Source organism: Lepidochelys kempii, chromosome 1 (assembly GCF_965140285.1).
Source record: "Lepidochelys kempii isolate rLepKem1 chromosome 1, rLepKem1.hap1, whole genome shotgun sequence".
NCBI lineage: Eukaryota > Metazoa > Chordata > Testudines > Cheloniidae > Lepidochelys > Lepidochelys kempii.
The window spans coordinates 240,421,849-240,560,215 of NC_136380.1; the positions used below are offsets into that span (position 1 = coordinate 240,421,849).

Genomic DNA, 138,367 nt, shown 5'->3' on the forward strand with positions numbered 1-138,367 from the left:
TTCTGGACATCACACTTCAGGAAGGATGTGGACAAATTGGAGAAAATCCTGAGGAACGCAACAACAATGATTAAATGAAAGCCCTGGGGGAGTGGCAAAAGGAGGATGGGGAGGGGAAATGTTACCAAGTATGCTTCTGCAGCTGCCCCTGCCAGCTACCTGGAGTTTGTCTTTATTCCCACTTATAGAGGAAAAGAGTAAGCAGCCAGGCTGTACCAATGGATGCCTGTAGATGGGGAGTATCTCAGGAGTGGAGCAGCTCACAGGTGCTTTTGCAGCAGACCCTGCCAGGTAGCTGGGGTTCATTGCCACTCCCAGTTCAGGGGGAAGAGTAAGGGTACGTCTACACTGACTTTTAAAACCCACAGCAGTGAATCTGAGTCTGGGTCCAGAGACTCAGGTTTGTGCTACAATGCTAAAAACAGTAGTGTAGACATTCAGGCTCAGCCCCTGAGGCCTGAGCTCCAGCCCAAGCCACAATGTCTATCTTGCTGTTTATAGCGCCCAGCTCTTGTCTGTAGACCCAGGCTCTGAGAGCCCTGCAGGTTTTGCTGACTTATCCTGAGTGGCCTGGCTGTGCCACTGAATGCTATGGTCATGGGCTGTATTTAAAAAAATTTAGTAGAAAGCATTGCATGTCTGCTCTTTGAGAGACCTGCAGCATGTATTCCATTGTTCTAGCCATACAGTTGCACTTGGATATTTTATTAAAACTATTTTCTTTAGATTTGTGGTCCACCCCAAGTATTCATTTAAAGATGTATATTAAAAAGGATCCTTTCACTATTGCTGATTTTTTTCTTCCACATAATAAAGAATCAGACCCACATTTCTTCTCCTTTTTGCATTACTGGGGTTATTCCAAGAAGAACACACTGCTCTGGGAGCCCAGAGCACACTGGTGAAGTCAAGAGAGCTATACTGTACATTTTAAATAGAAATTCAGAACAACTTCTTTTATCATGGTTCTAGATTATTGGGAAGGAATGAAGGTCTCTTTGTAATGCAGTTATCGAGTCTTGTTACTGGTTTTGTTAAAAACCTTCTCATCTTTATTTCCCTGAGCCAATAGATCAAGGCCACTCAAGTTTGTAATTTATAGGAGCAATTAAACAGTAGGCAATTTTCTTGTACAATTTTCACAGATAATTTAATTTTTATTTGCTTCTTCTGAGTGTAAAAATTTAGTAACATGTGATAAGTGTTCTAAAATGCTTTGTTAAAGGTTATAACAGTTTTCCTAATTATATTTTGCTGGAATGCTTTGCCTCCATTGTAGAGTGACTGTGAATTTGAAGGGAGATCTTTTGTACGCTTTTCTTCTGTGTCACATGGAAGCAATATTAAGTCAATAGAGTTTGAGGAAAGAGACCGATCTTTGAACCTGTTGATAGTGAGTTTTCTGAGAGCTTTGTCATTTTGCATTTATACTTTTTTTCCCTTTATGCCTGCTGCACCAAACTTGGCTACTCTTTTTGGTACACATCATAGAAAAATACAACTAAAATAGAAATTCCTACTGTTTTCTTTCTGAAGCTCTTGCTGGCTCATACAGCAGTGCTGCAAAATTTCAGCATTCAGAATAGAATCGAGGAAATACTGTAAAGAGATGGAATTTGACAAGGACCACTGTATTAGGATGAATGATGGGAACAAAATTCCTGCAGTGGGATTTGGTACCTATTCCCCTGATGCAGTAAGTAAATCTTTCATGGATTTCTTTGTCCTGAACCTGTTGATTAACATTGCTGGGCATGGCTATAACCATTACCTGTAGCACTCCAAAAAGGGCTGCAAGATGAGATCCCTGTATATCTAATTTATAAAACTATTGACAATGTCTGAAAAGTGCTTTGGAGGTTTGAATGAAAGATGATGCCTGTATATAAGTGTAAGAATATCATTCTGTAAGAAATTATTTTTGTTTTTTATTATTTGAGTGAATCTCATGCTGATTCATGACTCCTTGACCTAGCTTTGCCAAAACACCTGATCAATAGCAACCCCAACCACTCACACCTTGAACCCCGACATGCATCTATCAATCCACCAATGTCCTGACCTCCAGCACCCAGTTATGCTAGTCCAGAGTCACTATGTAACTACCTGCGCACCTTTGCCCTGACCTACAGCACTCCCTTTTCCAGTTTTCAGCCCATATGACTCTGCCAATGCATTTTGGTCCCAACTTGAGCTAAATGGAAACCAATTTCCTTTAAAGAGAAGTTAGTTATTTTTAGGTCTTGTAGTACTGCTCACTGAATTACACTGAGGGAAGGAAAATGAGTACATTTCCTTTTTCTCCCTTTTCAGCAGTCCTGCTACTTGCTGATCCCAGTGTGGAGGGGACTGGTCTAGTGGTCAGAGCAGGGGACTTGGAGTCAGAAGATCTGATTTTGCCTCTGAGTCACTTATGTAACCTTCGGGCATCTTACTTGACTCTTTGTGTTTTAGTTTCCCCATTCTCTAAAATGATGATAAATACTTGAATGAACCTTTCTGGGTTAGTTCATAAGGATAAAATTTTCAAAAGCACCTAAGTGACTTAGAAGCCTACATCTCATTGAAAGGCACTTGGAAATGGCACTGCTTTTGAAGATTTTATCCTAAGAGTTTGTAAAATTGCATTGGGCCTCTCGGATGGAAAGTGCTAAAAAGTTATTAAATTCTGTAGTCTTTACGCATTTTTTACTCCTTATTCTTATCCATGACTCCGGGAGAATTAAGCCTGACTAAATACTGTGTTTAAAAAAAAAAAATGTAAGGGTCCCTCTGAAGAGGACAGCTGCGTGTGGCTCTTTTTCCTTCTACCTGGTACGTATAAGCCTTGTGGCACCATGACATGTATATTGTCCTAGGAATAAAGGTGAAGCATAGACATTTTCTGTAGAGCTCAGTGACTCAGCTCTTTCCAGTGAGTCCTACTAATCAGCAGAACTGATACAATCTTTCTTCTCCTCCTCCTCCTCCCAGAAAAGACCACCTCCTAAAATATGACTTTCCTACACACTACAATCTGCGTCAACTGCAGCTGTTCACTCAGGCCTGTTTCTAAGTTATACTAAGGCACTTTAGGACCTCCACTCTAAAGTGGGTGTAATTTAAGGCCCATCACACTGCCAGCAGAGGTGATGCATGGGATTTGAAAACCGCATCCTGCCAGGAGCTGGTGGATTGGAAGCTGGTGGGAGCCGCCTGACCAGCTCGAGCCCTTGAGACTCTGCACTGTGGAAGCCGGCAGCCCTCCCTGCCCGTCTCCCTGAGCCAGGCCACCTATGTACAGCCAGGGGCTCCCCAGGCAGGGAGGGCAGCACAGATCCGAGCTGCATCCCTGATGCGCTCTTGCCTCTCTCCCAAAGGAGCCCGATGATGCAGCACGGAGCCCAGCTGCCATGAGGTACTCCCCAGGATGCTCGCTCACTGCTGCCCTGGTGCTCCTGGCTCTGCTGCTGCTCCTCAGCCCAGAGGCGACACATGGGTCAGTCAGATGCAACCCATCCCCCCCAAAAAAACTTTATATGTTGTGCCCACCCACCATCAAGAGTTACGCATCATCTCTGACCGCCAGAGTGATGTAAAGGGCGTGACATTGCACTCCATGTGTTTTATGGAAATATTCTTATGAGTGTGAATATGATGTAACTGGAATATGCTTTATGCAAAAAAGCTCTTGTAAGGTATCATAACAAAGTTTGTAACACACTGAATATATTCCTCCTATTTGTATGCATGTATCATTCTTGTATCTGAAGCTAGAAATATGAAGTATAACTAAGGTCCTATTGTAATTATGCAAAGTGTGGGGCATTAATAGTGGTTTAGAATCTTGATGGCTCACATTGATCAGAAACTATCAGTTGTAAGTGGCCTTAGTTACTTGAAAACCTTCCTGTGGTACAAGTGGGCCAGCCCATGGGGAATGGAGACAAGGGGTCTTACAGTGGCATGTGACCATGTTACCTGATGATGAAATCCATCTTAAATGTGGTACTTTTCCATTTAGAAGGAGGGGTGGGGACCCAGAGAGACAAAAGATTCCCACCTTGTGCCAAAGCTATAAAAGGGGGTGGAGCAGGACAAAGGGGGACCAGTCATTAGAGAACCCTTGCTTACCACCTGAGATGTCTTCTGAAACTAACAAGGACTCTACCAGGGGAAAGGATTGGGCCCAGACTAGGAAGCAGTCTAGTCTGTAAAAGAAGCTTATTGGAACATCTCTGAGGGTGAGATATTACCTCTAATCTGTTTCTTAACGGATTAGTCTTAGACTTGTGTGTTTTTGCTTTGTTTTGCTTGGTGACTTACTTTGTTCTGTCTGTTATTAGTTGAAACCACTTAAATCCTACTCTTTATACTTAATAAAATGACTTGTTTATTAATAAACCTGGAGTATGTGATTAATAGCTGGGGGAGCAAACAGCTGTGCATATCTCTCTATTGGTGTTATAGACTAACAATTTACACATTTGAGCTGCATAAGCTTTATACAGTGTAAAATGGATTTATTTGGGGTTTGGATCCCACTGAGAGCTGGGTGTCTGGGTGGTGGAGACAAGTAACCTGCTGAGCTGTTTTTAATTAAAGTCTATAGCTTTGGGGGCATGGTCCAGACCCGGGGTCTGTGTTGCAGCAGGGTAGCATGTCTGGCTCAACAAGGCAGGGTTCTGGAGTCCCAGGCTGGCAGGGAAAATGGGCTTAGAGGTAATTTCAGCACATCAGGTGACAGTCCCAAGGGGATCACAAAAGTGCCTTAATGTAATAAGAATGTGGCCCACTTGTATTTATAAGGCCTGATTCTCCTTTCACACTAGGTTTTACACCATTGTAACTTCATTGACTTCAATGAGAGCAGATTTCGGCCCACAGGCTAGATTCTCTTTGATAATGGGAGAGAAATTGTTCAACAAATCCCTAGCTGAAGCTTGAAAAATAAAATTTAAAAAAGGCAAATGGGAAATCAGAAAACTTCTGCCTCTACCAAATTTGGGAACTGGCTTTCTTTGCCTTCTCTAGTACTGCCCAAGAAGTTCATTAGCCCCTCATTTAGGTCTTGCTTATCATATTTTTTCTTTATCACACCTGATTTCTCCACTAGGAAGCATGGCTGTCGTCAGATTTTTTTTAATCATTAATCTCAACAGAGTCAATATGGACATAGCTGTAAGAAAGCTGAGTCATTATCAAGAACCAGCAGGGGTTCATAAAATCATAGTTCTCACCAAGCAGTTCTAATAGCTGCCTTTGTTACAACTACTCATGAAAGGAATGTGGTCCTGTCAAAAAAGAGTTCAAAACCATAATCAGTTTTGGCAAAATCATGAGTTTGACTTACAAATCATGAGATTTTTTTTAAATAGGCAATAGCTCAGCCAGACTGGGGGTTCTAATCCATAGTGAATGTTGATATTAGATTCTTACAGTTCCTGGTCTCGAGGTCCTGTACTAATTGTCCTTTGAATCTTGTAAAAAGGAAAGCTGAAATTATGGGCCTGATTCTCTGTTGCCCTGCATTTTAAGGAGTCATTTACTTCTGTGCACAGTGAGAGCAAAAAAACCTGCTATATCTGAATAGTAGCTTTTTACACCTACATTCCCTTTACTTTGTTGTGGTGTAAATGATAACACAAGCTGCAGGGCAACAGAGGACCTGGCCCAGAGTCCTTGAATTTCCTTTAAGGTAAATTCAAACTTCTAAATGTGCCACTCTACTTTGAAGTGTTTCTGGTGGGCATCAAAGCTCTAAATCACTGGCATAAAATATCCCTAATCCAGAGATATTGACACCATACCTTCTTAACCGGTAGGTTCAAAAAAGTAAATGTGAGGAGGCTACAAAGGTGGCTATTGAAGTTGGCTTCCGCCATATTGATGGAGCCTTTGTATATGGGACTGAGGAGGAGGTTGGGCGAGCCATTCATGAGAAGATTGCAGATGGGACAGTCAAAAGAGAGGACATATTTTACACAGGAAAGGTAGGTGGGTTTTGTTTTAACACAGATATTTTTATTCTACTGCTTCCAGTGCTAATTTTTTTTCTAATTTATGAAGAATGGTGTAACCTACTCAAGGCCAGTATTGAAAAGATTCCCCGGCGGGGGGGGGGGGGGTATTATTCACAGACTTGGGAAATTGCTTTCTATAAAAAGTTACCGGCTCATCTCTACATGTGTGAATGTGAAGCTAAAACGGCTTCTTCATGCCCCTCAAAGTACAGATCACCAGACAGAACATTTTATTTTATTTAGCCACAATGAGCCTTTTTAAGCTTCCTGTGCACAATGGTGACTCTGCTTGATAGACCATTTCTGTTTCTTTTAAAGTGTAGATTTATTTTGAAAAGTGATTGTGTAAAAATGGCACCTTCTTATTCAACCAACCTGCTCCCTGTGTGCATTCACAGTTCTATCTGTGTCTTCAGTGGAAGAAAAATTAAGCTGTCACTCCTTTCAGCTCTACAGAGACAACATGACTAAGGGAGAGTAAGGTGGATTTTATTCCTCCTCAGGTCTCATCAACAAAATTGTTTACTAATTGCCAATCAGTTACACTTCCACAAGACAATTAAAAGGAAGAGATTATCACTGAGCAAGATTTTTAGACATTGGGGTTGCAAAGATGTCACAGAGAGCATAATTAGTTCTCTAGTGTTTTTATTGCTGGAGATGATGAACAAGAAGCGAAGAACCCAGCTTGATCCAGCTTGAGTTTGTGGAACTGTCAGTTGGAAAAGCATCCTTTTACTTGTAAATGGGGCACATTTGTATTGACTGAGAGTCAATATTTAACACCAAACTCTCATTTTTACAGAGTCACTTTTCAGAGCAGAACCACACAGTACGTGAAGAATCCACAGCAAAAAAGGAGAAAGGGCTTCTTGGGGTGGGATTCTTTCCACATTAGAACTGACGTCTTGTTAGAAATGGCATTTGTATGAACTCCCATCTCCTGGTTCCCAGAGACAGACCAGAGTTGTGTACAGGACTCAGTCACGTACCAAGGGACATCTTCCATTCCATTCTTCCAAGGGTCAGCTAGTTAAGTCAGACAACAGAGTGACTCCTAATAGCCAAGGAGAACAAATTTAGCCAAAAAGATTTTAACCTTGAGAGTGGCTTCACACAGGGTTCCTGTACTGATCAAATGCACTTCTGACATCCTGGCTGCATTTCAGCCCCTCACCCTGCTTCTTCAGGAGACATTCACTTCTCACCTTCATGTGCATCTTTGCATGCAACCACCTCACAACACAACCCTTCTGCTAAAAAGGCAAAGCCAATGGCATGTCATGAATAAAACAATTTAGAAAAGTGTTTTTTACAGAAAGAAGAGATGAGAAAACTTCTTCAGAAAAAACAGTTGTTTTTGAATCATTACAGCTTGGGAGTACCTTTCACCGTCCTGAACTTGTCCGAAGCTGCCTGGAACAATCAATGAAGAAACTTAAGTTTGACTATCTTGATCTCTTCATTATCCATACCCCTATGTCTCTAAAGGTAAACAATTCTTTAAAAAATATACACAGGAAAACAAATGTTTGGTAGCATATCCAGAGCAGAGCTGTTTTTTAAAAAAGACCCATAGTCCATCTAGTCGTATGTCCAGCCTACAAAAGTGGCCTATGATGGGTGCTCAAGGGGAAGGCAAAAGACAAAAGAAAAACTAATGCATGAGGCACACTCTATAATGCAAAAAATGTTTTGGGGGGGGAACTCATATTGTGTCTCATTCGCAGTTGATATATAGTAATCATGTAGGTTAACAGTTTTATACTTTTCATTCTTGCTATTAAAACATCATATGCTACCTGGGTTCACACTAGGCCACTGAATATATATATATCTTAGTGCATTGGCAAATTTACAAACTGTCTGGGAAACTCTAAATTCTAATATACACTTAATGATCAAAAGCTAACTAATTACTCTGGAAACTCACCAGTAATCTATAAAACTAATCTGAGGTTACTGTGATTTCTTGTGGGGTTTTTTAATCAGCTATAACCTCTTCAGTTCATTAAGTCAAGCTTCTTTCTCTTTGTCAATGAAGATGTCATTTCATGTGATACCATATCATGATTTATCTGTACTATGTACTATCTGTACTATCTCTAGGCCCTAATTGCTTTCCATTTGCATGCTTTGTTTTCACGGCATATAAACATGATTTCTTATGAAAATAGTGTTTCACCGAGCTAATTAATTTTCCAGTATTAACATTTATTGTCTTACTTACTCAAAATTATTTCTAGGCATCTAGGGTGAAATTTGCTCACGGAATACAAGGTATGCTCTATATTTCAGTTATGTATAGGCCTTTTACTCAAAAGTGGTGTGTAGATCAATTCTGTAGCTCAGTTTGATAATTTACATTGTCTGCTCTTCCTCCAAAGAAGTAGAAAATTCAGTTCAGTTCAAAGTAGTTTTAATTCAGATGATACCGGTTTTGTTCTGGTGCTGCTGGAGTCTTCCATTAGGGACTTAAAAGAAAAGGAATTAATAAGATAAGATAACTCTTAGGTGTTACTGGTCAGGAAATTCTTGGTGACTGGGCAATGATCCAGCTCTCAGTCTCTCATCTAAATGTTTTTGGCTTGTGGGAATCCAAATGGTTTAGATAAAACCATTCTATTATTTTTACCAGCTTTAGAGTTCGACACTTTGCCTCCCCCCCACTCCTCCTGGTTACAACTCCTTCCTTGGCCACAAAATAATTAAAATCCACTTGTGTAAAAAACATCATGACCAAGGGGGATTTTCCTTTTGTTTTTAAGCCTGGGCCAGATTTATCACCAATGGATGAAAACGGAAAACTCATTGTCGATATTGTAGATCTGCGTCAAACTTGGGAGGTGAGTGACATGAATAACACAGTGTTAATTAAGAGCCCATCCAGTTTCCTTAGGCAGCCACTCTGACTGTTACCCAGAGAGTGTTCAGAGTTCTATCTGCTTTTTTGTCGTATGACCTTTTTAGAGGGCTAGGGAGAATGTAATTGTTATGTATGTGGGAGGCTGGGATTGTTAGTACGATATGTTGTTGAACTGCTATTGATAAAATGCAGATTCACATCAGCAAGTAACTGTATACAAACTATGTACAAACGGCACCATCACACTTAACAGGTCTGCCCCTTGTGTGTATTGAGCATCATTGCTTTAGTGACAAAAATAAGCTTGGCTGCTTTTTGCTCCAGTTAGCCCAGCAGCACCAACCAGCGATGCTCCTTCTTGTGAATCATCAACAGGTTTTCTTACTAAAATCAAATCAGTGACACCTGCGTTAAGAAGATGATGTTGCTCAAGTGTCACTGAGGGTATAATCTGAAGATGTTGGGGCTGCAGAGGTGCAATTGAACCGTTCTTATTAGTATTGATGCCCAAGTTGGAAAGAGTCCAGCTTAACTGTCAGGCTTCAGTCAGGTCTGCATACAGTTTTCGTCCGATTTTAACTATTTCGTTTAGGGGTGTGATTTTTTTTTTAAACAAAACAGTTGAATTGGTGCAACCCCTAGAGGGTTTTACCAGTACAGTGGTACCTTGCACTGGGGTATTTTCTTTCCCTAAATTTATGGGAATAAACTATACCACTATAGGCTCCTTTATAGCAGCATGACTGTACCCACTGGGATAGATTATACCTTTCTGGCACACACACACACACCCCGGGGCAAGAAGAGGCATCTCTCTTGTCTCAGACATCCTTTTCTGGACAATTACATTACTATAGTTCTAGTTCCAAGTGCGGAGTATGGCCCCTGCGTACACCTGATAGACAGCCTGTCCCCTTCTAGGGGTATGAAATAGTCCAAATGAAGAAAAGGGCACAGTAATTCTGCAGCCCTCAAAAAAGGCCTTGTCCCTGCAGTCTCACACAGAGTGAAGGTTTACAGTCCCTTGGCAGGAGATCTGGACTACTTGTCCCCTATGTGCCCAAGCAACCAAGGCAAAGTCCCAGGGCTCCAAAAAGAGAAGTATAGAAAAGTCAGTCCTCTACTTCCTCAGAGGCCCCAGGAGGCCAATGTGCTCAAGCAATTTCCCCAGGAGACAACCCCTGCCCTCTGGGGAGCTCTAGCTGGGATCACGCCAGAGTCCTACTCAGACTGAGCCATTATCCTCCCTTTTAAGCACTTGCCGTTCGCCAGGCTTGACAAGCCTCATAGTTGCGGTGGATTGTGTGCAGAGAAGCTCTTTAACCCTTTCTGACTGCTGTGGGAGCTTCCCCATCATACTAGAAGAGGTCTACTACATCAGCATCAGACTGATATACAGTAGTTAAAGCAGCACAATAACTGTGCATAGACCAGACCTTCAATGAGTGTTCAGGGCTGCTAGTTAAGTGAAATATATTTTCAATTGTAAACTGAGCAGATTTGAGGGGGAAATCACTGAGACACAACAAACATGAAACCTCACATGTCATTTTTACAGAATCACTTTACAGATCAGAGCTGCACCTGTTCTGAGGGCAGGGATATTGTCAAAGGCATTGTCAGGGACAGAATTGTAGTCTGGGCTTTCCAGGTGATGTTTTCCAAGGAGGAGGAATGAAATATTCTGCCCTAGAGTCAGCCAAGATGAGGACTCCATGAGATCCCTAATTCTTTAGCTAATGCTCTTCGAGTAGCTCAGCATTGCAGCTTATTAGTGGGCCAGCCAGTCAACACTGAAGAGCTAGGTTCAAAGTCTGCCACGCTTACCCACATTACAAAGTCCACCACTCAGTTAAATATCATTGATGCGTCTATATCAGGAGAGGCCAGAAATGAAATACAAAGGGATATCAGGTCAGAATCGAGGTGCATTGGCAGAGCTTCGGGGGAGGTTAGCATAGCGTATGCTCACATTATCCCTGGTTCTAATTGGTGCTATTGGTTCCTCATTTTCATAAGTACTAACTTAACTCCCTCATTTAAAAAGAGAAAGCTAAAACTTCCCCTGTGATATGTGCCTTCCCTTCAGTGGACTCTAGCAAGCTTTTTCTATTAAATGTAAAAAGTAAACTGAATTTACACTATCTGTTTTCGTACCACGGCTTGTGATCTGAGACTCCAGTCATTTCCTGGTGTATCTCAGACACCACAGTATGGGTACTATCAGTAAATACAGACATTCTAATGGTGACCACTGCACTTGTCCATCTCCTTCAGTATTTCTTGTGTTTCCCCCTTAATTTTCATTCTCCATTTTTTTGTGCTATAAAGCTCTTAAACTGGTGTTCGTAGTCCCATATTTATGTGGTACCCTTATTTCTGTATTGTTCACTAGTAGTGATTGGGTATTGTTATGTCTTTGAGTTCTTTGTGTATGAAGGACAAACTAGAGAGGAAGCTACGGGGAGAGGTGGTGGCCAGATAGTCTACTTTCTACTGGGGGAAAAGATGATTTTATTTCACAGTGGATTGGACAGAGATCTGATGCCTAAGTGAACGGTTGGAAAATAACTGTCTGTCTCTAAATCAGAGTTTCTTTCTAGAACAAATCAAACTTCCCCTACTGTGTAATGTAGTAATATTTTGGTGGAATAATTTTATATTGAGTGGGCCCAGTTGAGGTTAATTTTTCCAGTCTCTCAGAAATTATACTACCAGTAGTGATAATAGAACTGGCCGTTGTTGTTTTCCCCAGGCCATGGAGGCATGTAAAGATGCAGGCTTGGTGAAGTCCATTGGAGTGTCCAACTTCAACCGCAGACAGCTAGAAATGATCCTGAACAAACCAGGGCTCAAGTACAAACCTGTTCTCAACCAGGTAAAATGCTGACCTTTGGGTGGAGACATAAAAGTACTGAGTTAGACACAGGCGGCAAGTTATATGGGCCCGTGGTGTCCATGCTCCAACAATATTCATGAAGGTGGGCCGGCTCCACCAATGTTTGCGCCTCAGGCCCCGCGCTTTGGGGGGCTCCATGGCTTGGCAATGTGGGGCGCTCTCACCTCGGGGGGCAGCTCCCCCGCCTCCCCACAAGAAGCTCCCCCCGTCCCCTGCATCCCTGCATGCTGCAGAGTCTCGGTAGAGGCAGGGTAGCTCCACTTGCTGCTTCCGTCCTCCCTCTCCCTGCAGCACTGACCGGGCTCCCAGAGCTGCCTGGCTGTGCCTCCACAGCAGAGACAGGGAGGGAGCCACAGGCAGCGGCGCTCAGCCCCGGGCAGAAAGAGAGCAGCAGGAATCTGTCACTGTCAGACAGATTTCAGAGTAGCAGCTGTGTTAGTCTGTATCTGTACAAAGAACAGGAGGACTTGTGGCACCTTAGAGACTAACAAATTTATTAGAGCATAAGCTTTCGTGAGCTACAGCCCACTTCATTGTCAGACAGAAACACACAGACACGGTTGTGGGGACAGACAGATGGAACCGGGGGCGGGGGAAAGGAGCAGTGATGGGCACCTGGGGCTGGCATAAAATACAGAGTACAGAGGGGGCTTCCTGGGTGGGGGGGGCTATAGCAACATCCCCCACCCCCCAGAGCAGATCCGGGCCGCAGCTGGCGTTATCGCTCCCCTCCACTCCACAGACACCCACACAACCCTCTGCCCCCCCGAAAACCCCCCACTGGCCCCTGTGCCCCGGTCACCCCTCTCCAGAGAGCCCACCTTTTGTGCCTCCACAGACAGCTCCCCTGCCCACTGCCTCCCCTGCTCCTGAGCTCCCTACCATCTCCCCCTTTGCCTCCCCTCCCCACCCCAGCCCATTGGCTGGGAGGCTCCCAGCCTGTTGGCAACTGCAGCCAATGGGAGCTGCAGCTGAGGCAGGGGGCCTGCTTGCAGATGCAGACCTGCCTGGCTGTGCCTCCACAGCACCAGGAGGGGGAGCCACAGGTGAGCAAGCCCCGGTCGCCGTCATCGCAGGCCCAGCCATTCTCTGGGTATTTAACTTCACTGAGGCAAGTAATTCAATCTACTCTTCCTTTCCAGGCAGTGTGTGGCTTTTCCTGTAAGAAAACTTACAATTTCTTTGCAAAGAAGTCCAGTTATAGTTTTTTCACTTGAGAAGTATATTTTCTGGTGGTTCATAAGCTCATTTATTTTGTTAACTCAGTTTCATAGGCAATTTTAAAAGTCACTTGAATTGTACCTGTTTTTTCACATCAGTCCAAAAATACATGGAAGAAGTGCAGATTTTTATTGCTGTGGGCCAAACCACACTGTGCAGAAATGTAAATGTCAGAGCTAGAAAAGCTCTGCAAGGGTAACAGTCCCTTCAGGAAATTGTCCTCAAATCGCTCATTCTTCTGGGCAGTCCATTCTATTGTTCCCTCCAGTAGCGATAGTGACCAGTATCTCCACCCACAGGGGAGTTGCAGAAGACTGTGTCAACCCTGCAGCGACTCCAGGGCTGGAGCACCCACAGGGAAAAATTAGTTGGTGCTCTGCACCCACCAGCAGCCAAGCTCCCCCTTCCTTACCTCCTTCTCCCCCCACGCCCCAGCACTCTGTGTCCCTGCTCCTTCCCTCTCCCTCCCCCTCCCAGTGCTTCCCCCCCACCCCTGCCACCTAACAGCTGTTTGGCAGCGCTTAAGACTTTCCAGGAGGGAGGGGGAGGAGCGGGGATGCCGCGTGCTCACGGGAGGAGGCAGAGAGGAGGTGGGGCAGGAACTTGGGGGAAGGGGGTGGAATGCAGTGGGGACTTTGGGGAATGGTTGGAATGGGGACGGGGCGAGGGGGGTGCAGGGGCAGGGCTGGCGTGGGGTCGAGAACCCACTGGGAATAGAGGAAGTTGGTGCCTATGACCCCTTTGGCCTTCCTAGGATTCCCCCTACCATTACTCCCTCTGGATCTTTCCTCGCTCATGAAGTGAAGTCTGTCATTACAGGTTCTTATCTCTGTCATGTATTTAATTGTGATGTATTTATTAAGTGTAAATTAATGCACTATGGGAGTCCCCCTTCAGCCCTCTATATAAATTGATCCCCTTCTTTCAATATGTTTTGCCCATAGGGTTTTCTGCAGCCCTAGGGCAGCCAGCAATAACCGCTGTGCCTTTGCAATGGGGTGAGGGAAGGGGACCATGGGTTCCCTATTTATGTGATTTGCAAGAAGTGTTATAATTACTTGGTACTAAATGTGTTTAAATGATAAAAGTGCCTTGTAAAATTCCAAAGCAAGTTCATTTTCATTTCTCATATAATAATCTCATATACAGTATACACACATTTTTCATTAATTATAGGAGTTGAATTTATTTTTGTTGTTGTTGTTGTTTGTTAGCCAGGTTACTGGTTTTTTTCCCAGTGTGGAAAATTATGTGCTATTTCACGGATTGAATGACATAATTACCACCCCCCACCCCACCCCCCAATGTCAGTCACTAAATCGGATAATATTGTCAAGTGTCTGTCTTGCAACATGGTGGTGTCTACCCCTGCCCCGCACTTCAGGGGGACATGAGTTCCAGGGCAGCCTGGGAGGTCAGCAGGGGGTCTGGCACCAGCAGCTGCAAGTGACCCAGCCCCAGCCCGCTCCGCTCCACCCCGCTGGCTCCCAGTGTTGCTCAGAGATGGAGGTTTGGGGGAAGGGGTGGAATAGGGGTGGGGTAGGAAGAAGCAGGGTGGAGCGGAGCGGGCTGGGGCTGGGTTGCTTGCTGCTGCTGGCGCCAGGCCCCCTACTAGCCCCCCAGTCTGCCCTGGACCATTCTCCCCCTGAAGCGCAGGACCCCGGGCGGTTGCCCCAGTCCATCCTATGAATGGGACAGCTCCCCTTGGGCTCCCCTTGGGCAAAAATTATACAAACCTGGCACCCATGGAGTTAGAAGAAATTCAGAACTTGTAGTCAGTGAAGAGTTTCATTTATGGGGGGAACTAATGCCCAGCCTCTCTTTTAAATCAAAGGGGAAACTTCCTTATTGCTCCACTTCAAGTAGACACAAGCCACAATGGTTAGACCCTGATATTGAACTCCTCAGAATTTGTGGGTGTTGCGACCAGCTGACGTTAAAGACGGGGCCTTAGCAACTATAGATTCAGGTTCGGGTTCTGAAAAAAAAATAGTTCCATGTTGTTTGGAACAAGGGCTTTGTTTGTGACCATCACTGAAATGATGAAAAACTTATGCATATCAAGAAAGAATGAAGTAGAAAATACTGTAAAGGAAACAGTCTCTGAGAGAGGCAGGAGAAAGATAACCACAGCCACCTCCCTGTACATCCAGAGATCCTCATTCCCCTGCTATGGGAATAGACTTTCATAGCAGCAGCCTTTCTCTGCTTGGAATCTGAGAATGTTTTGTTATCAGGTTGTCCAAACTCATACTGTCGTCATCATGAATAGGTCGGAATATGAACAAGAGGCTGCTAGGCAGCTCTCCAACACCACTACCCTCTGATCCCACTGAGGGTTACCAAAAGAAACTACACCATCTCCTCAAGAAACTCCCTGAAAAAGCACAAGAACAAATCCGCACAGACACACCCCTGGAGCCCCAACCTGGGGCATTCTATCTGCTACCCAAGATCCATAAACCTGGAAATCCTGGATGCCCCAGCATCTCAGGCATTGGCACCCTGACAGCAGGATTGTCTGGCGATGTAGACTTCCTCCGCAGGCCCTACACTACCAGCACTCCCAGCTATCTTTGAGACACCACTGACTTCCTGAGGAAACTACAATCCATCGGTGATCTATCTGAAAACACCGTCCTGGCCACTATGGATGTAGAAGCCCTCTACACCAACATTCCACACAAAGATGGACTACAAGCCATCAGGAATAGTATCCCCGATAATGTCACGGCAAACCTGGTGGCTGAACTTTGTGACTTTGTCCTTACCCATAACCCATACATGGGGCAATGTATACCTTCAAATCAGCGGCACTGCTACAGGTACCCGCATGGCCCCACAGTATGCCAACATTTTTATGGCTGACTTAGAACAACACTTCCTCAGCTCTCGTCCCCTAACACCGCTACTCGACTTGCGCTACATTGATGACATCTTCATTATCTGGACCCATGGAAAAGAAGCCCTTGAGGAATTCCACCATGATTTCAACTGTTTCCATCCCACCATCAACCTCAGCCGGGACCAGTTCACACAAGAGATCCACTTCCTGGACACTACGGTGCTAATAAGCGATGGTCACATAAACATCACCCTATACCGGAAACCTACTGACGGCTGTTCCTACCTACATGCCTCCAGCTTTCATCCAGACCACACCACACGATCCATTGTCTACAGCCAAGCTCTACGATACAACCGCATTTGCTCCAACCCCTCAGACAGAGAGACACACCTACAAGATCTCTATCAAGCATTCTTACAACTACAATACCCACCTGCTGAAGTGAAGAAACAGATTGACAGAGCCAGAAGAGTACCCAGAAGTCACCTACTACAGGACAGGCCCAACAAAGAAAATAACAGAACGCCACTAGCCATTACTTTCAGCCCCCAACTAAAACCTCTCCAACGCATCATCAAGGATCTACAACCTATCCTGAAGGACGACCCATCACTCTCACAGATCTTGGGAGACAGGCCAGTCCTTGCTTACAGACAGCCCCCCAACCTGAAGCGAATACTCACCAGCAACCACACACCACACAACAGAACCACTAACCCAGGAACCTATCCTTGCAACAAAGCCCGTTGACAACTGTGTCCACATATCTATTCAGGGGACACCATCATAGGGCCTAATCACATCAGCCACACTATCAGAGGCTCGTTCACCAGCACATCTACCAATGTGATATATCCCATCATGTGCCAGCAATGCCCCTCTGCCATGAACATTGGTCAGACTGGACAGTCTCTACGTAAAAGAATAAATGGATACAAATCAGACGTCAAGAATTATAACATTCAAAAACCAGTCGGAGAACACTTCAGTCTCTCTCGTCACGCGATTACAGACATGAAAGTTGCGATATTACAACAGAAAAACTTCAGAAACAGACTCCAACGAGAGACTGCTGAATTGGAATTAATTTGCAAACTGGATACAATTAACTTAGGCTTGAATAGAGACTGGGAGTGGATGGGTCATTACACAAAGTAAAACTATTTCCCCATGTTTATCCCCTCCCACCCCCACTGTTCCTCAGACGTTCTTGTCAACTGCTGGAAATGGCCCACCTTGATTATGACTACAAAAGGTCCCCCCCACCCACTCTCCGGCTGGTAATAGCTCACCTTAACTGATCACTCTCGTTACAGCGTGTATGGTAACACCCATTGTTTCATGTTCTCTGTGTATATAAATCTTCCCAGTGTATTTTCCACTGAATGCATCCAATGAAGTGAGCTGTAGCTCACGAAAGCTTATGCTCAAATAAATTTGTTACTCTCTAAGGTGCCACAAGTACGCCTTTTCTTTATACTGAGAAATGTGGCTTTCAGGCAGTAGGCTCAGAGGGTGATGATTCAGATGGACTATGTTGTTTTCTTATTCATTTGCCTACCCTTCACATAGATATCCAGGTGTATTCAGTACATGCTGGATAAAGAGAAAGAACTGAATTATATATGATAAGCAAAATAACACAGGATATGCACAGCATACCATAGTCAGCTTTTGAAAGTAATTTTGCCTCTCAACTAATCTTTTTTCAAACTTGGCAAAGAACAAGTTCTGTATGGAGGATACTATATTGGTAGGAGGTAATTTTAAAGTTTTAAATCTAAACTGTTTTAAATTTCATTATTAAAATATACAAGGGAAAAAATGTCTAATCTGGTGAAAAACACAGTTGGACAACTCAAAAATGATTGAACTGTTGTTGTTTGAATTCCTTCCTCCAACCCAAAAATCATTTGTGAGTTGAGACCAAGCATGAGAAATTTGGACCAAGAGACCACTTTCAGGGAAGTTATCAGCCACTGAAAATAAGGGCTTAGAATGAGAGTGCCATCTTGTCCATAACTGGTCCCAGTACAAACCCCTAGAACATCCACTAGTAACACATTCAATCTCTCTCTCCAACTAATGGTCATTGCTTTAATGGCAGTGTTAGTCCAGGTGATGATTTTGATCCATATCCTAGCTATGTAACAATACACAATGGGCCAAAACTAGTATCAAAACAATTTACTGAGGTTTCAGTGGGACTAGACACATAAGTAAGGCAAGCAGGACTTGGTCCTGACTATAAATCCTTATTAAGCCTACCCTCTCACAACATGTCTTGGCTTCTGTCCTTTAGTACATAAACGGATACTTGGGATTTATCAGCTAACCTGCACCCGAGGGTCACTTGCACTGCCAGGCTGTATTGTAATTGAAGATATTTAATATTTTAGTATACTGTGTCGCGTTAACGTAATGTCTGATGTTTCTTTTGTCTGACTGCTGCTGCTCATATGATCTGAAATCTCAATTCTGGGTTGCGGGTTGATTCTGCAGGTTGAATGTCACCCTTACCTCAACCAAAGCAAACTGCTGGCCTTCTGCAAATCCAAGGATATCCTCCTCGAAGCCTATTGTGCTCTGGGCTCACAGAGAGACAAGATGTGGTAAGGAAAGAAACTGGACTGTGCTCCCATGTTTAGAACCTCAATAATGGGTTAGAGGGTACTTTCCCCTCCTTCCATCTTCAAAGTATGTGACATTTATAAAGTTATACAATAAAAATGAGAGCTGGAAATGACCTAGTAGTTTATTTTCAGATTGCACAGGCATTGTCCTCACTAGGTTGAGATGACTGCATTCCTGATCCCCAGAATGCTCCCTGTTTCTCTGTTTCCCTTGTAGGATAGACCAGAGCACCCCAGTTCTGCTGGAGGACCCAGTATTGGGTGCAATTGCCAAAAAATACAAACGAAGCCCCGCTCTAGTAGCCCTGCGCTACCAGCTGCAGCATGGTATCGTGGTCCTCTTCAAGAGCTTTACCAGAAAACGTATTGAAGAAAACTTCCAGGTAAAACAGGAGTGCAGAGAGAAGAGGATGAGGGGGACACCTCCCTATGTGCAGATTTATATGGGATACTATGGAGGATTGAGAACTTTTGTGCCCTTGTACAGTATGGCACTGCAGGATCCTGCCTGAGAACTATCAGACATTGTGTAGCGCAGTTCTCAGGCAGGTTCTCTATTCTTAGAGAAGGCTTTTGCCACTTTAATATTTGAACTGTGTAACTTGGCACCCACTAGAGAACAAATAATAATATGGGGAGAAAAAACCCTGGAGTCCTCCTTGTCTGTCCCAAAGGAAACATTCTGAGGGAGCAATTGATTTGTGGAGCCCTTTTCCAAAATGCTACTCTTGACATCAGGGGAATATAGGCCCCTCTGAGCTTTGGAAAGACAAATGATCTTCCAATAGGAATGTGCTCCTTTCCTGCCTTCAGCCTCTTGCCTAGACCATGGGTCCTCTCCAAACTCTGCTCTGTCCTCCCCTGCCCATTTTAGTCCAGAATCTTAAACATCCCAGGTAAATCAGGGTATAGCATCCCTCGTTCTACTTTCCATATCCAAGGAACAAACCATACAATATGAGACTGACAGATTTATTCTAGATTAAAGGAAAAACAAACCAAGAAAGAACATCTGTGTGAGAGAGCACCGTGTGTATCTCCTCTGTAACATGCCATTTATATCTTAAAATGGCAGCTGCCGCTACAGACAGCAGATTGCTAAAAGTTCAAAGGTGAAATACACAGAAATTAAAATCACAACAGTTACATATCTAGATACCCTTCACCTCTGAAATATATAAAATACAGTGGAAAGAGCAGACCCAGATTAATATACCTATTTCATTTCCTTTTCACTTAACATGGGGCTTGTGCTTCTGTAAATGCACATACATCCCACTATTAGAAGGGCTGTGCCGAGCAGGAATAACCCAATGTTTTATCCTGTCTTCCGTGTCAGGTTTTCGACTTCCAGCTCTCTGAGGAGGACATGAAAACCATTGATGGGCTGAACAAAAACCTTCGCTACTTGAACTTAATACAGTGAGTCACAATACTTTGTATTTTAGAACTCTGTGGAGAGGCAGGAGAAAGGCAGCAGTGGTCACCCCACAAAGAAATAAAGTTTTGTGTTATACTGACCCTCGTGATCACAAAGGATGTACTTAGGATCATAGCTATTAGGACTGGAATGGAGTCATAGACTTTAAGCCCAGAAGGGATGACCAGATTCATAGAATATCAGAGTTGGAAGGGACCACAGGAGGTCATCTAGTCCAACCCCCTGCTCAAAGCAGGGCCAATCCCCAATTTTGCCCCAGAACCCTGAATGGCCCCCTCAAGGATTGAACTCACAACCCTGGGTTTAGCAGGCCAATGCTCAAACCACTGAGCTATCCCTCTCCCCATTTAGTTTGACCTGTATATCGCAGGCTATCAACACCACCCAGTACCCACTTGCTGAACCCAACAACCAAAACCAGACCGAAGCATTACAGCCCACAGGAGACCAGGACACAAGGTGGGTGAGGTAATATCTTTTACTGGACCAACTTCTGTTGATAGAGAAACAAGCTTACACAGAGAGCTCTTCTTCATGTCTGGGAAACTTGTCACAACTAAATATAAGATGGAACAGATTGTTTGGTATAAGTAGTTAACACACATTTCAAGGGGCCATTCAAGGTTACGCCCCTTTAACACCCCTCCATTCAGAGGGGGGAAAGAAAGGAGGGAAAGGCAGCTGGGGGGGTTGTTAGTAGATTATAGATTGTTGTAATAATCTATAAATCCAGAGTCTCTTTTCAGTCCATGATTTTTAGTGACTAGTAAAGTTATGAAGTTAAGCTCCCAGGTTCATATTTTGAAAATGTTGTGCAGGTTTCCTTTGAGGATGAGGACTGATAGGGTGTTTTGTATTATCATTTTCCTGTGTGAGTTCATTTGGGAATTTAGTGATTGTCTGGTTTCACCCATAGAGTTCTTGTTAAGGCATTTAGTGCACTGGATGAGGTTTACCACATGTTGTGATAGGCATGTGTAGGATCCATGGATCTTGAAAGGTGTATAGTGGGGGGAAAGGAGGTTCAGCTCACCAGAAGCAAGCTCCCTACAGACTGGAGCCTATCCCTCTCACCCACAGAAGTTGGTTCAATAGAAAATATTACCTCACCCACCTTTTCTCTCTAATATCCTGTGACCAACAAAACTACAACAAGATTGCACACAGGAGACTAGAAAATTATGTGCCACAGGCAGTGAATAGGAGAGACCGACGTGCACCAGTGCCTGAGGCCCCCACAATGACAGGATTTGGCCCATTATCCCAACACATTCCTAGTAGGTTATCTCGTTTACCCTTGCTCCAGTTTCAAGGCAAAATAACAACTTCCCTTGAATGCCAATGTCATTGTGTCATCATCCTAATGGTTATAAACGTTTCCAATGTTCTGGAAACTCTAGGATCAGTTCAGGGCCCCTCTGGGGCATTTGTTGTGTTCTAGTGGTATCAACATAGGGATCTCCCTGGTGGTGAAGAACCCACAGAGCAAGGTCCTGTGCCATACCGTCCAAGATGTTGGCATAGGGGATTCGCTGAAGGCACTTCTGGGGAGAGAGTGTGGCCAGAGTGCTGCTGTGCTCCAGCAATCCCCAGCTAGGAGAGAGCATTTTAGGAATTAGCCCAAGGATCAGAGAGTTGCAAACTTTTCATTTGTGAATACACCCCTCTCCCCCCCACCTCAGCTCTGCACAGTGCCACAGGGTGCAAGGAGTTCAGTTCTCAGTTGCATCCAAACAACCCTGATCTTTGCAGAAGTGTAGGTCTAGGTTAAACATTCTTTGATCTGGGTGGCCTTTACATCTGCAATGGGCTAAACCAAAACACACCCAAATTTTGGATCCAGATCGGGATCTTAACTATACAGTTTGGGCCTGTCTGTATTTTAAAGACAATTTTTCCCTGCTTCATAAAAGCCCACTATTATTTGTTCTAGCCTCACTGTTTACTGAGAATAATCATCTCTTGTAACAGCATTCTGCCATAGGCAGTCACAGACAGTTATGAGACCATTCTGTCATGTTTTCTCCAAGCTTTATTAAATTCCAGGTGAACACAGGTATTAGTTATAATAGACTGTGCTGTAATGTAAAGTCCTCTAAATAGAGACTATACATTAGAGCACTCACGTGCTGAGGTAGTACAGTGACGGACCTAAAGAAAACCCTAAAATGGATAGATAGCATTCTATGTCTGCTCTTTGAGATTCCTGTGTTTTGCACTCAGATGTCCTAGTAATGCAATTACGTGGGGCTATTTAATAAATATTTTCTTTTTAGACTTGTGGACCACCCTCAGTTTCCATTTAAAGATGAATAATGGAAAGAATACTTTCAATATTCCTGATTTTATTTCACATGTGAGGAATCAGACACACATTTCATCTCCTTGCTCCATTCCAGTGATTAGTCCCAGAGAAGCGCCCTGTTCTGGAAGCCCAGCTTGTGCTGGTGATATCAAGAGATCTATATTGTACATTTAAACAGAAATTCAAAACAACTCGGTCTCTGAATGGAACGGTTCTGGATTGCTAAAGGGGAAACAATAAAGGTGTCTATGTAATGCATTTATTGAGTCTAGTCTCTGTTCTTTGATAATTGTTTCTTTTCTTCATTCTCAGAGCCAACAGACCCAGGCCCCTTAAAAATGCTCTGTGTGAGGTGCTGTAGGTCTGCAAAGTGTGGTTGGCAGAGCTAGCTTGACAAATGATAGGGTCAGTCCACTTTGGTGGGCACTGATGTCACTCAGCAGCTTGCAGCAGCTTGACTACTCCCTCAGTCTCCATACTTCAGTAAATAAAAGTAATACTTAGGGTCTGTATTTGCTCACTGGCTCAAGCAGGAGCAAAGCAATGTTACAAGCTTCAAGAAAGAACTGGCAAAAACCATTCAGTGGAGGACAATGGAGCTCTGCAAAGATACATCTGTGGGGATGAATGATGGGCACAGAATGATCAACGCACTTTTCACAGATTATTCCAGAGTAGGAAGTTTGTGTTTGTTGTATGAAGTTTGGTGCTGTGCATGAAAATGAGCAACTGACAGCACTAAGATCTAGAGAGTGAGGGTAGACACTGTACAGTTTCCTCCACAGAGCTCTCCATCCCAGCATGCAGCACTTTCTGCGGTTCCAACAATGGGCCCCATGCAGTTCTGCAGTGCACTTCATCTCTGACTTGCCATCAGGTTAGCTGTTCCATTCATGGGCTGACAGCCTCTCTGCAACACTCATCAGTCCTGACCTGCTGCTTGCTTTGCTATTCCAGTTCTTTCCTCATTTAACTGTCAATTGTTCTATATCAGGTAGTTTTCATACACTTGCTAAGGATTTCTATACTGCGATATTTGGAAAGAAAAGGAGGCAACAGAGCTTAGTTTTGTTCATTCAGCTATTTGTTCACAGCTTGTTCTCTATTGCATTATATCTTCTAAGTTCCTGTCTGACTATAAGAATATGTTTACAACTGCAGCTTCTATTGCTGTTTTTGGGAGTCCATTCCACACCTGAATTCCACATGCTGTGCTTAAAGGCATGTCTACACGACTTTCAGATCCTTTCGGAGCTTTAGTTCACGTCCCATTGTTTTTCACCCTATTTATCTTGAGCAATTTTGTGGCATCTGCTTTCTCTGGGCCGTTCAAAATGTTATACACCTCAGTCAGGAGATGTGCCCTCAGCACTACCCTGTATTTCTGGAAAAAAAACCCCAACGATAACAGTAAGCTGATGATAGGTGAGTGTCACTTTTTATAAGCAGGCAGAAGAACTAGGTGATCTCATTTGTAACTTAATAACTACTTACAGTCTGCCAGCAGCAGCCTTTTTTCGCTAGCTCACTCACTCTCTGATTGTGTAGTACATGTTCTGTGCCAGATAAACAATAAATGTGCTGACACCATTCAAAACTGTATTTGCTGCATGGGGTGAGCAAACAAAGACTGACCTTGAAAAGAATAGGGGACTTAGGTAATGGGATACAAAGCCTTTTATCTCTTTGTCACTCCCGGGTTCAGAGTCCACCTAAATTAGTAGTGACTAAGAATCACTGTGTTGTATTTATGGCTCTCACCCATAGATCCCAAGCACTTTGCAATGGAAGGTAAGTATCACTATCCTAATGTTATACATGGGGAAACTGCAGTAAAGAACTTGCCCATGGTCACCCATCAAGACCCAAATCTTGAAATCAGATTAGCATGGGCAGGCTCTTGAGCCCATGCAAAATCCCTTTGATGTCACACTCACTCATGTACATTTGGCTGCAGAATTAGCGACTGCTCCCTTTACTTTTTGAAGCAGTCCTTACTCGCTCAACTAGCCTCATGGACTTCAGTAATATTTCTTGTGTGAATAAGGTTTGCAAGAACAGGCCCTTCATTTTCAAATGCATTGCAGTCAATCAATATGGTCAAACCTTGAGCTCCTTACTCGATTGCTTGAAGGACTGAATTACAGAACTCTCATTGACTCAAATAAATAAGGACCTGAGGCCTTGACTCATTATGCAGATTATCAGTGCTCCAATGGTTCAACTTGTGATACTCTCTGCTGTACATCAAGGGCTGCTGAAATCAAGGGAGGTTGCACTGGTGTAAATGAGGACAGAACTTGCCTCCCCCCTCACACACACACACACCACTTTTGGATAATTGCTGATTTAGTAACTTTTACAGAGTCCCTATGTGGTTCTATATTTGTCTTTCAAGAGATTTCAAGAATAAATGTGTTCAGTTTACAACTGAAAAGATGTATTTACTGACTGCTAGCCCTGCAAAATTGACCTTCAACCTAAGAGGCAAGCTGTGTTCTTTTCTTCTTGGGTATCATCGTCAGTAAAAGGGTTGTGAAAGCCAAGTTCTGCTCTCAGTAACACCTGTGCCATCCCATTATCTTTAATGGGCTGACAGAGATTGGCCTATAGAATTTGATAGGGATTAAAGTAATAAAATTCTATAGAAATTCAACAGAGTTCTCTATACAGTCTCTAAAAGCTTTTTGAATGATCACTTTTCTGAAGCATTTTTAAACCAACTTGAGACCTTATTAGAGAATTACATCTGTTCTATAGACTCCTTTTAGATTGGTTTAAAAATTCTGTAGAACTATGGTCATTGTCTATTAAATTTTTTGGACTTTTCCATAATGGAAAATTTACTTTTTTCACTCAAGTAAGCAGAGGTGAGTGTGAATACACACAGAGAAAGCATCTGAGTAAGAAGGTGACATTTTTACACAGTTACTTTTCATACTGGAACCACACTTTAAAATATCATCCCTGAACCAGACATATTGAGGCTTTTTGTCTTTCTGTTTTTAATTCATGGGTTCTAAAAAGTAAGTGTGAGGAGGCTGTAAAGGTGGCTATTGAAGTTGGCTACTGCCATATAGATGGAGCCTATTTCTATGAGAATGAGGAGGAGGTTGGGCGAGCCATTCGAGAGAAGATTGCAGATGGAATGGTCAAGAGCGAAGAAATGTTTTACACAGGAAAGGTAAGTTGGTTTTGTTCTAAATACCATCACTTGTTCATAGAATATCAGGGTTAGAAGGGACCTCAGGAGGTCATCTAGTCCAACCCTCTGCTCAAAGCAGGACCGATCCCCAATTAAATCATCCCAGCCAGGGCTTTGTCAAGCCTGACCTTAAAAACTTCTAAGGAAGGAGATTCCACCACCTCCCTAGGTAATGCATTCCAGTGTTTCACCACCCTCCTAGTGAAAAACTTTTTCCTAATATCCAATCTAAACCTCTCCCACCACAACTTGAGACCATTACTCTTTGTTCTGTCATCTGCTACCACTGAGAACAGTCTAGATCCATCGTCTTTGGAACCCCCTTTCAGGTAGTTGAAAGCAGCTATCAGATCCCCCCTCATTCTTCTCTTCCGCAGACTAAACAATCCCAGTTCCCTCAGCCTCTCCTCATAAGTCATGTGTTCCAATCCCCTAATCATTTTTGTTGCCCTCCGCTGGACGTTTTCCAATTTTTCCACATCCTTCTTGTAGTGTGGGGCCCAAAACTGGACACAGTACTCCAGATGAGGCCTCACCAATGTCGAATAGAGGGGAACGATCACGTCCCTCGATCTGCTGCTGTTCTCTGCTTCTTTCTGTGCTGCTTTTCAGCAGCAAGAAAACAGTGACTTTAGTGAAGGGGTTAGTACAAGTTGTAGCAGGCTGACAGGATTTGCCTGAAACACCCCTCTTGTTACCAGGTGCTAATCCTGTGGGGAAAGTGTTATATGCATTTAGTGCCAGCTGGAGCTTTAGCAAGCATGGTGCCTAGATACAGTTACCAGATAAAAACTACATTGAACTGAAGCTAAGGGAGAGTAGGTGTTAGTAACCTAAGGGTAAAAGCATTACAGGGATGCTCAGATAATCCCAAAATTAAGCATTACAGACCAGGAGTTAGAGATTTAAGGTTACACCTCAAAGAAATCCAGATACGTTAGGCTATGTAAATGCACAGGTTAGGCACCTAAACAATCTTAATTCCTCCACCCGAATTATGTACGCAATAGCCATAGAATTAGGTTTAGTTCATTGTTTGTGGTCCCAGACTGCACTAATTTGATTTTGAAAGACACATTAGATGTTTCCATTTTCTACCCTTGTCAAGGTTCCTTCCCCACTTTGAACTCTAGGGTACAGATGTGAGGACCTGCATAAAAACCTCCTAAGCTTACTTTTACCAGCTTAGGTTAAAACTTCCCCAAGGTACAAACTATTTTACCTTTTGCCCTTGGACTTTTGCTGCCACCACCAAATGTCTAACCGGTATATTACTAGGAAAGAGTCGGTTTGGAAATGTCTTTCCCCCCAAAATCCTCCCAACCCTTACACTCCCTTTCCTGGGGAAGTCTTGATAAAAATCCTCACCAATTTGCATAGGTGACCACAGACCCAAACCCTTGGATCTTAAGAACAATGAAAAAGCATTCAGATTCTTAAAAGAAGAATTTTAGTAGAAGTAAAAAGAATCATCTCTGTAAAATCAGGATGGTAAATACCTTACAGGGTAATCAGATTCAAAACATAGAGAATCCCTCTAGGCAAAACCTTAAGTTACAAAAAGACACAAAAACAGGAATCTACATTCCATTCAGCACAGCTTCTTTTCTCAGCCATTTAAAGGAATCAGAATCTAACGCATATCTAGCTAGATTACTTACTAAATTCTAAGACTCTTTTCCTGTTCTGTCCCCGGCAAAAGCATCACACAGAGAGAGGGAGAGGCTTTGTTTCTCCTTCCCCCCAGCTTTTGAAAGTATCTTGTCTCCTCATTGGTCATTTTGGTCAGGTGCCAGCAAGGTTATCTTAGCTTCTTAATCCTTTACAGGTGAAAGGGTTTTTCCTCTGGCCAGGAGGGATTTTAAAGGTGTTTACCCTTCCCTTTATATTTATGACAACCCTCATGGTATGAATGTTCACTTTTCAATGCTGCGGGGTATGATGATGCAACATTAATTGTCAGGGCATCTACAGACTTTGTATATAGGTGTCATTTTTATTATTTAAATAAAATAATGCATACTATGCTGTATATCTAGTGACATTTCATGCCTGAGGTATCGTAGAATAAAGTTATTTATGGAATCAGCCTTCTCAACATACAAATCTGATGGCAATTGTTCTCGCTTCACTCTTCACAGCTTTGGAGCACATTTAACGCTCCTGAGATGATCCCCTCAGCCCTGGAAAAGTCACTGAAGAGCCTGCAGTTTGACTACATTGACCTCTGTATTATTCATACACCTCTATCTTTAAAGGTAAAAAAGAGTTCTGTCTTAACACTGCAAAATCTCGTCCCCACAGTTCCCTTTTTGCTTTAAGACAAGACCGTATGTTAACTGCTTGATTCAGAGACACTGCTGTAAGGAACAAGGGGCTCTACAATACTAAACAATTTTCCTACGTATGTTTCTTCCAGATCAGATGTAAAATGAGCTTTCGCTTATATTAGGGATGTGGAGATAATCAAGAGAACTAATAGACTGAACATCCATCAAGTTTCAGAAAGAACTTTGCACTTAATAATAAAGGTTAAATGTGCTGTGAATATTGAGTTACTGACATGTCACAATAGCTTAATATTTCTAGAATTTCTCCAGAAAGCAACTCATGTAAAACATCAAACTGAAGGGAAGTTTATCTGACAATTTTTTTTTGTTTTTAAGTCGAGATGATTTACTCCCAGGGGATGGAAATGGAAAATAGATTTTTTTACAATGTAGACCTGTGTGCCACTGGAAAGGTGGGTATCATGTACGAGTATAACATTAAAACACATTTGCAAAACTGTCATGAAAACTTACCAGGCGAGGCACAAAATCTACTTACCCATGAGTGTATGAGAAAACAATAATGAGATCTATATTTCAGGGCATAAACTAAACTCTAATAGGGGTTTAGGAAGAAACTTTTCCTGGAGGTAGGTTATTTCATAGCTGTCCACTGTGGGTTTCCTGTATCTTCCTCTAAAGCAGATGGTAGAGGTCACTCTTGGAAAGAGGACTAATTGGGCCACTAGTTTTCTCCAGTTTGGCAGTTCCTATGATCCCACTAACCCACAGAAAAATGTTACTCACCTGGGAGAATGGGAGCATGGAATATTGTACGGCTATATTAAGATACAAGGCAGTGCTTTATTCGTCCAGTAATGATGGCTAAGGTGTGTTGCAAGAGTCCTTCCTGATGCTGTTTTTCTTAAAGAAACAAAGAACTTCTCTAAACACAAATGTTGTACTGCTTATTTCCCTTCTGGGGGAAATAACCTATATCTGATTCGCAGATGCAGTCAGGTATTTCAATTTCTCAATACATGCAGTTATAGGCACCAATAAATGTGCCTGCCTTTAACTACAGGCATGGACCTGGAGGCCATTTTGGACATGTAATGTAGAGATAATGATGTTGCAGGTCTTGAATCCAGACCCAGAACTCCCCACTCAGCTGCCATATTCGGGCCTCCACCCAATGGTTACTGAACCTAGGTGGGCTGAGAAACTACTAGGACTATAGCACCAGCCAATGCACCACCCACAAGCTCTGATTGGAGGATTGCCCAGCTTCACCGATTGCCAGCAGGAGCAACAGGTAGTTTGTCTGAGCAACAAGATGGTTTCCTATTGTGGCTGCATTGGACCCTGCTTGAGCCTGCCTCCTGCACTCAACCCTGTTAATGATTCCTGCTCAGCTCCTGCTTTATCCTAGCCTTCACGCCTACTCCTGCCATGCACCTGCTCCAAGATTGATCCTTTCCTGCCCTTATGCCTCATCTCCAATCCCCAGTGACCAGTCTTGACTCTGACCCTGGCCTCATTATTTCTGACCCTGACTCCATCTTGACCCTTGTCTCTGGCATTTGGCATCTGACCTCGGCTCTGACCCGCAGCTTCAATTCCTGGTTCTGACTTGTCTCCTGGCTCTGGTAACTGTCTCCTGTCTCCTGGCTCTGGTTCTGACTTGTCTCCTGGCAGTTGACTGGGAACTCCAAAGCCTGGGTTCAAGACCCGGGACATCACAGTAGTAAGGAAATCATAGTTATTTGAATTTTTACCCTTCTGGCTCTGATATATGTGATTGGCCTTCAGATAAGGAGTCCTGTATGTCCTTGTAACATTAATATTTAAAGTTTGCCAGGTTACCTAAAGGATTGTATTTTATTTCAAAGGAAGTTCTGATATTTTAATATAATTTATCTTCTTAAAGTAGAAATGCATTTAGGTGCTCTGCTGAAAGGCATATTATAAATACCTAAATAAATGCAGCAGATAATAGATATTTGTGGGGGAGTTGTGTGACTGTCACTGTTTGTACAAACTGAAATCTCCATTTTTCTAATGCTTTAGGTTGAATGTCATCCTTACCTCAACCAAAGGAAGTTGCTGGAGTTCTGCAAATCCAAAAATATTGTCCTGATGGCTTATAGTGCCTTGGGATTACACAGAGATGAGAGATGGTAAGGAAAGAAGCTGACTGCATCACACAGGGAAAAAGAGTCTCATCAATAAAAGAATGCATCTGATTCTCCACTGCCTTGATCTTGTGTGGCCATTTATGCGGGTGGAAAGCGGGCATAGCATGCTACCAAATTGGCATGGATGTGTTTTGCACCCATTTTGCACAGATATAAATGACCACACAAGGAGACAGGCAGTGGAGAATTTGGCCTAATATGTTTGCTAAATATCTAATGATAAATGAGTATCGCCTCCAAGAGGCTAAGCTCTCACTGATCCCAAGATCAGATACGCTCACTCTGCGTCTGTATTCCCTTGCAGGGTGGAAAGCTCTCCAATTCTGCTGGAGGATCCAGTACTGAACGCTCTGGCCAAAAAATACAACCGAAGCCCAGCTCTAGTAGCCCTGCACTACCTAATAAACATCTTAGATGTCTGTATTCTAATGCAAGAAGTATGGGGAATAAACAGGAAGAACTAGAAAATATTAGTGAATAATCACAAATACGATATTATTGTCATCATGGAAATTTAGTGAGATAATTCACATGACTGGAATATTGGTATAGAAGGGTACAGCTTGTTCAGAAAGGACAGGCCTGAACAAAGGGAGGAGGCGTTGCCTTCTATATCAAAGATGCATACACTTCCACTGAGGTTGAGACAGAAGTGGAAGTCAGACCAGTTTCTAGTCTCTGAGTAAGAATAAAAGGGATAAAAAACCAGGGTGATTTAATGGTAGGGGTCTGTTACAGGTTACCTAACCAGGAAGAAGGGATGGATGAGACTTTTTTAAAACAACTAACAAAATCATCCAAAATGCAGGAATTGGTAGTGATGGGGGACCTCAACTAACCAGACATCAGCTGGGAAAATAATACAGCAGGGCACTGATTATTCAGCAAGTTCTTGGAATGCACTGGAGACAACTCATTATTACAGACAGTGGAGAAAGTGAGTAGGGGAGAGGCTATTCTGGATTTGATTCTGATAAAGAGGGAGGAAGTAGTTGAGAATCCGAAGGTGGAAGGCAGTTTGGATGAAAGGGAGCATGGAATGGTAGAGTTTATCATTCTAAGGAATAGTAGGAGGGAAAACAGCAGAATAAAGACAAAGGACTTCAAGAAAGCAGACCTACCTACCAATTCTCTGTGTTTGCTAAGATCCCATGGGAAGCAAGTCTCAAGGAAAAAGAGTTCAGGGGGGTATCAGTTTTTTAAAGAGACATTATTAAGGGCATGGGAGCAAATTATACCAGTGCAGAGGAAAGATAGAAAGTATGGTAAGAGGCCACCCTGGCTTAACCCAGAGATCTTCAGTTGCCTGAGTCATACAAGAAGTGGGAACTCGGTCAAATTACATAGGATGAATATAAAGAAAACCACAAGCATGTAGGGACAAAATCAGAAAGGTCAAGGCCCAAAACGAGATTAAAGTAGCTAGGGATATAAAGGGTATCAAGCAAGCATTTTACAAATACATGGGAAGCAAGAGAAAGGCCAGGGACAGGGGAGGCCCATTTCTAAATGACAAGGGAAACACAAGAACAGAAAACACTGCAATGTCCGAAGTGTTAAATACCCTTTTTGTTTCAATTTTCACCAAAAAGATAGCAATGGTCAGACAATCATCCTAGAGAACAACAATGTAAATGGGGTAGGCTCTGAGGCTAAAGTAGGAAAATATCAAGTTAAGAATGACTTAGACAAGTTAGATGTCTTCAGTTCAGCTGGGCCTGATGAAATACATCCCAGAATTCTTAAGGAACTGGCTGAAGAGATCTCTGAGCCATTAGCAATTTAGCTTTGAGAACTGGTGGAGGGAAGGACTGGAAAAGGGCAAATATAGTGTCACACCCGCACTGTCCCCCCCATCAGGGGGTTCCCTGGGAAGGCAGATCAGCACTGCATGTTGCTAACGCTGTTGCAAGCATCGCAGAGCATTTTGGGGAGGGTCAAAGGTGTGAGTGTGGAGTGGAAGATTCCTTTGCAGGCTGTGAGATGCCGAAGGGGGAAGGAGGAAGAGAGCAGAGAACTCAATACTTCAGCTAGCTCAGTCAGAAGATAAGACGCTGGCCCCCAGTCCAAGGTCACGGAGCCCGACGAGAAGTCTACAGCTATATTCATATTTTAGCCAACCCCAGCCAGCCATAAGAAAAGGAGAACTAAGCTGAGCAGACTGCAGAGATTGCAAAAATGAATGAGACAGTGAAGGCCAACAGAAGGGGTGGGGAACGAAGTTTCACGTTCCTGGAGCCGATGTGTTTTGGAAAAGCTGAGGAGGCCACAGAGACCCAGTTTGGACTGCTACAAAGAGCACGGGGAACAGAGGTCACTGAACAAAACGTCCCCAAAAGAACCCAGGACTTAAAAACCTTTCTGAGAACTGAGGCAAATCAGAGATCAATAGCGAACGCTGGACGACCTGTGCGCACAGGACAGAACTCCTGTCCACCCCTCCCACTCTTCTTCTTACGTTACACCCAGGCCTGGCCAGCTTCAGGTAATGCATGTGTGAGTATGAAAGTAGTTTAGGACTTGGGGCACTAATGCTTTCTTCCTTCCTCTGAGTGACGTGGGAAACCCTGCCCCCAGCACTCTCTGCTGTTATTTTATTATTTTATCAATAAAGCTTTAAAACTCAGTTACGTGGTATGCTCTGTCATCATCCCCCTAAAGGTTCTGCGGATTCAGCCTGATCACCTGACACCCAGACAGATTGGTAACATAAATCTGTCACAATAGTACCTATCTATAAAGATGAATAAGGACAATCCATGGAATTATAGACCATTCATCTTAACTTTGGTATCCAGAAAGATAATGGAGCAAATGATCAAGCAAGCAATCTGTAAGTACCTAGAAGATGATAAGGTAATAAGTAACAGTCAACAAGAAACCATGTCAAACCCACCTAATAATTAACAAGCCTTGTGGATGGGGAAAGCTGTAGATATCATATATCTCGACTTTAGAAAGTCTTTTGGTAGTGTCTCACATGACCTCTTAAGCAAACAAGAGGTCAGTAGCCTAGATGAACTTACTATAAGGTGGGAGCACAAATGGTTGGAAAACCATACTCGTAGTAGATATCAATGGTGTTCTGGGCCAAGGCGTTTGAAGCACCGCAGGCCGGCAGAGGTACTCTGAGAAAACGAGACCCACACGCAGCTAAGCAGCGAGTTATTGGCTTTATTGAAGGTTAGTGACACACCCGCAACGGGGACTCCAAGCGTTGCTGTCACGGAGGCAAAGAACCCAGCACACCGGAGCTTTGCCTGGGATGGAGTCCAACGAAGGGGTAAACAGCGAGCCCTAATAAGCAGTACACAGAAACAGCTCATGAATATATAATTAGGCACTTTTTTAAAGGGGCTTTCCGCTACCTGGTGACAGGCCATGCAAGGCAGACAAAACCGGCCTAAAACCGGTTACAGTTGGTTCTTCATGTTTTACAGTGACCAGGCGACTTCGAGAAAGCGGAAGTTCCCTAGCTAGGCCATAACAAAGTCTTCTGCAGTCCCTTACAAATGGCTTACAATCAAGCTGGAAGGGCTTATCGAATGGGGTCCTGCAGAGTTTTATTTAGCCACAATGACCCTTTCTAAGCTTCCTGTGCACAATGGTGACTCTGCTTAAAAGTGTAGATTTATTTTGAAAAGTGATTGTGTAAAAATGGCACCTTCTTATTCAACCAACCTGTTCCCTGTGTGCATTCACAGTCCTATCACTCCTTTCAGCCCTACAGAGAGAACACAGCTAAGGGAGAGTGAAGTGGATTTTATTCCTCCTGGGGTCTCATCGACAAAATTGTTTACTAATTTCCAATCAATTACACTTGTACTACAAACCCATTAAAAGCAAGGGATTATCACTGAGAGCAAGATTTTAAGAGAGTGGGATAGAAAGGTGTCAAAGAGCATAATTTGTTCTCCAACATCTTTATTGCTGTAGGTGATGGATAAGAAACAAAGAACCCAGCTTGATCCAGATTGAGTTTGTGGAGCTATCAGTTAGAAAAGCATCCTTTTATTTGTCAATGGTGCACATTTGTATTGAATCTCTGACAGTCAATATCGAACACCAAGTTCTCATTTTACAGAGTCACTTTTCAGAGCAGAACCACATTTTAAATGGAGAACTGATGGCAAAAGAAGGGTGTTCTTGGGCGGGATTCTTTCCACATTAGAACTGATGTCCTGTTAGAAATGGCATTTGTATGAACTCCCATCTCCTGGATCCCAGAGACAGACCAGAATTGTGTACAGAACTCAGTCACATACCAAGGACATCTTCCATTCCATTCTTCCAATGGCCAACTAGTTAAGTCAGACAACAGAATGACTCCTAATAACCAAGGAGAACAAATTTAGCCAGAAAGATTTTAACGTTGAAAGTGGTCTCACATAGGGTTCCTGTACTGAGCAAGTGCATTTCTCACATCCTGGCTGCATTTCGGCCCCTCACCCTGCTTCTTCAGGAAACATTCACTTCTTGCTCTCATGTGCATCTTTGCACACAGCCACCGCATAACACAACCCTTCTGCCAAAAAAGTAAAGCCAGTGGTATGCCATGAATGAGGCATTTTAGAAAAGTGTTTTTTACAGAGTCAGCCTTTGAGAAAGAAGAGAAAGAGAGAACTTCTTTAGAAAGAACAGTTGGTTTTGAATCATTACAGCTTTAGAGTACCTTTCACCATCCTGAACTTGTCTGAAGCTGCCTGGACCAATCACTGAAGAAACTTAAAAGTTTGACTATCTTGATCTTTTCATTATCCATACCTCTGTGTCTCTAAAGGTAAACATTTCTTTTAAAAATATACACAGGAAAACAAATGTTTAGTAGTATATCCACGGGCCAGAGCAGAGCCGTTCTGAAAAAAAGACCCATAGTCCATCTTGTCGTACGTCAGTCTGCAGAAGTAGCCTTAGATGGGTGTTCAAGGGGAAGGCAAAAGAAAAACTAATGCATGAAGCACACTCTTTAATTCAGTGTTTTTTGGGGGGAAACCCACATGGTCTCTCATTGGCAATCAATATATATTAAGCATATAGGTTATGCTTTTAATCCTTCCTATTAAAATATCATATGCTACCTGGGTTCACTCTATGCCACTTCAATATCTATATAATCTGTGAGGACTGGCAAATTTACAAACTATCTCGGAAACTCTCTAAATTCAAATATACACTTAATGATCAAAAGCAAACTCTAGTTACTCTGGAAATTCACCAATAATCTGTGAAATTAACCTTGGATTACTGGGATCTCTTTTGTTTTTTAATCAACTATAACTTCTTTCGCTTATTAATCATGTGTTCATTTATTCAAGCTTCTTTCTCTTTGTCAGAGAAGATGCCACATATGTTTTATCTGTAATATTTCTAGGCACTAATTTGCTTTTGACATGCATGCTTTGTTTCACTGCGTATAAACAGAATTTCTTATGAAAGTACTGCTTAACTGAGCTAATTAATTTTCCAGTATTAATACATATTCTCTTATTGACACAATTATTGCTAGGCAGCTAGGGTGAAATTTGCTCAGGAAACAGAAGCTACACTGTATATTTTAGTCATGTATAGGATTTTAACTCAAAAGTGATATGTAGATTTACAACGGCTGCTCTGTCCCTAGAGAAGTAGAAACTAGTTCCATTCAAGGTAGAATTATAGGACTGGAAGGGACCTCGAGAAGTCACCTAGTCCAGTCTCCTGAACTTATAGAAGGACCAAGCATTATCCAGCCATCTCTGGCAGATGTTTATATAACCTGTCCTTAAAAATCTCCATTGATGGAGTTTCCACAACCTCCCTAGGAAATTTATTCCAGTGCTTAACTATCATGATAGTCAGGAAGTTCCCCAGGTTGTCCTTATTTTCCTTTTTATAGATTGGCAGTATATTTGCCCTTTTCCAATCCTCTGGAATTTCTCCCATCTTCCATGAGTTTTCGAAGAAAATCGCTAATAGCTCAGACATCTCCTCAGTCAGCCCCTTGAGTATTCTAGGATGTATTTCATCAGGCCCTGGTGACTTGAAGACATCTAACTTGTCTAAGTAATGTTTAACTTGTTCTTGCCCTGTTTTAGCCCCATATCCCACCTCATTTTCACTGGTATTCATTATGTTAGAGGTCCAATCACTACTAACCTGTTCAGTGAAAACTGAAACAAAAAACTCATTTAGCACTTCTGGAATTTCCACGTTTTCCATTATTGTTTTAATTCAGGTGATTTAAGTCTCGTTCTGGTGCCCCTGGAATCTTCCCTTAGGGATTTAAAAGAGAGAGAGTTAATAAGATGTTCATATCAGATAACTGGTAGGTGTGTTACTGGTAGGGAAATTCTTGGTGACTAGGCAATGATCCAGCTTTCAGTCTCTCATCCATTATTTTTAGCTTGTGGGAAGCCAAGTGGTTTAGATAAAACCATTCTATTACTTTTATCCAGCTTTAGAGTTCAACACCTTCCCTCCACCACTCCTCCTGCTTACAACTCCTTCCTTGGCCACAAAATAGTTAAAATCCACTTGTGTAAAAAACATCATGACCAAGGGGGATTTTCCTTTTGTTTTTAAGCCTGGAACAGATACATTCCCAAAGGATGAAAATGGAAAAATCATTTTCAATATTGTAGATCTGCATCAAACTTGGGAGGTGAGTGACACGAATAACACAGTGTTAATTAGGAGCCCATCCAGTTTCCTTAAGCAGCCACTCTCTGACTGTTACCCAGAGAGTGTTCAGAGTTCTATCTGCTTTTTTCATCGTATGACCTTTTTAGAGGGCTAGGGAGAATGTAATTGTTATGTATGTGGGAGGCTGGGATTGTTAGTACGATATGTTGTTGAACTGCTATTGATAAAGTGCAAGTAACCATATCTAAACGGCACCATCACACTTAACAGGTCTGCCCCTTGTGTGTATTGAGCATCATTGCTGCCACCTTTAGTGACAAAAATAAGCTTGGCTGCTTTTTACTCCAGTTAGCCCAGCAGCACCAACCAGCGATGCTCCTTCTTGTGAATCATCAACAGATTTCCTTACTAAAATCAAATCAGTGACACCCGCGTTAAGAAGATGATGTTGCTCAAGTGTCACTGAGGGTATAATCTGAAGACGTTGGGGCTGCAGAGGTGCAATTGAACTGTTCTTATTAGTGATGATGCACAAATTGGAAAGAGTCCAGCCAGGGCTGGATTACCCAATAGGCAGACTAAGCACGTGCTTAGGGCACAAGCAAAGCAGGGGGCACCAAAAAAATAAGATTTTTTTTAAAAAATTTGATATTTCAAAAAAGGCATCGAAGTAGTCATCATGGGAAAAATCAGAACTTTGTTAGACTTCCTTACACTCCACTACACACTCTTCCCCCGTTTTTCTGTTCTTTTTATTACTTATCCCCACCTAAACCAGGGGGGCATCCTACTAACATAGATAGAAATAATGAGAGGAAATCAGATCCTGTCATGTATTGCAATAAATGTTTTATTATTGATATATTCTTCTTTTATATATATATTATATATATACATAAAAATAGTGTACATTGTGTAATTTGTTGTTTTTTTTAAAATTCAGATAACTGAGATAAGGGGCAGGATGAAACGTAACCAACTGAGTGGAGCACAGAAATGTAAACTTGCAGAAAAAAAGAAACAAAAAACTGGTGAAATTTTCCAAAATCTTCCAAAGCTGACATTTTTCAAAGCGAATCCATCAGAAGCAACATCTTCTCTCAGTAGCACAGACGTTGTTCCAAAACCTGTAGGTGTTTCAGAGACTGACCCTTCTTCTATTGGTGAAACAAACACCATTCCAGAACATGTCTATGTGTCAGAGACTGTAACTGATCATCCTACTCCTGGTGGTAAAACAGACATTGTTCTAGAAGGTGTGGATGTGTCAGAGACTGAACCTGCTCATGCTGTAAAGAATAGGAAAAAAGATCCTGGTATGTGGGTTGATTTCAGTACTGATGATGTAGCTTACTGGATAGATCGTGGACCAAATGACTGTCAACACCACACTGGGCCATTTGAGAAATCACGTTGGACTTTTACCAATGGCAAACAAACAAGATATTGTCCACAAAAAATATTTTTTGGCATGAAAGCGAATGGTGAGAAATACACTTAAGAATGGCTACTGTATTCCCCATCAACAGGGTCTATGTACAGTTTTGTTTGCAAACATTTTGCATATAAACCTTCAACATCCCAGTTTGCTGCAGATGGATTTAGTGACTGGCGGAATACTGTTTTAATTGAACAACATGAAAATAGCACTGCTCACAGAGATTCAATGTTGACATATTTAAATTGAAGACAGGGCTTTGCATTGACACAAAAATTGGAAGAACAAATTAAAGGGGAGCATGAATACTGGCAATATGTCTTGCAGCATGTTATATCTGTTATTCAAACATTAGTTGAATGTGGTCTGCCTTTCCAGGGATCAAATGACACATTTGGATCATTGCAGAATGGAAATTTCTTGAGATTGTTGGAGCTTGTGGCTCAGTTTGACCCATTTTTAGCAGGCCATATCTCAAAATATGGGAATGCTGGTAAAGGTAACCCATCATACTTATCCAAGACAATATGTGAACTCATTGGTCTAATGAGTGACAAAGTTCGTTCAGCTATTGTGGATGAAATAAGTACTGCTGGGTACTTCAGTTTATCCGTCGACTCTACACCTGATCTTTCACATATTGATCAATTGAGTATTGTACTAAGATATGTGTCCCCAACAGATGGAAAACCAGTTGAACAATTTATAACATTCCTCAACATTCCTCACTTCCTTCACTGGTGAAGAAATGGCAAATCAAGTACTGCATTATCTGTGCCAAGTTTGCAAACTAGATTTCTCAAAGTGCAGAGGTCAGTCTTATGACAACGCTGCCAACGTGTCAGGGCGTTATCAAGGACTGCAGAAGTAGCTTTTAGAACAGAACAAATATGCCATATTCATACCACGTGCTGCACACTCTCTCAATCTGGTTGGCCGCAGAGCTGTTGATTGTTGTCCGGTGGCAGTAAGATTTTTCGCAACCGTCCATGTTACTTTATACATTTTTCTCTGCCTCAACACACCGATGGGCAGTTCTTAAAACATATTTGGGCAATGATCGTGTGTTCAAATCTCTTTCTAATACTCGCCGGGAGGCACGTGCAGTGGCAACAAGTGCAATTCTGGAGTCCAACTCAAAGATTGTTGATGCATTAGAATGTGATTAGATTGTGAATGCATATAGCTGAAGACCAATCACAAAAGGGAGAAACTATACGAGAGGCGGAAAACATTGCAAACAAGATGCAAGAACTAGAGCATGTATTAATGTCGACCATGTGGAATGAAATTTTACAACACTTTTACCATACAAGTCAAGCTCTCCAAGAAAAAGAATTGGATTTGAAAACACGTGCAGACCTCTGTCAATCATTAGCAGACCACTTATACACTTTGAGGAATGATTTTGAAAGATTTGAAGACATATCAAAAGATATCTTGCCTGATACTAACTACAAAGAAGCCCAGTCCAGCAAGCGAATCAGGAAAAAACAAGCAAATGATAGCAGTTCAACAGAAACAACATAGAATCCTAGAGACAAATTTCGCATATCTACTTACTATGCTATAATCGATACACTTGAAGCTCATATGAAGAGGAGAGGTGAAGTGTACAGAGAAGTATCAAGTAGATTTTCTTTTCTAAATTATATGGACTTATCTGATGAACAGTATTCACGAGGTTCCCAAAAGCTAGTTGACTCATACCCTGTTGACTTCTGTGGAGAAGTACAGCAGTTCCACTGTTATATGTGCTGTGACAAAGCTCTGTCCTTGTCTCCATGGGTCCTGCGTTTCCTGGCGGATTTTTCCTAGCCTCAGAGGCTCACTGTGACCCTCCACATAACCCTTCTCTCTCTGGAGACAAGGGTCACAGTCTACTGAGCCATTTTCATCATAAGCCAGCGAGGGAGGTGAGGAGAAGCTATCCTCCCTTGCACAGTCTCTGTTGTCTCCCAGTCTCAGTGATTAATCGGGGGTGGGGGAGGAGGAGGAAAAAAGAGTGGAGCCTGGGCCCGCCCTCTACTCTGGGCTCCAGCCCAGGGACCCTAATAGTATCAGCTATGGTAGCTGACCTTTTAGAAACATGACATGTACAATTCCCTGGGCTACTTCCCCACAGCAGCCCCCACTTCCTCAAGCTCCACTTCACCCTTACCTCAGGGCCTCCTTCCTTGTGCCTGATATGGTGTGTACTGCTCAGTCTCTCCAACAGCACAACTTCTTCCCACAGCTCCTGACATCTGCCCCCACCTGACTGACTGGGAGGCTTTTAACTAGTTACAGCCAGTCCCCGATTGGCTTCAGGTGTCTCAATCAACCTAGCATTCTCCCTGCCTTCTGGAAAGTTCTTAATTGGCCCCAGGTGTCTTAATTGACCTGAAGCAGCTGCCATTTAACTTATCCTGGTACCAGGGATTTGTTTAGCCTGGAGCTAATATATCTATCTCCCACTACTTTTCTATAGCCATCTGGCCTTGCCCCATCACAGCACGCAAAGTTTAATGAAACAGGAAAAATGAAATTCAGTCACATTGATCTTCATGACACAATATTGAAAGATGGAACACAATGTGTATTTCCAAATGTAGAAATCGCACTACATATTTTTCTAACATTGATGATTTACTAACTGCTCCTCAGAACGCTCTTTTTTTCTCAACTGAAAAGAATAAAAAACCCTCAGAGAACAACAATGTGTCAGGACAGACTTGTTTCACTTTCTCTATTGTGTATGGAAGCGGACATGCTTCGTCGAGTCCGCTTCGATGAATTTATCCATAATTTTGCAATCAGAAAATCTAGAAAGAAGCTATTTTAATTTCAGCATACATGTAAGTTTTGTGTCATTTTGAAAAATAAAATTTTATTTTACGGTATAGTATTGTTTTTATTTTGAATTACATATGGGGGGGCACCATAATCTTTTCAGTGCTTAGGTCTAAAGGTCTTAATCCGGCCCTGAGTCCAGCCCAACTGTCAGACTTCAGCCAGGTCTGCATACAGTTTTGGTCCCACTTTAACTATGTCAGTTAAGGGTGTGATTTCTTTAACAAAATAGTTGAATTAGTGCAACCCGTAGAGTGAAGGCAGTTATACCAGTACAGTGGTGCCTTATACTGGTGTGTTTTATTCCCCTAATTTTTGGGAATAAATTACACTGCTATAAGAACTTTTATACCAGCACAACTGTATCCACTGGGATAAGTGATACCTCTCTGGCACCACCCTGGAGCAAGAAAGGGCATCTCTCTCATCTCAGACATCCAAGTGAAGAAAAACACAAAATACTTCTGCAGCCCACAAAAAAGACTAGGTCCCTGAAGTCTCACACAGAGTGAAGATCGATACTTGGGTGCAGATCTGGGCTCCTTATCCCCTATGAGCCCAAGCAGCCAAGGCAAAGTCCCAGGGCTCCAAAAACTAAAGTACAGAAAAGCCAGTCCTCTAATTCCTCAGGGGGCCCAGGAGGCCAGTGCACTCAAACAGTTTCCTGAGGGGGCAATCCCTACATCCTGGGAGCTTCAGAGTCCCACCCAGACTGAGCCAGCGTTCTTCTTTCTAATCACTTGCTCTTTGCCGGGCTTGACAAGCCTCATAGGTGCGGTGGGTTGTGCTCAGAGAAGCTCTTTAACCCTTTCTTGACTGCTGTGGGAGCAGACCCATCATACTAGGAGAGGTCTACTACACCAGTGTCAGACTGATTGATAGAATTAAACTAGAACAAGAACAATACATGATCCAGACCCTCAGTGAGAGTTCAGGACAGCTAGTTAAGTAAAATATATTTTTTTATGTGTGAACTGAGCAGATTTGAGGAGGAAATCACTGAGAGACAACAAACATGAAACCTCACATGCCCCCTTTTTTTTTTTACAGAATCACTTTGTAGAGCAGAACCACACTTTGAGATGCTTTGGACCTCCCTGTTCTTAGGACAGGGGTATTGCCAAAGCCATTGTCAGGGACAGTCTCGGCTTTACAGGTGATATTTTCCACAGAGGAGGAATGAAATATTCTGCCCTAGAGTCAGCCAAGATGAGGACTCCCCTGTGACATGTGCCTTCCCTTCAGTGGACTCTAGCAAGCTTTTTTTATTAAATGTAAAAAGTAAACAGGATTTGGCTACAGTATCATTGTTATCATAGCACTCTTCTGATCTGAGATTCTGCAGTCCTTTCCTATTATCAGAGCAGGGAAACACTGGCGTATCTCGGACACCACAGAATGGCTACTGTCAGTAAGTACAGACATTCTAACGGTGACCACTGTACCTGTCCATCTCCTTCAGTATTTCTTGTGTTTTCCCTTTAATTTTCATAGTCAATTATTTTTTCACTATAAAACTCTTAAACTGGTGCTCATAGTCCCATACTTATGTGGTATCCTTATTTCTGTATTGTTCACTAGCAATGATTGGGTATCGCTATGTCTTTGAGGTTCTGTATGTGTAAGGGACAAATTAGAGAGAAAGCGACTGGGAGAGGCAGTGGCCAGATTGTCTGCTTTCTACTGGGGGGGAAAGATGACTATATTTCACTGGATTGGATGGAGATCTGATGCCTTAATGAATGGTTGGAAAATGACTGTCTCTAAATCAGAGTTTTCTTCTAGAACAAATCAAACTTCCCCTACTGTATGTGTAATGATATTTTGGTGGAATAATTTTATATGGAGTGAGCCCAGTTGAGCATAATTTTTCTAGTCTCATGGAAATTATACTCCCAGCAGTGATAATGGAACTGGCCATTGTTGTTTTTCCCAGGCCATGGATGCATGTAAAGACACAGGCTTGGTGAGGTCCATTGGAGTTCAACATCAGACAGCTGGAAATGATCCTGAAAAAAAAACAGGGCTCAAGTACAAACCTGTTCTAAACCAGGTAAAACTCTGGCCTTTGAATGCAGACCTAAAAGTACTGAGTTAGAAGAAATTCAGAACTTGTAGTTAGTGAAGAGTTTCATTTATGGGGGAAGAACCTCAATCCTTAAAGGAAGCAGAAACTCCAGAATGTCTTTCTCAGCAGGAGCTAATGTCCAGCGTTTCTTTTAAATCAAAAGGGAAACTTCCTTATTGCTCCACTTCAAGTAGACACAAGCCACAACAGTTAGACCCTGATATTAAACTCCTCAGAATTTGTGGGTGTTGAGACCAGCTGACGTTAAAGACAGGGGCCATTAGCATATACAGATTCAGGTTCAAGTTCTGAAAAAAACCCATAATGCTATGGAGCTTGGAACAAGGGCTTTGTTTGTGCCCATCACTAAATTCATGGAAAACCTTATGCAAATCAAGAAAGAATAAAGTAGAAAATACCCTTAAAGGAAACAGTGTTTGAGAGGGGCAGGAGAAAGAGAGACCCAGCTGCTTCCCTGAACATCCAGAGATCCTCTCCTACTACCTCATTCCCCTGCTATGGGAATGGACTTTCAGAGTACCAGCCTCTCTCTACTTTGAATGTGAGGATGATTTATTACCAGGTTATCCAAACTCACACTCAGAAATGTGACTTTCTAATTGATTTGCCTACCTTTTACATAGTTTCCTAGATGTATTCTATACCTGCTGGATAAAGGGAAAGAATTGAGTTACATATAATAAGCAAAATGACACAGGATATGCACAGCATCCCATAGTCAGTAGTTGAAAGGAATTTTACCTCTCAAGTAATATTTTTTTAAACTTAGTATAGCACAATTTCTACACGGAGGATTATATATAGGTAGAAGGTAATTTTGAAGTTGTAAATCTAAATGCTTAAATTTCAGTATTAAAATATGTAAGAGTAAAATGTCTTATCTTGAGGAAAAATCTATTGTTTCACAGTTGGACAACTCAAAAATGACTGAACTGATTTTGATTCAATTTCTTCCCTCCCTGCCAAAAAATTCATTTGTGAGTTGAGACCAAGCATGAGACATTTTAGACCAAGAGACCACTTTAGAGGAAGTTATCAGCCCCTGAAAATAAGGGAATGAGAGTGCCATCTCGTCCATATGGACAGTTACAACTGGTCCCAGTAAAGATCCATAGAACATCTATTAGTAATTATCTCACTACAACTTATAGGCATGGCTTTAATGGCAGTGTTGGTCCAGGACATGATTTTGATCCCTATCTTAACTGTGTAACAATACACAATGGGTCAAAACCTGCTTGTAGAAGACTTAATGAGGTGTCAGTGGGACTACACGCACGTGTAAGACAAGCAGGATTTGGCCCTCAGTTTATAAGTCTTTATTAAGCCCATCCCCATACAGCGTGTATTGGCTTCACTGTCCTCTACTAGATAAACTGTTTCTTGGGAATTGTTATCATCTAAACTGCACCCCATGGTCACTTGCACTGCCAGGCTGTATTTTAATTGAAGGATATTTTATTGAAATTTATTTCGATATTTTAACATTCTGTATCCCCTTGACATAACATCTGCTGTTTCTTTTGTCTGACTGCTGCTGCTTATATGACCTGAAATTTCAATTCTGGGTTGGGGGCTGATTCTGCAGGTTGAGTGTCACCCTTACCTCACCAAAGCAAACTGCTGGCTTTCTGCAAATCCAAAGATATCCTCCTCGAAGCTTATTGTGCTCTGGGCTCAAAGAGAGACAAAAACTGGTACGGAAAGAAACTGAACTGTGCTCCCAGGTTTAGAACATCAAAAATGGGTTGGAGGGAGGGGAAGGTACCCTCTGTCTTCAAAATATCTGGTATTTATAGAGTTATAGAATAAAAATGAGAGCTGGAAAAGACCTACTAGGTTATCTTCAGATTGCACAGGATAGCTCAGTGGTTTGAGCATTGGCCTGCTAAACCCAGGGTTGTGAGTTCAATCCTTGAGGGGGCCATTTAGGGATCTGGGGAAAAAAAATGGGGATTGGTCCTGCTTCAAGCAGGGGGTTGGACTAGATGACCTCCTGAGGTCCCTTCCAACCCTGATATTCTATGATTCTATGATTGTTCTCAATAAGCTGAGATGACTGCATTCCTGATCCCCAAAATGCTCCCTGTTTCTGTGTTTCCCTTGTAGAATAGACCAAAGCACCCCAGTTCTACTGGAGGACCCAGTATTGGGTGCAATTGCCAAAAAATACAAACTAAGCCCTGCTCTAGTAGCCTTGTGCTACCAGCTGCAGTGTGGTATCGTGGTCCTCTACAAGAGCTTCACTAGAAAGCATACTGAAGAAAACTTCCAGGTAAAACAGGAGGGGAGAGAGAAGACGATGAGAGACACGCCTCCCTCTGTGCAGATTTTGATGGGACACTGTAGAAGGCTGAGAACTTTTGTGCCCTTGTACAGTATGGCACTGCAGGATTCTGCCAGAGAACTATCAGACTTTGTGTAGTGCAGTTCTCAGGCAGGTTCTCTATTCTTAGAGAAGGCTTTTGCCACTTTAATATTTGAACTGTGTAACTTGGCATCCACTAGAGCCCTTTCCCAAAATGACTAATGCTACTCTTGACATCAGATGGGAATATAGGCCCCTCTGAGCTTTGGAAAGACAAATGATCTTCCAATAGGCGTGTGCCCCTTTCCTGCCCTCAGCCTCTTGCCTAGACCATGGGTCCTCTTCAAACTCTTCTCTGTCCTCCTCTGTCCACTTTAGTCGAGGATCTTAAACATCTTTCCCAGGTAAATCAGCGTAAGGCATCCCTCGTTCTATTTTCCATACCCAAGGAGCAAACCATACAGTATCAGACTGACTGATTTATTCTACATTAAGGGAAAGAACAAGGAAGAACATCTACATGAGAGAGCACAGTGTGTGTATCCTCTGTAATATGCCCTTTATTTCCCAAAATGGCAGCTGCCTCTGCAGACAGCAGATTCCTAGAAGTTTAAAGGTGAAATGCACAGAAAAGAAAATCACAACAGTTACATAGCTACATATCCTTTACCCAAGGTTGGATTACCGTATGGGCCAATGGGGCCCATAAACAGGGGCCCTGGCCAATTTGGGGGGCCCGCAGGAGCGGCCGGAACTCTAGCAGAGCCCTCTGCTCCTCCTCTCTCTCCCCTTCTCTGCTCCTCCTCTTCCCCCTGAGATCCCGCCTCCACCCCAGCCAAAAGCCCGTGGAGGTGGTGTCTGGTGAACAATGCATAGTCCCCCAAATCCTCAGGCAGAGCTGGCTGAGCACTGCTCACCCAAGCCCCACGCACAGCTAGCCCAAGCTCACTGAAGGCCTTCCCCCAGCCCCACCCGGCAGAGTGCTCGACCAAGCCCCTCTCCCTTTTCACCTTCCCCATGAGGCACTGAGCTCCCACAAGCACCTCTTCGCCTGTGCAGAGCTGGCTCTCTCCCCTCCCCCATGTGGGTTGGCCCAAGTCCTGCCACTCAACGCCCCTCCCCCGCTCCTTTTTGGCAAAACTGGGCATTTGTCCCATTTTCTTTGGCAAGAGCAAAAATGCCCAGTTTTGCTCAAAAAGTTGGGATGTCTCAAGCCAAAATGGGACATATGGTCACCCTAGGCCAGGGATCCCCAAACTTTTTCTGTCACGCCCCTCCTTACCTAGTCCGTGCCCCCTCCCCAGGAGCCAGGGCCAGGAGCGGGACTGGGTTTGCTCTCAGGGGCTGTGAGTGGGGGTGCAGTCAGGAGGAGAGCCACAGCTGGGGCTGGGTGCAGCCAGAGCATAGCTGGGGGGTAGGGCTGGGCCCTGCCGTGCCCCCCAACATTTCTCCATACCCCCTAGGGTGACATGTCCTACAGTTTGGAGACTACTGCCCTAGGCTGTGGTAAGAGCTGCCCACAGAGCCCAGGCAGCTGTGGGGACCCCAGAACCTTTCACCTGCCTTGGGCAGGGGGCCCAAGACCAGCCCTTGTCCCTGCCCCCCAGGGTGCGCTTCCCAGGGGACGTGGAGGGTCCAGGGCTCTCCACAGTTGCCCAGGCTCCCTGGGGAGCTCTTAACATGGCCCAGCTTCTGGCCAGGCCAGGGGGAGGGGCCTTGGGGGAAGGGGAGGAGCAGGGGGTGGGGACCTATCGCAGGAGCCGGGGGAGGGGCAAATGTTCTTTGTGCCTGGGTCCCCAATATATCTTAATCTGCCTCTGTCTTCACCTCTGAAATATCTAAAATACAGCGGAAAGAGCAGGTCAGGATTATTATACCTTTTTTCATTTCTGTTGGCTCAGCATGAGGTTTATGGTTCTGTAAATGCATATGCATCCCGCAGGAATAACCCAATGTTTGATCCTGTCTTCAGGGTCAGGTTTTTGACTTCCAGCTCTCTGAAGAGGACATGAAAACCATTGATGGGATGAACAAAAACCGTCCCTATGTGCATTTAAAACAGTAAATCATAATACTTTGCAGTATTTTAGAACTCTGTGGAGAGGCAGAAGAAAGGCAGCAGTAGTCACCCCACGAAGAAATAAGGTTTTGTGATATACTGAGCTTAGTGATGACAAAGGATGTACTTAGCATCATAGCTATTAGGACTGGAATGGAGTCATGCAGTTTAAGGCCAGAAGGGACAACCAGATCATTTAGTCAGATCTCCTGTATATCACAGGCTACCATCACCACCCAGCATCTGCACACTGAACCCAACAACCAAAACCAGACCAAAGCATTAAAACCTACAGGAGACTAGACACTTATGTGCCACACACAGAGAATAGGAAGGACTCAGTACACCCGTGCCTCCGGCCCTCACAATGACAGCAAAATGGACCTGGAGGGTCATTTATTCAAACCCCCACAGTTAGGCAGGAGTGATTTCATTGGCTCAAATTCTGCTCTTCATTACTCCGGTAAAAATCCACAGGAAATGACTGGGCCTGAGTTCCTCTGGATATACTGAACCCTGGATTTGGACTGTTATCCCAACACATTCCTAGTGGGATAACAACTCATTTAGCCTTGAGTTTTTCCAGTTTGAAGGGAAAACCACAACTTCCCTTAGATGCCCATGGCATTGTCTTATCATCCTGATGGTTATAAAGATTTCCAAGGTTTCAAACTAGAGATGGACCTAAACTCAAATTCTGGGATCAGTCCAGAGTCCCTCTCTGTAGCCTTTGTTCTGTTCCAGTGGTATCCGCATAGGAATATCCCCAGCAGAGGAGAGCCCGATGGAGCCAGGTCCTTTGCCATACCCTCCAGGACCTTGGCATAAGGGATACACTGAAGGCATTTCTGGGGAGAGGGTTTGGCCAGAGTGCTGCTGTGCTCCAGAAATCCCCAGCTAGCAGAGAGCACGTTGGGGATTAGCCCAAGGCTCAGAGAGTTGCAAACTTCACCTTTGTGGATACCCCCCCTCCAGATCTGCACAGTACCACTGGGTGCAGCTGAGAACTGAACTCCCTGTACCTTAATAATCCTGATCTTTGCAGAAGTTTGGATCTAGATGAAACATTGTTTGATCTTTACGTCTGCAATGCGCTAAACCAAAACACACCCACATTTTGGATCCAGATCAGGATCTCAACTTTACATTTTGGGCCTGTCTGCATCTTAAAGACAATTTTTCCATCTTCATCAAAGCCCACTATTACTTGTTCTAGTCTCACAGTTTACTGAGAATAATTATCTCTTGTAACAGCATTCTGCCATAGGCAGTCACAGACAGTTATGACCCAATGTTTTCTCCGACCTCCATTAACTTCCAAGTAAACACGGGTATTAGATATAAACTATGCTGTAATGTAATGTCATCTCAATAGCTACTGTACATTAGAGTACTCACCTGCTGAAACAGTGGAGTGATGGGCCTATAGAAAACCCTACAATAGGTAGAAGATATAGCATCTCTACTCTTTGAGATTCCTGCATTTTGCACTCAGATGTCCTAGTAATGTAGTTACAGGTGGCTAGTTCATAAATGTTACCTTTTCTTTTTAGATTTGTGGGCCAGCCTCAGTTTCCATTTATAGATGAATAATGGAAAGGATCTTTTCACTGTTCCTGATTTTATTTCATGCATAAGGAAAACCAGACATACATTTCATCTCCTTGCCCCATTCCTGTGATTAGTCCTAGAGAAGCACCTTGTTCTGGAAGCCCAGCTTCTGTTGGTGATGTCAAGAGAACTACACTGTACATTTAAACAGAAATTCTAAACAACTCAGTCTCTGAATGGAATGGTACTTGATTGCTAGTGGGAAAAAATAAAAGTATCTGCGTAATGCACTAATGGAGTCTAGTCTCTATTCTTTGATAATTAGGTGGGATTTTTTCATTCTCAGAGCCAGCAGACCCAGGCCCCTTAGAAGTGCTCTGTGTGAGGTGTTATAGTCCCCAAAGTGTGGTTGGCTGAGCTGGCTTGAAAAATAAGGGGGGGTCTGTCCACTTTGACAGGTGTTGACTTCATTCAGCAGCTTTCAGGATTTGACCCTGAATATAACAGAAACTATAGACTAAATATCCCACAAAGTGGATTCCTTAGCTCACACAGATCTTAAAAACAGGCAACGCTTCATAAAAATTAGACATAACGCAGTCTCTGTTCACCAAGCAACGTGCTATTTAAATATTACTCAGGGCCAAATCCACCCCGAGCACTATGTAGGCCAGTGTGCAGTTGTGGAGGCCAAGACCAAAAGAGTAAAATCCAACAAGATTCTTTTTATGAAGACATCAATCCCACAGCTGCAGAAACACTTGCAGCAGCAGCCCTTGACCCAGTCTTGACACAAACCCACTCACACTTCCCGTTTCCTCTTAGATTTTCTAAACTCAAGGACTACAATTCCCAGCATGCACTACTGGATCTCGCAACACCACAGCCAGCTGTCCCCAGCATTCTATCACCAATTGGGAATGGCAGCAAAGCCACTGAAGGCTGTTAACAACCTCTTCAGTCTGCAGTAGTGTCTGCTACTGCTGCTCTCTGACCCCTTGGGGTGAAAGAGGAAACAGCTGGTGGATCTGTGAAGGGGCTGATCCAACAGAACCACCCTTTCTCTGATCTTGGCCAAGCCACCAGACGACATGTAGATGGCGCAAAGCAACCTACACAGAAAAGCTAGGAATCCTCCAGTTTTCTCTTCCACTGCAAAGGAGAGTCAAGACTTTAGCTTTAAATGCAGAATTCCAGCTCCGCAGCAAGTAAATCAGCACAGCTCCACTGAGGTCAAGGGATGTGATGCTCCTTTTACTTCCACCTTCTTAGTAAACCACTGAGTCACACCTGTGCAGCTGAGAAAGGAATTTGACTCACTGGCATTACACTAATTTAAACCAGCTCATGAACTGGCCCAGAATATTTGGAGGTAGTACAGACAATGTGGCCAATAGAGATTCATAGAATACAGCAATGAGCCATGATAGGGTATGTTACATTGCTCCACTATTGCCTCAAGCATGTTGAGAGTCACTTCTCTGCTAAAATGGAGCTGTACCGATGTACCCCAGCTATAGATCTGGCCTATAACTGCCAAGAAACCCAGCTACCTGTGATGCACTACACCTGGGCTGCGGGAGAGAAGTGTTACTATATAGGCCTGTTTGTTAGCCTGAGATAACATTTTGGGTTTGATTTTTGATACCCTTATATCCTTACTAATATGTGTGAACAATGAACAAAGACACTGTGTGTTGCTTCTGCCCAGCTGGATGGGTTTGTTAGCACAATGAGAAAGATAAGGAACAGCTCTAAAATGTTACTGGGTATGGTGGGAATGTAATATATGGGCGTACACTGGAAGGCTGCCTGGCTCCTCTCTCAAGCCAAGGTCAAGCAACCAGTTAGGAGGGACAAGGGGGACAGTGGGGGAGGCACAAGACACACTAAAAGCCAAAGAAAGGCCTGGCTTTGGACAGGACACAACCTCACTCCTTACCCCTCCCAGGGGATACAAAAGAGGTGGTACCAAGCCCCCAGACTCAAGACCCTCCAAAATGGAACATGACCATAAATTGTAAGGGGTGAGACCAGGGGCGTACACTGCAGGTATATTTGGGCCTGTTAGGAGGAGGTGGGAATGGGGACATGGGTAAAGGCTCTGCGGCATCAGAGCTATGGGCATGCTTGCTTTAAACGAACCCCAATAAACATTGCATTGCCTGCACTTCGGACTTCTGGTCTTCTGCTTTCTGTCTGCATGACAAGAACCAGGGGAAAGGGTGAAGGGAAAGCCCCTAACATGACAGAGTGGAACTTTCTCTTATAATGCAGCTCCCCATTTTTCTTAGTTTATCTCTGCATTAAGAAGATAAATTGGAAGTTATCTGAATTCTCCCAGACGGACACTTTGTACGGAATAATCCTGCATTTGCTGGGAAATGGGCTGGATTATTATTGTTGAACTACTACTAATGTCCTCAGCCCTCTACCAAGCATCATGATGGGGATAATGTAGCAGATCTTTTCTGTCTGTGATTCATAGAAGACGGTAGCTGAGCAAGACAAAGATGGGCATGAGACAAAGTTAAAGGGCTTATTTTTCTTCTTCCTCGGTTCCTTTTCTGAGATAGCAGAAACCCACAGTGCGTAATTTTGTGCTTCTTACTTTTATATTAATGTGAAACAAAGCGCACTAAGGAAAATGCTGTAAACGGGGAGGAAAAGGCCATGACTCTTACGCTTGGGAATAACCCGGGATGTTTTCTCAGATAATTCCTGCACTGATCTACTGAAAGCACACAGCATTTTGTTCTCTGGAGGCAATGATTTAAATGTGCAAACATTTCAGCAAACAACAAAAATTTCTGGCTGGGGCAATTATCCTTGGAAGACACTAATAGTCATTCTCTTTTCACAGCCTATTGGCTCATGCTCCTACTCAGCAGAGGCAATGTGAAGGTTGATGTTCATACAGACAACATTTGAAAGCCAGATGTATGAAGTTTGGGGGAGAAAATTAACTTTTAACTCTACTGAAATACTGAGTGTGTCACTGATGGTCTATGTATATTTAATCCTGCCTCAGAGAGCACGGACAAACTAAGGGTATGTCTACACTACGGAATAAGGTCAAATTTATAGAAGTTGTTTTTTTAGAAACCGGTTTTATATATTTGAGTGTGTGTGTCCCCACAGAAAATGCTCTAAGTGCATTAAGTGCATTAACTCGGTGGAGTGCTTCCACAGTACCGAGGCTAGAGTCGACTTCCGGAGCGTTGCACTGTGGATAGCTATCCCACAGTTCCTGCAGTCTCCGCTGCCCATTGGAATTCTGGGTTGAGATCCCAATGCCTGATGGGGCTAAAACATTGTCGCGGGTGGTTCTGGGTACATATCGTCAGGCCCCTCTTCCCTCCCTCCCTTCGTGAAAGCAAGGGCAGACAATCGTTTCGCGCCTTTTTTCCGGAGTTACCTGTGCAGACGCCATACCACGGCAAGCCTGGAGCCCGCTCAGGTAACCGTCACCGTATGTCTCCTGGGTGCTGGCAGACACGGTACGGCATTGCTACACTGTAGCAGCAACCCATTGCCTTCTGGCAGCAGACGGTGCAGTACGACTGGTAGCCATCCTCGTCGTGTCCGAGGTGCTCCTGGCCACGTCGTCTGGGAGCGCCTGGGCAGACATGGGCGCAGGGACTAAATTTGGAGTGACTTGACCAGGTCATTCTCTTTAGTCCTGCAGTCAGTCCTATTGAACCGTCTTATGGTGAGCAGGCAGGCGATACGGATTGCTAGCAGTCATACTGTACCATCTTCTGCCGGGCAGGCAAGAGATGAGGATGGCTACCAGTCGTATTGTACCATCTTCTGCCGGGCAGGCAAGAGATGAGGATGGCTAGCAGTCGTACTGTACCATCTTCTGCCGAGCAGCCATGAGATGTGGATGGCATTCAGTCCTTCTGCACCGTCTGCTGCCAGCCAAAGATGTAAAAGATAGATGGAGTGGATCAAAACAAGAAATAGACCAGATTTGTTTTGTACTCATTTGCCTCCTGCCCCGTCTAGGGGACTCATTCCTCTAGGTCACACTGCAGTCACCCACAGCGAAGGTGCAGCGAGGTAAATCTAGCCATGTATCAATCAGAGGCCAGGCTAACCTCCTTGTTCCAATAAGAACAATAACTTAGGTGCACCATTTCTTATTGGAACCCTCCGTGAAGTCCTGCCTGAAATACTCCTGGATGTAAAGCCACCCCCTTTGTTGATTTTAGCTCCCTGAAGCCAACCCTGTAAGCCATGTCGTCAGTCGCCCCTCCCTCCGTCAGAGCAACGGCAGACAATCGTTCCGCGCCTTTTTTCTGTGCGGACACCATACCAAGGCAAGCATGGAGGCCGCTCAGCTCACTTTGGCAATTAGGAGCACATTAAACACCACACGCATTATCCAGCAGTATATGCAGCACCAGAACCTGGCAAAGCGATAACGGGCAAGGAGGCAACATCAGCACGGTCAGCACACAATTCGATGGTATTGGCCTCCGGGAGCTATCCCAGAGTGCTCCATTGTGACCGCTCTGGACAGCACTCTGGGTCTTTAATCCAGCACAAAGGGGTTGGAGTGGGGGTGAGGGTCTCATTCTTCTCTTCCATGCATGGAATACTATCCTGGAATTCCTTCCTTTATCAATTAAAACTATAAGGAGAATAGTTAGAAGAATGTGTGTGTTAATGTCCCAGCTTGGGGTCATATTTTCCCAGTAATGTGATAAACAACTTCAGTGCCAAAGAGAGAATGAATTTCAAAGAGTTCTTTGTCCCCTTTCCAGCTTTAGGAAAGAGGAGACCTTAATTCCTCTTTGCAGCTGTTTTTCCAGCAGTGATCAGATTAAATTTTAGCTCCTTCCCTCCCACCCACCCCCACCCACCCCGCTCCCCACGAGCGTGTGCATTACAAAAACTGACTAATCTTTGAGCCTTGTATTAAGCAATGCAGAATATCTCCCAGCTTGGTTTGTGTTGCATTTTTGACCCCTTTGGAGACTGCAGTTATAGGCTTGGTTACTCTATCAGTCTCCATGCCTCAGTAAATAAAAGTAATATTCAGTCAGGGGCTGTATTTGCTCACTGGCTTATGCAGAAGTATAGCAACATTTCAAGCTTCACAAAAGAACCAGCATAAACCATTCAGTGGAGGACAATGGAGCTCTGCAAAGATGCATCTGTGAAAATGAATGATGGGCACAGAATTCCTGTGGTCGGATTTGGTACCTATGCCCCCGATACAGTGAGTAAACCTTTTATAGATTATTCCAGAGTAGGAAATTTGTGTTTGTTGTATGAAGTTTGGTGCTGTGCATGAAAATGAGTGACTGACAGCACTAAGATCTAGATAGTGAGGATAGGCACTGTACAGTTTCCTCCACAGAGCTCTCCAACCCGGCATGCAGCACTTTCTGCGGTTCCAACAATGGGCCCCATGCAGTTCTGCAGTGCACTTCATCTCTGACTTGCCATCAGGTTAGCTGTTCCATTCATGGACCCACAGCCTCTCTGCAACACACATCAGTCCTGACCTGCTGCTTGCTTTGCTATTCCAGTTCTTTCCTCATTTAACTGTCAATTGTTCTATACCGGGTAGTTTTTATACACTTGTTAAGGATTTCTACACTGCGATATTTGGAATCCAGCTATTTGTTCTCTATTGTGTTGTATCTTCTAAGTGCCTGTAAGTTCACAACTGCAGCTCCTATTGCTGTTTTGGGGAGTCCATTCCACACCTGAATTCCACATGCTGTGCTTAAAGGCATGTCTACATGACTTTCAGAGCTTTAATTTATGCTCCATTTTTTTTCACCCTCTTACTCTCTTGAGTAATTTTGTGTCATCCTCTCTGGGCCATTCAAAATGTTATGCACTTCAATCAGGACATGTGCCCTCAGCACTACCCTGTATTTCAGGAACATCCCTCCAACGATAATACTAAGCTGATGACAGATGAGTGTCCCTTTTGAGTGAGGAGGGAGAAGAAGTTGGTGATCTTATTTGTAACTTACTTACTGCTCAGAGTCTGCCAGCAGCAGCTGTTATTTTTCTTCTCTCTCACTCTCTGATTGTGTAGCTACATGTAAATACATGTTCTGTGCCAGATAAACAATAAATGTGCTGACACCATTCAAAACTGTATTTGCTTCATGGGGTGAGCAAACAAAGACTGACCTTGAAAAGAATAGGGGACTTAGGTAATGGGATACAAAGCCTTTTATCTCTTTGTCACTCCCGGGTTCAGAGTCCACCCAAATTAGTAGTGACTAAAAATCACGATATTGTACTTACAGCTCTCTCGCCCATAGATCCCAAGCACTTTGCAATGGAAGGTAAGTATCACTATCCTAATTCTATACATGGAGAAACTGAAGAAAAGAACTTGCCCAAGACCCAAATCTTAAAATCAAATGAGCGTGGGCAGGCTCTTGAGCCCATGCAAAATCCCTTTGATGTCACACTCACTCATGTACAGGTTACCATCTTTCAGTTTCCCAAAAAGAGGACACTGCCTTGGGAGTGGGGGGAGCTGCAGGGGGATACAGCTGGGGGGTGCTGGAGGGATATGTGTGTACTGTGGTGGGGTATTTGGGGGGGGGTGCTGGAGGGATGTGTGTACTGGGAGCATAGGTGCTGAAACTAGGGTACTGGCTTGAAGTGGTTTCCATCATATACAGGGTTACAGTTTGGTTCAATGGCTCTCAGCACCCCCTCTATACAAATTGTTCCAGTACCCCTGTCTGGGAGGAGGTACTTGGGGTGTGTGAGAGGAGGGTTTTTGTGGGTGGCAGAGGGATCTGTGTATTGGGAGTGGTATTTGAGGGGTGCTGGAGGCGGTGTGTGTACTGGAGGGGGTATTTGGGGGGTGCTGGAGGGGCGTGTGTACTGGAGGGGGTATTTGGGTGGGGCTCAAGGGGGCACCTGCGGCCTCACCTTGAGGTGGGGAGCATTGTTGCTCCCTGTCACGGTGGCAGGGCAGCTGGCACAGGTCCAAGACGTGGTGCCAGCCATCAGTCAGCGCCCCCCTGCTTCTCCTCCTTCCCAGGTCTGGGAGTGGGGGCCTACATGGACAGAATCTGGCAGATGCAGCTGCAGAGGAGGGACCAATCAGGGAACAGAGACAGCTCTTTCTGAGCTTGCAACACCTGCTCCACAAAAATCCTGGACATTTTATCTTATTTGAAAAGTTCACCTATCAGGGGACTGCGTGGGTCAAACCTTTTGCTCCTTACTCGATTGTTATTCAGTCCTTCAGGACGAACTTTCATTGACTCAGATAAATAAGGACCTGAGACATTGATTCGTTGTGCAGATTATCAGCATTCCAATGGTTTAACTTGTGATACTCTCTGATGAATCAAAGGTTACTGAAATCAATGGAGGTTGCACTGGTGTAAATGAGGTCAGAACTTGCCCCCTCACTTTTAGGTGATTAGTGACTAAAAGTGTGGTTCTAGTTTGAAAAGGGATTCTGTAAAAATTACAGCGTGGTTCCATATTATTGTCTTTCAAGTGATTTCAGGATTAAATGTGGTCAATTTACAACTAAAAAATGTATTTTCTGACTCCTAGGGCTGTGAAATTGACATTCAACAAGAGAGGCAAGCTGTGTTGTTTTCTTCTTATGTATCATCATCAGTAAAAGGATCGTGAAGGCCAAATTCTGGTTTCAGTGACACCTGTGCCATCCCGTTATCTTTAATAGATTGGCCTATAGAATTTAATAGGGATGAAAGTAATAAGATTTTTTAGCAATTAAATAGAGTTCTTTAAATGGTGTCTAAAAGCTTATTGAATGTAATAGAAATGTATCACTTTTCTGAAACATTTTTAAACCAATGTGAGACTTTATTAGAGAATTACATCTGTTCTATAGAATGTGTAGATTGGTTTAAAAATTCTGTAGAACTATGGTCATTGTCTATTAAATTCTATAGGACTTTTCCATAATGGCAAATTTACTTTTTTCACTAACGTAAGCAGAGGTGAGTGTGAATACACACAGAGAAAGCGTCTGAGTAAGAAGGTGACATTTTTACACAGTCACTTTTGATACTGGAACCACACTTTAAAATATCATCCGTAAGCCAGACATGTTTGAGGCTTTCTGTTTTTAATTCATAGGTTCCAAAAAGTAAGTGTGAGGAGGCTGTAAAGGTGGCCATTGAAGTTGGCTACCGCCATATAGATGGAGCCTATTTCTATGAGAATGAGGAAGAGGTTGGGCGAGCCATTCAAGAGAAGATTGCAGATGGAACGGTCAAAAGAGAGGACATATTTTACACAGGAAAGGTAATTTTGTTCTAAATCCCATCACTCGTTCTCTGCTTCTTTCTATGCTGCCTTTCGGCAGCAAGAAAACAGTGACTTTAGTGAAGGGGTTAGTACAAGTTGTAGCAGGCTGACAGGAATTGCCTGAAACACCCCTCTTGTTACCAGGTGCTAATCCCATGGGAAAAGTGTTAAATGCATTTAGTGCCAGCTGGAGCTTTAGCAGGCATGGTGCCTATATACAGTTACCAGATGAAAACTATATTTTACTGAAGTTAAGGGAGAGTACGTGTTAGTAACCTAAGGGTAAAAGCATTAGAAGGGATGCTGTAATTATCCCCAAGCCAATCATACAGACCAGGTGACAGAGATTTAAAGTTACACTTGAAAGAAATCCAAATATGGTAAGCTATGGAAATACACAGGTTAGGCACCTAAACGATCTTAACTCTGGTAACTGTAACTATGCGTGCAATAGCCATATAATTAGGATTGGTGCGTTATTTGTGGTCCGAGACTGGATTAAATTGATTTTGAAAGACACATTAGTTGTTTCCAATTTCTACCCTCATGGTGCCCGTAGAGGACAGAGTTCCTGTATGAATGTTCACTTTTTCGTGCTGCAGGGTATGATGATGCAACATTAATTAAATGTTGGGCACACATAGACTTTGTATATTATTAAAATTAAAATTTGGATAAAATAATGCATAATATACTGTAGATACCATAAAGAAAAGGAGTACTTGTGGCACCTTAGAGACTAACCAATTTATTTGAGCATGAGCTTTCGTGAGCTACAGCTCACTTCATCGGATGCATACCGTGGATACTGCAGCAGACTTTATATACACACAGAGATCTGTGTGTATATAAAGTCTGCTGCAGTATCCACGGTATGCATCCGATGAAGTGAGCTGTAGCTCACGAAAGCTCATGCTCAAATAAATTGGTTAGTCTCTAAGGTGCCACAAGTACTCCTTTTCTTTTTGCGAATACAGACTAACATGGCTGTTACTCTGAAACCTGTAGATACCATGACATTTCATGCCTGAGATATAGTAGAATAAAGTTATTTGGGGAATCAGCCTTGTGAACCTATGATTCTGATGGCACTTATTCTCTTTTCACTCTTTACAGCTTTGGAGCACCTTTAACGCTCCTGAGATGGTCCAATCAGCCCTGAAAAAGTCACTGAAGAGCCTGCAGTTTGACTACATTGATCTCTATATTATTCATACACCCCTATCTTTAAAGGTAAAAAAAAAAGTTCTGGCTGAACACAGGAGAATCTCGTCCCCACTGTTCCCCTTTTGCTTTAAGACAGACCAAATGTTAACTGCTTGATTCAGAGACATTGCTGTAAGGAGCAAAGGGCTTTACAATACCAAACAATTTCCCTATGTATATTTCTTCCAGATCAGATGTAAAATGGGCTTTCATTTATATTAGGGATGCAGAGGTAATCAAGGAAACTGATGGACTGAACATCCATCAGGTTTCAGAAAGAACTTTGCACTTAATAATAAAGGTTAAATGTGCTGTGAATATTGAGTTACTGACATGCCACAATAGCTTCATATATTTCCAGAATTTCTCCAGAAAGCAATTCACATCAAGTGTCATACCGAAGGGGAGGTTTATCTGATTATATTGTTTCTTTTGTTTTTAAGCCTGGAGATGATTTATGCCCGGTGGATGAAAATGGAAAATTGATTTTTGATAACGTAGACCTTTGTGCCACATGGGAGGTGGGTATCATGTACAAGTATAACATGAAAACACCTATGCAAAACTGTAATGAAAACTTACCAGGCCAGGCACAAAATCTACTTACCCATGAGTGTATGAGAAAACAAAAAATCAGATCTCTATTTCAGGGCATAAGCTAAATTCTAAGAGGGGTTTAGGAAGAAACTTTTCCTGGAGGTGGGTTATTTCATAGCTGTCCATTGTGGATTTCTTTTATCTTCCTCTAAAGCAGCTGGTAGAGGTCACTCTTGGAACAGGACAAAGTGGGCCACTGGTTTGCTCCAGTATGGTAGTTCCTATGATCCTACTCACCTGCAGAAAAATATTACTCACCTGGGAGAATGGAAGCATGGAATATTGTAAAGCAGAAACAGTCAGTAAGCGGGCCGTGGGCCAAAACTGGGCAGCTAGATGCTTTTGAACAGACCCTGGAATCGTTTTATTTACTTACTATCATTGTTAACATTACAGAGTGAAAAATGTTTCGCTGGAGTCTGGACCTTGACTGTACCTTGACCAAGAAATTTTAACCTTGACAAAAAAATAATTGACCACCCTTTTTGTAAGGCTATGTTAAGATACAAGGCAGTTCTGTTATTAGTCCAGTAATGATGACTAAGGTGTGTTGACAGGGTCCCTCCTGATGCTGTTTTTATAAAAGAAACAAAGAGCTTCACTAAACACAAATGTTACTGCTTATCTCCCTTCTGGGGGAAAGAAGCTATGCCAATATTAAGCACCCTTATATCAGTATAACAGCATCCACACCAGGGGGTTTACTTGTACAAATGTTTTGGTTAAAAAAAAACCCAAACCCCTAACTGAGATAGTTATACCTGGTACAAAACCATGTGTAGACCAGGCCTAAAAATTACATGGTCTCAGGCTGCCATGGAAACCTCCTGGAGGAAAGAGGGGGAGGGGCAAGAAAGAAAATGGAGGAAGAATTAACCTTGATTTTCTTAGCTTTTTTCTTTACTATTGTATCTGTTTTGTTGCTGTAAAGGGGGATGTACACCACCTATACTTAGGGTGTTCAATCCTCAGGCCCTTTTCCAGCTACTTTGCACTGCTCCGGCAAACCAGCAGGCAAACCATAGTTCATCAAAACTCACGTTGTCGTCACGTGAGAGGCCTGGGACTAGAGCTAGGTAAATGACAGATCTTTCCATTTGGAAAATTCCAAAAAAAGGGGGAAAAATGGCTCAGGTTGAACTGAAGCTTTCCAGAGTTTTCTGTGAATTGAAAAAGTCCATTTTGATCTGTTCCAAAGCAGGGATTCTCCCTTGGCCTCCCACAACCCAGGTGAGTTCCCTAACCACTAGGCTAAACGTTCTAAAGGGGGTGGCTGCTAGAGTTAACACCTGGCTGGTATTTGGCCAACCTGGCCAGGTTTTTTTATGGATTTGCCAGTTGCCAGAAAAATCATTTAATCCGCCGGGTTTTTTTATGTGGGTCTAAAGATTTGCATTATCATCACAATACACTGGGATATCTGATGTTAAAAGTTTCTGTGTCCAGCTAAAATGCTTCAGTGTTCCCACTTGCACAGTTTAAGCGACAACAGATCAAAACTGTTGAAAGTACAACAGCTGCCTGCCCAGTGCCCTCCAACACACAAGTGCACCGCGCATATGAGCGAGAGAGGGTTTCAGTCAAGCGAGCGTGAGGAGACGTACAATGTTATCAGTCTTGTCTATATGTGTTATCTCTCTAGATACGATGAGTGGCTGTCAGGGGGAGTTGCGGAGCTGCCTTGTGGGGTGTGTGTGCTGGGGTTTTTTCATTTCTAAGAAGGTAACCCTAATGGCCGCATCACCATCATCACAATTCCCTCTCCTCCTCTCCATTTTGTGAATTGCCAAAACTATTCATGTCCAGTTCTCGAATAGTTTTGGGTTGATTGAAATTACCTTTTTTGTCAAGTAAACTATTTGTCTGAAAAATGCCTCCCAGCTGTATCCAGGACTGATGACACAGGAGGGTTCTAGGTCAGAACTGAAATGCCCAGGTTTCCCAACTCTCACAGGTTTATTGTGAGTCTCATGATATTTGCTATTTTTCTTAAAACACAACTCCTGGGATGCTGCTGTTGTGTGCAAATCTCAGCTTTCATTTAAACAAAACAAGTAACTTTCTAAACCACGATGAGTTTGGAGAGAAGCTTCTAAACATGACTCAGGTAAACCCTAAAGGTTCAAAAACCAAAAGGTAAATAAAAAGAGCCCCTCCTTTTTTAAGTCTCATGGTTTTTTAACCAGTCTCATGATATTTTAGGGCCTGATTCGTGCTTTTTGAACACTTGGGGTTGGCAATACTGAGTGTACTAACAGATCTCTGTAGGGAAGTAATGCAATGACAGCAAAAAAACAAAACAGTCTCTAGTCTGTGCTAGTAGGCGCCAGTCCCTCAAGCTGCATTGTGCAGACACTCATGCTATAGGCAGCAGTGACAATGGACCTGACCATATTTTCTTTCCCAGGCCATGGAGGCATGTAAAGATGCAGGCTTGGTGAAGTCCATTGGAGTGTCCAACTTCAACCGCAGACAGCTGGAGATGATCCTGAACAAACCTGGACTCAAGTACAAACCTGTCTGCAACCAGGTAACACTCTGAGCTTCAGCTAAAATGAAGGCCCAGAAAGGTTCGCTGTGACTCCATAAAGAGAACTGGAAAACAAGAGTCATGCAGCAGAGCCTGGGAGAGAGAGAAGGGCTAGAGGACAACCCAAGCCAAGTGGGGCAAAGCCAGGTCACTCTGCACTTTGCTGTGCTTCTCCTTTCTCCTGGAAACACTGATTCAGATAGTAATGAAATTCCATAGAAATCAGACTGTATTTTAAGGGAAAGTATAAGAAAATCTACTCCTGTCTTGGGGGCTTTCTTCTCTGGAAAAAACTCTTGTTTTTAGCCAAGCTTCAATGAGGCTTCCAATATTAAGTGTGCAATTATATTTCAGCTGCTTAACTGCAGGCACATTTCTTTTCGCCTACAACGGTACCCTTTTAAATATCGAGCTGATTTGCAGGTGCAGTCAGGTATTTAGATTTCTCAGGACATGCAGTTACAGGCACCAATAAATATGCCTGCCTTGAACTACGGTCACCGCACTGAAGGCCATTTTGGACATGTAGGATAGAGATAATGGGGCGGGTTGTGTGACCGTCACTGTTTGTACAATCGGAAATCTCCATTTTTCTAATGCTTCAGGTTGAATGTCATCCTTACCTCAACCAAAGAAAATTGCTGGAGTTCTGCAAATCCAAAAATATTGTGCTGGTGGCTTTTAGTGCCTTGGGATCTCACAGAGAGGAGAGATGGTAAGGAAAGAAGCTGACAGTTGAGTCTCATTACTAAAAGAATGCATCTGATTTTCCACTACCTTGATCTTGTGTGGTCATGTACATGGTTGGAAAGCGGGCATAGCATGCTAACAAATTGGCATGGCTGTGTTTTGCACCCATTTGGCACAGATATAAATGACCACACAAGGAGACAGGCAGTGGAGAATTTGGCCTAATATGTTTGCTAAATATCTGATGATAAATAAGTATTGCTTCCAACAGGCTCAGCTCTCACTGATCCCGAGATCAGAAACACTCACTCTGTGTCTGTATTCCCTTGCAGGGTGGATCAAAGCACTCCACTTCTGCTAGAGGATCCAGTACTGAACGCTCTGGCCAAAAAATACAGCCGAAGCCCAGCTCTAGTAGCCCTGCGCTACCAGCTGCAGCGTGGTGTCGTGGTCCTTGCCAAGAGCTTCACCAGAAAGCGTATTGAAGACAACTTCAAGGTAAAGCGGTGGAAAGGAGAAATACCATTAGAAACACTCGCAAGTTTGAAAATAGTGGATATAAAATACCACTTTTAGTTCCTGCCCTACGTGGACATGGCCTCTCAAGTTGAGGACTGACGGCACCTCCATGCATATAGCCAAACTCCTTAGGACAGGGACTGTCATTTGCCCTGTGTTTGTACAGTCCCTCGCACAATTCAAGCCCAGGTTGGTTAAGGCCACTGGGTGCTACTGCAATATAAAGGTTGCATAGTTATAAAGGGACATTTCAGAGAGAGATTTGTTGGACAAAGGCCAAAGTGTTATCCTGTACATGTTTCTCATCACCAAGTGAACCTATAAGCAACTCAGGCAACACAAATTAATTCATGCAAAGAGGTTTTGTCTGGAATTTCTCTGCTAATCTAGAGCCAAATTCTGAGGTCTTTACTTAGTTTCTGTTCAGTTGTTCAGTTCAATTGTTACTCAATCCTGACTTGGGCAAAACTCACATCGTCCTCAGTAAGTAACGATTGGGTGAGAACTTCAGTATCTGGCCTTTGATGCACATGCAGACACTCTTCTAGCAGCAGTGTGCTGGGCCCATAACCCAGAGGGTAGTGCAGGGGTCGGCAACCTATGGCACGCGTGCCAAAGACAGCACGCGAGCCAATTTTTAAGGACACGCTGCTGTCTGCCTACCCTGGCAGACAGCAGCGTGCCATTAAAAATCCTGCCCTGCCTGGCCCGCTCTTCTCCACCCTCCGCCCACCGCTCTCTCCTTGCAGGCAGGCAAGCTTCCCCCTCCCCCCCCCCGCCTCTTCCCCCAGCGTGCTGGGTTCCTGCCCCTCCTCCTCTCGATCAGCTGACAGCCCTTGCTATGGAGGGGAGAGGTAAAAGCGGACCCACAGCGTGCTCTCTGCTCCGGGGACCTTGGGGAAGGGGGTGGAATTGGCATATCCCCTCCAGCCCCCTGCCGTGAGCCGCTCAGGGCAGGGGGCTGGGAGCACCCCAGCCCTCTGTCCTGACCCCTGCACCCCCTCACACCCCAGCCCTCTGCCCTGACCCCCCCACACCCCAGCCCTGACTCTGGCACCCCCCACACATACCCAGCCACCCCACACCCCATGCCCTGACTCTTGCACCCCCCACATCCCCATCCCCACTCTGAGCACCAAACGGGAGCTCCTGCACACACCCACACCCCACACCCATTCCCACCTGCACCCCTCACACCAAATGGAAGCTGCCCAGGTAAGCTCTCCACACCCAAACCTCCTGCCCCAACCCTGAGCCCCCTCCCTCATTCTAGCTCCTGGCCAGACCCTGCACCCCAACCCCCAGCCTGCTCCTTCACCCCCAGCCTGTGCTTAGCGCACTCCCACCCTCAGCTCAGTGCAGAGAGAGGAAGAGAATGGGTAGAACCAGGGAGAAGGTAGGTACCTACTCTATGTGGACAGGGCCGGGACCCCGGACCAGCAGCGGGCTGACAGGGGCTGGCAGCCGGGACCTGGCTGGCAGGAGCCTGCGGACAGAACCCCAGACTGGCAGTGGGCTGAGCGGCAGCAGGCTGAGCTGCTCAGCCCATTGCTGGTCTGGGGTCCTGGCAGCCGGCCCCACTCCGCCCACTGCCGGTCTGGGGTTCTAGCTGCCAGCCCCTTGCCAGCCAGGGTCCCGGCCACCGGCCCCGCTCAGCCCGCTGCTGCCTAGGTGAACAGAACCCAAAGCCAGCAGTGGGCTGAGCAGGCCAGGGGAGTAAGATCAGTATTTTAATTTAATATGAAGCTTCTTAATCATTTTGAAAACCTTGTTTACATACGACAACAGTTTAGTTATATAATGTATAGACTTATAGAGAGAGACCTTCTAAAAAACATTCAGATGTATTACTGGCATACAAAACCTTAAATGAAAGTGAATAAATGAAGACTCGGCCCACCACTTCTAAAAGGTTGCCGACCCCTGGGTTAGTGGATTGAAATCATCCTCTACTAGGTTGCATTTGGGAGAGGGAGTTGGTCCAGTAGCTGGGGCACTGGACTAGGCTGTGGAAGTTGCAGGTTCCATTCCCTACTCTGCCATGGACTTCCTTCGGCAAGTCAGTTACTCTCTCTCTCTCTCTGCCTGAGTGTTGTTTTCCATTATAAATGTGGATGATGATTGAGATGCTTCCCTACCTCCTAGTGGTGTTGTGAGTATAAACACAATAAAGATTGGAAAGTGCTTTGAAATCTACTGATGAAAAATGCTATATAAGAAATAGGTATTAATTATTATTATTATTATTATTTCAGTGACTGACACTCTCAATGACAAGCATGTTAGAACGAATGAAATCCCTTCCTGCTTTATGAAGGGCCAATTTGGTCCATCCCATAGGCAAATCTGATGATTAGCATTTTTTTCTCTGATAGGTGTTTGACTTCCAGTTGACAGAGGAGGACATGAAAGCCATTGATAGCCTGAACCAAAACCTTCGCTATGACCTGTGTCAACAGTGAGTTGCAGTACTTGGGTTTTAAGAATTTTTAAGTGTGCGGAAATCAACTATAGGCCATACAGCCGGACAAAAGACAGATTGTGCTAGTCTCACAGCACTGTCAGGTTTGATACCTTCCTGCAGGTCCTGCAATGCAGCAGGCAGTGGAAATTTGGAATCTAAGACTCACCATCAGTTTTTTGCTCCCTAGACAGCACAGACTAGAAAGTTCTTGGAGTGGCTTTCAGTAATTGCTGTGGTCGGACGCTGAAAAGATCTCACTGGCAGGAAGCTCTTCCTGACAGTCAGACCTGTCTTCATCATCCTATTAATTCCGGTTATATCCTTTTATACAGATATTAAATAATCCTTGATGATTATCATAAGTGTTGCATAGTTTGCATAATGCAAATATGGATGTCACATCTTAACTGCTTGCAGTTTGCATGGGGATATTTCATGGAAATTAAACAGCTGTTATCTGCATTTTGTTTTTTAGATTTTTGGACCATCCTGAGTATCCATTTGCTGATGACTATTAAAGAGGATCCATTTGCAATTCCTGTGTTGTTAGCAACTAGTAATAATGCTCTATACTTAGGGCCAATTCTAGAGGGAAAATACCATTTATAACACTGTTGCCATCACCTTCTCTACTGTGTAATTTAACCTACACGGTAAGGAGATAAATCTCATCCTTACAATGACTTGCCTTCTTGCTTTTGATAAAGCTGAGCGGGAAAAGGGGTATTTTGAATATAGTTATCAGTTCCTGCCCCGATCTTTCATAAATATTTTGTCTTCATTCTGAGCTGCTAGAACTTAATCCCTTGGAATGAACCGTGCCTCCTGAAAATCTCAGCCAAGCTAGTATGTAAAAACTTAGTGACTAACCAAATATTAGGTGGTGGTATAGCCTTGTTAATTCCAGGATTTTAAGTAGACAAGGTGAGTGAGGTATTATCTATTATTGGATCAGTTTCTGTAAGTCAATGAGACAAGCTTTTGAGTTACACATAGCCTATGCAACCTGAAGGAGAGCTCTGTGTAAGCTCAAAAGCTTGTCTCTTTCACCAACAGAAGTTGGCCCTATAAAAGATATTACCTCACCCCCCTTGTCTCTCAAACATCAGGTACTCATTTGTGGCTCAGTCCTGGAGCACTCCCATGGGAGTGGAGGATGCTCAGGTTTGGTGTCAGCTAGCATCTCACTGAACTCATCAGGCACAAATTTTCACTTAACACAATCCTCTGCCCTCACAACAAAGATGTCCCAGTATCTGTCAAACTAAATGAAGAGGAAATAGAAGCTCTGAGCTCCATTTAGAGACATGTTTAGCATATTTCATTTGACTCCATCATAGTAATAAAAGCTCTCACTACACCCATTTCTTTTGCTTTTCCTCCATTTCTTTTATATGCTGACAAGAAGGGGCTTGGTCACACTGGGTTTAAAGCAATCTGCAATTCTCAGGGAAGCAGCTGGCTGGCTCTGCTGCCCTCTGGTGGCTACCAGGAAATTCTGACATAGGAAACAGGTTTCAGAGTGGTAGCCGTGTTAGTCTGTATCAGCAAAAACAACTAGGAGTCCTTGTGGCACCTTAGAGACTAACAAAACTATTTGGGCATAAGCTTTCGTGGGCTAAAACCCACTTCATCAGATGCATGGAGTGGAAAATACAGTAGCAGGTATATATACACAGTACATGAAAAGATGGGAGTTGCCTTTCCAAGTGGGGGGTCAGTGATAACGAGACAATTCAATTAAAGTGGAAGTAGCCTATTCTCAATAGTAGAATACCAAGGGAGAAAAAATCACTTTTGTAGTGGTAATGAGGGTGGCCCATTTCAAACAGTAGAAAAGAAGGTGTGAGTAACAGTAGGAGGAAATTAGTATGGGGACATTGGTTTTTGTAATGACCCATCCACTCCCGGTCTTTATTCAGGCCTAATTTGATGGTGTCCAGTTTGCAAATTAATTCCAGTTCTGCAGTTTCTGGCTGAGGTCTGTTTTTTGAAGTTTTGTTTGTTTGTTTGTTTGTTGAAGAATTGCCACTTTTAAGTCTGTTATTGAGTGACCAGGGAAATTGAAGTGTTCTCCTACTGGTTTTTGAACGTTATAATTCCTGATGTCAGATTTGTGTCCATTTTTTCTTTTGCGTAGAGACTGTCCGGTTTGGCCAATGTACATGACAGAGGGGCATTGCTGGCACATGATGGCATATATCACATTGGTGGATGTATGTACTGTGTATATATACCTGCTACTGTATTTTCCACTCCATGCATCTGATGAAGTGGGTTTTAGTCCATAAAAGCTTATGCCCAAATAAATTTGTTAGTCTCTAAGGTGCCACAAGGACTCCTCCTTGTTTTTGCTGACATAGGAAAGTGGACTTAAAAGATAAGAAGTAAAGTAAGGGACAGGCACCTGTCCTCTACACACAGACTTCTGCCCTGTTAAGATGGAAATTAGTTTTGCTGTGAAGAGATGAAATCCCTGAGGTCTTACATGCTTCATGTCTTTAATGAGAGGAGTTTCTTTGATTCTGTTCCTAATTCTGTAGAACTATGTTTTGTGAGACTGATGTATTCATGTGTTAATGCAGCATTCAGGATGGGATTTTAATCACAAGTCAAATGTTTTATAGTCAGAGATGCCACCACAATTCCAGGCTTCTTAGCCTATGCATCATAATATGGCCTTTCAATATATAATAACACAATATATTTGCAGTCCAGTAACACAAAATACTAAATCTGTGCATCCACAGTGATGGACAGCGGCACTGGCTTTGCGTTGCATTATGTACCCCATAGTACCTCCAAGTGCTCAGCATGAGAATGTAAAGAAAACCTTACTGCTGTGGGGAAAATACTGAATTTCTAAACTTCTGCCCAGTTTCAATTGCACCATTAACATGGCTTTGTGGGTAATTGCCCTCCACACACAAAAAATACTGGGCCTCATTCTCCATTTACTCACAGCAGTGTAAGAAAGGGGTAACTCCATTGAAGCCAAATGAGTTGTGCTGGTGTGAAAATCATGTAAGTGAAAGGAATTGGGCCCAGTATCTTAACATTCTAATTCCACAGTGAATTGACCACAGCTGTGTGTGTTCCATACACATATGAAACTGGTGGTGGTAAATTGGGGGGGAGTTAACAGCAGAGTTTTGTTAAGTGATCTAGATATATCCCCAAATACCAGGCCATGGAAGGAAATAAGGGCAGCTCAGTTGCTCTGGGAGTGGAGAAGAGACTCCTTGATTGAGGTGGAAGTGTGTCTCGGGGCAGGTGGCCAGAAGCGAAGAAATGGTTGTCAGTGAGAGGCGGGGGTGGGGTGTAAAGGAAGCTGGGGAGAAGGGCAAACTTTTAGTTAAACCAGGCCCAAGTTACGCTTGACCTGCCTCTGATTCATAGTCCATCACAGCAGAGAATACCCTTTAACAGAATCCAAGCAGTAAGTTGTCAACTGTTATTAACATTAGTATATTACTATAATATTAATATAATACAAGTTTCAAATAAAATGCAGTAGAACCGAATAGATTACACCATTGTATGGGCAAGTACCTGCTAATTAACTATAATCAGTCTCTCAGTTACACTCTCACTCTTTCACCTGCCCTTTCCCCGTCCTGAAAGCCCATTTAAAATATACATAAGAAAAAAAAATCTATGACTTATGGGCATGATCTTGGGAATTTCATCATGATAACAATCAAGACAGAACACACACAGCTTGTGTCGCTATTCAGTCAGCACTACACTTATTCTTATCAGATATGACGTGAACGCCAGTGCAGATATTCCAGGATGATCTAGTCTAGGTACAGAAAGCAGTCTCTGCAGCACTGCCCAATGTCACTGTCTCGTTCCCAGAACTAGCTGCACATGAGCACTGTAAAATGTGGTCCTAATCAAAAATGATATCTTTCTCTACCGATAAAATGTGAAAGCTCGTGTACCTGATGATGAGACTTTATAAATATGTGTACTTCTGATTTTTACTTGTCACTGATGTCCAATCCGCTTCCTTCCTAATTCCCAAGTCCTCCCTCCAACTGCATGACGCTGACATTGGAGCCAATGTGCAAGCTGAACCAAGGGCACAAGAAGGTCACGAATATGTGGCATAGTATAAAGATTTTTTCTGCTGATTAAGATGATTTTCATCTTCTTCATAGACCCACTCCCTCTTGTGCAGCCTAGAAAGCAGGAGGAAGCGTGGTTGAGAGCAGTCTGCAGAGCACAGTCATGGGCAGCAGCAGGCATGAGTGAGAATGACAATTTCTGTGCAGCAGCCACCAGAAAAAGACAATGGCAATTGGTGGGGGCCGGCAGAGGCAACGCTTTGGGGGGGGCAGCACACAGCCCCCCCATATTTCTTGGACCCTCTCTCACTGGGACACCCAGCAGCAAGAGGCAGTCGCTCCCCCTGGCTGTGTGTCTGTGCAGTGTGGAAAGGGAGGATGCATCAGGGCATCTGGCTGAGCTCTCCCCTTCCCACCCACACACACCTGCCCCGCTACATGGGGCTGCTTCTCCTTCCCTGCTGCTGGAGACCCAGTGCTTCCCGCTGCCTGCTTTGCAGACCACCCACTGAGGTGAGTCAGGGGGGCATATTCAAGATCAGGAAGAGGAGCTGCGACATGGTGGTGATGTGGTGCTCAGCGCCAGGCAGCTAAGATGGAGCTCCCTCCAGCCCGAGAACCTCAGAGGAGAGTGGGAAAGAGGGAGCAGACCCTGCTGCTGCTTCAATGCATCAGCAACAGCAGCTTGCTGCTGCTGGGGGTGCACTGAAGCAGCAGCAGCCTCCAAGGTGCATATCAACGGGAAGACGATTTGGGGGTGTCATTATTTCCCCCACCCCCAACAAAAAGTGACCGATAATTCTCCAACTTCTTGTTAAGTGAGGTGATCCAGCCCTAACCACCATCCCACCCTAGCGCCACCCACCCTGATGGCGCATGGGGGACTGTGCATCCCAACTCCGTTGCTCCTTTTGTTGGTCTTGATTTGAACACTTACTAAATTGATTGAGGATTGTTCAGGCAGGGAGGGGTGCCTGCAAGTTCTGTGGGCAGCACAGGGCAGAGAGCAGGAGGAGGAAGGTGGTTGCTCTTCTCTGTTGTCTACATACATATCAAGTTCCAGGAGGTGGAGGCAGAGGCAACACGGGGGCGGTCTCGTGCCCCCACAGAACCTTCCCACTCCCCCATACACACACTATACACAGTGATGTGTCGCCGCTGAGCTGAGTTCAGGTCTCCCACTCTGCCGTACTGATGGATTTGTAGATATTCTTCTTGGAGCATGGCTGTCAGATTCCATAAATAGGATGGGGCCTGCGTAGAGCCCCCAAGTCCCTGAAGCAGGCCTGGATGAGGCTACTGGGGATTCTTTCTCATGTACACCAGGAGATATGCAGTTTCACCCCTAGCAGAAGAAAAGAGCAAAACAAATGTGTGCATGAGGCAGGCTGTAGTTAGACACACTCCCCAAAGTTAGCTTTTTTTCAGTTGTCCTACCACAGGGTCAGGTGACCTCATCCTTCCTTTTGGACTCCAGATAGCACTGTAATTGTGACAGAGTAAAGGTGCTATATTGGCAGCATGGATTCTTTCTACCTTTCACTCTCTGATGATTTATCAGTGCAGAGGGAGGAGCGAGAGAGACCCTGACTATAACACCCTTAAGTGTTTAGCACCTCGCTCTCTTTAGAGACTGGGAGGCAATGGGGGGTGAACAATGAAAGATCACTTTTGCTCACACACTTGTGACTGTACAGTATTGCTACAGCCAGGTAATAGTGTATTACCACGGCCATGTGAGAAGTTGTCTCCTTCCCCCAAGTTTATTCCAGACAAACACAATTGAAATTATTTTCGTACCACCACTAACCCCATTCCTTACCCCAGAGCACCATCAGATAAATGAAAATACACCCCCTTACCAGTGGAAATGTGAGTTTCCATAGGTACATTTGACATCATCCCACGATACCTGCAGTGAATCAAACATGAGAGTGCTGGTAAGAACTCTTTTGAGTGGTGGTTAGACACAGTATAGACTCTCAGACTTTAAGGTCAGACAGGACCATTGTGATCATCTAGACTGACCTCCTGCAGAGTTAGGGTTAGAGGTCACAGAATCTCACCCTCCCACTCCTATAATAGACCCATAACCAGTGATGAGCTGCCAAAATCTTAACAACCGGTTCCCTATAAAAAGTTCTCATTTACGGGATGTGCCCCAGTATGTATTTTTTGTACCAACAGGGTTACCGTACGTCTGTATCTTCCCGGGAGGAATTTTTAAATTTTAAAAATTCCTCCCGGACGCTGATTTAAGAACCAAAAAGCCTGACCTGCCCGGGAAAATACAGATGTATGCCTAAAGTTCTTTTTTAAAAAGATAGGCCTGAATGAGAAATGAGCTCCCTTTCACGTGTGGGTCCCCGCCACTCCCTGGGGGTGTGCTAGGGTGACCAGATGTCCCGATTTTATAGGGACAGTACTGATTTTGGGGTCTTTTTCTTATATAGGCTCCTATTACCCCCCACCCCCGGCCTGATTTTCCACACTTGCTGTCTGGTCACCCTAGGGTGTGCACATGTGTGGGTCCCAGCTGCTCCCTGCCCCCCTCATTGAAGCAGGTGTGCAGGGTTACTGCCCTGGGAACTGCAGGGCACCAGTGGACGTGGGGGCCAGCTGCAGACAGGGGCGTGAGGCAGGGCTAGCTGGAGGCAAGGGGGTGCAGGGCTGGCTGAGGGCAGGGCAGGGGGTGCGGAGCTGGCTGGAGACAGGAGGGGGTGGGGTTGGCTGGAGGCAAGGGGGTGTGGGGCTGGCTGGAGACAGGGCAGGATCTGAGTGGAGGTATGGGGCTGGCTGCAGGCAGGGCAGAGGGGTGCAGGGCTGGCTGGAGACAGGGGCTGGCTGCGGGCAGGGCAGAGGGTGCAGCAGAGGCTGGCTGCGGGCTGGGGTGGCTGGAGACAGGGGCTGGCTGAGGCTGGGCAGGGGGTGTGGCAGGGGCTGGCTGCGGGCAGGGTAGAGGGTGCAGGATTGGCTGGATACGGGGGCTGGCTGCAGGCAGGGCAGGGGGGTGCGTGCGGCAGGGGCTGGCTGCGGGCAGGGCATGGGGTGCGGCAGGGGCTGGTGCGGGCAGGGCAGGGGGTGCAGCAGGGGCTGGCTGCAGGCAAAGGGTGCGGGGGTGGCTGGAGACAGGGGCTAGCTGCGGGCAGGGCAGGGGGTGCAGCAGGGGCTGGCTGCAGGCAAAGGGTGCGGGGGTGGCTGGAGACAGGGGCCAGCTGCGGGAAGGGCAGGGGGTGCAGCAGGGGCTGGCTGCAGGCAGGAGGTGCGGGGGTGGCTGGAGACAAGGGCCGGCTGCGGGCAGGGCAGGGGGTGCGGCAGGGGCTGGCTGCAGGCAGGGGGTGCGGGGGTGGCTGGAGACAGGGGCTGGCTGCGGGCAGGGCAGGGGGTGCGGCAGGGGCTGGCTGCAGGCAGGGGGTGCAGGGGTGGCTGGAGATGGGGGCTGGCTGCAGGCAGGGGGTGCAGGGGTGACTGGAGGCAGGGCAGAGGGTGCAGGGGTGGCTGGAGACGGGCTGGCTGCGGGCAGGGCATGGGGTGCGGCAGGGGCTGGCAGCAGGCAGGGGGTGCGGGGGTGGCTGGAGACAGGGGCTGGCTGCGGGCAGGGCAGGGGGTGCGGCAGGGGCTGGCTGCAGGCAAGGGGTGCGGGGGTGGCTGGAGACAGGGGCCGGCTGCGGGAAGGGCAGGGGGTGCGGCAGGGGCTGGCTGCAGGCAGGGGGTGCAGGGGTGGCTGGAGGCAGGGCAGAGGGTGCAGGGGTGGCTGGAGACGGGCTGGCTGCGGGCAGGGCATGGGGTGCGGCAGGGGCTGGCAGCAGGCAGGGGGTGCGGGGGTGGCTGGAGACAGGGGCTGGCTGCGGGCAGGGCAGGGGGTGCGGCAGGGGCTGGCTGCAGGCAAGGGGTGCGGGGGTGGCTGGAGACAGGGGCCGGCTGCGGGAAGGGCAGGGGGTGCGGCAGGGGCTGGCTGCAGGCAGGGGGTGCAGGGGTGGCTGGAGATGGGGGCTGGCTGCAGGCAGGGGGTGCAGGGGTGGCTGGAGACGGGCTGGCTGTGGGCAGGGCAGGGGGTGCGGCAGGGGCTGGCTGCGGGCAGGATGGTGGGTACGCACGGGGAGAGCAACTGGACGCAGCCCAGGCCCAGCAGAGCAGCCGGGGACCCACCAGGCGGCATTGGGAGCCCCAGGGCCAGGGGAGCAGCAGCAGCGCCAGGGCTCATGCCCAGGGCCAGGAGGCAGCCCACATGGCTGCCACAGCGCAGCGCCCCCGGTGGCCGGAGGAGGAATTACATCACTTCCTGGCCGGAGCCCATCAAAGCCTAGCGCCCCCTGCAGGGAAGCGGGTTAACAACCAGTTCTAAAACTGCTTAAAAATTTAACAACCGGTTTGCACGAACCGGTGCGAACCGGCTCCAGCTCACTACTGCCCATAACCGCTGGCTGAGTTACTGACATCCTCAAATCATGATTTAAAGGTTTCAAGTTACAGAGAATCCATCATTTACTCTAATTCAAACCAGCCAGTGACCTGTGCCCCATGCTGCAGATGAAGGAGAAAAAAACCCCAGGGGCTCTGCCAATCTGATCTGGGGGGAAATTCCTTCCCAACCCCAAATATGGAGATCAGTCAGACCCTGAGCATGTGGGCAAGATCCAACAACCGGACACCTGGGAAAGAATACTCTGTAATAACTCGGAGCCCTCCCCATCTAGTGTCCCATCTCCAGCCATTGATTATATCTGTTACTGGCAGTGACGGATGGGCCACATGCTATTGTAGGCAGTCTCATCATACCATCTCCTCCATAAACTTATCAAACTCAGACTTGAAGCCAGTTAGGTTTTTTTGCCCCCACTGCTCCCCTTGGGAGGCTGCCCCAGAACTTCGTTTCTCTGATGGTTAGAAACCTTCACCTAATTTCAAGCCTAAACTTGTTGATGAACAATTTATATCCATTTATTCTTGTGTCAACCTTAGCTATTAACTTAAATAACTCCTCTCCCACCCTGGTGTTTATCCCTCTGATGTATTTATAAAGCCTTTGTTTGATTAGGTTAAACAAGCCAAGCTCCTTAAGTCTCTCTCATAAGGTAGGTCTTCCACTCCTCTAATCATCTTAGTAGCCGTTCATCTGTAGTACTGTGTGCAGTTCTGGTCTCCCATGTTTAAGAAAGATGAATTCAGACTGGAACAGATGCAAAGAAGTCTCACCAGTGCCTTGTATAATGGTAATAACACTTCCCTATCTCTACTGGAAATACCTCACCTAATGCTTCCTAGGACTGCATTAGCCTTTTTCACCATCACATCACATTGGTGGCTGGTGGTCATACAAAAAATGACCAGTACACCCAGGTCTTTCTCCTCCTCTGTCACTTCCAACTGACATGTCCCCAGCTTATAGCAAAAAATCTTATTGTTAGTCCCTAAGTACATTGCGCTTTGCACTACTAAGTTTCATCCCATTTCTACTACTCCAGTTTCAAGGCCATCCAAATCTTCTTGAATGATACTCCAGTCCTTCTCTGTATTGGCAATACCCCCCAACTTGGTGTCAGCTGCAAATTTAATTATTGATAATGATAACTGCACAGCAATTCTCCAGAAAGGTTCTACTCCTCCCCTTCCAATAATTGCAAGTCCACTAGTAAGCAGGGTGTACCCGATAATCTTCTGTGAAAGGCAGCTCCATTCTCTCGATCTACCCCTTTCCTAAAGGGTATATTGAATAACTGTATGAATGCTGGACGACTGTGTCTGTGAACTACACCTGAACATCTAAGGACTACACTGTCTGCAGAAATTGGCAGCCATTCTGTGTTCAGTTCAGTGCATGTTGTTAAAAGAAGAGAGTGTGGTGTGCTCTCTCAGGGAGTGCTCTCTCAGGGAGACCATTTTAGTTATTTCCTCTTTTTGTTCTCCTAATCTAAAATTAATGTCACTCAGACTGAAAGTATCTGTTTGCTCTTTGTGTAAGGAAAGCATGACACCTCTGGTGGCTTGGTTGGCATTAGATCACCCACAGACATATGTAACATAAGGGAATGGGATGGAGAAATGAGCTCAGCACCAGTCTAGCCACACACATCAATTTGAGTTAGAGGTGCTTTCTTTTGTGGACATAGCTAAAGATCAAAAGAATGCACAGCAGAGAAGACAGAAGAGTTGTGGGTCTGGTTTTCTCACCTGACAGACACTGGAATCATTGAAGCAGTACCATCTGCCTTCCGTGAGACTCCGAATGTAGGCACAGTAGTGACCAAAGCTGGCTAATCCCGAATGAGCAACAACACCAAAGAGATCATACTGCCAATCTGCCTAAAAAGAGCCACAAAGAGATACTGTCAATGCAGCGGAGACCAAATTCTGGCTGATGAGCAGAGACAAACACCCCTAACAGAAGTCCATTTCCTACAGGAGAAGGTGAAACATCCTCCCCAGTCGAGTGAAGCGACAGGACAATGATGGCCCTGTCTGGAAGATGAAGACCATTTTCTTCAGTTTAACGAGAATTCTTCCTAACTATTCAGTTCTCCTAAACAGGTGCCTGGATACCAAGGCGCTAAATGCTTCATAAATATCACCAATTGGATTAGATTTTCCTGTTGTTCTTATCGCTAAATCCTGGTTCCTCCACACAATGCGAAGAAACCGGTTGTGAGCAGGGAAGTTTCATGGAGACTAGGTGGTGGGGAGAAAGGAAAAGGTCCTTTCCAAACCAAAGTATGGAACAGCAACAAAACCAATCTGCATCCAGCACTGCAACCTCAAGGCCTTACTACTCCCTCATGACTTGAGGGGTGCAGGAAGTTTGACCAGCAGCTTCACATAGGCACATATCCACCAGCTATGTCCCTGTCCTGTTGAGATGAAACCCTCCTGCAGTGGCATAGATGGGATCCCTGCTAAACACATTTCCATGGCATGCACAATTGTGTCGATTGCTGTGAGTGGATGCCCCAAACCCTGGCCTCCCACACAGTGAAACACCAGCTCTGCTGCTCATTGAGGCTTCAATACCGAGAAAGTTGGGGGGTGGGATGCAGGCCAAGGCAGAATTTCTCTGTCAGACAAAATTGTGATTCAATAAGACATAAGGGGAGTGTGCCTTGATCTTTTCTGTAGCAAGCTGGAAACAAGGCAGTGCTGGGACAGTCATGCTACCTGGTCTCAGAAGAAGGAAGGTATAAGTTTTTGAGTCAGGTTAGCGTGGTAGATGGCCCTGGTAGCAACAGTCTTGGTTTGCTGGTTTAGCAGAGTCTAAGCACAAAAGTTGCATAGTGCCTGAAAGGGTTAAAATCACAGGATGTAGAACACCATTAGGTACAGCTAAAGCCCAGGGCATGACTCTATTAGAAAGATGGAGAACATTGAGGGTAATGTCTGTCTGACCTGCGAGTCTCTTCTTGTGAGAGCTGAGTGAATAGGAGAGAAGGAAATCTGCTTCCTCCAAGTACAACGGATGAGAATGTCTCACCTTCTCTTTGGCATCTGGGTGAAATTGCTCTTGTGTCAGGATCTGGTTGAAATCAAGGCTTTGTGGAAAAGGCAGAGAGTAGCTGATCTTCTGAGTCCAGGAAGATTTCCTGTAGCAGAAGCGCTTTAGGTGAAGAGTGAGGGTCTGTGGCAGACATGTTAGCCTCATGCCCTGCAAAGCAATAAACACTTGAACTGAAAACTAAAGAATCAAGAATGGATGAAGATGCTGAGATCAGTGTGAGTGTAATTAGGGTGAAAAGTGGTTAGTGAATCAATTCCCCCAACCTGTCACTTTAGAAGACCACAGTTCAGTTTCAGGCATATGTAAAAGGCACTTGTTCACATTTTATTCCTAGAACTGGAATAGCATGAAGAGCTGTAGGTCAGAAATACAAGCACAGTTGTTTGGGGGATCCTGGAATGCAGGTGCTAAACACACACACACACACACACACACAGGATAACGCATACATGTAATGGAGCCATGATCACCAAGTTTCCCATCTTTGGTGTGATTCAGAGGCTCAGCCTTAAGGTGTCCATTTTGTGCATTACTTCACACTCTGTCTACTATCCTTACCCTGAAGCATGTACTATACTGCTCCCTCTGCCTATTACACAAGGACACAGGAGGGGATGGAGGAGAGCACCTGTTAGAGGGATCACAGCAGGCACAAGCAGGCATGGGAGTTGCACGGTGGGATGCCGGCAAGAATAGTGGGGCTTTCCTACAAAATGCAGGATGGGTGAGAGATATGCTAATAGGGAATGTCCATGTTGGGCAATGGCCTGAAATGGAGACTTTGAGCAGTACTATCCTACCTTGGGTGGGTTGTACTCAGCTTGATAGGTCTTTCTCTTTCGTTTTGGCAACATTAATATAGCTGGTCTTGCCAATTGAGACTCACTGCACTGCTATATGTCTGCAGTGGCAGCACCTCGACCCTGATGGCAATTCCATGTGTAGGCAGAATTAGGGGAACAGTCACTTACCTGCAGACTTGGTGTTTTCCTTTCACACTGTTCACAGAGACACATGTTGTTGTCAGTCAGCTGCTCGGGCTGGAAAAAGCAGTGCAAGGAATCCTCCTAGAAACACAGTGAGGGATTCTAGCAGCCAAATAGAACTCCTCTGAGAAGTTACATTTCTATTTCTGCTTCATTTCAAAGGCTGCAATTTCAAGGCAAACCTTCAGAAGGTATTGTATTTCAAAGTGTCTAGCAAAGGAAAATAAATTGGTTTTGTTGCGGCTTTATTGTGAATAAAAGAGATCCAAAAAGACATGTTGGGCTGGTTTTAAAGTCTTTTTTCACCTTTGCTTCTTTTTCACATTAAAAGTTTAATTTTTGCCTCTCCAGTTTCCCTCTATTTGTCATATTGTTGTACTGTAGTTTAGGCTCCCTCTTAGGTTACAAGCTAACACAATTTTAAAGAGTTAAACTGTGTGTACACTATGTGTTAGGTGGTGTTTCAAGTCATGTTAGCCACATCAAGTAACCTTACTCCATTTTTAGAAAACATGTCTCCTAGTCTATACAGGCCCAGACAGAGCTCCAGTTATGTTTTCCGCTTAGTTCAAACCCCAACAACCTGATTTCATTTCCTTTTCCAGCACAGGAAAGCAGTAACTTAAGCAAAACATTGTTTGTTCTTACTGACGCCAACACATTAAGGAGTGTTCTGTTAGAAAGACTATGGATCAAGCACAATGGAATGTGCAACCCTACACCGAGAGCATGAAACTGCATTTGGGGACATTTTGGCCTACATTTTCAAAAATGATTAGTGCTTTTGGATGCCTTCATTGTTGTGGGCCCAGTTGGAGAAGGCTCAAAGGGGACTGATTTTTGGGAAGTGCTGAGCACTCATCCTCTGAAAATCAGGTGCCTTTAAGGTCTCTCAAGTTGGGTTCCCAGAAACTGAGGGGCATAAAATCACTAGTCACTTTTGAAAATCTTGGCCTTCTAAACCTTCCCCTTCGCCCCAGGGCTTGATCATGTTCCCATTTGAAGTCAGTGGCAAAATGCTCATAATCCCCACTTTACCTATTATACAGTGTTGGAGTCTTTAAAAAAGAAGTACGGGAACGCCCTTCTGGCATGCAGGAATTGCATTCTGGAGCATTCCGGCACAACTCAAGCCCTGCTACTAGCCCTCCTAGCCCACAAGTGGCTGTGCACACACACATGCATATTCTGATTCTGCTGGATCAGAACTCCTACCATAATTCCTGTTTTAAGAAACAAATCTTTGGATTGATCTCAACTTGTGTCCCCTCTTTCTTTGGTCCCTGAGCCAACTGCACTAGTTGGAGATAAGGAGAACTGTTGATTCAGGGAAAAGGTGTTGAAGTGCAACTGTAATTTACAACCTCTTTAAGATCCCTTAAATGTCCATTGCTACAGAAGTACAATGGGGCCTTAGTGTAAATGTGAATCAGGCCCTTTGAATCCAAATATCATTGAACACCATAGCATCTATCTAGCTAAACATGTATATGACCCCCGCGTCCCTGTAGTATCGGAGCATCACTAAACACAGTACTGCAGCATAAATAGTACCAGGCCTCTGTAGGTAAATGCAGTATTTCTGTGTTCAGCAATAGCTCATGTTATCTAGCTACCTTAGATATTTCTAAGGCATATATTATTGTGATATCTAAGCTCTGATAAGCACACAGAGCTTTTAAAGGAGGTGTTTTACCAAGAGAGGGGAAACCTAGCCAGGACACCAGAATTTTCCCCTAAGCTTTTCAGAAAGGAGCCTCAAGAGCTTAATCTTCCGCCTGTAAATCCACCTGGGATAAACAGAGTTTTACATCCATCTGAAAGACCAGTATCACTTGCACAGACACTGGCTACAGCCCCTCTGAGGAGAGGCACCTGAAGTGGATGCCTGGTGCCTTAGCGGAGTGGACTGTTCCTCCCCATTAAGTGCGGAGTTTTGAAGGGCTGAACGTACCAGTGTCTTCAGTCGCTGAGAATGGGCATTAAACATTGGGAGTGGGAGGGTTACCATGTTGCTGTCCCTCCTGGTTTCAAAGGAGCACTTCTGACAAACCAGATACTCCTGCACCCAGATAGTGTACAGCGTGGTCAACCTGTCAGCCTAAAGAGTAGAAAAGAACAAGAAATGGATATGAACAACACAGCTGATGCTCTTCCCTCTGCAGGTGTGACAGTGACTGTATTAGACACTTAATGCAGCGTCACTTCTTTAGGACTTGAAACCAGATCTTTCATCTGCCTAGACAGAGAGTACCTCACAGCATCTAAATGAGGACAATATAAATAAGTGGATCTCAACCAGGGGTACATGTACCCCTGGGGGTACTTAGGGGTCTTCCAAGGGGTATATGAAATCATCTAGATATTTGCTTAGTTTTACAACAGGCTACATAAAAAGCACTAGTGAAGTCAGTACAAACTAACATTTCATACAGACAATGACTTGGTTATACTGCTCTATATACTATACACTGAAATGTAAGTACAATATTTATATTCCAATTGATTTATTTTATAATTATATGGTAAAAAGGAGACAGTAAGCAATTTTTCAGTAATAGTATGCTGTGACACTTTTGTATTTTGTCTGATTTTGTAAGCAAGTAGTCTTGTCTTGTCTTACTGTACCCCTTTCTGGAGTCTGATTTGTCTTGCATACCCCCAAGTTTCACCTCACTTAAAAACTTGGGGGTACGCAAGACAAATCAGACTCCAGAAAGGGGTACAGTAGTCTGGAAAGGTTGAGAACCATTGATATAAACACCATGGGAGACTACATAATCAGGCTACAGTAGCAATAGGGGCATAACTGTGAGACACTTATATGTATAGTTTTGTATTGAACTTGCATGAACAAACTCTGCTACTGGTGTGGAGGAAAGTCAGCATTACTGTTTACTGTTCGCCTAGGAGCCTCTGATGGGAGGAACTACCATCCAGATAACATGTAAACCATGACTGAATATTAGAGGCAGCTGACAGACATTAATGCAAGCGGGGAAGTTTAAAGATAATACTGAACAATATTTATGTACATTTGAGGTAGGAAGAAACATGAGTTAACCAAACCCAATTTTGCAGAAGGAACATGTTTTTTCTTATTAACAAGCAGTCTCCCCCACAAAGGGAATTACCACCTTGGTGTGGTCTGAAAGATGTACGGATACATTTTAATTGAGACTTAAATTGCCAGTTCCTTGTGGCTGGGAAGTGAGAGGCCGGATTGCTTGGTAGCAGGATGCCAGATGAGGTGGAGGTGACTCATGGAGGCTCACAGAGAACCACGGTTAGTGAATAGGGAAAGCTGTGGAATCTCTAGGGTGCAGGTGTCACATTCCTTTTTTCCATCAGAGCACTTACCAGCTGCCGGTCTGTGATCTGATTCTTAACGAGGTTCCAGAGGCTCAGGAAGAGGTGAGCAGCGTCATACTGGACAAACACTGGACAAACAGAGACATTACAACCAATGCTAGCATTGCAAACAGCACATTTCATTCCTTGGAGCCCCTCTCAGAGACCTAAGGTTTCCATCCACTTTCTCATCCACAGTCCTCCCCAGTCTTAACCCCCCCCATACCATACCAAACATCTGCCTGACCTATGAGGAAAGGGTGGAGTTTCCCCTGGAGTCCAGTCAATGTCACTCTGGAACAATCTCTTTGTCTTATTACAGAACAATATGAGGCACCTCCTTCCAACCCAGGGGCTGAACACAATGCTACCGCAGCACTCCCTGCCAGCTCAAGGAGTCAAGTACTGTGCGGGAATCTTACACTTGGATTTCTCACTGGGCCCAAATGGCACATTTACAAACCTAGATGCATGGAAGATAGTTTTCTGTAGGGCTTGTTTAAAGAGCCCTGTTGAGAAGATGCCTGAGAACCACACTTAAGGACAAATCCTGTGCCCTCCTCCACGGAGCAGAACCAGTCTACACTGCTCAAGCTGGAGTGGGGGCAGGATTTAGGAATCAGGCAGAGAGTGCACACATACTGTGCAGCACAGAGCCCTGTTCCATGGAAGCTACCTGTGCACTAGGGGCAGCTGAAACTACCTTTGTGGAATGGCTCCACAGCCTGGGGCACAGTGTTTTTGCCTTCAATCTCCCTGCAAGTCTGCCCAATGCCCAGTGCAGATACTTAAGCTGTGTTCTTGCATAGGGATCTGCTCCTTAATTTGCATACCACTGAGCAGATTACAGCCATCCATGCCTTTAATATGGAGGTACAGCCCCCAGAGTTTACAGGTCCCAGGATTTAGTAGTCCATCCCAATCCAGACAGAGCATTGTAGGCTAGGATATATTGTGCCTATGCGCCATTCCTCCATACTAAAGACAGGAGAGAATGTGGGCCACATTGTAGAACTCTGTGAGATTTATTTGGCCATCTCACTTTCATTGGAACAGAGAAGGCTAAATGTAGGCAACTCAATCTCAAAGGGACAGATTTAGCTCTGATGTAAGTAGGCACACTCAAGTGCTTACCCTCCTGCCTATACCATGTCTGAATTTGCTGGTATATCTCTACTATAGCTCTCTTAACAGTGTCTTGTTCTGCATTTTACACGATAAAGATTAGTCCAATATATATGCAACATTTTGCACATGTATGTGTGCGCACACACACACACACACACATCACTAATCACTACTGATCGCATATGTACAATAATAGATCTGCTTTTGGCAAGTGCTCAGCTGGACGGTTGATCTGATCGGGTCTTCTCTCAGCATTTATGACAGAACTAAAAAGATGGATATGTCTTATAAGCTCAGGGATGAGTCCAATCATCCATTTATCTTCCTGCTCTTTCTTCCAGCTGACACTTAGGCCATGTCTACACTTACAAGCTTACAGCAGCACAGCTGCACCAATACAGCTGTGCTGCTGTAAGAGCACTTATGTAACCACGTTATGCCGATGGGAGAGAGCTCTCCCGGCGACATATTAAAACCAGCTCAACGCGTGGCTGTAGCTATGTTGGCGGGAGAGCGTCTCCCATCAGCATAGCGCTCTGCACACAAGCACTGATGCTGACAAAAATTCTGTAACTCCGGGGGTGGGTTTTTTCATACCCCTGAGAGAGAAAAGTTTTGCCAACACACATGCTAGTGTAGACATGGTCTTACTTTCTAATAAGAGAGAGAGAGAGAGAGAGTGCAGCTTCCCCGATGTGATCATGTCAATATAACACGATACGTCAAGCAGTAATCTGACTCCCTCTACTCCCAAAGGATTTCACACCTCTGTCTAGAACCAAAGTGCCTCTCTTCACCTACAGTAAAACATTCTGCTCCTATAGAATATGTGCAGCCATCGCATCCCCTGGCCAAAAGTGAGGTCACTCTCCAGGGCTGTCGGTCTCTCCCCTGATCTGGAAATAAGGCCCAGCTGCCCTTCCCCCGTGGACAGGCTGCTGCAACCAGCATGACTCTGCACCACCACTTCTCCCATTCCTAGAGCACATGAGGAGGGGAGTCAGAGGGCACACTGAGCCTATTAGTGCTTGGTGACTTCCCCGGTTCAGCATCCGGGGGCTGGTTGGTTACCGCTTACATTTCAAATTGTGCACAGTGAGACAGAGGACAAGTTCTTGGGGATACACGGCTCTCTGTTTGCTACGCTGCATCTGTTCCAACAGCAAGAGCATTTGGTATGGGACACTCTCCTTTTGTTCTGCATGTCCTACCGGGACTCTGATCCTGTGAATAGAAAATGCAACAGGAGCAGTGAACAAGCATCACAGGTACAGAGTACCAGCCATCGTAACCAAAGGGGCAGAGTAAACAGCACAGACAGCAGTTGAAGAGGCAACCATTACATATATGTCTATGATAAAAGAGTAAAGAAAGAAGACTTGCCAGCAGGAGGCAGCTGCACTACCTCAACCAATGGGGCAGGTAGCATGTTTTAAAGAGTTAGGCCTTGATTCTAAGTTCCTTCATCCCTGAGTTTGGGGCAGAATAGCTGGGCCAGAGGCGCCTTTAAGTCACCCTGGGAAACAAAGAATAGCTGTAACACAGTGGGCTCCAGACATACGTACCTCTTCCTGCCCTTCACCCACTCCCTTCTGCCCCCACACACCCAAAATCCTGCCCATGCTACAAACAGGGCTGGTATAAAGCCCTTATTTCAACTCTCCCCCAGCTGGAAAGGTGGCCTGCCCAGGAAGTTATTTTGCCAAAGCTTTGGAAAGGGGCCTTAACATGACTGAAAATCAGCCTCATATTGGGTGGCAGAAATAGCAAATTTCAACACGTTCAGTTCCTGCTCTTGGTTAGAAATAGGGTGCCGGGGGGGGCGGGGGGGGAATGGGGTGAAGGAAATGGCAACAAAGGACAAACTACTATTAAGGTGACACCAGGAAGGGCGGGGGCTGGCCGGAGCACATTTCAGAACCTAAGCAGTGCAATGGAGTTTTGTAGTTGTATTTCAATCCTGGAGACCCAGATGCACATCCAGTGATATGTTTGGGCTCAATCCTGTGATGCGCTGAGCACCCTTACTTTCTCTTACTTCAAGAGGAGTTGAGGGCACTCAGCATCTTGCAGACTGGGCCCGACACACAATGGTCCCTCTGGTATTAAGACCTTCCATTGTGGGCTTTTCTTTATTGCAGCGTTAGCTCAAGTTATCTACTCTCAAATTACTTACGCTGTGCAAGATGGCGCAAGGGTTTGAGGGGACTCCTGGAGGGTGTGTACCCTGTGTGGCACTCAGTTCTGTGGCAGCAGGAGGGCTGGATTTACACCTTATGTGCCCCTAGCCACAGCATCTTCAGTGCTTTCCCTGCCTACAGTTGACCTTTATGTTTTCCATAAAAAATGAAACCAAAAGAAATATAAACACAGCCACCCCAGGAAGGCACGAGACCCTCCACCACGCATGGGGCTCCCAGATCAAGCCAGGCGCAGCCCACCCACCCCAGGTGAGGTGCAAGGGGGACACTGTAACTCTTCCCCCGGCAAGCGGTCTCCAGGTACCTTCTGTACCTCCAGCAGCCCAGTGCAGCAGCCGCGCTCTGGCTCTGCCAGTGCCACCAACCCATGCCAGGAGCCCGCAGGGGAGCTGTATATATTAACTTTTAACCCACTTTTAACTTTTAGGTGCTCCTAGAACACCAGCGCCCCTAGGCCCGTGTCTACTGTGCCTAACTGGAAATCCGGCCCTGGGCAGCAGGTGGGGAATGAGCAGGGGTTAAAAGTGAGCACACATCCCTTTTCTCTTCTGAAAGCAGAGGGGAGCTCCCCTTCTTCTCCTTGGGCTGGTAAGCAGCTCCCTCCACACCCACCCAGCCCCCCTTCAGCTCCCCCTAGCTGAGTAACTCCTCCCTGCTTGATGCAGTAAGAGCTCCCCCTTCTGGCTCATTCTACTTTAACACCAGGGCAGGGATGGGACCAGCTGAAACATGGGTCTGACCCTCCCCCACCATCTCTTTGCCTGGGGTCTTCCACAGTGGCTCTGGAGTTGCCCTGTGGCTATGGGGGGAGGATTCCTTCTCTACCCTCCACTGCTCATTTTCCCACTCCTCGTACCAAGCAGATATCAGTGACATCTCTATGCCAGTTCTAGTCTCTCTCTACATCTCTGCAGCACTGCAACCCTGTCTCTTTCCCCCGGGATGTGTAAGATGGGGAATACAAACCCCCCACATTGGAGAGCAAGGGGTTAAAGAACAGCTCTGGTGGCCCAACCCAGCCACACCTGCAATGCCTGCACAAGCTGGAGGCAGGGCTTTAAAAGGAACAGTGGTGGAGCCTCAGAAGTAGGCTGTGGAAGGGAGAAAATGGTTGTTTGGAGGAGAAAGTACTGTCCTGGTGCTCACTGCCTGGGACCTGACTCCACAGCCCTGTGCAAACCTGCAGAGAGAAGAGGCTGGTGACTGAGAATGCAGGTCAGAGACTGGATTGGAGTGACTTACTCCTTCCTGCAAGCTAAAAGAGAGTTGGGTAGGAAGTGGTCTGGGGGTGGCTGCTTAGCACCTTGGGATGCTGAGTGTAGCTGCCTACCATGGGGCCCTGGACTGGAGGCTGGTGGAGAGGGCAGGCCTGAGTCCTGCTACCCATTCTGAGAGGATTTTGCCATAAGGGGAACATTTACCGAGGGTAAGAAGCCAACTGGAAAAGATCTTGCCTGTTCAAGGGCCCAGTCCCCAAAATCCCTGTGTGAAAGGGGAGGACTGGAAACCCCTGGTGTGGGGGTGTTGAAGGACAGGATTGTGTTGTCAATGGGGAGATAACCTGCCACAGGTTAGCACTGTTGGTGGCTGTGCACCTTCTACAGCATGTCAATGAGTGTACCCTTCTTCTGGGAAATATGGAGGTAGTGGGGAATATACAGAGACTATCCACTTAAATGCACTGCAGTGAGCTAAACAAACTGAAATAGCTGTCAGTATGGGCAGCAGAAAGGTACAGGGTCAAAATCTGCTCTGTCTCCCCTGTTCTATGCAACCCCCTGAAGTCAATGTGGCACAATAAAGGGGCAAAGCAATGGGACACTACATGCTGTCCATCCACCCAAACAAATATCTAACCCAGGCAGGAATAAGGCTGTACAATTTGGGCCTATAACTGTGTAATATTTATAGTTGTAAAGTGAATGGTTTATATTGTTGCACAGGGATTCTTCATGGATATAACTAGAATAAAACTGTGCTGTTATGGATAGGGTGACCAGATGCCCTGATTTTATAGGGACAGTCCTGATTTTGGGGGCTTTTTCTTATATAGGCACCTATTACCCCTCACCCCCAGTCCTGATTTTTTTACACCTGCTATCTGGTCACCCTAGTTATGGAAAAATATAATCCTTAGATCAGTATTCATATTATCTCAAATATCCCAGTCTGGGATTAAATTATATTAATGTGCAAATATGGCCTATTTTCAGTCTCTAACGAACCCCTGTGAATCAAAATGGCTGTGTTTGGCAGAGCCCTAGTCTTCTGCCTTTGGTATATTCAGGGCTCACTCTTGTTTGGGAAGCACATGGTACCTCCTCATAATCCATTCCTTTGGATGGACATTCCACTTGAAAACAGACTTATCGCTGGCAGTCTGAGCTCAGTGAATGGGTACTGCTCCTGTGCATCTCTTACCTTCGTAGTATCATGGTGAAGTGTGTGTTCATGAAGAACACCTGAAGCAGAGAATTCAGGCAGCAGCTCCGTCCCATATTGTATAGCCCAATGGCTCCTGTAGGAACAAGAGGAAGTGGGGCTTAGAACTCACATGGAGGCAGGGAGAGTAAGGGGTGGTGAGAAGATGATGGCAAATTTCCCTTTGGCACTTTCAGCCTATATAACTTTCAGCCCATCTTCACTAGGATGGAGGAAGGGTCAAATCTACTCTTACTAGGGTTGCCAACTTTGGTTGGACATACTCATGAGATTTCATCACATGACAATCTTTAAAAATTAATCTCTAATTCCTGGAGACTCCCGGCCAATCCTGGAGGGTTGGCAACCCTATCTTATACCCCTTTAAAATCTTAGCATTGGTTTGCCTCTGACAGCTGGGGAGAGTTGGGAGGGTGTCTCCAAAAATGAGCTCAAGCTACAAAATCTGGATCTAGGTCAGTCTGACTTTGAAACCCATTCCCCCAAAAATGTGAGGGTTGTCTGGATGAGGGAGTTTCTTCAGACTTCTAGGGAGCGAGGCCCTAATCACAAAATTCAGCTCTGGCTTAGGGTCCATATTTTAATGCCCTGTCACACCTAGGGTGACCAGATGTCCCAAATGTATAGAGACAGTCCCCATATTTGGGGCTTTTTCTTATATAGGCGTCTATTACCCCCCACCCCGTCCCGATTTTTCACACTTGCTCTCTGGTCACACCAGATCAAGGAAATAGATTCAGGGTTCCTGGTCAGGTCTGACAATCTATTGCCAGTATTTCAACCAATTTGCACAGTTTCAAGGAAAGAGACAAAGCTAAAGGGAAGGAGGTAAAGAGAAGGAATTTTTATTCAGAGGTGTACGAGAAACAAAAGCTTCTGTTTGCATAGGAAGTGGGGTAAAATGGATAGAGGTGAGATGTGTTGTCCCTAGCAAGGTAATCTCCTCACCCCAGAGGCAAACACACTCAGAATTTGTTTTCACTGCAGTGTTACCTTGAGCTCTTGCCTGTAACTGGACTCCCATCCGCATATACAAATCTCTAACTCGAGTGGAGTGGTGCTCAAAATTTGACCTAGCAGGCCCATCAAAGGGCATGGGTTAAAACTCAAGTGCTGCTGCTGGAGCTATTACTGCAGCTGGGACTCAGCTACCGTGTTGCTAATCCAAACGCTGTGCAGCCAGAATGTTTTCCACTGTGACTACGCTCACTCAAGCTAAGCTAACTTGAGAGGAGGTAACTGGAGTATTGGTAACTTGAGTTCACACTGCAATGAAGAAAAGCCCACAATGGAAAGGTGAATATAGTGGGTGAGAGAGGGTAAATGCATGGGATAAAACAGTATCTGCATTTAAAACAGTGAAGAAAGCTTTTGGGAGGCTAATCCAGTGATATAACTTGGCAATTAGGGTCCATGACCTAGAAGTGACCCTTCAGCAAACTCAGGAGCAACTTTGATGTAGTGTGGAGGGAGATGCAACCAACATCCAACCATCCTCAACTAGAAAGAAAATCTGCCCAGTTTAGGGTTTTGAAGGGAAGAAAACACTTGGGATCCTCAAGTAGCGCTTTTCCTAAAGCACAAAACTTTCACTTGGAAGAGTCAAATGAGTTAGTTCTAATATCTGATTTGTACAAATCCTCCATATGTGAATTTTAGCAAAGGGAAAAAGAATAAGGCGGGGGGGGAGAGCACACAACATGGAGTGAATGACACAAAAAGGGGATGAGGGGGGAAGGAGAGTAAAAAACAATTACCATTGTTTAAGTCTGCCACACCACGGAGAGCTCTTAGCTGCTGGTCACCTCTCTCCACAGCTTCCTCTCTGCACTCTTCTCCATCTTCCTCCTTCCTCATGCTCTGGTTTAATGCCAGCTCTGACTTTCTGCTTTTCTCTGGACAGCCAATTCCCTGGCCCATCAACAGCACAGGGCAACACAAGGACTTCAGTAATACAAAAGGACCTAGAGAGACTGGAAAGATGGGCAGAATACAGCAAAGTGAGATTCATCTTTGTATTTATTATACAAACACAGAACAGATTTCACAATGAAGAATGTTAGTAAAATAAACATGATTAATGTCATTACATGTTGGAACCCCAGAAATATATCTGCAGGGCAGTATGAGTGGAGAGCACACTGCCATTGCACATCCTGTACCTGGTTTGTGGCTAAATTAAAGACCCTGGTCTGCAGGGCTGTCTGCTAGGCATCTTTCATCAGCACCAAATCTCTTTAGACCCAAAGGAAAACCGAGACATGTTCAGGATCCATTTAGTCTGGTTGGCTGGCCTTGTCTGGTATGTCTGGCAGGCTGGGCCAGTTTGTTTACCTGCTGCGTCTGCAGGTTCGGTCAATTGCGGCTCCCACTGGCTGCGGTTTGCTGTACCTGGCCAATGGGGGCTGCGGGAAGTGGCAGCCAATATGTCCCTCTGCCTGTGCCACTTCCCACAGCCCCCATTGGCCGGGTACAGTGAACTGCGGTCAGTGGGAGCCGCAATTGGCCGAACCTGCGGATGCAGCAGGTAAACAAACTGTCCCGTCGGGGGCTTTCCCTGAACAAGCAGCGTCCAAGTTTGGGGAAATACTGACCTTGACGAATGGGACCCTTAGCATACACTGAGCTTTCAAAAAATCACTACAATAAAGCTGCAAAGCAATGTGATGCCCTATACTGTTCATCCAGCAGCATATCTGTATAGCCAAACTCAAACATCAATCTCTGAACAGTCACAATGTAAAACAAATGCTAAACTTCATAAGAATGAGCAATTTAAAAAGCACCAATAGCAGAAATTGACTGCAGTAGCCTGAGGAGGCAAGAACAGGTACTAATATAACCAGAGTGTCCAGAGTAACTGGCATCTAGAACTACATAACAATAGCCAGGATACCATAGCCACAGGAGCAGGCTAGTACCAAACACTGGAGCAAAATGATTCATTGCATAGCTGGAGTCTGAGTGCTAGGCTGGGAGAATACCATCAATAGTGCGCCTAAGATGCTAAAGGCCAGATTTTTCAAAGATATTTATATACCCAAGCCCATTTGAAACCTAGCCCTAAGTGAAGCTAGAGCCCCATGAAGGACCTTAAACTCCCTCTTTCTTGTGAATGAGTAGGATTTAATCTTAAGGCTCATCTATAGTAGGGAAACTTGCATCTGAATAGCTATACCATACTGCTGCAAATTCCTTACTATAGATGAGCTCTAACATTAAATCCTACCCACTCACAAGAAAGAGGGAGTTTAAGGTCCTTCATGGGACTCTAGCTTCACTGTTTAAATATGTTTAGGTGTCTAAATACCTTTTTGAATATATCTAATTCAAAGCTCTAGGAGAAAGAGAGCTGGGGTAGGCATAAGGACTGGACACATAGCTGAGGCTGGTATAAAGACTTACATCTCTGGCTAAGAGGGGAGAACTTTAGGCCAATCACAATTCAGGGGGAAGAGCAGGTGAAGATTTTTAAATCTGTTACAACTCTGAAGTGGCCATAGCTGAAAGGGAGAAAAAAGAGGAATCGTGGTTGTGTAAGGGGAAGACAGAAGAAAGATGGGGAAACGGCAACGCTTGAAAGAATGAGGAAGAGGGAGACAGCAAGAAAGTTAACAGAGGAAGGACTTAAGACACAGAGCTAGAAAAGTGGGATAAACAAAGGGAGGGGAAAGAAAAATGGTAAGGATTAAAATTGTTTAATGTGAGGTGAAAACCAGAGAGAGACTAGTGAAGAGGGGCAGGGGAAGAGAAGCCAGAGACGGGAGGGAGGGATAGAGAAGAGAGGGGAGAATGAGATGAACATTAGAAGCTGAAGAGGGAGAATCAGAAAAGAAAATAAATGCCTCTTAGACAGAGGAGAGAATGTAGTAGAGAAAAAAGAATGCTCAGACAATGTATTAAGGGTTAAACACCATGGAAAAATTAGTGAGGCCATTACAGACACTTGAAGAATTCATAAACAGCCAGCGTAGAGAACGAAAAAAGAAAATTAAAAGCAGAAGGAAAAGGGATGTGGAAGAACAGAAGATAAGAGAAAATTAGAAATATAACCTATGTAATGACGCATTGTGCTAGCAATACAATAGCAATCATCTTCCATTCTTAATCTTTATCTTCGGGACTTGAGTTGTGTTTGACAGAGCACAGCCAAAAATGCATGAAGCTGACTGAGTTAATAAGGCAGTTTGACATGGAGTTGGACGATAGGTTCCTAACTCAAAGTGTTGTATCCAACATGGAGCAATTCTATGTTAGATCTTGTCTTGATAAAGATGAGCTGATCACAGAACTAAAAATTAATATTAACTTGAGAACAAGTGATCAAGACTTGATCACATTTATAATGTCCAAACCAGTGATGTATGTATAATTGGTGCTTTAAAAGGGCCAGTTTCACAGAGCTGAAGGCAATTAAGCCACATCAGCTAGAAGGAAGAATTTTAATCAGAAATATTAATAATAATTGGGAAGTGCTTTAAGAACTCTTTACTAGATGCCCAAAAAGCCACAATCCATGTACTGGTTAAAAAAAAAAACCTGATTTAGAGGAAGTGAAGGCCGCTATAAAATATACATGCATAACAAATGCAAGAAAGGGGAAGTTGATAATAGTGAATATAAATCAGAAGCTAGGAATTGTACAAAATTGATAAGGAAAACAAAGAGCCTCCAAGAGAAATCTATAGCCAACAGAGTTAAGGACAATAAAAAGGAGATTTTTTTTTAAAAAGTATATTAGGAGCAAAAACAATCCTGACAATGGTGTTGGTCCATTATTAGATGGAAATGATAGAATTACCAATAATACATAAAAGGCAGAAGTGTTCAATAAATATTTCTGTTCTGTATTGGGGAAAAAACAAATAACATTATAGATGTTTCCATACCACTTGTATCTCAGGAGGGTGACAAACAGAAGCTACTAAAGTTACATTTTTAAATCAAAAGATTCAGATGACTTGCATCCAAGACTTTAAAGAACTGGCCTATGAGTTCCTTGGACTGTTAATTTTGATTTTTTTAATAAGTATTTGTAAGGACAGCCAGCCATGGCTGGAGAAAAAGCAGGTACAGGCTAGAGCTGGAATAGTATGACTGAACTACCTAGCATCTGGGAGTATCCCCAACAAGGTAGTGATGCTGAGCTGACTGAAATGGCTCCTTTCATTCAGAGCCTATATATTTGTCTTGAGTGTCATCTGGTTAGATCTTTGCTGGTGGAGGACTCATCAGGCTCAGAACATTCAGGCTCAGGGATAACTCATCAGGCTCAAAACACTCCTCACAATCTTGGAACACAAGGGAAATTCCAGAAGACTGGAAGAAAGGTAATATTGTGTCAATATTTAAAAAGGGTAAACAAGATGACTCATGTAATTATAGGCCTGTCACACTGATATCAATCCAGGAAAAGATAATGGAGCTGCTGATACAGAACTTCTTTAGTAAAAAATTAAAGGTAAGTAATATAATGAATGCCAATCAACATGCATTCACAAGCAATAGATCCTGTCAAACTAACTTGGTATATTTTTTGATGAGATTACAAGTTTGGTTGATAAAGGCAATAGTGTTGATATAACATACTTTGCCTTCTGCAAGGCATTTTACTTGGTACTGAATGATATTTGATCTAAAAACTAGAAAGATATCAAATTAATATTTACACATTACATGGATAAAAAACTGGCTAACTGATGAGCCTCAGTGTAACTGTAAACAGGGAATCCTCATTGAGTGGGTGTATTTCTAGTGGCATCCCCAGGGATTGGTTCTTGGCCTTATGTGATTTAACTTTTTTTTATTAATGACCTGAAATAAAATCACTGATAAAGTTTGCAGATGACCCACAAATTGGGGAAACTGGTAAATAATGAAGAGGACATGTCACTGGAGCAATCTGGATTGCTTGGTAAACTTAGCACAAGCAAACAATATGCATTTTAATATGGCTAATCAGGGTGGATTTGATTTAAATCAATTTGATTTAAATCACTAGTTGGGAAGACTCTACTTAATCATGGATTTCTACATAAAAGTGCATTCTTGTTGGTTGTTATAACCTTAATACATATCTTCACAACTCAGAGATAGATGTAGGTTTCATTTTTAGAAGGTACACACTATACATTTTTTAAGTGATTTATTCTGAAAACTTTTCAGATTAGTTTTACAGCTATATCAGAAAATGAATGCATGTTTGGTTATTTCATTTACCAAAGGTAATTGAAGCAAATATTTATGAAGTCATTGGGAGGTGAACTATCTCCAATTCAGCAGGCTAATCATTACTATTTGGAGGATTTTCGTGCCATGCTGTATTAGGAGGAGAACATCACCAGACAAACATTTTAAATTGTTTTATTTAACTAAAATAACATTGTTATGTATTCTGGATTTTTTTCTTCAACAGCAAACATATAATATTTTAACAAAACAAGCATATGAATTTTTGAACTTAGTTAAACATTCAAGTTTTTTAAAATCAGGTTTGTTTTTAACTAAAATAGTTAAATGAAAATTAAAAAAAAAAAAATTAAATCTCCTATGTCAGCCAAGTCAACATGAGAAACTTAAAATACTGGCTTACGCAGCTAACTGTCATCTTCACCTTCATTTTTCTAACCATAAGAGGAGTGAAGCTCTGGAACAGCCTTCCAAGGGAAGCAGTGGGGGCAAAAGACATATCTGGCTTCAAGACTAAGCTTGATAAGTTTATGAAGCAGATGATAAGATGGGATAGCCTAATTTTGGCAATTAATTGATCTTCAACTATTGGCAGTAGATATGCCCAGTGGCCTGTGATGGGATGTTAGATGGGGTGGGATCTGAGCTACTACAGAGAATTCTTTCCTGGGTGTCTGGCTAGTGAGTCTTGCCCACATGCTCAGGGTTTAGCTGATCGCCATATTTGGGGTCGGGAAGGAATTTTCAATCTCCAGGGCAGATTGGCAGAGGCCTTGGGGGTTTTTCGCCTTTGTCATAAACATACAGCTTAATATCCCTCCTTACCTGTAAGGGGTTAATCAGTTCAATTAACCTTGTTGGCACCTGACCAAAAGGAAAGAAGATACTTTCAAATGGGGGGGGGGGGGGCTTTGTTCTGCGTTCTGTTATTTGAGTACTATATCCAGTTCTGGTGACCACAGTTCAAGAAGGAAGTTTATAAATTAGAGTCGGAGAGGGTTCAGAGAAGAGCCACAAGAATGATTAAAGGATTAGAAAACATATTTTATAGTGAATAGATTCAGCTCCTTGAATCTATTAGCTTAACAAAGAGACAGTTAAGGGATGACTTGATTATAGCCTACATGGGGAACAAATAATGGGCTCTTCAATCTATCGGAGATTAGCAGAACACGATCCAATGGCTAGAAACTGAAGCCAGACAAATTCATGCTGGAAATAAAGCATATACTTTTAATAGTGAGAGTAATTAACCACTGAAACAATTTACCAAGGGTTGTAATGGATTCTTCATCAGTAACCATTTTTAAATCAAGATTAGATGTTTTTCTAGGCGATATCATCTAGGAATTATTTGGGGCAAGTTCTATGGCCTATGTTGTACAGGGCATCAGACTAGATGATCACAATGGTCCCTTTAGGCCTTGGAATCTATGAATCAGTGTAGAGTTTCATTTCCAAATCGCAATAAGTTTTACTGGCTTCAATAGCTTTTCAAACTGAGGTTCAAAGGGATCATTTTGACCAGGCTTTTAGCAATTGATAATGTTCATATAGTATGCATATTCATGTAAACAATGTGTTAGCAATATCCATCTGAATAAATCTGCCTACATTTTTAAGGGGAAATTTAATAGTCACATATGCCTCGTTAATATTTCACAAACATTGCACTAAATGTGAGTTAAATTTACATTTGCCCTGAGCAGGGTGACCAGAAAACAACTGAGAAAACGGGACAGGGGGTGGGACTATCCCTTTAAAAAAAAAAAGGGACTGTCCCTTTAAAAACTGGACAACTGGTCACCCTAGCCCTGAGAATCATATTCATCTAAATACCAGTGATCTGATATTCACATTTTGTCTTCAATGTTCATACAAGGAAACCTCAGAATTTCTATAGTACCTTTTACCTTCCTAAATACAGGAAATCCTGGTTCTGCTTTATAAGAGGTGGAGAAATGGTTTAACACAAATGTTGCTAAATGTCTCCTTTCAAAATGTGCTGTTTTTCAGGCTAACTGTGCCTAACTGAGTCAAATTAGAAACTTTTTAAAGATGTGATAGTCACAACACTGAAACGTGAGCTACTTATTTTCTTTCTAAATCATAAATGGATAAAGGGCACAAGATTTCTCAGATCCATCTTAATTTTTACATAGACCTTAAAAACTATTAAGTGAAAATGACAATTCTGTCAACACCAAAATATAACCATGCATTTGAGGGGAAAAAATATATTTGCCATTGTCCAGTGAGAGAAGCAGCAAGATTTAAGAACTGAACTCGGGTCTAGGAGTTAGGAATACAAAAGTTCTAACCACAGTTGTCACTTATTGGCTGTGATCTTGGACAAGTCATTTCACTTTTCTGTGTTTCATCTGTAAAAGAGAGAACATTATCAACTTCAGTGAATCATTGTGTTAGGTTTGTTTAATGTTTATGCTGCACTATATGGAATGTTTTATTGTTCTTCTGTATGATTTACAGATTTCTCTTTCTCTAGTTCAAAAGAAAGTGAAGCCATAATGTTGCATATAGTTTTGTGGGGGGTTGCATTTAATAGGCTAGTCTCTTAATTTCATAAGAGACATCTCCTAATCTGATTTGGTGAAGAACGACAAGTGCGCTGAAACAATTTGTATAGTGGGGGTGCTGGGAGCCATTGAACCAACCTGCAGCATCCCTAATTCCAGCATCTATGTGACAGACTTTTTCAATATCTTTCCTAGTATCCTTGACCCATCTCAGTTCCCCACAAAAAGATTCTTTTCTGGGTTCAGTGGGAACCCCGGTTTGCTAGGGCAAAAATGTTTGTGGCTCAAGTGAAACTTCATTAAGAGCCTGCTGAAAATTCTACTTTTATAATGGTCACAGAACGATATGGGAATTTGAAAGAGAACTTTTCTGCTCAGTACAAAGTAATTCATCCCAGTGCTGTAGTAAAAACAAAAATATAGCTCATAGATCTTAATAATTCTGTGTCCCCTGAAAAGCTTTAACATATCAGTTTGGTAGTTTGTATTTGAAGATTTTTTTTTTTTAAATAAAGTTACTTTAGGGGAGATGGAACCTGCAGGATTGCTGCTCCTAACATCCACGTAGCCACCTGCAGTACAAACTTTGCTGGCTCCCCTGCCAGGGTGCCTAAGCCCTGACTCGGAGAGAACACTTACAGCGATGAGACGGTAACTAGGTTTCCATACCCTTAAGTGCTTGGTCTTTATTCTGAGACTGCCACCAAGTTATGCCCATTTCTATTGACCTGGACTAGACGTGAGCTGACCACCTAGAGATGAAGGCTTCACCCCGTGTGAGTAGGGTGACCAGACAGCCAGTGTAAAAAATCGGGACGGGGGTGGGAGGTAATAGGTGCCTATATAAGAAAAAGCCTATAAAATCGGGACATCTGGTCACCCTCCGTGTGAGCCATGCTTTTTCTCCAGAAATTGCCGCTAGAAACAAAAGTCCTGCCATGCAGCAACATCGATCATATGAAGGATGAGTGAAAAGGGAGGTACTTACCGCAGCTGTGGGGAGAAAGAAGAGCCCCCCCTGGACTGCTTTCGGCGTCTCTTCAGCCCCCCGAGCTCGCCAGAGCTCCGACCTCAACGCGGCTCCCCCCGACTCTGCCTGGGAGCTGTTCTCCGCGGCGGCCTCAGGGGGCGGCGTTGCGCACCGCCCTCTGTTCAGTTTTGATTTCCCACTGATCCGCGGTGAGGAGCATGGAAAGTGAAACTCAAGAGCTGCCGCGGTCTTATATGGGCGGGAGGAGGCTGCTCCTCCCTTTGCAGCCAGGGCCCATAAGCTAGCAGGGTGCAGCGAGTCGGCTCCGAGGCGAGCTGCTAACGCTGTTCCACGCGGCACTGCCTTGCGTCGGGGGGGGAGTCCCAGCACAGGTACGGGGGTGACGGAAAGGAGGCGGGAGCCCAAAAGGGGGGGATACAGAAAAGGGAAACCTCTAAACTACGCTGAGGCACTCGCATAGAGTCAGGGGGGACTGAAAATCCCTCCGCTTTCAAATGCGGTTAGATTAAAAAACAAGAGTGCAAGGCAATTGGAGAGACCAGGTGGGTGAGACAGAACCTCACCCGTCCTGTCTCGCCAGCACTCTGGGACCTCTAGGGCTGTCTCACGCCGCAGACTCTCGCCCAGTGGTATGGGAAGGGGACAGGGTGCCTGCCATCTGTGGGGGAAAGAGGAATCCTTCTGTCTGGCAAGCTTTCTTTTTTTTTTTTTTTTTTTTTTTTTTTTAAAAGGTGGCTGCTCCAAGAAGGTTAGGGGTTGAAAAGTGGCCTGCTCCAGGAAGATGGATTACTGGGAGGAGGGTGTTGTCAAAGGGGTCTGTGATAAATTTCCCTGACGTTTTAGATTGGAAAAGGTGCTTCCTAGAGAAGGCGTGATTCCTGTGCGGCAATTCTGCTCCTCTGAGGATATCCTTTCACAACCTTCTCCTCCATCCACAGTTTGAGGGTAGGGTAGGGGTAGGGACGTCTCCATCCAGTGATATTTGTCTGCATTCTTTAAACTGTCTTCTGCTTTTGAGACTTGCTTTCTCAATCAGCATTGTTTGGTGGTTGGTTTAATTTTTTTATCTGAGAGAAGTGACAGATAAGTGAAAAAATTGATCTTTCACTTACCTCATCTGCCCTCTGCCTGCTAATCCATCCCCTCACTGGATTTGCTCTAACAAGACTGCAAGTCTTCCAACAACAAATTCTGTCAAAGAAGCGGTTGCTGTAGACATTTCAATCAATAAGAACGGCCATACAGGGTCTGACCAATGGTCCATCTAGCCCACTATCCTGTCTTATGACCATGGCCAGATGCTTCAGAGGGACTGAACAGAACAGGACAGTTTTGAAGATCCATCCCATTGTCCATTCCCAGCTTCTGCAGCTGGAATTTAGGGACACCCGGAGCATGGGGTTGCGTCCCTGACCATCTTGGCTAATAGCCATTGGTGGACCTTGTGACCGGATCACCAGGGTGCAGCCTGGGACTGTGGGACCACTGGACTCCCTTATCTCTCTCCAGCATGGGCTGTCTTATAGTGCTTTGCTAGTGACCAGCAGCAAGCCCCTCCAGGCACTGTTATCACTCAGCGCAGCTGCGTGTGGAGCCCCACACCCAGCTTTCTTGCATGAATGCTCCCAGAGCCACTCATGAATCACACAGAGAGGCACCAGAGCCAAATCCCCCCCCCCCCCAGTTCCCAGCACTGTACCTCAGGAATATACCATCTTGCACTGCTCAAGACAAGCAATGCAGATTTATTAATTGGTTCACCACTTCATCAATGGAAAGTGGATATACACCAGCCTTTGCAAAATCTGAGCAGATTTGCCACACACTTCATACAAACTCACTTATAAAGATAAACAGTAAAACAAATTTACTGACTACAAAAAGAGATTTTTAAGTGATATTAAATGATAGGCAAAAAGTCAGTTTTTTTTTACCGAAAAAAAAAAATGAAATATAAGCACACAGACTAAACTCTCAACCCTATTAGAGTGGGCAACATCTAGATTAAGCAGTTTTTCTCACCCCACTGGATATTGCAGTCCTTAATATACAGATTTGTCCCTTAAATCTGGGCCAGTCTCCTCTGTTGGAGTCTTTAGTCTTCTTCGTGTCTTTGTTGCTTTCACTGTAGGGAGGTGAAGGAGAAAAGGCCCTGCATATAGCCACTGTGTCTGTTTTATAACCTCAGTCCCATGTGCTTGGGGAACACAAGTCTAGGCATGTTGGGGGGCATTGTTGAGGCTACCTCTACACTAGAAACTTCAAAGTGCTGCCGCGGGAGTGCGCCCACAGCAGTGCTTTGAAGTGTGAGTGTGGTCATGCGTGAGTGCTAAGAGAGAGCTCTCCCAGTGCTCCTGGTAATCCACCTCCATGAGAGAAATAGCTCGGAGCGCTGGGAGTATGACTCCCAGTGCTCAGAACCTGTCCACACTAGCACTTTAAAGTGCTCAAACTTGCTGCACTCAATGGGGTGATTTTTCACACCCCTGAGCCAGCAAGTTAGACAAGCTCTGAGTCTCCAGGTGAGGCTGATCAATTCCCCTGGTGTGGCCTCATGCAGATGATCCATTGCATTGTAGCTCCCTTGCTGAACAATGGTTGTTGACGGGTTGATTGATACCCCATCCAGGTGTTGGTTACTTTCCTTGCTGTTGCCTCTGCAGAGCTAATATCTGGCTGATTCCCCAGTTTACAGCATGTTTTAATGACAGCCGTACAACACAAGTCTCATAACTTCATATGCATTAATGATACACATATATGGGTAGAGAAATGACTTTCAGCAAATCATAACCTTTCCCCTGTTACCTTACAAGGCATGCTTTATATGTAAGATCGCGATTATATGAAAATTAGGAATATGGGGGTTACAGGACATTCTCCCAAGGTATAGAATGTCACAGACCTATCCTCCACATTAGGGAAATGATTAGGCTTTCTACCAAGGTCTGAAAGGACCCATAAATTGAGTGGGGGGGTTAAATTCTGTAAAAGATCTCTTTCCTTTCCCCCGCCCCCAGCTAGTTCAATCCTTTAATAAGTACCTCAGTGGGCTAGTCCTAGAGCTACTGTTTCAGTGCTGGGAGGTACTGAATTAACAGTCCTGTACTATCTTGAAGTAGGAACTCATTAGATGAGGTGTTATGACGTACTGTCTTTTACTGCCCTTTCAAAAAGAAACTTTTGCAAGGATTGTGATAGCCCGTGTAACTTTAGTGCCCTCGTAGCCAAGATGGAGTCTGCTCTGCAAGCAGCTCTGGCCAAGAGAAAGTGGGCACAGGAATGCACCTGTTCCAAAGCCCCCAGAGTGAACACACACACGCACCGGAAAAGTACAATGGATATAAGAAAGGGAAATATTTATTTATGGAGGGATGAGAGGAGAAAAACAAGGGGAAATATAGGGGGAGCAGTAAAACAGGGTTACATTCAACACAAGGCCCCACAGGCCCAATGGTAGCCCAGTCTGAAAGGGCAGATACTGAGCAGGACTCCTGAGCAAAGTTCCAGTCCAGTGGTGAGTTTTGGGTGCTTGTGGTCATCTTCGGCACCAGTGAACTTTCCCCATCAAACCCCTCCGGGGCCCTCTTCTGCTGCTCTCTGCAAAGCCACACAGAGCGACCACCTCCCAACTTAACTAGCTAGCAGCCTCCCTCCTTATTCCCAATGCAGAGTCACAAGCCCCAGTACTCACAGCCCCATGCAGCTCTGGGCAGCAGTGATACTGGGTCGAGCTCCAGCCTGTCCTTCTCAGGCAATTCCTCCCTGGCACGGTGCTCGTCCTGGCATGTCCCGGTCGGCCGCTCTGTCCCTCCCAGTCTACAGGCAGGTTCTCCGCTGCTTCACTTTGTGATGGCCTGTGGGCTGCAGCCTTTCTCTCTTTGGAGCTCCAGAGCCACGCATCCTGGAGTTTTCCTCCTTTCTCTCACTGCTCCCCCTCCCACCCTCAAGAAAAAGATTTAAAGGGGCCATTCTCTCTAAACCCCAAAGGGGTTACACTCGTTTACAAAGTGAAATCATTCCCAATTAGTTGTTACAGTTTAGCAATACATTTTGCAATGTAGTATCCATATAAGTATGTTTTAGAATGAGAGAGCGCTATGGCTGTATCCTAATAGTACTCACAGGCAGTACAGAATGTTTAAGTGATGATGTCCTAATAGTATGGAAATTGTGGAAGTTTTAGGATTAGAATCTTTTTGCAAGATCTGTATTGAAAATGCCTTCCATTTCAAGGCAATTCTCTTTCCAGTGTCATGATTATTAAAATATCTACTTAGGTGTGAGATTATAGACCACAGGAGTCAGGCAGCTGCTAACTCTAGTGGAAGTAAGAAGACCTCCAGACAAGGAAATGCATCTTTATTTTTCTTTATCCTCCACTGCTCACCTCAGTCTCTGAATCTGTCAGTGAGGACAGAATGTGTAGAACCAGAGCAACTAAAATGACCCTAGATAATTTAGAAAGCATTTGAAGCAGACAAGCCATCAAGCAGTCTTTTGTGAGAACTCAAAGGTTAATTCACACCATCTAGTTCAAGTTCAGCTATAGAAACCCACTTGGAAACTGGCAGGATGTGCTTGTGATATACCAGGGTACAATCCAAACTGATGAGCAGCTGTGTCACACCTACCTTGCAACTTTGGGTGCCTTACAATGCTTTGCTGAAGGAGTTTCTCCCTGGGCTACTCAGAAACAGACTTCCAGCACGCAAGTCAAACTCTGAGTGTCTGTCTGTAACTGCAGCCTGCCAGTCGCACTTGGGTTACACTCCGGCTCTCACCAGCCTTGGTTATACTGAAGGGTAACCTCAACACAACCGCAGTCCCTGATTTTCCCCCAGAACTGTATGTTCTGTACTTCCCAGCCCCCTCCTAGACAGTACAAAATAATTTAAGTCTGTTATTCCTTGAAGGGACTAATATGCATTTTATTATCTCAAATAGTTATTCAGACACTTCAATTGAAACACACTGGATTAGATAAAATAAATTTATTAACTACAAAGAGAGATTTTATGTGAGTACAAGAAATGAGCCACAAAAATCAGAAATGGTTACAAGAAAAATAAATATAAGATGTTTACTAATACTTAACAAACTATATCAGATGCAAGCAAAGTCTCTCACTACATGTTTTCAGCAGTCCTACTGATCAAACCCTCTGTGTCAGGAATCCCTCTCCCGGAGTCCAACAAATGATTCCTTTGTGCTTCAGGTGCAGTGAACGTGATAGGCGGGGAGGGGGTGCCTCAGGGTGTTTCCCTCCTTTTTATAGTTTCAGTTCCTCTCTTGAAAAACATTTCTTGCTGGGCACTACGAGACAAAGAGTCTATGTGGAAGGATGGTTTCTTTGTTTCCTTCCCTGCCTGATGACTTTGTTTACTTCTTAAACGCAAATTAAGCAGCACACACATTCCTTTGTTTAGGACAGACTTATTTGCCAGCTTCTGTTTGGACAGGTCAGTGGGGTTTGGAACGTGTGTTAATAACACCATATAGGAGAATCTTATAACTTCACATACAATGTTGCCACATATATGTTACCAAGACAATACTGATCCGCAAATTATAAGTTTTCAAATGAGACCTCACAAGGCATACTTTGTACAAAGATTATTACAATAGTGTGTAGGGTAAGGTATGGAGACAGGAGTGTAATCTGTCACAGTGCCATAGCAGCTACATAACACTATATGTTGATGCAACAGCTGAATGAGAGCGTCAAGCTGCCTGGAAATGCAGTTGAGGAGTCAGATTACTTTTTTTGCTTGTTTTGTACTTCAGTGGGAAATAGTCTTTTAAATTGCTCATATTAGACATGTGGAGAAAAAAATACTTGATGTATATGTTAATCATGAATAATGGGCAAGGCTGTTTTCCTATATTAGGAAATATCTTTGTTATGTACTATAGGTAGAAGAAAAAATGCTCTAGTAGTGGATTAGGCACAGTACATACCTACGAAACAGGAGACATAGATTTTATTCCTAGAAAAGATTTCCTCTGTGACATTGGCCAAGTAATTTCGGCCTAAATTTTCGAAAGCTAGTATATATGTAAATCCTCATATCAGTATTTAAGTGAAGACATAAGAAAGATGGAAGTATTTATGGGGTTTTGAAAGGGATTGACGAGTTCTCCACTGCCACCATCACTTTTGCTGCCTCCACTGTAGAGAGCCAGCTGCTAGGCAACTGCATTCCTTCTGACAGAGTTGTATAGAATTCTTCTCCTGTTACAGGATTCTGTTAGCAGGGATGCAGTTGCCTAGCTGCCAAGTCCCTTCAGTGGAAGCAGCAGCAGTGGTAATGGAGAACTTCCTGGAGCTTCAGAGGGACAGCAGATGGGCACAGGTTTCAGCAATGGCTCCTCCAGGTGTGAGCAGAAGGCCATGCCTTTTGAGCCACAGGTGACAGCTCCTGTCTCTTCCTGGGGCTGCAAATTAGGGCTAGAACTGTGCTGGAGTTCTGTACCAAGCAGTGGTTTAGATCCAGTGCTATAAGGTTCCTGTCTCCTATTAGCTTCTATAGGATTTTTCCGTAGGGATGTTCTGCCTGAGAGAAGGGAGAACAGCTGCAGGAGCTGCCCTTTCAGTTTCTTGAGAGGAACAGCTACCCCACAGGCTGCTCATACTGAGGGAAACCAAACACACCCCACCAGAGAAAGCCCAACTAAGGAGTCCGGGAAAGTCCAGAGGTTGTACTTGCACCCAACCCAGTGGATCATCTGAGAAAGGTAGAACAAGGTTAATTGGTAGCTAAATTGAAGGTAGCATACATGATCCCAGGGAGATAACCCCCCAGGCCCTTGCCAGAAGTGGAGCCCAGCTGAGGGAACTATAGCTGAGTCAGGGAAGCCCACTCAGTGATCTCAAGCACTTGTTACTGGCCAGTCAGAAACAGGCTCCTCCTAGATTAGATGGACTGTTGGTCTGATATGGAATGGTAGTTCCTATATTCTGTTGTATGGCTTATCTGTTCTGGGATTTTTTTTCTCTCTCTCTCTCTCTATTTCTGTAAAATGTTATTTTGTCACTTTTTTAGAAATGACTTATAAGTGCAGCAATTACTCAGGCCATGTCTACACTTACTGGGGATCGTCACTGCTGTGATAGATGCAGTTGGGGTCGATTTAACAGGTGAAGAGCGCTCTCCAGTACTCCACCGGAACAAGAGGAGTAAGGCAAATCGACAGGAGAGCATCTCCCCATTGACGCAGCATGGTGTGGACACCACAGTAAGTCAACGTAAGTTACGTCAACTCCAGCTACGTTATTCATGTACCTGGAGTAGCATAACTTAGGTCGACTTACCCCGGTAGTGTAGACTAGGCCTCAAAATTGGTAAACTTGGTGTTGTACCTTTGTTTTTCAAGCTGTTCTCTATAGCCTGGAGCTATATTCCACTATGCTAATATGCTAGAATCCTTCTTGTGCTGTCTACTACTCCCCTCTGGACCTACCTCCACTTCTACTTATAAATATGAGAACTTATGTGACTAGCTTTCTATGTAATTTGGCACATTTTTATTTGTTTTAACTCTTGCCCCTCCTTTCTCTTCTATGACTAGTTCAGTCAGGGTTTGCCTCATTCAGGGACAGATTCTGATACCTTTACATTGAAAAGTATCTTAATCCACTAGTAGTCCTGTTGAAATCATTAGTTCTTCTTGCAGAGTAAGGTACTACTCTATGTCTACATCTATGCTGCACACTTCTTTCGGCGGCACGTAGAGTATGTAGTTGGGTAGCCCTCCTAACATGGGGAGGGGGGAAGGTTACTTTTTATAATGACTCAACCACTCCCAGTCTCTATTCAAGCAGTCTCTATCTCCAGCAGCTCTCCAACACCACTTTCTACAAGCCATTACCCTCTGATCCCACTGAGGGTTACCAAAAGAAACTACACCATCGCCTCAAGAAACTCCCTGAAAAAGCACAAGATCAAATCCACACAGACACACCCCTGGAACCCCGACCTGGGATATTCTATCTACTACCCAAGATCCATAAACCTGGAAATCCTGGGCGCCCCATCATCTCAGGCATTGGCACCCTGACAGCAGGATTATCTGGCTATGTAGACTCCCTCCTCAGGCCCTACGCTACCAGCACTCCCAGCTACCTTCGAGACACCACTGACTTCCTGAGGAAACTACAATCCATCGGTGATCTTCCTGAAAACACCATCCTGGCCACTATGGATGTAGAAGCCCTCTACACCAACATTCCACACAAAGATGGACTACAAGCCGTCAGGAACACTATCCCTGATAATGTCACGGCTAACCTGGTGGCTGAACTTTGTGACTTTGTCCTCACCTATAACTATTTCACATTTGGGGACAATGTATACCTTCAAATCAGTGGCACTGCTATGGGTACCCGCATGGCCCCACAGTATGCCAACATTTTTATGGCTGATTTAGAACAATGCTTCCTCAGCTCCCCTAACGCCCCTACTCTACTTGCGCTATATTGATGACATCTTCATCATCTGGACCCATGGAAAAGAAGCCCTTGAGGAATTCCACCATGATTTCAAGAGTTTCCATCCCATCATCAACCTCAGCCTGGACCAGTCCACACAAGAGATCCACTTCCTGGACACTACAGTGCTAATAAACAATGGTCACATAAACACCACCCTATACCGGAAACCTCCTGACCGCTATTCCTACCTACATGCCTCCAGCTTTCATCCAGACCACACCACACGATCCATTGTCCTCTACGATGCAACCGCATTTGCTCCAACCCCTCAGACAGAGACAAACACCTACGAGATCTCTATCAAGCATTCTTACAACTACAATACCCACCTGCTGAAGTGAAGAAACAGATTGACAGAGCCAGAAGAGTACCCAGAAGTCACCTACTACAGGACAGGCCTAACAAAGAAAATAACAGAACGCCACTAGCCGTCTCCTTCAGCCCCCAACTAAAACCCCTCCAACACATTATCAAAGATCTACAACCTCTCCTGAAGGACGATCCATCACTCTCTCAAATCTTGGGAGACAGGCCAGTCCTTGCCTACAGACAGCCCCCCAACCTGAAGCAAATACTCACCAACAACCACATACCACACAACAGAACCACTAACCCAGGAACCTATCCTTGCAACAAAGCCCGTTGCCAACTGTGCCCACATATCTATTCAGGGGACACCATCACAGAGCCTAATAACATCAGCCACACTATCAGAGGCTCGTTCACCTGCACATCCACCAATGTGATATATGCCATCATGTGCCAGCAATGCCCCTTTGCCATGTACATTGGTCAAATTGGACAGTCTCTACATAAAAGAATAAATGGACACAAATCAGATGTCAAGAATTATAGCATTCATAAACCAGTCGGAGAACACTTCAATCTCTCTCATCATGCGATTACAGACATGAAAGTTGCGATATTACAACAGAAAAACTTCAGAAACAGACTCCAACGAGAGACTGCTGAATTGGAATTAATTTGCAAATTGGATACAATTAACTTAGGCTTGAATAGAGACTGGGAGTGGTTGAGTCATTATAAAAAGTAACCTATTTCCCCTTGTTTATTCCCCCCCCGTTCCTCAGACATTATTGTTAAACCCTGGATTTGTGCTGGAAATGGCCCACCTTGATTATCATACACATTGTAAGGAGAATTATCACTTTAGATAAGCTATTACCAGCAGGAGAGTGGGGTGGGGGGAAAGAAAACTTTTTGTAGTGATAAACACCCATTTTTGCATGGTCTGTGTGTATAAAAACATCCTCACTGTATTTTCCACTTTATGCATCCGATGAAGTGAGCTGTAGCTCACGAAAGCTTATGCTCAAATAAATTGGTTAGTCTCTAAGGTGCCACAAGTACTCCTTTTCTTTTTGCGAATACAGACTAACACGGCTGTTACTCTGAAACCTGCCATAGTGTAGACATAAAGCCTGGCTTAGGTGAGCAGAGTACAGACACGCCTGAAAGGTGTGTGTATGTACCCGAGTACATGCCCTACATTGCTCTCTACTCACCCAAGCTGTGCCTCCATGTCTACAGTGCTAGACAAAGGTATGCAAAGGAGGTTTCCTTGGCAGGAATTACTGGCACTGCCTGGCATATTGTGAATCAGATAAATTGTGATCTGTATGCACCACTGTAAAGTATCTTTAGGTGTACACTTAATGCCTGTGTTGCAAACCCACTTTCAGATATAACCATCCTCCACAAGATCAAGGATGCCACAAACAGAACAGAGGACTTCTAGATGCAGCAAGGATCTCACTTGGAGAGAAGGAGCTCTTCATGTGGAGCAAGGACCATGGGCAGACCAGAGATGGTGGGAAAAGTTTTACATCAGCCAGGAAATGTTCTCTTTTCAGCAATTTCACATAAACATGAAGGGGGAAAAAAATCCCCTTTTGTCTGCTGCAGTTTTATTAGAGATTTTTGTACCCAGCAACAACTGATTCTTGCTTTCACAAGGAAGTACAAACTTTTACTAAAAATATGCGCAAAGTTTCCTATTGCTGTAACATTTCTAAGGAAATTCCACACATATATCAGAAATGGATGTTTCACAGGACAAAAGAACAGACATGTCCCATTTGAATCCCTCAGGTGGAGATTGATGAGACAGCATGTCCCACAGAGCAAAGGAGGACTCAGTTATCCACTTACATTATTCCCTGATATCCCCAGGAGCAAAAGGTAGAGGTAGGTCAAATGTGAGGTCTATGCTATTTTCCCGTGGCCCTATGAAGGCTTGTAAAACTGGAATTAGATGCTCAGTTATGGTGACTTTAGCTTGTATGCAGAGGGTTAAATTGCTAATTACATTTGGGATTGGAAAAGAAAATTCTCTCAAGGTGGACTGGCAGAGAATCTAATGCTTGTCACACTCCCTTGTATTGAGTGAGGATCATGCATAATTAGGATTAGGTGGTCATACTAAACATGTTAGCTTTCTTGTGTTTCAAGGGCCCTTCTGATCTTCATTCTCTATATATTACACACATGGAGAAGGTACCAGACAGGAATGCAGACACATGCAGTAAAGAGACACAGAGACAATTCAATGCTATTGAATAACAACGTGTATTTTAAAATTCCTCCCCATCATTTTCTTCTTCAAATGAGTCAGTTCCCACTTCCTCATAGTCCTTCTCCAGTGCAGCCAAGTCCTCTCGGGCCTCTGCAAACTCCCCTTCCTCCATGCCTTCACCAACATACCAGTGCACAAATGCCCTCTTGGCATACATCAGATCAAACTTGTGGTCCAGCCTGGCCCAGGCCTCAGCGATGGCTGTGGTGTTGCTTAGCATGCAGACGGCACGTTGCACTTGGGCCAGGTCTCCCCCAGGAACTACAGTAGGAGGCTGATAATTGATGCCAACCTGGAAATAAGATTAAAGATGGAGGAGAAAGAGATAAGAGAGATCAAGAGAGACAACAAAAATAAAATAAATGGGTTGAGAAGACACGGGATGGGGATCTCAACCACAGTATTGAAATTACCCTAATGGAAAATGTCATCCATGTCGCCTTTTTCTGGACTAACCCATTCTCAGCTATAGCACATGAGAACAAGGGAGAGCAACCAAAAATGGAGACTGGACCCCAAATGAAGGCGTTCAACCAAATCTCATTAAAATCATCCGTGTTGTTTTTTCTCCCTTTTTAATGCAAACCAGCATCTTACTTGCTTTTCTTAACTGCTGCTGCTTACTGAGCCCATAGCTATTCCACATGAACTAATACAGTAAGTATTTTCCATCTACAGATCTTCAAGTTTAGAGCCCATTAATACGTATGAGAAAAATAGATTTTTTTTTTTATTATTGCTGTTGTCAGCATTGCTCTGGAAACTAGGTCTGTCCATGCTGCTGTCTAGCCAGCAGGGAGAGTATAAACACTTGTGTGATGACTGGTGAAACTGGAGTTTCTCAAAAAAAAAATCTGGTAAATGAAATATGAGTACTATCTATCTCTGAGTTTTTGCTTTTAATTAAACATTTATAGTCTCCCCATCTGGACTTTTTCCAGACTGCCAGCTATGTGACTGCTTAAGAGGCTGTGTAAGTAGGATATGTAAATAGGACATGTGTAAACAGGCCATGTCCATTCTCCAAAGGACTAACTGAAGATTATATACACACACTTCTAACTATTCCCTTTTCTTAGAAATGGAAAATGAACAAGAATTGAAATCACAATTTGGGTTGGACTACTTGGCAATGTCCCTTAACATACAGTACCAGTGTGTCTTTGTCCCTCTCACCTTGAAGCCTGTTGGACACCAGTCCACAAACTGGATAGTTCTCTTGGTCTTGATGGCAGCAATAGCTACGTTGACATCTTTGGGGACCACGTCACCACGGTACAGCATGCAGCAGGCCATGTATTTTCCATGACGTGGATCACACTTCACCATCTGGTTGTTGGGTTCAAAGCAGGAACTGGTGATTTCTGCCACTGACAGCTGTTCGTGGTAGGCTCTCTCGGAGGAGATAATGGGTGCATATGTCATCAGGGGGAAGTGGATGCGAGGGTAGGGCACCAGGTTGGTCTGAAACTCTGTCAGATCCACATTGAGGGCACCATCGAAGCGCAGAGAGGCAGTGATTGATGAGACTATCTGGCTGATGAGACGGTTAAGGTTGGTGTAAGTGGGGCGCTCAATGTCCAAGTTGCGACGGCAGATGTCATAGATGGCCTCGTTGTCCACCATGAAGGCGCAATCTGAATGCTCCAGGGTGGTATGGGTGGTCAGGATGGAGTTGTACGGCTCCACTACGGCAGTGGAGACTTGAGGGGCTGGGTAGATGGCAAACTCCAGTTTGGACTTCTTGCCATAATCCAGGGAGAGGCGTTCCATCAACAAGGAGGTGAAGCCAGAGCCAGTGCCCCCACCAAAGCTGTGGAAAATCAGGAATCCCTGTAGCCCAGAACAGGCATCAGTCTAAAAAGCCAAACAGAGAACAAAAGGAATCAGTCTAAATCTCTGAGACTTCCATGAGTGCATCCTGAGATTGATGCTGGGACGTGTGTATCCAAAACACAGCACAGAGATCAGACCAGGTCTTCCTGGGAAAAGACTTGTTAACGCTCTCTCCTATGCTGTCCTTCAGCAGCCCAATCAATGAAATATAAATCAGACTCTGTCTATGGAGTTTATCTTGGTGAAATTCATACCTCTAGAATCTAGGTTTACTAAAACAGAAAGTGAACAGATATTTAACTAACTCCTCTCGCACCAAGATATATCAGTCTTGGGTTACTATTACCACAATAAAGTTAAAGGTTTTAATCCCAAGAACCACCTTTCAAGAGCATCTGTCTGACTGAGAGACCAACAGACCCTTTTCTCACTTGGACCAACAATGGAATCCCCATGGATCTGACGGTCTCAGCTCTGAACAAAGTACACTATCGGAAGCAAAAGGAGCTATCTGTTCCCCTTCTTTCACAACAACCTCAAGTCCTATTTCAAAAGTACTGGCACTTACCAGCTTACGGATACGATCAAGCACCAGATCAATGCTTTCTTTACCAATGGTGTAGTGACCACGAGCATAGTTATTAGCTGCATCCTCCTTTCCAGTGATCAGCTGTTCTGGATGGAAAAGCTGCCGGTAAGCACCGGCCCGCACTTCATCTGTCCAAGAAAGAGAAACTATAAGAGGCCTGGAATGGACACACTCCAGTGTAGATGAGTTCTGTTGAACACTCAGAGGGTTGCTAACTGGCTGTGTTGTATGATGTGAGGCAAGGAAGACCTGAGGGTTAGAAACAAACTTGAGTCTTCTTCTGTTTCAGGACACTGGTAGAAAGAGTAAGTCTGGCTTGACATAAGTAACTTGGCTCATTTCTTAATGGGCATAAGTGGGAAGGTGAATGGAAGGTTAAGTTGTAAATAGGGGCTTGACAAACAGTTTGCTGGAGTCAGGATGTCTCTGCTTGCCAAGAGAAGCAACAACACCGTGATGCTAGGGACTATGGACAAGATAAACTTGGAAAGTAAAGATCAGGTTCCAGGTGAACAGCACAAGGACCGAGCATGCTCTACAGGTTTTGGTTCCTGCAGAGTAACCAATCCAATTCAAAACTGTGTGATTTCATGTATAGCAAATGAAATGTAATATGTAAAGGAAGAGGTGATCTGCATCAGTGGCTTTCAGCCTTTCCAGACTAGCATACCCCTTTCAGGAGTCTGATTTGTCTCGTTACCCCCAAGTTTCACCTCACTTAAAAATTACTTGCTTACAAAATCAGACGTAAAATACAAAAGTGTCAGAGCACACTTACTGAAAAATGCTTATTTTCTCATTTTTACCATATAATTATAAAATAAATTAATTGGAGTATAAATATTGTACTTACATTTCAATGTATAGTGTATATAGAGCAGTATAACAAGTCTGTCTGTATGAAATTTTCGCTAGCGCTTTATGTAGCCTGTTGTAAAACTAGGCAAATATTTAGAAGGGTTAACTTATGCCCTAGAAGACCTTTGTGTACCCCATAGGCATACCCCTGGTTGAGAACCATTGGCCTGTGTGACTTTGGATGTATGGTAGGCCCTAAACTCACCCCCCGATGCTTAAGTCTGATCAACTCAGCATAGCTTTGCTGTATTGCCAAATAAAGGAGCCTGAGTAATGAAATCCAGAGTCAAACATGGAAGTTGTACCCAGCCAGGGAAGAAATCACCTGTCTGTTCTGAGGACAAGCCATCAGAAAAGAGGGAGATTTGCAGGAGTAAAATGATGGTTTCCCCCCTAAAAATGGGTGGGAAATTCTGAGGAAACCCACCCCTTCATTCTCCTGTCTTGGATCTGAGTAGGAGGAAAGCAACACCTAGACAGCAATGGAAAATATCATAAACAAAATCAGAGACTTAGACACTCTTTTACGAAGAGCAGATGCAAAACTAAGCAGATAGCTATTTAAGCATGGCACCTTATTGATCCAGGATGTTGAAAGATAGCAGCATCATTATCAAAGTTTAGTCTAGCTGAAGTTTCTACCCTAACTATCCTGTAGGTGTCTTCTCCCTACTGAGATAATGGAGTCATGAATAGAATCTGAGTACTTGTGGCACCTTGGAGACTAACAGGTTTCAGAGTAGCAGCCGTGTTAGTCTGTATTCGCAAAAAGAAAAGGAGTACTTGTGGCACCTTAGAGACTAACCAATATATTTGAGCATAAGCTTTTTGAGCATATGCTCAAATAAACTGGTTAGTCTCTAAGGTGCCACAAGTACTCCTTTTCTTAGTGACCAATTTATCTGAGCATAAGCTTTCGTGAGCTACAGCTCACTTCATCGGATGAAGTGAGCTGTAGCTCACGAAAGCTTATGCTCAGATAAATTGGTTAGTCTCTAAGGTGCCACAAGTACTCCTTTTCTTTTTGTGAATACAGACTAACACGGCTGTTACTCTGAAACCTGTCATGAATAGAATCTGACACTAAAAGTCTTAGGTTGACTAATTTTATCCCATCCTAGTGGTTAGACCAAGATACAAAGATGGAGTTGTTCCCGTGATACACTGGGGACTAGAGAAACACAACACTGACACACAAAAGGCGCTTCTCCATTTTCCAATGTTAATTCTATACCGACCTACTACAGTCGGTTCCAAGTCCACCATGACAGCACGTGGCACATGCTTTTCTGTGGCTGTTTCACTGAAAAATGTATTAAAGGAGTCATCGTTGTTGACTTCGTTGGGCTGATTCTTGAAGGTGCCATCTGGCTGAATGCCATGCTCCAGACAGAAGAGTTCCCAGCATGCATTGCCAATCTGAACTCCAGCCTGGCCAACATGAATGGAGATGCACTCACGCTGTAGAGAGAGGGAGGAAAGGTCAGGAGAACCAAAGAACATCATTTCTTCTCCTCCTTCTTAACAGTTATTAGTGCCTGGTACATTGTTATTCAGATCTCTGAAATCAACCTCCACCTGAGTTGGTTTGTATCCCTAACACCATATATACAACAAGAAGCAGCGTATGCAAGGGCCCATAGAACTGCGTCTTAGCCACTGTTCTCTGTCTGCAGTAAAAGTTGCAAATGTTGATTGCAAATACGAAGATGAAAGTGTTTTGCCACAGAGCTATGCAAGGAAATAAACAGCAAAGCACAAAGAAAACTGGAAATGTGCAGGCATGCACTTATGCCTGTGCACACCAGATACCTGCCCTCATGTACATGTATACACATACAAACGTAAAAATACATGCATGTACACCACGTGCTATCTTGCTCCTATCCAGACTATGATAAATTCCAGCTGAGGAGCATGTGCTAGATCCATTTATTTTTATTCCTAGCTGCAACCTGACACAGCAGTGTGGCATTTTCCAGCCATATGTAACTCAAGAGGAGTGCAGTGTCTTCTGATCCCTTAACCCTCTTATGGCAGGCTGGGCTGGAGACTGAGAAGAACTGACATCAAGAAAAGAGTTGTGACTCTCCAAATGTGAAACAAATGTTCCTGAGCATTCCTAGATACCCATGGATTTATACCCTGCATGTTTAGATATGGCTCATCAATTGGCATCATCACATCATATTGAGAACATGTGCTTAAATATTTAATTATGAACATAGTTATTACAATAGCAGACAGACACTTTAATTAGAGAACAGTAAAACAAAAAATAAAATAGTGATTACATGCTAAACAAAACAAATATTTCTTGCCCAGTAGTCTGCACAGGAGTACATATTTCAAAGGTCCATCTGGGAAAGCACTGCTATTGGATAGAATTAAGGCTACATTTTAGTCACAAATATTTTTAGTAGAAGTCATGGACAGGTCACAGGCAGTAAACAAAAATTCATGGCCTGTGACCAATCTATGACTTGTACTATATACCCCTGACTAAATCTTGCAGGGGGGGAACAGCCTGGGGTGTGCCACTGGTGCTTTTGTGGGGGCTGGTCCGGGACCTCCATGGGTGCTGGAGGGAGGGGTTTGCCAGGACTGGCAGGCTCCCTACCCGGCTCCTTGCTGCTCCCCCGAAGCAGCAACATATCCCTCCCTCAGCTCCTACCTCCTCACGCTGCTCCCACCCCATAAGTGCCAGCTTTGCGGCTCCCATTGGCCGGGAACCGTGGCCAATGGGAGCTGCGGGGGGCAGTGCCTGCAGGCAGAGGTAGCACATGGAGCTAGGAGCTGAGGGGTGGACATGTCGCTGCTTTTGGGGGGCCTCCTAAGGTAAACACTGCCCAAAGCCCTCACCCCCTCTTGCGCCCCAGCCCTGAGCCACCTCCCACACTCACCCAAATCCCTGCTGCCGCTGCTGGGGGGGCAGGAGGGCGGTGGCCCACTGAGACTGCCCCAGCAGCGGGCGGTGCGGCTGGCCCAGGGCTGTCTGAGTTGCACAGGTGGCCCCCAGCCAGCTGCACCAGCTGCTGCAGAAGTCACGGAGGTTCTAGAAAGTCACGGAATCCGTGACCTCTGTGACAAACTCACAGCCTTAGATATAATATGTGCAAACACAAGTTCATGTAGCAAACACTTCTGAGCCAGTCTCAATTGCCATGACATGGGGTAAGGTGGGAGGCAGTCTTTCTAATAAAAGGAAGCAGTTCTAGATCATTCAGGGCTGTTAAGTGCAGTTCTGTTCTGAAATAACTTTGGAAACATAACATTATATGACTCCGTCTTTGTTGTCTCACTGATTCCGGTCAAATTTGTTCAGTTTACAAGTCAAAAGATATTTTTACTAACAGAATACTTAAATACTTAATTACTAAATATTTCTCCAGTGACATCTGTGAAGCAGTCTTCACAAGCTGAGATCTCTGTTACATCTGTGAAACCCAACTGAAGATTTTTTTCAGAAGAGAACTGCATTTCAGAAGTCATCACGATCACCCTCAGTTGAACCCAGAAGTGCAAAGGAAGACTGAAAAGTGACTCCCAAAATTGCATTGTGAGAATACATGATTAATGTCCCTCAGTGGTCTCCATATCAAATTTGTTCAGTATACGTATAAGAGATGCCACCCCCAAGCCATAAACTCACCCACACGTCTGACAATCTTTCACAAGTGCCATCATATGTAATAGATTCCCCAGGCCAAATTCTGCTGTCAGGAGCACCTTACAGCCATGTTATCTTCCATGGAGTTGCACGAGTGTTTCTGAGGGTTTTATTTGAAGATGATGGGGTTGGACAGACATTGGGGTAGTTGAAGGTATAATCTGGGGATATTTAGGTGTCACTGGAGGTGTATTTTGACCTGGAGAATTTTAATTACTGGTGATATTGCACCGTAAAGAAAGACCCTAGCTTGTCTGTCGGATCCCAGTGAGAGTTTACAGGGCTGTGAGTTAGAAAAACAGTTTTCCTTGTAAACTGAGCAATTATGTTGTTGAATCAAAAGAGACAAAAAGCATGCTGAGCCCTTAATATGGTTATTACAGAGCAACTTGCAGACCAGAACCACATTTAAAAGCCTGTCCAGCATAACCCTCTGGAACCTTTCTGAGACAAAGCAGCAAACCCACCACAGAGCCACTCTTCTCAAGAAGCTACAGGTGAGTCAACCTTCTAAACCTTTCCATTTCTTCACAGACTCACACACCTGGGAGATTGCTCCGAGAGACTTAGTAGTTTCATGGCTTAATTTATGACTGATAGAGACCACAGATCTGCTCCCTTCCCCACTATTCAGAGTTTTCAGTCCCTCTGATTTGAAATCCTGTCCATTTTCCTTTGAATATCTCAGCTCCTTGTCTCAGCCAGCCTGCTCTGATGACTTCCCGGTGTCAGAGGTGATCTGCACCAATCCCAGTTCTACCTCAGACCAGCTACAGTTTAGAAATGTTCTAACATGCAAGGACAAAAATGTCAATAAAAACAGGAGATTTGAAACCAGGGTTTTTGAAAGTAAACTGCTTTAAAATAGGTCAGTATAGCTTGAACAATGAAGAGCATAGTACTTCCTCAGAGTCCCTAGCATTGTAAACTGATCCCAATAGGATATTTAAATCCTGACCCTGTTCTCAACTAATATTTCAAATCTGTTCTCTAAGAGTCTGGGGCTCACATTTGCTCTTACTAACTGTGGATCTGATACAAAGCCCAAGTCAGTGGAAAGACTCTTATTGACTTCAGTAGGTTTTGGATCTGGCCTTCTATCCACACTGTTCTTTGATAAAAATCAGACCCTGTCATGTTTGCAGTCATGTGGAGAACAATCTGGTGTAGGTCTTAACTGTACTGAGGTAGATTTAAATCCTCTAGCTGTATCTGTACTGTTATTTCTGAGATGTACTTGCTGCAGCAAGCCCAACTGTAAGATTAGGTCCACCTAAGTAGATGAGGCGCCTGCACGTGTGTGTATCCATGTGTGGTGGGAGTGGTCTCCAGAGCATAGCTCTGTACCAGTGGAGAATAATAAAATTCTCAGGACCAAAATAAAACCATCTTCCAGATGTAGATTGGTATGCAAGATGAGGTGGGATTTGCAGGTGAATTTATAAGAAGCCCTGAGAGATTTTAATGAATTTTCAAGAAACTCCCAATGATTAAATGCCTTGTTTATTTCCCATTTAAAAAGGAACATTCAAACACCTACAAGTCTAGAGGGATGAAAATCGTAGTTGGGTGGGGGGGTCTAAGTTAATTAAAAACACGCACAAAAATAAGCATTTTGTTAAGTATTTTTCTAAAATGATTTCTTTTGAGTTTAGAGGACTCTACAAATGATATGCAACTAACAAATCTCATACTGTTCAATATGAGAACCACTCTATGCTACTAAAAAAAAAGACATAGGATCATACGCAGAAGCCACTGAATAGTTAAGAGGTACAGAAGCAAATTAAAATCTTCATTGTACTTCCACTGATTTAACTGGAGTTCCACTGAAGCTGAATTTGCCTCAGTCTGTTTTTCCCAGTCTGTATCTGACGCATTCTGAACCTCACATGCTCCCCCTTTACTTAGTGAGGTCAGTGTTCTGTGACACAAACCATTGATGATCACCAGAGGTCTGATGCCATAACTGGAGCTGTGGTGTTGAAGTTGCCTTGGACCCACGGTGACGTGGGAATGCTCACATATTTTAAGACTGTAGAGTCCAAATGCCAGCTCTATGGACTAATCAGGTGTAAATTTCTGTATTTTTAGTCTGGTTGTATTGCCTTTGTGATGGATTGTGGAAAAAGTAGTGTTTGTGTCCATATACACAGAAGATGAATGAAGCCAACATTTTATTTGTTATGGTCATTTTCATGTTATCTGGATTTCCTAGTCTTTTTGTCTTCCTAGTCTGCCAGCATGGCTTTTTGTAAGGAAAAGGGATTGAATAGGAAGGGTTCATCCATCCTCAGATTTCCTCTTCTTCTACTTGCCCTTCTACAGCAGAGGGAGGTGCACCATATTAGGGCAAGTTCCAAGGCTTAAGGGTTTCAATCTGCCTCTTAAGGGATGGAGCAGAATAAAATGTCCAGATGTAGCACTCACCCAGCAGTAAAAAGGGTGCCATATTGCAAGGGTGGGGCCAGGATCACCCTGCCCATCCAGTGTAGCACAAGGAAGTCCTGACCAAGTCCGTCTCTGGTCTCACCCCCACTCTCCCCACCTCGAATCCAGACACTGAAGCAGAAAGCAATCTGAATTCTCCGCCCCTCATCAAGCTTCACAATAGGGCAGATCTCCCTGACTCTTCCCACCCCCAGAATCCTCCCGTTCCCTTGATGAGTGTGGAGTTCCCACAGTCCCCTCCTTACCATGCTGTCGCCAGTGGTGTTTGCTTCCCGTCTCAGTCAGCGGTAACAGCCTTTGATACTGCTCTCTCTGCTGTTTTATCACTCTGAGCTGATAGGCAGGAAGGGCCTGGGCCATGCACCAAACACCTGCTACTATCCTTCAGTGTCACAGTGCAGGGCAGGGAGTAGGTCACAATCCTCCCACCTCTGCGCTATTACATCACCAGCTCCTTACTAACACATACACACACAAAATCCATCCCTACGCCTGGTAACCATATTCTTTCACTACAAATCCCTACATATACACTACATCTGAGTGTACACAGAATCAGCCCATATTCCACACACAAACACACTCTAATAATTCAAACCCTACACCACAGTATTCAATTACAATCCAAATTCAATATTCCCTCACAAATAACCGCTACATGCATATGACAATCATTCCTACCCTCCAGTGCCTGAGAACAAAAAAGTGTGAGAGAACAAATGAATGGGAAAGAGAGGGACAGAAAAATAGAGCAAGAAAGAGAGAGAGAGAGAATACATACATTTACCATTTTTTAAGAGTGCTATACCACAGAGTGGTCTTAGCTGTCGCCCAGTCCTTTCTATGGCTTCCCTTCTGTCCTTTCTCCCATCTGCCTCTCCTCTCATGTTCTGATTTACTTTTACTGCTTCTCTCTGGATATGCAGGCAGCTGGAACATCAGCAGTGCCGTGCAACATGAGGGCCACAGTCCAACTGATCTGCCCAAACAGAGAGAGAGAGAAATCACTTCTCATTGCAGTGTTTATAGCAAAGGAGTGGCTGGATGGGCAGATATACAAAGATACTTGTCTTGCTTCCAGTTACTGCTTTACTGTCTGCTGTTTCTATTCCAGGCTGAGCATAGGAAAGAGGACACCTGTCAGTGTCAGAGCTCAGGTTACAAGCAGTACAACACAGTTAACTCCTTAGGATCGGAAGACTCTACATTCCCTCCTTTCTTTAGAACCATACCGTTTACATTTAACATGACATTTAAACAATAACCATTTAAATACATAATTCCTAAACTTTAGGTTAAGAGTATACTACCTTCACCCAATACTGGTTAGTAAATTATTGAGCCTGTGTTGGCACCCAGCATCTAACTATATCTTCCTTCAATTCCACTCATATTTTTTTTAGATATTTGAGGGGATTTCATATCTGTTTTGATCAATTTCCTTTTGTTTCTGGTACATACAGTCTACATTTTGGAACTCTACGTAAGTGTCCAAGTCTCCTTCCCCTGGTTTGACTATGGAGAGTTATATCTTTGGTTCAATAAATGTTTTTACAAAGGAAGAATTCCATATGAGATTTTCTTTCTATCAGTTTTTCTAAAGCTACTTGATTCCCATGTTTTTCCAGCAAACAATAAGGCTTTAGTGCAATGGCTGAAGAATAGTTAGTTCTGGTGTTCTTGTTCCAATGCAGCTCGGTTGGTCTCAAGAATTCTAGATCTAACTTGCTGTGGCGCTGACAGCTAGCCAGCTAAGGTCACACCCTCAAGGAAGTGTTAAATGTACCAAGTCACTTGTTAGAACAGAACAAAAGGGGATGTTATCACATTACCTGTACTTGGCATGTGCCCAGTAATTACAATTGCTTTAAATGCATGAAAGCTAGTGAAATGATAATGTTTTTGTCTTCGCCTATTTCCTGTGATTGCTATCTTTGTTCTTACTTAACCTTAATATGTGTTGGGATAAGAGTTTACTTGATGTCACATTGTTCAGGAAAACTAATTGTCTGGATGTCTGTAACTAAATGTGTTATAGAATCATAGGACTGGAAGGGACCTTGAGAGGTCATCTAGTCCAGTCCCCTGCACTCATGGCAGGATTAAGTATTATCTCTAGACCATCCCTGCAGGTGTTTGTCCTACCTGCTCTTAAAAATCCCCAATGATGGAGATTCCACAACCTCCCTAGGCAATTTATTCCAGTGCTTAACCACTCTGACAGGAAGTTTTTCCTGATGTCCAACCTAAACCTCCCTTGCTGCAATTTAAGCCCATTGCTTCTTGTCCTATCCTGAGAGGTTAAGAAGAACAATTTTTCTCCTCTCTTTGTAACAACCTTTTATGTACATGAAAACTGTTATCATGTCTCCTCTTCTCCAGACTAAACAAACCCAGTTTTTTCAGTCTTCCCTCATACGTTATGTTTTCTAGACCTTTAATATTTTTGTTGCTGTTAGACTCATAGACTATCAGAGTTGGATGGGACCTCAGGAGATCATCTAGTCCAACCCCCTGCTCAAAGCAGGCACAATCCCCAAATTTTTTTGCCCCAGATCCCTAAATGGCCCCCTCAAGGATTGAACTCACAACCCTGGGTTTAGCCGGTCAATGCTCAAACCACTGAGCTATCCCTCCAATTTGTCCACATCTTTTCTGAAATGTGGCACCCAGAACTTGACACAATACTCCAGTTGAGGCCTAATCAGCGCAGAGTAGAGCAGAAGAATTACTCCTCATGTCTTGTTTACAACACTCCTGCTAATACATCCCAGAATTATGTTTGCTTTTTTTGCAACAGCATTACACTGTTGACTCATATTTAGCTTGTGATCCACTATGACCCCCAGATCCCTTTCCATAGTACTCCTTCCTAGGCAGTCATTTCCCACTTTGTATGTGTGCAACTGATTGTTCCTTCCTAAGTGGAGTACTGTGCATTTGTCCTTATTGAATTTCATCCTATTTACTTCAGACCATTTCTCCAATTTGTCCAAATCATTTTGAATTTTAATCATATCCTCCAAAACACTTGCAATCCCTTTCAGGTTGGTATCGTCCGCAAACTTTATAAGTGTACTCTCTATGCCATTATCTAAATCATTGATGAAGATATTGAACAGAACTGGACCCAGAACCGATCCCTATGGGACCCCACTCGTTATGCTCTTCCAACATTACTGTGAACCACTGATAACTACTTTCTGGTAACAATTTTCCAACCAGTTATACACCCACCTTGTAGTAGCTCCATCTAGGTTGTATTTCCCTAGTTTGTTTATGATAAGGTCATGCGAGACCGTATCAAAAGCCTTACTAAAGTCAAAATATACCATATCTACTGCTTTCCCGCCAATCCACAAAGCTTCTTACCCTGTCAAAGAAAGCTATCTGGTTGGTTTGACATGATTTCTTCTTGACAAATCCATGCTGACTGTTGTTTATCACCTTATTATCTTCTAGGTGTTTGCAAATTGATCGCTTAATTATTTGCTCCATTATCTTTCTGGGTACAGAAGTTAAGCTGACTGGTCTGTAATTCCCAGGGTTGTCCTCATTTCCCTTTTTATAGATGGGCACTATATTTGCCCTTTTCCAGTCTTCTGGAATGTCTCCTGTCTTCCATGACTTTTCAAAGATAATTGCTAATGGCTCAGATATCTCCTCAGTCAGCTCCTTGAGTATTCTAGGATGCATTTCATCAGGCCCTGGTGATTTGAAGACATCTAACTTGTCTAAGTAATTCTTGACTTGTTCTTTCCCTATTTTAGACTCTGATCCTACCTCATTTTCACTGGCATTCACTATGTTAGATGCCCAGTTGCCACCAACCTTCTTGGTGAAAACTGAAAAGAAGTCATTAAGTGCTTCTTCCATTTCCACATTTTCTGTTGTCTTTTCCCCCTCATTGAGTAATGGGCTTACTCTGTCCTTGGTCTTTCTCTTGCTTCTAATGTATTTGTAGAATGTTTTCTTGTTTCCTTTTATGTCCCTAGCTAGTTTGATCTCGTTGTATGCCTTGGCTTTTCTAATTTTGTCCCTACATACTTGTGTTATTTGTTTATATTCATCCTTTGTAATTTGACCAAGTTTCCACTTTTTGTAGGACTCCTTTTTGAGTTTTAGATCATCGAAAATCTCCTGGTTAAGCCAGGGTGGTCTCTTGCCATACTTCCTATCTTTCCTATGCAGTGGGATAGTTTGCTCTTGTAATCTTAATAATGTCTCTTTGAAAAACTGCCAACTGTCTTCAATTGTTTTTCCCCTTAGACTTGCTTCCCAAGGGATTTTACCTACCAACTTCCTGAGTTTGCTAAAGTCTGCCTTCTTGAAATCCAGTGTCTTTATTGTGATTTTCTCCCTCCTACCATTCCTTAGAATCATGAACTCTACCATTTCATGATCACTTTCACCCAAGTTGCCTTCCACTTCCAAATTCTCAACCAGTTCCTCCCTATTTGTCAAAATCAAATCTAGAACAGCCTCCCCCCAGTAGTTTTCTCCACCTTCTGAAATAAAAAAGTGTCTCCAATACATTCCAAGAACTTGTTGGATAATCTGTGTCCTGCTGTGTTATTTTCCCAACAAATGTCTGGGTAGTTTAAGTTCCTCATCACCACCACATCCTGTGCTTTGGATGATTGTGATAGTTGTTTAAAAAAAGCCTCATCCACCTCCTCTTCCTGGTTTGGTGGTCTGTAGTAGACCCTTACCGTGACATCATCCTTGTTTTTTACCCCTTTTATCCTTACCCAGAGACTTTCAACAAATCTGTCTCTTATTTCTATCTCAACCTCTGTGTCATAAATATAAAGGGAAGGGTAAACCCCTTTAAAATCCCTCCTGGCCAGAGGAAAACTCCTCTCACCTGTAAAGGGTTAAGAAGCTAAAGGTAACCTCGCTGGCACCTGACCAAAATGACCAATGAGGAGACAAGATACTTTCAAAAGCTGGGAGGAGAGAGAGAAACAAAGGGTCTGTGTGTCTGTCTATATGCTGCTTTTGTCGGGGATAGGCCAGGAATGGAGTCTTAGAACTTTTAGTAAGTAATCTAGCTAGGTATGTGTTAGATTATGATTTCTTTAAATGGCTGAGAAAAGAATTGTGCTGAATAGAATAACTATTTCTGTCTGTGTATCTTTTTTGTAACTTAAGGTTTTGCCTAGAGGGATTCTCTATGTTTTGAATCTAATTACCCTCTAAGGTATCTACCATCCTGATTTTACAGAGGGGATTTCTTTACTTCTATTTACTCCTATTTCTATTAAAAGTCTTCTTGTAAGAAAACTGAATGCTTTTTCATTGTTCTCAGATCCAAGGGTTTGGGTCTGTGGTCACCTATGCAAATTGTTGAGGCTTTTTACCAAACCTTGTCCAGGAAGTGGGGTGTAAGGTTTTGGGAAGTATTTGGGGGGAAAGACGTTTCCAAATAGCTCTTCCCCAGTAACCAGTATTTGTTTGGTGGTGGTAGCGGCCAATCCAAGGGCAAAGGGTGGAATATTTTGTACCTTGGGGAAGTTTTGACCTAAGCTGGTAAAGATAAGCTTAGGAGGTTTTCATGCAGGTCCCCACATCTGTACCCTAGCATTCAGAGTGGGGAAGGAACCTTGACAACCTCAGTCCAAGTGTATACATTTTTAATATATAAGGCAACACTTCCTCCCTTTGTATGTCTCTGTAATTGGATGGCCCATCAACCATGACTGAAGCCTTAGAACTTTAGATGAGATGGGTGTTAACTTCAAAGGATGGGTCATTGTGTAGGACAAGGGGAGATCTGCAAACTTTGTCTGTGTTGAGTCAACAAAACGAGAGCCTATGCTGTGCTAGGAACACCTGCCAAACTATTTTAGGCTTATCTTCTGTGGGAAGGATCTATAAAATACTGGATTCTGGAAATGATCCTTTAGCTCTCTGATCTATTTTGATGCTGTCAGAGGGCATCCCAGATACAGAGCAGAGGTCCCCAAAGCCATTTTGGGCAGTCCTGAGACATTTATGGAGAACTAAGCAGAAACCCATCTCTGTTATCTTTATGGACTTACAAACTTTGACTCACCTGTTATTGAAAGGTTAAAAGCAGGTAATATACATAACTCTCATTTCTTTTTCTTAGCTAATAAATCTTTAGTTTACTAAAGAAATTGGTTATCAGTGTTGTTTTTGGTGTGTGATCCAAAGCATCCACTGACCTGGTGTAAGTGATCAATCCTTTGGGGTTGGAAGAACCTAATGTGTGGTGATTTCAATTTTAATAACCTTTCATCATAAAGTCCAGTTTGTGTGGGTGGCAAAAAGGGGCTGGAGAGCTTAAGGGGATTGTCTCTGGCTCCATGGTTAGACTAATACATAGTCTAGGAGTGCCCGTTTATTACTGGTTTGATGAAATCTAATTACAGAATATACCACCAGTTTGGGGTGTCCGCCCTCTTTTCTGACAGTCTGACCTGAGATTGGCTGTCTCAATTGCAGTCACATACAAGGTACTATGACACTTGTCATCTGTGATTAATGTATTCTTGGTCTCAAAATTTCCACTGTTGTTTCTTTTGTGGTCTCTTTCTTGTTCAATACAGTCCTGTTCTGTTAAACCAGTTGAGACTCCTGGTATTTTGGTATGGAATCTCCTAACAAAGTGTAGCTCTGCTGGGTTTTTCCCAATGATTGTATAGGATGCATGATGAGATGCCAAAAAATGTGAGCATTCATTTTTTGGATCCTTTTCTAAGCACTATTCTAAGTACTTTGCAAAGTGTTCTATTTTGACACCCATCCCATTGGCTTGAGACAAATGAGGTGTCACACCATGCAAAATACTATTATCCAGTAACAAATACCAAAATTCCTTGGACAAAAATTAAGAATCATTATCACTGAAAAAGAGTTTAGATATCCCATATCTTTCCACTATGTTCTCAAAGCTATTAAGAATGGTGATGGTTGTAGCCTTTTCACTATGGACACTTCCTGCTCCTGACAAGTATCAGGGGATAGCCATGTTAGTCTGTATCCACAAACCAACAAGAAGTCCGGTGGCACCTTAAAGTCCCTCTGCCATGTACATTGGCCAAACTGGACAGTCCCTACGTAAAAGAATAAATGGACACAAATCGGACATCAGGAATGGTAACGTACAAAAGCCAGTAGGAGAACGCTTCAATCTTCCTGGACATTCTATAACAGATTTGAACGTATATGTCATAAATATAACGGGAAGGGTAAACACCTTTAAATCCCTCCTGGCCAGAGGAAAACCCTTTCACCTGTAAAGAGTTAAGAAGCTAAGATAATCTCGCTGGCACCTGACCAAAATGACCAAAGCTGGAGTGGAGGGGAAACAAAGGATCTCTCTCTGTCTGTGTGATGCTTTTGGCGGAACCAGAGCAGGAATGCAGGTCAGAACTCCTGTAAAGAGTTAATAAGCAATCTAGTTAGATATGAGTTAGATTCTGTTTTGTTTAAATAGCTGATAAAATAAGTTGTGCTGAATGGAATGTAGATTCCTGTTTTTGTGTCTTTTTGTAACTTAAGGTTTAGCCTAGAGGGATTCTCTGTGTGTTGAATCTGATTACCCTGTAACGTATTTACCATCCTGATTTTACAGAGGTGATTCTTTTACTTTTTCTTTAGTTAAAATTCTCTTTTAAGAACCTGATTGCTTTTTCATTGTTCTTAAGATCCAAGGGTTTGAGTCTGTGTTCACCAATGCAAATTGGTGAGGATTTTTATCAAGCCTTCCCCAGGAAAGGGGGTGTAGTGCTTGGGGGGATATTTTGGGGAGGGAGACGTTTCCAAGTGGGTGCTTCCCCTGTTCTTTGTGTAACACTTTGGTGGTGGCAGCTTTTAACCTAAGCTTGTAAGAATAAGCTTAGGGGGTCTTTCATGCAGGTCCCCACATGTGTACCCTAGAGTTCAGAGTGGGGAAGGAACCTTGACAGTATACTTGAACAAAAAAACTTCAGAAACAGACTTCAAAGAGAAACAGCAGAACTAAAATTCATTTGCAAATTTAACACCATTAATTTGGGCTTGAATAGGGACTGGGAGTGGCTGGCTCATTACAAAAGCAGCTTTACCTCTCCAGGAATGGACACCTCCTCATCTATTATTGGCCCTGATCGAACTGGCCCTGTCAACACTGGTTCTCCACTTGTGAGGTAACTCCCTTCTCTTTATGTGTCAGTATATTTATGTCTGCATCTGTAATTTTCACTCCATGCATCTGAAGAAGTGGGGTTTTTACCCATGAAAGCTTATGCTCAAATAAATCTGTTAGTCTTTAAGGTGCCACTGGACTCCTTGTTGTTCCTGCCACTGTGAACAATAATCAACAAGAACCAACAAATGGCCCACCATGGCAACAGGGTATTAATGATATTTGTGTACTGGATATAAGTTTTGCCTTGGCCAAAGGCCCAATAATTGACAGGATGGACATGCAGCAGATGTGGGTTCTGCTTGTGTGTCTACACTTGGCCATCAACATTCTCCAGTGTGGTTTCATCCACACAACACTGGTAGCTCTTCATGTGCTAATTTTCAATGTCTGTTTGCAAAGCTCTTTGGGCACCAGTATACAAGTTCACTTTAATGACTCCTTAATGTGTCTAAGGTGGATAATGTCTGGATCTCTTTCAGAAGCTGCCTCTACCCCTTAAGGAGGAAAAATGTGGGGAACAACAGCGTAAATTATAAAATAGACATATTCTGCTGCCGGATTACAAATTTTATTTGCTCTAGAGGGGATAGCCTTGATAATGCATCAGCTGCACTGATGCATATACTCTGTTGGGATAAAATTTTGAATCAATATTGCAACAGCCTTAATTCCCATCTGTGACTTCTGGCAAAGGATTTTGATTTTGGTGGATATATAATCTTGAGTGGTTTACTATCTGTAATAAAACCAAATGCAGTCTCAAAGTGTCATTTTTGTCCACATACCCAAACAACGGCTAAAACCTTTTTCTCTGTTTGGGAGTGTCAGCACTCTGAATTTGAAAGTACCTTGCTTGTATAATATACAGCCTTTTAAGTCCTCCTGATCTTGGCCCAGTATAGCCCCTGAACCTACTGAACTTTCACTTTACTTTTGGCTGCAGGATTATTATATGCTAGCATGAGGGCACTGGTAAACTACATATTTATCTCATGAAAGGCTGATAAACTTCTCTGTTGTCCAAATGCATGCTATTCTCTTGTAGGTCAATCAAGGGCAGGTCTACACTACAGGGTTAAGTCGACCTAAGTTACGCAACTCCAGCTACGTGAATAACATAGCTGGAGTCAACGTACCGTAGGTCGACTTATTGCAGTGTCTACACCATGCTGGATAGATGGGAGAAACTCTCCCTTCGACTTATCTTATGTTTCTCGTTCCGGTTGAGTATCGTAATCGATGGGAGAGCGATCACCAGTCAATTTAGTGGGTCTTCATTAGACCTGCTAAATCAATCCCCGGTGGATCGATCGCCACAGCATCAATCCACGGTAAATGGAGACAAGCCCTGAATCAGGAATGGGCAACTGGTGGCCCGGGGACCACATCCAGCTTTCCAGCTTATATTTTACCTACCAACCAGGGCATAAAATCCTCTCCCTCATTCAGTGCACTGAAGAATAGAACTGCTCTGGGGATGAATCAGGGTCGTGTAGTAAAGGACACTTTGTCTATAGGACCCTTCCTCATTTGTATCAGGAGTTAGAAGGTCTGTAGTGAATGAGACAAGGAACTGCAGGAAGAGAAAGGACAGTCTCATGGTTAAGGTAGTTGAATGCTGCCCTGGAGAATTGGATTCTATCCTTGCCTCTGCCACAAAGTTCCTATGTGACTCTGGGCAAGTCACTTAAACCAAACTTTTCACAGGTGGCCACTAACTGTGTGTTCCTCATTTTCAGGGTGCCCAGCTTGATATCCTGAGGTCTGATCTGCAGATGTGCTGAGCATTCAGAGCTACAACTGAAGTAGTGGGAGCTGTGCTTTGAACATATAAAGGTCTGTATAATGATAAGTCCTCTGAAGAATCAGGTCCTGGTCATCTCAAATTGGACTTCCAAAATTAGTGGAAACTTTTGGCTTAATCACTCTGTGCCTCAGTTTCCTATCTGTAAAATAGGGATTATGCCATCCCTTCAATTCACACAGTTGTTGTGAAAATAATTTAATGTGTGAAGCACTTTGATACTACAATGATAAGTGCATGAGAAAAACCCATGAAGAAATGAATGATTCTGTCATCAGAAGAGGGTTTAATATTGTTAAGTAAATAAGGCCAGGGACCACACATTAAAAAATTAAGAGAAAACAAAATATTGAATAGCTGCTGTGACAAAGTTCCTCCTCTGCCTTGGTGGGTCCTGCGCTTATTGGCAGATTTTCTCACCTCAGAGGTTCATGGCAGTCCTCAGTTTGGCCACTTTCATGGCTCAAATCTGCCGTTCACTCAGTTAGCCTCATCACTGGCCAGCATGGGGAAAAGGAAGAAGAACAATCCCCGCAGTCTCTGCTGATCCACCTAGTGGATCGGGGAACAGGCCAGAAACCTTCCCCTCTGGTGGAACCCACAGTCCAGGTCAATTCCTCCGGTATCAAGTAGGGAGTTGGGGGAATGGAGGAATGGGGGGAACCCGGGCCCACCCTCTACTCCGGGTTCCAGCCCAGGGCCCTGTGGATTGCAGCTGTCTATGGCAACTCCTGTAACAGCTGCATGACAGCTACAATTCCCTGGGCTACTCCCCCATGGTCTCCTCCCAACATCTTCTTTATTCTCACTGCAGGACCTTCCTCCTGATGTCTGATAAAGCTTGTACTTCTCAGTCTTCTAGTAGTACGCCTGCTCACTCTCAGCTTCTTGCACCTCTTGCTCCCAGCTCCCCACACGCACACCACAAACTGAAGTTACTTTTTTAAACCTACGTGCCCTGATCACCCTGCCTGTCTTAATTGATTCTGGCAGCTTCTTGATTGGCTGCAGGTGTTCTAATCAGCCTGTCTGCCTTAATTGTTTCCAGAAAGTTCCTGATTGTTCTGGAACCTTCCCTGTTACCTTACCCAGGGAAAAGGGACCTACTTAACCTGGGGCTAATATATCTGCCTTCTCCTGTAGCCATCTGGCCTGACCCAGTCACACTGCTCATTAAGTGAGTACTGTCCATCCTGTGCAGTGAATGAGGCAGGGGCCCTGTGGGAAAAATAGGATGTGATCATGTAATTAAAGACAGTATCATAATGCATATGGACAAGGGGGATGAATTCAGGTAGCACAGGCCATCTTAATTATGGCATTTCTTAACTTTGGAGTGGTCAACTTTGCAACCTTAATGTTTTTGTGCATGATTTCTAAAAATATATCCTGAAGCCTTTCACTATTAATCTCTTTCTACATCTCTGTTTTCTATCCGTTGATCGTGAGGGAAGTGACAATGTCATGATTAAAAACTCGTTATTTATTTGTTTTAATAGTTGTTTATTTACTATCCAACTTTTTCAGTTAATCTGCTTAGGTTAGAGAAGTGTGGCTTCCCCTTTGTAAACGCCATCTTGCTTTGACTCCATCAGGTTAAACCGCTTTTATTATTTTGCATGTAAATGATCATGAATGAAGACTAGTGTCAGACATATTTTTTTAACGTTGATAATAACGAATACGTGAACATTTAAAAATCATGGGCATGATTCTTCTTTACATTAAGGCTATTTTTTATGCTCTAGTGTAATAAGGGATCCAAAAGGGAGGATAAATCTAACTTTAAGGCCCTTTACAGCACAAAAACAGTATAAAGAGCACTTAATATAAAGGAGAAATCAGACCTTTTGTCATTTGCAAAAGCCCTATCCGAGGCATTTACAAAGTTTTCAGAAAGCTACAACAAGGAGTCCTACATCAAATGTTTGAAAGAGCAGGAAATAGTATGAGGGGTCTCATAGCATTGTAAACTAGGAAGGCTTTATTGACTTATCTTCCAACTAATTTGAACCTATGGATAAGCATTGCTGCTCAGTAACATTGGTTCCTGCAATAGCAATCCTCTGTCTTTTCACAGTCTCACTGCCACAACTGTATATAGCATTTTAAAGCAAATATTACAAATAAAACTTGTCAAATAATGATATTGGAGATGCATGAGTGAATCCTTAGATTAGTAAAATATAGTAAATATTATATTATAATACAGTGGGACTCGGCTCAAAAAGAAACTTTCTCCCAGGGTGCATTGGCATAGTATCTAAGGTTTGTTGTCTTCCTAGGAATTATGATTTAGGAGCAGGTGGACATATCTCATATCATCATTGTCCTGTGATTTGAGGGGTAGGAAAGAGCATTCTTGGAACATAGACCTCATAATATTCAGTCTATGAGAACTGTTGTGTGTATAAAACAAACAGAAATGCAGACACATGCAATAAAGAGACACAAAGACAATCCTGCGTGCAGCAAGGGGCAACGTGTATTTCAAAATTCCTCCCCGTCATTTTCTTCTCCAAATGAGTTTGTTCCCACTTCGTCATAGTCCTTCTCCAGTGCAGACAAGTCCTCTCGGGCCTCTACAAACTCCCCTTCCTCCATGCCTTCACCAACATACCAGTGCACAAATGCCCTCTTGGCATACATCAGATCAAACTTGTGGTCCAACCTTGCCCAGGCCTCAGCGATGGCTGTGGTGTTGCTTAGCATGCAGACGGCACGTTCCACTTGGGCCAGGTCTCCTCCAGGTGTTATTGTGGGAGGCTGGTAATTGATTCCAACCTGGTAATAAGAACAAGAAAGATGCACGAAAAAGTGAGGGAGAAAAGAAGGATCCAGAGAGACAACAAAAGTCAAATAAATATGGTGGAAAAGTTGGAGTAGCCTAAGACGTGGTTGGCAAGAGAGGGGTTAGGGGGCTGAAACCACAGTATTAAATTACCATAATGGCAAAGGTCATCCATGTTGCCCTTTTTGGACTATTCATTTCTCAGTGATAACCCATGAGAAAACAAGGGAGAGCAACCAAAACTGGACATGAGATCAGGGAGCACAGAGACATTGTTATCATCACTACAATCATCTTTATCTTTTTCCTTTTAATGAACACCAGCATCTTACTTCCTTTTTTTAACTGCTGCTGTTGCTTACTGAACTCACAGCTATTCCGGATGAACTAATACAGAAAGTATTTTCGATGAACTAATACAGAAAGTATTTGCCATCTACAAATCTTCAAATTTAAAGCCCATTAATACGTATGAGAAAAATAGATACATTTTTCCATCTATTGCTTTTGACAGCTTTGCTCTGGAAATCAGGCCGGTCAGTGCTGCTACATAGGCAGTAAGGGGAGCATAGAATGTGTGGAGAATTATGTGAAACTGGAGGCTCTTTTAAAAAAAAGAATTTTCACAGAGAAATGCTCCTAATGTTTAATTTACCAGAATTTATTCTCGTTTTTAACAAAATATATTACTAGTCTAGAGAACAATCTCCCCATCTGCTAAACACTTTAACTCTCATAGAGTTGACATTTGCCAGACTGCCAGCTACGTGACTGCTTAAGAGGCTGTGTAAGTAGGATATGCAAATAGGACATGTGTAAACAGTCCATGTCCATTCTCCAAAGGACTAACTGAAGATTACACACACACTCACTTCTAACCATTCCCTTTTCTCACAAATGGAAAATGTTCAAGAGTTGAAATCACAATTTGGGATGGACTACTTGGCAATATCCCTTAATACACAGTACCAGTGTGTCTTTGTCCCTCTCACCTTGAAGCCTGTTGGACACCAGTCCACAAACTGGATAGTTCTCTTGGTCTTGATGGCAGCAATAGCTACGTTGACATCTTTGGGAACCACGTCACCACGGTACAGCATGCAGCAGGCCATGTATTTTCCATGACGTGGATCACACTTCACCATCTGGTTGTTGGGTTCAAAGCAGGAACTGGTGATTTCTGCCACTGACAGCTGTTCGTGGTAGGCTCTCTCGGAGGAGATAATGGGTGCATATGTCATCAGGGGGAAGTGGATGCGAGGGTAGGGCACCAGGTTGGTCTGAAACTCTGTCAGATCCACATTGAGGGCACCATCGAAGCGCAGAGAGGCAGTGATTGATGAGACTATCTGGCTGATGAGACGGTTAAGGTTGGTGTAAGTGGGGCGCTCAATGTCCAAGTTGCGACGGCAGATGTCATAGATGGCCTCGTTGTCCACCATGAAGGCGCAGTCTGAATGCTCCAGGGTGGTGTGGGTGGTCAGGATGGAGTTGTACGGCTCCACTACGGCAGTGGAGACTTGAGGGGCTGGGTAGATGGCAAACTCCAGTTTGGACTTCTTGCCATAATCCAGGGAGAGGCGTTCCATCAACAAGGAGGTGAAGCCAGAGCCAGTGCCCCCACCAAAGCTGTGGAAAATCAGAAATCCCTGTAGCCCAGAACAGGCATCGGTCTGAAAAGCCAAACAGAGAACAAAAGGAATCAGTCTAAATCTCTGAGACTTCCTTGAGCACATCCTGAGATTGATGCCGGGACGTGTGTAACACAGCACGGAGATCACACCAGGCCTTCCTGGGAAAGGACTCGGTAACACCCTCTCACATAATGGTGTAAGCTCCATAGGTATCACTTCTAGTTTGCTGTTACAGTGACAAATGTAAAGTATTTAAGCTGCAGGAACCTACATTTTAGGCTTCTGTCTGAATCTTCCGTCCCTCTGGGAACTGACCTACCATCCAATCTGACCTACAATACAATCAGTCTCTACTACGAACCAATGACACTATTGGGAGCAAAACAAGAGCTTCCAATTGACATATATGTTCTATTCATCTACTTCTGCCACCAACCCCAAATTTTGTTTCTGATGTACTATCACTTACCAGTTTACGGATACGATCTAATGCCAAGTCAATTCTGTCTTTGCCAATGGTATAGTGACCACGGGCATAGTTATTAGCTGCATCCTCCTTTCCAGTGATCAGCTGTTCTGGATGGAAAAGCTTCCGGTAAGTGCCAGTCCGCACTTCATCTGTCCAAGAAAGAGAAACCATAACAAGCCTTGAATGGACATACTCCAATTTTGATGATTTTTGTTGAACACTCCAAACAGTTGTTAATTGGCAGTGCTGTTTGTTGGCAGGCACGTGACATGGGAGAGCAGGGTGTTAGAAATATCCTTGAGTTTGTACAAAAATGAAGGTGTGTCACAGAGATGATGCTCTCTAAGTTCTGAAGGGAGAAGTGAATGTTGCTTTATAAACCAGTCTCTTTCTCTTAGCAGAGTTAGCCAATTTAAGGAATGACTTGTGCTTGGCCAGGGATGAAATCACCTGACCAGAGGGCAAGTCATTAGACAAGAGAAGAGACTTGCAGATAAAAGGGATGGGAAATTCTCAGGAAACACCTTCCACCAGCAGCAGCTTCTCTTGTCTCCAATCTGAACAACGCCCAAATGGCAAAGGAAAATATCACCCCAAACAAGATCAGAGTTAGAGGATCTTATGAGGAGAGGTACACTTAGCCATACTTAGCAATGATAACCTTCTGACTGAGCTGATAGCAAGGTGGGGCACTTATGGGAAAGTGTAGTCAGTGTTCTCCCCTTCTCCCATCAGTAGACTTAATTTCCTTTGAGAGATGAGTGTTTATAACTGCTGGACATTAAAAGCCTGAAATAGGTTAGTTTTATCCGAGTTATGGGGTCATATTGAAATGCAAAGAAGGGATTGCCCCACCAATATGCTGGAGACAGCTAGACCCCAACCCTGACCCACATAAGAGTAGAATCTTTTCCATTTTCCATTGTTAATTCTATACTGACCTACTACAGTTTGCTCCAAGTCTACCATAATAGCCCGTGGCACATGTTTTCCTGTGCCTGTCTCTCTGAAAAATGTGGCAAAGGAGTCATCATCGTTGACCTTGTTGGACTGATTCTTGAAGGTGCCATCTGGCTGAATGCCATGTTCCAGACAGAAAAGTTCCCAGCATGCATTGCCAATCTGAACTCCAGCCTGGCCAACATGAATAGAGATGCACTCACGCTGTAGGGAGAACAGAGCACAGGTCAGAAGAATTAATACACATCAACCCTTCTTCCTCCTGATAGTCACATATGCTTGTCATAGCTGCATTCAGAAATCTCAAACCAACCTCTAACCTTGACTGGTTTGGAGTCTCCAATCTCAAATACCCAACTGGAACTGGTGTGCACATGGACCCATGGAACTGGGGCCTAGCCTTTGTTCTTTGCCTGTAGTAGAAGTTCCAACTCTTATTTACAAATAGGATGGTGAATGTATTTTTCTGCAGAGCTACACAAGGACATAAATAGCAAATCACAAAGAAACGTGGAGCTTTTCAGGCATGCACACACATACCTGTGTCCACCAAATACATGCCCTCGTGTATTTGCATACCCATATGCACACAAACATGTAAACACTATGACAGATCCCAAATGAACAGCACGTGCAAGGTCCATTTATTTTTATTCTTGGCTGGGACCTGACACAGTATGCAGCATTTTCTAACTATATATAACTCAAGAGGGGTGAGGTGTCTTCTGTGCTGTTAGCCCTCAACTGGGAGACTGGACTGGAGGATGGGAAAACCTGCCTTCATCAGTGCCCAGCTCAAGCAGTTGTTGACTCAGCCTCATTCCCTTGGCACTTAAGATCCTTAACATGTGAAACTAATCTCCTGAGAGCTCATATTCACACACTTGCAGGTGTGCACCCTGCACATTTCGACATGGCTGTGCAGCAGCCAGTGTCATTGAAGCATATTTTGAGCAAGCACATATATATATTTAATCAATTTCCAAAGTGGTTATTGTCACGTCAGCTAAGCACTGTAATTACATAAAACTAAAACACAAACCAAAAATAATTAAATGCTTAACAAAATAAATGTCTCTTGCCCCGAAGTTTTGCTCTATAGACCACCAAAGAGTATGAATTACAAAAACCCCTTTGGGTAAGCATTTGCTGCTGGATGAGGTATAGTGAAACATAAGATATTTTAGCAAGCACTTCCTAGTCAGTCTTAGGGTATGTCTTCGCTGCAGCATGAACTTGTGTTATCTACACTTGAATTAATCCTCTGGAGTTTAACTAGCTCAAATGAGAGCAGTCACACTGCCAAACAACACTCAATCTGCTGTGTCCACGCTGATGCTCCACTCACTCGTATGGCACTGAAACTTCTGAGGGCATATCGCATGGTTCTTTACAATGCTGCAAGCTGTGATGCAGTATGATTTCTTTCCCAGTGAATTGTGGTAGAACGTCTCTGTCCCGCTTGGGCACATGGGGGGAATCACAGGAAAAAGCTGGAGGACTAAACTAGCAGCATTCAAGTGGCACTAGCCTGGGTCCATGCGGCAGAGCTGTCGTGAGTGAGTTGTGCTAACTCAAGCTTTAGCCTACACTCCCTGACAGACTAGCCAACCTGAGTTACAAGTACAACCACACTCGAGTTATAACTCAAGTTAACTTTGCAGTGAAGACAAGCCATTAACTGCCTTTACATTATATAAGCTGAGAAGCACTCTTTGAAGGTAAAAGCCCTGAACAGACTGGAACTGGTCTCAGTGCAGCCCTGCTCTGAAATTCAGTCCGGAAAAACGTCATCCTCGGCTCCATGTTGTTGTCTGTTTAAATTTGCTCATCTTACAAGTGAAATGATTGGGATGGGTTTCCTAACTGCCAGCCCTGAAATTCAGCCTGAGATCCGATAATCAAGCTGGTTTTCTTGTGCTGTGACAGCTATACGCCATGCCTTCAAATTAAGCCGTTATATACCCCTGTGCAATTCCACTAAATTCACTGGGGTATCAGCGAAAGCATAATTTGGTCTAAAGAATCTTTTGTTACTTGTAATGCTGCACCAGAAAGATAGAATTCAGCTTGTTTGTTGATTTCCATATTGAGTTTGCAGGGCTGGCAAGTAGGAGAAACATCTTTTTATTTGTAAATTAAGCAAATTTGATATGAAACAACGAACATGACACTCATGCTGCCAGTTTTAGAGTGACTCTTGAAGCAGAGCCACACTTAAGAGCCCAGCATTACTCTCTGGGATCAGAGGAAGGAGCAAACCCACTGTAGAACGATTTTGCTAAGAGCCCGCAGTTCTACCTGAACCAACAGTACCTTATCAGTGGCATCAGAATCTATTTACAGAGAGTTAATAGAATCTGTATGGACATCTTACTCGTGTTCATTACTAGAAGGAGATTGTCTCCCATCAATAGTAATCCAGTTCCAGATCTATAACCTGGTCTGACCCCAGACTGATAGAGATCAAAGAATTCTGAGGTGTATAGAATTGTATCGCTACCTCTTCCTCAATTACTTTCCTCTTCATGTAGCAGGAATAGGAATACAGGGATTGCCGTACTGGATCAGACCAATGAACCATCATTTAGCTTCTTGTCTAGCAGTGGCCACTATTAACTACTTCAAAGCAAAGTGCTAGAGACCCTGCAGAAGTCACTTATGGAATAACCTACTCACAAGGAAAGTGTCTTCCTATCCTTCATACTCATGACTCCAGCATGGAGGGACAATTCACAAAGGACTATACATGGTATGTTCAGTATATATCTAGGGCAGCTCCCATGACCGTGCAAGAGTAATATTGCACCCCCTAACCCCCATTTATAGATTTCCCCCAAGATAGGCTGGCTATAGGCTTCTGAGGCTTGCACATCAAATAGTGTGGCACATTCTGGGCTCAGGATTTGTTTTTAAATTAAAGATTAAACCAGAGATGATCCTTATTTCTAAGAAATCCATTCCAGCAAGACCTGGAGCCCAGACCTCTGAACTGAAAAGAAGTGAGGCTACCTACTGAGTTAATAGAAACTCTGGTTTTCTCCCATTGGTACAGTAATCTGGTTGTAGTCTATAAGCAACAATTTGATACCCAAAAGATGTGTATGTCTTCCACAGACTCCATTTTTCTTGGAACCTTCCTATCTGAATGCTGACCTGGCTCAGTCATGCTCAGGAATCAGACATGGCTGGATCAACACAACCATGCTCTCCTAAGAATTATGTATTACAAATGTGCTGAATGATCATCAAGAAGAGTTTCTTTTTCTCATCCCTCTCCACAGCACAGAGATCCTGACCATTATACTTTGGAATGTGTTTCTGGAGTCAAAAACAAAAACATGCTGTGTATTCTCAAAGTTTTAAAGTACCATCTCAGCCTCCTTGATAGTTAAAGATACCAAAACCAAGGGTGGATTTGATTTTATAAAACCTTGTTGACCATGTCTCAGGTTTTCAAGAACCAAACCCAAAGCTAGGAGTGAAGCCATGTTCCATTTTTATTTAAACACAAATAAGATTTTTATTTGTTTTTAGTGAGTGTAAGAATCAGATGAGGTTGGATTTCATTCTGGTTTCTGGCCCATGTCTTCTCCTGCTGTTATAACGCGCACTGTGCTGTAAATAAGTTGAATATGCCAACTCATTCATCAAAAAAGGAAAAACCTCTGCCCAGTTCAGATGAAGACAGGAGCTGTTTTCTGGTAATCAGCCTTCTTTCTATATCTTCTCACACAGTGGGAAGCTTGTTCTGGAGAGTTATTCATTTCATAATAGGACTTGTGCCTCATAAAGGCTGCAGATCTGCCTCCTTTTCCCCTAATCAGATATTGTTCCTTTCCAGTGAATATCTTAACTCTACCTTTTGAATCAGCTCCCTGTGATAAATCCCAAAGGCAGAGCAGATCCGCACGAAACCCTTTTCTTCACTACACTTGCTACAATTTGGAAATGCTCTGACTGACACAGGGAGAAATGCCAAGAGAAGCAAGAGATTTGAAACAGGGGGTTTCAAAGTAAATGGCTTTAAAATAAGTTGCTGTTCCTTTAACAATGAAGAGAGTGGACCTTCCTCAGAGTCCCAGGCATGGTAAACTGATCTCTAGGATATTTAAATCCTGACCCTACTCCAAACTTGTATACTGAATTCCCAGTCTAACAGTTTGGGGTTCACATTTGTTCTTATTAACTGTATCCACACTGCAGTACTAGAAAACCAGACCCTATACAGTTTGCAGACATTTAGAGCACAGTCTGATTTAGGCTTCATCCGTACTGAGGTATAGTCTTATCTTCAAGGTAGCAGCTACCTTGTTGTTTTTCATATGTACTCACTACCATGAGTCCACACATGTTGTTAGATCCATCTAAGTAGATGGTGAAGCTGTGTGTGTGGTGGGGGATGGATCTCCAGAGCAAAGCCCTGTACTAGGAAAGAATTTAAATATAATTGTAGGGACTAAAATGAAAGGGAATTAATTGGGAATGTTTTCTTCCCATCATAGTTCTTCAGGAGGCCTATGGACAGAATATGCTATTGCTAATTGTAAGCATGAGAATTTCCATGGAATAATGGCTAATTCAATTGTGCTTATTGAAGTGGGAGTGAAATGGGGGTGCTTCCATTTATTTCAGTAGGCTTTGAATCAGGTCTTTTGCCCATTTCTCTTTCTGTTTTGGAGGGGTTGCTACCCTTCTCACACCCACACAGGGCCTGATTCTCATTTATACTAAACCCCTTTTACCCCTCTGTGGCAGGGTAAAACGACCTTAAAGTGGAAATGAATTATGTTTACACCCACTTTAAGGCTACTTTATACTTCCAGCACTGTGTAAAGGGATTTTAGTTTAGATGAGAATCAGAAGGATGAATAGGACATAAATGAGGAGTTAAGTTAAAAATAATCAGAAAAAAATAGTTTGTTAATTATGTTCCTGAAATTATGACCTCTTTTACATTTCTCATAGTTTTGTGTCGTTTCTAGATTCCTATCTTATCTCCTATTATGAGAACCATTCAATGTTACTAAAGTAAAGACACAGAATCATAAACAGCAGGCACCAAATAGTTCAGAAGACCAAATTCATCCTCTTTGTAATTCCACTGATGTAATGGTGTTCCACCCAGGATGAATTTGCCTCACTGTTTTTCCCAGCCTGTATTTGACACACTATAAATCCCATGTGCTCTCTGTGATAAATAGCAAGAGTCTCTCCCTTTACTTAGTGTCCTGTCAGTGAGGTCAGGGGTCTGTGACACAAGCCATTGATGATCAGCAGGGGTATGATGTCATAACTAGGACTGTGGGCACCAATGAATGGGTGCTCAGATCTTCTAATATGATCTAAATTTTCAAAAGTGGCTAATGATTTTGGATGCCTCTACTGTTGGGGTTACAAACCGAGACCCTTTAATGAGCCCAATTTTTCTGTGGGTGAGTATTCAGCCCTTTCTGAGACTCGGGCTTTGGTGGTGTCTCCTACTGGGGACCCAATGTCACTAGCCCCTTCTGAAAATGTAGGCTGTACATGTCCATGACCTATTTCTCTGCATGCTACTTCACCACGCTCCTGGATTTCCCGCTGTGTTGTCAAAAA

General features: G+C 43.9%; 5 protein-coding genes, 1 long non-coding RNA gene and 1 pseudogene across 7 annotated transcripts; 4 read left to right on the plus strand and 3 right to left on the minus strand.

Moving 5' to 3' along the window:
* The first annotated feature begins 1,486 nt into the window (after positions 1 to 1,486).
* LOC140906277 (aldo-keto reductase family 1 member C3) lies at positions 1,487 to 22,458 on the plus strand. The gene is made up of 9 exons (XM_073329919.2): positions 1,487 to 1,696; positions 5,805 to 5,972; positions 7,377 to 7,493; positions 8,771 to 8,848; positions 11,624 to 11,746; positions 18,339 to 18,448; positions 18,687 to 18,852; positions 19,809 to 19,891; positions 22,187 to 22,458. Exons 1-9 carry the CDS (start codon positions 1,610 to 1,612, stop codon positions 22,224 to 22,226), a joined length of 972 nt encoding a protein of 323 aa, XP_073186020.1. The 5' UTR covers positions 1,487 to 1,609; the 3' UTR covers positions 22,227 to 22,458.
* A 350-nt stretch (positions 22,459 to 22,808) lies between these two features.
* LOC140908153 (estradiol 17 beta-dehydrogenase 5-like) lies at positions 22,809 to 49,735 on the plus strand (annotated as a pseudogene).
* Positions 49,736 to 53,729: 3,994 nt separating this feature from the next.
* On the plus strand, positions 53,730 to 66,439 carry LOC140901197 (prostaglandin-E(2) 9-reductase). 2 transcript variants are annotated; one of them, XM_073319605.2, is made up of 10 exons: positions 53,730 to 54,016; positions 56,899 to 57,066; positions 58,186 to 58,302; positions 58,719 to 58,796; positions 61,280 to 61,402; positions 62,008 to 62,117; positions 62,425 to 62,590; positions 64,987 to 65,069; positions 65,551 to 65,568; positions 66,306 to 66,439. In XM_073319605.2, the coding sequence occupies exons 1-10, from the start codon at positions 53,930 to 53,932 to the stop codon at positions 66,376 to 66,378; spliced, it is 1,023 nt and encodes a 340-aa protein (XP_073175706.1). In that variant the 5' UTR covers positions 53,730 to 53,929; the 3' UTR covers positions 66,379 to 66,439. The 2 variants fall into 2 exon arrangements, with proteins under 2 accessions (XP_073175706.1, XP_073175716.1); XM_073319615.2 differs by lacking the exon at positions 56,899 to 57,066.
* A 2,080-nt stretch (positions 66,440 to 68,519) lies between these two features.
* On the minus strand, positions 68,520 to 96,583 carry USP18 (ubiquitin specific peptidase 18). Its single transcript, XM_073319626.2, has 12 exons — positions 96,457 to 96,583; positions 95,253 to 95,312; positions 88,500 to 88,715; positions 86,722 to 86,818; positions 83,178 to 83,323; positions 80,981 to 81,060; positions 79,575 to 79,721; positions 77,606 to 77,701; positions 76,611 to 76,781; positions 75,320 to 75,451; positions 71,011 to 71,060; positions 68,520 to 70,493 (listed from the first exon to the last, which is right to left on the minus strand). Exons 2-12 carry the CDS (start codon positions 95,290 to 95,292, stop codon positions 70,445 to 70,447), a joined length of 1,224 nt encoding a protein of 407 aa, XP_073175727.1. The 5' UTR covers positions 95,293 to 95,312; positions 96,457 to 96,583; the 3' UTR covers positions 68,520 to 70,444.
* A 144-nt stretch (positions 96,584 to 96,727) lies between these two features.
* LOC140901220 (uncharacterized) lies at positions 96,728 to 114,481 on the plus strand. Its single transcript, XR_012155792.2, has 4 exons — positions 96,728 to 96,830; positions 103,506 to 103,708; positions 106,657 to 107,161; positions 114,225 to 114,481. It is a non-coding gene; the product is annotated as an uncharacterized LOC140901220 (long non-coding RNA).
* Positions 107,524 to 112,338, minus strand: LOC140901214 (tubulin alpha-8 chain). The gene is made up of 4 exons (XM_073319639.2): positions 112,071 to 112,338; positions 109,954 to 110,102; positions 108,726 to 109,406; positions 107,524 to 107,841 (listed from the first exon to the last, which is right to left on the minus strand). Exons 1-4 carry the CDS (start codon positions 112,336 to 112,338, stop codon positions 107,548 to 107,550), a joined length of 1,392 nt encoding a protein of 463 aa, XP_073175740.2. The 3' UTR covers positions 107,524 to 107,547.
* Positions 114,482 to 128,767: 14,286 nt separating the features above from the next.
* On the minus strand, positions 128,768 to 132,971 carry LOC140901235 (tubulin alpha-8 chain). Its single transcript, XM_073319685.2, has 4 exons — positions 132,751 to 132,971; positions 131,810 to 131,958; positions 130,699 to 131,379; positions 128,768 to 129,699 (listed from the first exon to the last, which is right to left on the minus strand). The coding sequence occupies exons 1-4, from the start codon at positions 132,776 to 132,778 to the stop codon at positions 129,406 to 129,408; spliced, it is 1,152 nt and encodes a 383-aa protein (XP_073175786.1). The 5' UTR covers positions 132,779 to 132,971; the 3' UTR covers positions 128,768 to 129,405.
* Positions 132,972 to 138,367: the final 5,396 nt, after the last annotated feature.

Coding starts and splice junctions, on each gene's coding strand:
- LOC140906277 (XM_073329919.2), top strand. CDS start 1,610: ATGGAATTTGACAAGGACCACTGTATTAGGATGAATGATGGGAACAAA. Junction 8,849..11,623: donor ATCTGCGTCAAACTTGGGAG/GTGAGTGACATG, acceptor TGTTTTCCCCAG/GCCATGGAGGCATGTAAAGA. Junction 18,853..19,808: donor GTATTGAAGAAAACTTCCAG/GTAAAACAGGAG, acceptor CTTCCGTGTCAG/GTTTTCGACTTCCAGCTCTC.
- LOC140901197 (XM_073319605.2), top strand. CDS start 53,930: ATGGAGCTCTGCAAAGATGCATCTGTGAAAATGAATGATGGGCACAGA. Junction 54,017..56,898: donor GTACCTATGCCCCCGATACA/GTGAGTAAACCT, acceptor TTTAATTCATAG/GTTCCAAAAAGTAAGTGTGA. Junction 62,118..62,424: donor TCTCACAGAGAGGAGAGATG/GTAAGGAAAGAA, acceptor ATTCCCTTGCAG/GGTGGATCAAAGCACTCCAC.
- USP18 (XM_073319626.2), bottom strand. CDS start 95,292: ATGACTTGTCCAAGATCACAGCCAATAAGTGACAACTGTG. Junction 75,452..76,610: donor ACCCAGATGCCAAAGAGAAG/GTGAGACATTCT, acceptor GGCTCTTTTTAG/GCAGATTGGCAGTATGATCT. Junction 71,061..75,319: donor ATGATTCCAGTGTCTGTCAG/GTGAGAAAACCA, acceptor GATTCACTGCAG/GTATCGTGGGATGATGTCAA.
- LOC140901214 (XM_073319639.2), bottom strand. CDS start 112,338: ATGATGTTCTTTGGTTCTCCTGACCTTTCCTCCCTCTCTCTACAGCGT. Junction 109,407..109,953: donor TTGATCGTATCCGTAAGCTG/GTAAGTGCCAGT, acceptor TTGGCTTTTTAG/ACTGATGCCTGTTCTGGGCT. Junction 107,842..108,725: donor GGTGTCCAACAGGCTTCAAG/GTGAGAGGGACA, acceptor TCTTATTTCCAG/GTTGGCATCAATTATCAGCC.
- LOC140901235 (XM_073319685.2), bottom strand. CDS start 132,778: ATGGTAGACTTGGAGCAAACTGTAGTAG. Junction 131,380..131,809: donor TAGATCGTATCCGTAAACTG/GTAAGTGATAGT, acceptor TTGGCTTTTCAG/ACCGATGCCTGTTCTGGGCT. Junction 129,700..130,698: donor GGTGTCCAACAGGCTTCAAG/GTGAGAGGGACA, acceptor TCTTATTACCAG/GTTGGAATCAATTACCAGCC.